The 144,179-nt window shown below is 39.6% G+C and overlaps 2 protein-coding genes across 2 annotated transcripts in view; one reads left to right on the forward strand and one right to left on the reverse strand.

The window, feature by feature from the left end:
* The first annotated feature begins 14,274 nt into the window (after positions 1-14,274).
* Positions 14,275-113,924, forward strand: LOC135205681 (titin homolog). The gene is made up of 10 exons (XM_064236596.1): positions 14,275-15,076; positions 27,774-27,892; positions 28,103-28,324; positions 28,454-28,710; positions 42,116-42,268; positions 47,835-48,018; positions 71,357-71,492; positions 101,167-101,276; positions 108,720-111,296; positions 111,479-113,924. The coding sequence occupies exons 1-10, from the start codon at positions 15,004-15,006 to the stop codon at positions 113,147-113,149; spliced, it is 5,502 nt and encodes a 1,833-aa protein (XP_064092666.1). The 5' UTR covers positions 14,275-15,003; the 3' UTR covers positions 113,150-113,924.
* An 11,899-nt stretch (positions 113,925-125,823) lies between these two features.
* The window catches only part of LOC135205682 (large ribosomal subunit protein bL20m-like), a 19,960-nt gene continuing 1,604 nt past the window's right edge, over positions 125,824-144,179 (reverse strand). Inside the window, exons 2-4 of the mRNA XM_064236597.1 lie at positions 134,482-134,592; positions 129,354-129,497; positions 125,824-126,154 (exon numbers count right to left, since the gene is read on the reverse strand). Coding sequence (XP_064092667.1) covers positions 126,059-126,154; positions 129,354-129,497; positions 134,482-134,592 — 351 coding nt within the window. The 3' untranslated portion in view covers positions 125,824-126,058. The remainder of the gene's footprint in view (positions 126,155-129,353; positions 129,498-134,481; positions 134,593-144,179) is intronic.

Raw genomic sequence — 144,179 nt, forward strand, 5'->3', positions numbered from 1 at the left:
ACTTATTGTATACGTCATCTTTAGCGTCTCTAGTCTGATCACATTCCTGCAAGCAATCTTTTATATATATGGACTAACATTCCATATTTTTATTATGTAAACACTTACATATATATATATATATATATATATATATATATATATATATATATATATATATATATATATATACCCAGATTAGAGAACTTATCCGGAGTGATAGGAAATCTATGAACTGGAAAATATAGCCTATTTATAGTAATAATCAGCTATCTCTGAAAGCGAAATTGCTCGAATTAGTCACTGCCTGCCACGCTTACCAATTAACTGACACTGGTAAGTTAACGAAGTCACGTTCAGAAGAGTTAGACACTTTTCCATTCAGAATATTTGTCCATCTTAAACCGTGATGAACTCGCCTCCTGAATTAATTCTGCTTTGTAAATACAGACGAAAGAAACGAGTTCTAGAGCAGTTTTTTCTTTTACTCTTGCATGTCTCACGGTAATGCGGGTTTGATATACTCGCAGTAACACTTAATTTATTCAAGATCATTCTCGTCTGCGTTGTTTGTGCAATTATTTCAGTGTGCGTGTGTGTGTGTGTGTGTGTGGTGAGAGAGAGAGAGAGAGAGAGAGAGAGAGAGAGAGCACCTTAAATAATTGTTGGTTGTCTGTTACATCAGAGGTATCCGAAAAAATCAGCATAAGGAATCACATACTTTGCTTCTGCGACACATTGAAGTGGAAACGAGTCATATGATTAGTAGTGTAATCAAAGCGGTATTTCTTCTAATATCTGATAAGTTTCTTTGCCATCTGCTCTTTTCGGCTGTAGTGCTCTCTCTTTGTCTTGTGGAACGTACGTAGATAAAGGCTCTTGCTCTTCATATCGCAGTACGTTTTCTGGCGGGTTGAGCATTTTGCCGCCAAAAGTTTAGTCTAGTACCCACTATTTTATATACATTGGTGGCCAAACTGAGGACGAAGGTTTCTTTAAGGGATGTCCTACGGGCAAAAACGTACGCGACTTTAATGTTGTCAACATTGCTACCAATTGTATAGTTTGACTGCAAGATATTATAAAAGCTGCTAATGTGACCACGTAAAAACGTAAGTGCGCCAATTGGCGGCTGTAGACGTGATCTTCTTCCCACGTCATTAATAAAGACGTATGGTGTCACATTTCTTGTAGTCATAGTTATTTAATACGGCTGTGGTTATCTGTCAAACTTTTAATCTTAATTGCCTTCGTTAATTGAACTATTTTTTTTTTATGTTCTATTCTTCCTCGCTTCTTGATTCGTTACGGTAATTTAGTTTTTGAAAATGTTTTCCTCAGAGGTGTGAAGTGGAAGACTAGACTTTTTTTTAAAAAAGTTAGCCTACTCTCCAACTTTCATTTCCGTCGTGCTATCTCAAGACAAACGATCTGTGATATGCATTAACAGGTGCGGACATCAGTTCTTTGGATGTATTTGTTATCGGACAACAGTTTCGTTATTATCTAGTACGCTGTCACTTTCCCCCGTGGTACGTTTCAAGTCTTATCTTCACCGTGTGCGACTGGCACCTTTGTTGGTCCTTATCGCCAAGTCACGGACATGCATCAGGTTATCGTAATCCGATATACGCCGACTGCAGGCTATCGCACTGTAAGTTCGTCGTATTACCCTTTATGTAAATCTGTCATGTAACATGATATGAGGTTTTCGGTAGAGTAAATGCACATTTACATTATTCCTCGGCAAACAGCAGTTCCAGACGGTGGCGTACTTATATATATATATATATATATATATATATATATATATATTATATATATAAATATATATATATATATATCTATATATATATATATATATATATATATATATATATATATATATTTATATATATATATATATATATACTACAGGAAAAATCTCAGGTACAGAAATACTTAGATTCCAACTTCTTTTGTGACCTTTGTGGATGAATTGGTACCGACCTGGCCTGTCATTTGGGAGATTGGGCTTCGATCCTGATGTGACTATATATATTATATTAATTTTCTGTAGGTTGTCGTCTCTAAGTATACATTTGTTACTAATCAAACCTTTTGCCATTATATTTCAAGTATTCCATTTCAAAACCTCTTACTCCACAGATACTACAGAAGCAATACCTTTCAATTGCTTCAACCTTTTCTTTTTTCATTAAACATGCACAATTAACATCCATGAAGGAAAGTTAGCTCAACAATCCCTCTCAATCTAGCTTGATCTCCCATAGACACACTCCATCTCTTCCACATCTTTTACACTCACCAAGCTACCGTTTATATATCAGCTACTCTGTAAATCGTCTCTTCTCTCATCCTAGCACGATCCCTACATTTACAAATTAATGGTTTTCATTCCTCCACCGTCCATATTCACATTCATTGCTCCGTGTCCTGCAATCAAGAAGACACCTGTGACTCCTCATCAACAATTCCTACACAAATAAAAGTTAACATGACTAATCTATGTATTTCTGATGTGATTTTGCAGGGGAGTATGTTGGCTCCAGTAAAAGAAGCCAGATCTCCTACTAAAACAAAGAAGAAGAAGAAGAAGGAGGAGTTCCTCCAATGGTTGGCATCATGTTTCTCCTCACAGGCTCACAGACCGATACCAAGAAGGTGCTTCTGAGGTCCTGTGCATGAAGATGTACGTTGGACCTATAGGCAGCTCTGATTCCCCAGGCTGATGGTGAGCTACCACCACCTTATTCCCGCCTTTTTGACTCGCGCCAGCTCCTATAGAACCTTCCTCCTGGGGTGATTTTTAAGAGGATCATATTCACCGTCCTTTGGTATGGATGAAACACAGGCCCTGGTGATAACTTCTGCTATACCCTTGACCTTTGGGTATTCATGGTCACCTGTGTTAAGCTTTCCTTGCGTTATGTGGAAGTGCAGTACCAAATCGTCAACGGAAGTCTCCGTAAGACATTCAAGAATGCTTTATTAATCTAAATCCTTTGTATTCCTGCGAATTGGTCAGCTTCCAGAATCTCTTTTTCCTCTTGAGAACATTCTTGTGGTGTCGTCTTTTATAGAGTTTTGTGGAAAGTGTTGCCTTTGCTCTCCTTTACTTTATTATGAATTCGTCTGTTATGTGGTGCACCTGCTTGCATTTGATTCTGCGTGACTAAGGTACCTTGTGAAGGCTTTATGCGTCTACGGCTTGATAATACATCATTAAGGTAAAAACTCAGTTTTAATTAAACCCCCGTGAAAATACACTAGAGTATGCAATAATTAATAAAAGATTAAGTAGGTATTATAGTCTATGTAGTAATATATTTATGATATAATGAACTGTGTTTGAATTACCTGCCATTTGAAGACTGAATTGTAGAGAAAAGATACATTTTACAAGTCAAAGAACGATTTTGAAATATATCAATTATTGTTCCCCGTTGAACATTTTCGTAAATCTTATCGAGAAAGGGGACCCTAGATAGGAGTTGTCGATTAACTTCAGAAAGCTGAACACCAGAGGCTGGTCATTGTATCTGGTATTGGCAGGGCCGTTTCTAGTTCATTAGGCGCCCCAGGCAAGAACTCGTTATGGCGACCCCCTTCCCTCCAGGCTGGAAATCATAACATAAACAATTTCGAACACAACTAGCATCTCAAGTTCCACAACAAAACAACATACTTTATTAATAAATCATCTTCACGTATATGTATACACAACAAGGAAAAGTATAGACTCAAAAGTATACAAACTATTTTTGTAAATTTTAATAGAATAACACCATTATAAATTTTTATTGCAAATCCTACCTAAGATAAATTGAAAAAGGAAATCTTGCCAATCTAAAATCATAGAACTCAATGCATATATGTTGAGGGCTATGCTAAAACTATTATATACAAGTTTTCTTCACTGATTTTTCATATTTAAAACCTGACTCTTCTTGACTTTCTTGCAGCAAAATCATCTATAGTGTCATCATACGAAATCTGTTTGGATTATTTTTCTATTAATACTAATTATTGCCAGCCCATTTAGGCACTCCTGTGACATAGTAGACCTTAAATACGTTTTAATGAGCTTAAGTTTAGAGAAGCTTCTCTCTGCAGATGCCACAGTCACAGGTGTAGTGACAGTAATTCTTAATGCCACCCGCATGTTTGGATAGATCTCTTTCAGGCCTTTCTCCTCCAGAAAAACAAGAAGGTCTAATGTTGTCATATTTTGTTTTGGCCATTGTTTTGGAAATGACTGCATCTCTACAATCAGTTCATCATAATTTAAATCAGAATGATCCCCAGATGTGAGTGTATTACACAAATCTTTTGCCTGCTTTTCTAGCTCACTAGATGTCAGGTCAGAGAAGTTTATGAGAACACTGAATTTCTTTGCAACATCACTCAGCATTCCAGTTCTCTCTCTCAGAGATTCAATGGCCATATCCACAACTACATTGAAAAATGAAAACTCCATTTTTTTCAAGGCATCGGTAATAGGTTCATCAGGGGTCTCATAGGAAAACTGCCTTTAGGTAGTTCTGAGTCTTTTCTGCTTTAGAGCAGCTTCCACATTCATCGCCTCACATATCTCTTTGGCAGATGTCTGGGCATCAGCAAACCCAGTGTCTCTGTAGCTAACAAGGGAGGTTTCAGCCTTCTTGAGAATGTTAACAGCTACATCCAGATGCATGCATTGTGATTGCAGAAGTTTATTCACAGTTTGAACTTTTCTAAGGATATCATACCACACCACCGTACAAATAGAGAACCGGTATGATCCCACCTCTTCTGCTAAGGCTTGCGCTTCAATTTTAATAGCTGGATCTGCAGTGCTTGCTCTCACCTCTAAAAGAGCATCTCTCACTTTTGCAGCCTGGAATCTTACAACCTCAACACTGTTGATTCGACTCTCCCACCGTGTGTCTGCCCAGGATTTCAAAGTTGTGTCCACATGTTTTTTTAGGGTCGACCACCTTTGAGTGGAGGCAGAAAAGAGATTAAATAATTTTTGCAGGTAGCCAAAGTAGCTAGCTGCATCTGAGGAGCTCTTTGCTCCATCACACACAACCAGATTAACAGTGTGAGCTCCATATGGCACAAATAAAGCACTGGGGTTTAACTGAAGAAGTCTAGCCTGGACTCCCTTGTTTTTTACTCTCATATTTGCCGCATTGTCATATGACTGTCCTCTGCAGTCTTCAAAGGGGATATTAAGCTCTTCAAGTTTTTTTAGTATGAGTCTTGAGAGGTCTTCTCCTGTTGTCTGCTCAGCCTCAAGGAACCCGATAAAATATTCCTTAATTTGTGCAGTGCCTTCAGCTGTAACTATTCGAATGATCACAGATAATTGCTCCTTGTGACTTAAATTCGATATTAAGAGTAATCCAGGAAAACGTAACATTTAAAATAATAATAAAAATTAATAATAATCTTCTTCTCAGCTTTATCCCTATTTATTCGGGGTCGCCGTTTATAATGAGTCAGGGGTGCCAAAACGTGGAAATGACGTCATAATTATGGATTATTTTAACCTCATTTATGACAGGAATCAACGCAAAATAGCTCCTCCGGTTTTGACCGCGAAAAACTGATGGATGTCCTATCCATTACTATAGATCATTGGTTTATAAGGTATATAACTCCTGGATTTCATTCGAATTTTCAACTCAGAAATATCTCCAAAAAGTGAACTTTGTTTCTTATAAAAACTATAGGCTAGGCTTATGCACACACAACACAGCTGCATACTTACCTCTACTTTGGGCTCATTTTTCCTCTTCCTCCTTTTTTCTTTTCTTGTTTGCTGCACCTGACAGCTTGGACTGCCTCTTCATGATTGATAAAAGCTTGAATGCTTGACAGCTGCGTTGACAACTTAAGAAGACTTAAAAAAAGAAGTAAAGATTGGAGTAAACATGATGCTTAGAACTTAACTAAGGTGGCGTCGCAAACAGGCGGCTATCTTAGTTTTAAAGCTCCTTGATACTGACAACATCTACCTATCCAGTGTTGCCAACTTTTCCGAAACATTAAACACCGTTGCATCAAGTATTAACACTTCCATTATTCATTTATTTTCGCATTTACACTTGTATTTATTTATTTGAATTATTCACGTAAAAATAATACTTCTCTCATTTAATTATATTTTAATTTTGGATGGCAATTTGGCGCCCCCCAAGCAAATGGCGCCCCAGGCGACCGCCTGTGTCGCCTGTGCCTAGAAACGGCCCTGGGTATTGGAGTTGGATTTAAGATTTAGACCAGAAGCCGGTCACTGGGACTTCTCACTCAGCGCTGAAGGGGAAATTGACAGTGAGGTGGTTTGAAAGGCGTCACAGGACGAAAACTTAAAGCGGTTGCACTCTGAAACAATTCTGAGAGTGTGGACAGCATAATGGAAGGAAATCATATGAACGGAGGTACAGTAAAATGGAATAAAAGTGGTTGCAGTACGGGCCGAAGGGACTCTGCAAAAAATGTTGAGTAATGCCTACAGTGCACCGCGTGAGGGTGCACTGATGGCACTAACTCCCTGCGGGGAGGTTATTGCAACTGTAGCAGTTTTACTCTGATCATTTCACTGAATGTAGTTCTTTTACTTTGAGTTCAAGTGTTGATATTTACACTCCTTTTCCATTGATAAATTCTTGTCAATTGCATCAGCAAGGTAGCTTTAACGCCATCCCTCCGTAATTAAGTTGCTCTATTTAAAGAAAATCCCAAGTAACACAAACTTGTCCTGGATAGTCTTGGCGTTCCTGAAGGTTTTAGTAGTCCTATATGATTCATTTCTCAGTCATGTGACTTCTCATCCAACCTTTTACTTTGTTATTAATACTGCATATAATAGACTGTTATGTTCACTTCGCTGGTCAGTTCAGCGCATTACATATACTTCTTGCACTTGATTCAACATGGCGCCTATATAATAGGTAACCACCCTCTACTTTCTATTGACAAATAAAGTTGCAGTAGGTGTGAAACAGGACAATTCAGTTACTTCCTTAGTGTGCCCTGCATGTCATGTGTGTAATATATATATATATATATATATATATATATATATATATATTAATATGTAAACTCAGTGTAGTACGTAGTTACTTTATATTTTCATACTTGTATTCTTTCAGGAGAATCTAAGTTTACTCTTTAACAGAGAGAGAGAGAGAGAGAGAGAGAGAGAGAGAGAGAGAGAGAGAGAGAGAGAGAGAGAGAGAGAGAGAGAGAGTCTGGCCATGTAGTAAAGCATGCGAATGGTATTTACGTATTTTTCAACCTTCAGTGAGTTAAAAGGTTTAAAAATTAATTTGACAAATCAAGTGAGGTACAGCATACTTAATGGTCTCGTTGAGAGAGAGAGAGAGAGAGAGAGAGAGAGAGAGAGCGCAATTTCAAACCGACGTTGAGACCAGACGGGAGCACTGACTGTGCAGTGTGCACTGTTCGCCCGAGAGATATTTTCCCGCCAAAACCAGCCCCCCGAACGTTTCCTCACACTCAAAGCCTCCACTGACGATATCAGCAACGTTTAACATTTCCACCGAGGACATAACGATTTCCGTCGTTTAATTAACCATAAACAAGTTTTGCCGAATTAATTTACTTAGCAAATGGGTTTTACGTCATCGTAATCAGCGGAAATTGTTACAGGAGTTAAAAGCTCGCGAACAATGGGTCGTCATTTAAAGCGCTAAAATAGTCATTTGCAAATTGGGTTATGCTGTATTTATTGGCATAGTTTAATACTTAAATACACACCATTAGCTATTAGATGTATATATATATAGATATGATATATAATGTGTGTGTGTATACATATATAAGAATGTTTGTGGCGTGCGTTAGTTCAATTGTTTAGTAGCTTACGTATATATTTGCTCGACTATATGTGATGTGTATTGGGTAGGTTATATAATGGGTAAGATTTTCACTGGTGTGAGCCATTGTTGGAAAAAAATGTGGTACGCGACGTAAATAAACTGAAATGCTGTGATAGATGTTACGTTTATGAATTGTTTCTCTTGATACTGACATCATTTTCGCAAGCTAGAGCGATGAAAAGATTCCTTTTAATTTTCCCACGAACCGATAGGGGAGGGGGGAGGGGAATCTTTTCGGAAACTCTCCCAGGTATCGTTTGAATAGCAGACATAAGGGCGCCAAATCCACCCTTTACGGTTGCACCTGTCAGTAGACTCTCAATGCCTCCACACTAGGAAACATTGTTTGGAAACAAGGTCCGCAAACTGTTTGCAAGCAATGTTTCCTGTCCAGACTTCAGTTGTCGTCAGGATGCCTGTTGGTCCAGTAGCCTCTGTATTTTATTTGGCAGTTTTATGCACTCGAGGAGGGATAAGAAAAAGAGATGGGCGAGGAAAGTTTTAGAAAAAGGGGTGTCACATACATGCACGTGTACACACACACACACACACACACACACATATATATATATATATATATATATATATAATATATACATGTATAGGTGCATGTGTACATATAAATATCTACATATGCACATCTACAAAGTAAATATGTACATGTACATCATATATGAACATATGTATATGCACATACAGGTGTGTATATGTACATATACATACATATACAATTATATAAGTACGTATTTATATATACATACTTATTTACATATATACGTAAAATATATATGTGAACATTATATGTGTATATATATACACATAAACACTATAAATGTTTTTCATTCTCGATGGGAAACAAATATGCGGTAAAAAAAGTGTTCCCAAACAATGTTTCCTAGTGTGGACAGGCCTTCAGGAAATTCTCTAGCTAATGACCGACGTCCAATGGCAGTATTTGCTTCAGATAAATAAGAATGTGTGTGTTTCGGGATAAAGTACAACCGAGTCTTACGTGGACTTTGATAAATCTAGTTTATGATCCTCTACAGACTTCAGACAGAACAGATGTTTTAGTATTATTATGAATTTAAATTTACGGAACACATGTAGCATATGAATTATGTAAACATTAACGTTCGTTTGGGTCACATCATGTCCACGAATGCCTTTTGACATGTGAATGTTGCCGTATGCTGTGCACTCCATTAATTTTTCCTGTGTATTTTTTTTTCCTTTTTATATATTAGAGAAATCGACCGTGGCGTACTGTGCCTTCATATAAGTGAGAAGTGTTGCTCTTTGACTTTTATTTCGATAATAGTTTACATAAAGGCTTCTAACGTTTGTAAAATAACTTTGTTCAATTTCATTTTTAGTAAGATACTCGAGTGTTCATTGCGGCCAGAACGCGGCGCTTTGTGGTCTGCTGCCTGATTTTCGAAACTTGACTGCATTTCCAGGTTCGAATAGAACTTTCCCTCTTTGAAGCACTGATACATCACTTCCTTGGCTGTTGAACCTTTGCCGCCTCTTGCCGTGCTGCTTTCTTCCCTGTTATAGTTTTATGGCCAATAATTCTGACTGTTGGAAAACCGGAACACTATGTCTCAACTGTTGGGCTGTCTTTTAAAACGATCACAAACAATCACTAACAAATAAATCAAACCGGGAGGTGAAGTAATCAGCCATGGCATTTGTAACAGTCTGCAGCAATCTTGCCCCAAGACCGAACGGCATCACCCAGAGCCAGAGGCCAGTGTCGTCTGGAACACAGTCACAGGCCAGTCATCGAGTCCTCTGGAACACAATCAAAGGCCAGTCATCGAAAGAAACGCCTGGCAGCTGAACTGAGTCTAGACCGTGGTTAGGAGGAGGAAGAGGAGCAATCGTCGAATTGCCCCATGAGAGAAGCAGTATGTGAGCCGTTCAGCCTAAACTAGGAAGCCAGTGTAAAATCGACGATGAGCCGACGACTTAGTTAAAACAAGAAACGTAGCCATAAAGCCAATGCAACGAGCGATGGATTCCCGTCACTAATTATGGGGGGAAGTCATTAAAGAGAAAAGCAGTGAAAGCACCATGCCACCATTAATAGCAAGCAACAAGCACTTCATGAACAACTTTCATGCGCTTTGACTCCCATCATCTTGCACGGACAACGCTGTCAGATTCCTAATCAGCTGTTACTGTGTCTGGTAAGCTAAATGTACCCATTCCTGTGTGCCCAGGATGCCAACAGAGCTACCGCTAAAAACAGAACAGGATACGGTTTGATCATCAAAGACGTGCATCTTCCATCTCAGCACCGGGACTGCTCACTGTTAGCGATTTTTAAGGAAACTACATATTATTCAAAGTTCACGTCTTGGCCACGGCTACCTATACATGTAGTCTTGTCTCGATCCCCCATTTTTAGCAGAAGAGAAAGAAGAAATTTGTGGTTATCACTTCTGCAACTGAACAAACTCGAAATTTGGACAAAAGAAAGAATTCCAAAGATAGTGTTTGTGACGGAATAGACTCTATATTCCGTGAGGCCACAAAACTCTTGGTAATCAGGAGCTCGCCAAACGATGTTCTGAATCAAATGGAATTTTAAGTTGCTCTCTCTCTCTCTCGTTCTTTGACACAAAATACGATTTCTGTTTTACTTTTTCTTTCTGTTTGAAGAGAAATCTTACTTTGCTGCAAGAGAATGCGGGTTTATTATTATGATTATAAGAAAAATGATGGAAATGACATTGTAGTTCCAAGTTCCATCGTAGTGTTAAATCACGATTTTGCAATAAACACATTTTTATATGTTTATATATATATATTTAAAAAATATATATATATATATATATATATATTAGAAAGAGATGAATGTGTATATATTCACTTCATTCGAGATGCCTCTCTGGTAGGCTAATTAAATGTTACACTGTATTATTAGCATGTAATTCAAGCCCGCCACATTTCTACTCTTCCTGATAGCTAACGTTAACTTACTTTCTCTGGTATTCCTCCTTCGCTCTATCATTCGCCATTCCTTTTTCTCTGTCTCCTCCCCCCCGTCCCCGACCTCCCAAGTCCTACTCCTACCCTGTCCTCCCCTCCCACCACCACCCATGCCAAATCCATGAGACACCAGCCTCCCTCCCACCCCAACCCTCTCCACCTCTCTTCATCAAAACCGGGATGTTTCACCTCTGTATAGTCTTCCCAAGTTCTGACGCAATTGTAGAATTATTCAATGTCGGCCATCCTCTTGGCTTATGGAAGCGGATTGGGTAAACTAATACATGAACACAAACCTTTTTCCACTTACAGCTATTACAGACAAATGTATGTGTATATTCAGATATGTATGTATCGCAATTTATGGAATACCAAATCTACACTACATCTCTCCACCTTCCAACATATTGTATGTTGCAACCTAACTTTTGCCGCGATAAAAGAAGAAAAAACGATTGCAAATGGCAGTGGTTTCTCCCATAAAAAAAAGTCGTCCATGGGAATATAACATGTTATGCACAAAACGGTCTTTACGAAAAGAAAGCGTTCGTTCTTTAGCGCCAACAAATAGAGTTGCATCACCAGTTAGAATCACTTGCATGCAATTTTAATGTTATGGGGTTGTAACGTCATCAGACTATTAAAGGTGAGCGGTAGAAGAAGAGAGGACTGCTGCCTCTCCGATGTTATGTAAGAACGTTCCCGACGCATAGAGGGCCTGCCTTGTGTGCGTGTGTGTATGTGTGTGCGTGCGTGTTTATGTGCCTCCAAACTCTCCTGGTCTGAGTAAGCGATTCCCTCTCCTCCTCTCTCACTCACTCACTCACTCTCTCTCCTTCACTCACTCAACCACCCTCACCCCACGGGTAGCAGAGTATTAGTTCTGCGAGCGTCTCAGAATTGAAGAAGTCGCTTATTTATTTTAGTGTCGCGATATATAACATTACAGCTATAGCGGCAACTAGACCCAATTTTCCGAAAGAGAAAGGAGACTGTCGGATGGTGATTTTTTACAAAGTCGTTCGTGTCTTCTTGTATAAAACAACGTATACAGAAGGTCCGACCTCCAAGCACCGGTAGAAAGGGTCTGGAACGCTACATTATTGGGAGGGGGATATGACTCGGGGTCGGGGTGTTGGTGGCGTTGAGACTGCACTAATGTACCTCTCTGGTTTCTCCAAAAACTTGCTAAAAGCTTCACGTCGATAGAGCAAATACTTGACGAGGATAGTTGTACGCAATATTATGATACTTATATACTTAGTTTTGAATGAGGACTAATTTCGTTATGCAACACTGCACGGGGTTGCTAGGTATGGGTTAGGAGGAGGACCTTCCCAACGAGGAATGTGTCATTTGCAGTAAAAAGCGCCGTTGGTACATTAGGCGGAGCGTCATGAAACGTCCGAAGTTAAGTCCATTTGAATTGACATAAACTCAACAAGCAGGTGAAGCAGAAATCGCAAAAGTTTTTGGTGGCAGTTGTACCATCGGAAACACCTGGTATATTACCAGACATACACGGCCTCACCCTACCACCATCATTGTTAAACAAAGGCTGCATGAGGCTGTTCCCATCTGCCTCGACAGCAACACTACGTCCCTCGTCCCCACCACCCCCACAGCCTCTGTTGCTGTGCCTATGTGTGTTTGCTGTGCCTATCCCGTGTACCCTCTCAACATGCGCTGTAAACATTGCTGGAATAGGAGAAAAAACCTTATGCTCAAAATATTTACGTCTACAAAGCTTCGATTTCGAGAAATTTCTTATGGTATTGTCGAAAATCTCATAGAGGAGACACACAAGTATTAGTTTATTGTTGTATCTTGTAAATAGACAGACGCAAACCTAACCCAACAACAAAATTGGTTCGTGACTAAAGATATGGAGCGGTAAAATTTGCCTACACTTCGGCATCATAATACCAGCGTTCCTCGAACCCCGGTACAATGAATTTTACCAACTGTATTGACATGTGTAATTCCAAAAGGGTAGTGCATGCAATAGTTACAGCACATGACAAATAGCGAACATCACCAGTATTATCTCTTTGTGATATATTTGCATTTATAGAAATACGCTCGTTTCATAAAAGGGTATTTTTAAAACTAGGGTTCACTGTAAACAAGAAAACGCCATTTAGAACCAAACTCTTGGCATAATTATTTAATAAAAAATAGATTAACAGCTTTTCATGGGCTCAGCACTAAAGCATCCATGTTAAGACATAGTAGGCAACGAACGAGGAGAACAATTTCATAAGGTTACAGTTGGAGTATTATATCGGGGTCGCTAGCCTGACATGCGAACCTCGACAATCTAACCTTCCATGTTTTAGGTTTTTATCGTATCTGCATAAATGTTCCTGACAGGCGCTTCCGTGCTTGCTTCTGAGTGGTGCCATAAGTATATTGTAACTGGCACTTTCTCCAAAAAAGGGAAAAGTACAAAAGTCCAGTGTATCAAGGTTTGGGGAAGTTTTCTCAAAATATCACATACGTTTTCAGTAAATTTCGTTACAGTTAAAACAAGATGAATTTGCACTGAAATCGGTTATCTCTCATGAAATAAAGCTAGCTCAGTTAACAGAACTACTGACCTTATCCAAAATAACTACTAATAAACAAGTGGCCCCGTGACACAATATTCTTCAGTCGACTGAAAGTGAATGATAATGGTTTTGTTGGAGATGTTAGTTACTGGTGCCTGACAGCCAATTCGCGCGCTTTTCCCTATTTTTCGTGCTTTAGCTAAAATGATTATATTTGTTTTTTGCCACTCAATCGATATCTACTTAACGTTAAATCTACGTGTGTATGGGATAACTTAATGCATATTGCTCTGACGAGGGGGGAAATGATTTTGTGGGTCGACTGGAAACTGTGCTAATATAATGCACTCCTTGTAACTAAAATAGGTCACTAGTGTATTAAAATCGCAGAATGGTAAACTACTCGAGTCGCTTCAAGCCCCTAGTCTTTAAAGTATTCCCCAGGACACCTTTTTTGTTTTCTCTCTCTCTCTGGTACTTATTAAATACATATACACAGCATAGTAAAGAAATGTAAGATATGTCTTAAAATTCCGTATGTTGCTGAGAACAAAGTTAACCGCAAGAGAATGTTCGAGGACTGCCGTGATAGCAAAGCCGATCTGCTAAGACCGTTCGCAGTGACATGCAGTTGACTCGCAAGTGGGCTAGAAACTCAGACATGAACCAGGGAAAGGCGTGCACAAACCCCTCAACCCCTTGGACGCCGCAGGGGTGTCCTGTTACAGAACTCTGGAACAAACCTCAGGAAACCCCACATACGTACCCGTATTTCGCTCTGGTCATGTTCAACTGTTAAAGAGCAATGTATCTTTCGATAAAACCGATTCTAGCTGTGTGCAGGAGGATAAAATCAAACAAATATATCATCAACAACAAATATAGCCGTGTAATACGGAATGCACGACGAGCTGTCATTTCATATCATCTGGCGATAAGGCCAAAGACGTGAATATGAATTACGTCTAAGCTTAAAAAGACAAAATGGCCGTGGTTCGTGGTGTAGCACGTCCTTCCTCTGGACCACTTCGCCCCACACTCGCATTTTCCACAGTTCCACAACTCCCGCTCGGTGCAAGTTTGTCGAGTACCCATCCGACGGTGCTTTAGAAATAGATGGAAATGGTACTTAGGAGCTACGATGTGCGTGATTAATATTTATTCGTTCGTTTAAACGTTATAATAACAATTTTGAGATACGATTGACGACCATCCAGGTCCAAAAGTGTGAAAATAACCTTTGAGTCGAGCACCAAAACTTTGAAATCGAGCCTTGGCTGTTTACCAACAGATGGCGGCAGTGAGTGAATAGTGTTCCAAGGGAAGGCTGTATGTGTTTGCTCCTCGATTATCGTTGTTTAATATGCTCGTAGTGTAAGGGAAACCATCGTACAGTGATATGTGACGAGGAATTGCCCCGTGGTGTTATCATGAACGACGAGAAGGAAGAAGAAAGTGTGAAATTAGGCGGAATTTGACAAAGGCCAACGTTAGTAAGCCTAACAACAACAGCAGCAGCGGTGGGGACCTCTTGGTTCAATGAGTGTACACCAACACAAACTTGTATTGGTGTCCGGACGATGGTTTCTCCCTCTAAAAAGAAGAGGCAGATAAAGGGAAGAGTGACGCCAGCCTTCAAAAGTGATCGCAAAGGTAATTGGAGCCGTTGTTCCGGCCGGTTAATAAGATTCACTCGGGTTTGGCAGATCGGGGAAGGCGAAGTCGAGGGCGGTGGAGCTGGTGAGGGATGATGATGATAGTGGCTGACGCTCAGCCAACACCCGTCCTCTCTCTCTCTCTCTTTCTCTCTCGCTCTTTCTCTTTCTCTCTCGCTCTCCCTCACTGCCGCTCACAAACACACACGCTCTCTGATCAATACACCCTCACCTCCGGCCTTCTCTCACTTCTCTTAACTAAGTATTTGACCCACTCCTGAAGGTGTCGTCAGAACTAGCTGGGCAATCATGAACCTCGGCTGAAGAAGGGATGGAGGTGGGTGGCCAGCCAGTAGTGGCCCTCCTCCTCCTCTTGCTCCTTCCTCCAGCGGCCTCATCCTCCTCCTCATCCTCCTCCTCATCCTCCTCCTCATCCTCCTCCTCCTCCTCCTCCTCATCTCTGCTGGTGGCCAACACTGTCACTCATTCTGGGAGGGCACAGCCATTTTTATCCTGCACCTTCACTCCCAGCATATGGCATGGCCAGAGGGAACACTTGTCTCCCCCGGGATCCCCAAAGTGTCACCCTCCAAGGAACCTCTGGGGGAATAACAGTTTCTCCCATTTCTGGTGTGGCCAGTCTATTTTGGTAGGGCATACCTAAGTAGCTACCTAGTACTCATACAACAAAAATTTTGAAGTGTGTGTCTTGGGCCTAAGCAGTTGCTTAATTGATTTTTTCACCCATGCAGGCTGATTTTTTCAGAATTTCATATCGCTCGCTTCTTTCATTTCAGCTTGTGTCATTTGGCTGGTCAGAAATATCTTTTTACAAGAATATTTTGAGATGTCATTTTTTTTTATTATGGGGGTTAGGGCAGTCAGTTTTGATCATCACTACGGTTTGGGTGGTCTAATTCATGTAAAACAATATATGGTTGACCTTGCACTGTATGTCATACAAGCATACTTGTATAATGTTTCGGCAGAAGTATTTGTGCGTAAAAAAGCGAAGTGGCTGCATTGTGGTTTTCACGTTTAACAGATTTCTGTAAGATATAAATAGATAATATTCCTGCTTCTGCATGGAGTGTAACCTAGGCAATGTGGAATGTTTTATTGTAGTAGGCTAGGAAGTAAATCAGAGCTATGATAGGTTATTCTGAAGTCGGGTGCTTTACAAGCAAATGTATTGATAAGAGCTTAATTTGCTTTCAGTACTTTGAAAGAGCTAACCAGGTTCAATCATATGTTTTAAAGGATTTTACCAATCATATCGATGAAGGTCGTGTTGAAATCTTTCCTGGACTGTCAGTTTGTCTGAGCTATAAATTTGAACCTTAATGCACTTGTCATCCTTCAGCTGTAGTGCTGTTTGTCGTGTTGTGACGACATTTGACGTTCACAGAAAAAGTGTTCATGCTAGCTAGCAGTGGTTGCAAAATCATTAACAAAGTCCTGGCAAAATGAAGTGTTTGAGAACAGGGCAGTGGGATACAGTATCGAAATTGGTCCATTTCATTGATTAGGTATTTTGTAAACATTGATGATTGTACTGATTGGTTGGTCTGCTTTTTCTCTGTCAGGTAATCATTTTGTTACCTACTATTAGAAAAATTTAATACATTATATGCTTAAGTTGTTTTTTAACTGTTTGACTACCTAAGCTATAAATTTGAAGTTTAATACTTGTGTCATGTGTCAGTTTTAGTGCTACTTGCTGATAGTATTTTGATAGTTCAAACATAGAATAAGGAAAACTGAAAGTGTGTTTACTTACGTCGTTTAATAGTTTTATCACAAAAAGTGCATATAGTCATGAAAATGCAATAATTAGTTGTTATTTCTCAGTGAAAATTCTGCGAATAGGCGAAATTTCTGCTGATAATGCCTATATATGTCCAGAGAGACCCCTACGAATAGGTGAGTCCACGAATCTTGAGAATGCAAATAAAGGGGATTTACTGTGTGTTAAATTGTAAAATGAACTGTGATCAATCTCATAAATATTATTAGGAACTCATGACAAGATGTTGAAAGGTGCGTATCCTCTGTAGTAAAACTTTGCACAAATATGGCAGCATATCACACAGCACAGTGAGCCGAATAAAGTCTGTGAGTTATTGGGAGTCCTAACCAGTTTTGTACAGTTATCCAGCATTTACTAAAGTTTCAGTCCATTTAAAGTTGTTGAATTGTTGTCAGTTTGTTTGTATATAGTACTGTGTATGCAGGAAGTCAATGACATTTATTTTTATGACATGTACTGCAGTGTGGACACACTTAGGTGTTTAAGGAGAGCACTCACTTGATCTCCAGTGTTTTGTCATCATGAACAAAATCATTCATCAAAATGTTGGTGTTGTTTGTAATAGATGATCAGTCTATTAATTTGCGTTATTTTAGGCTACAGTAGTTCTATGTTGCAATGTAATTTTTTAACTTCTGTAAGCAGCTGTTCATTGGAATATATGTTTAATCTTGCTCCTTTGCTTATTCTTTTGTCATTTGGTTTGGCCAGTGAAGGAGGGTCATAAGCACCCAAAAAGTTTTTCCCTAGAAAATCCTAAGTTGTCAACCTGTGCCACAGCTCACATGCTACAATGAGCAGAAAACGTCAATGATAAATAGTTCATATAATTGGTAGTAAATATCGTAAGGCAAGTTTTACTGTAGGGTGCATGTCTTGCAGTACATAGGCTTTGTGACTCACTGAAAACACATACATCATCCTCAGATTCCATATTGAGAGTTTTGGTTATTGAATGTAATTAGTATAAAATTCACCATGGGTTAAAAAAAAAAAACCGCAAGTTTAAAATTGGCGAATTGCGTCCATGTTCATGAGATGGAACAGAAAGAACATGAGTGAGAGCTAAGGAGGCACTTCATGGCTAATGTGAGCCATGTCATGTGAATCGCCTTTGAATTTTGCACTGCTAATGGATTTTTCAGGTCTGCATTCCCATCAGTGAGATAGAATTATTTATTCATACTGATAATGACTTGCAACTTTATCAAAAATTTCATTTTGCTGTAGTTTCCCTATCATGTGCTAGGGGTAGGTTAGAGAAATGGTCATATTTATTAGAAGAGAACTCAGGACATCACTGTTGACAAATCTGTTATGCAGTCCATTTGTGTGTGAAATGGCCTCTAAGTGTGGATAAAATGTTTGTTGTAGTGTCTATCGTTTACAAATTAATCTGAACTCTCAGCTAAACATCATTTGTACTACCAAGTTTAGGACATTACCTCGCGGGAACTCCCATTTTCATCATTGATGTTATGATGATGTTGACATTCTGATGTGTAAATTGTCAGTTTTTCTTTTGTTTGCAATCATGTAATTGAAATGCATACTAATACTATCTACAACCATCCTTTGCCATATAATGTTTACTTTTTGTTATTGTGCTCTTTATGTCATTTGATCTTATCCGTGAAGAGGCCACTAGTTGTTGGTAAAATAGTTTGAAACTGTGTGTGGGGTTTGTCATAATTTTTTTAGTTGTATGTTGTTTACTATGAGAGTAAATTAGTGACCAGGATGTGCACGACCTGCATTCCCTAGATCTTAAAGCTAGACCCCTTAACCTTAAAAATTCGGGTAGGCAACCCTAAACAAAAAATTTGGTAGGCAACCTTAAACCTGGAAAATATGAATAGGCAGTCTAAACCTGCACAGTTTGAGTAGGTGACCTTGAACTTTTGGAAATATGGACAGCTGTAATCTCCATTGAAATGTTGTCATGGAGCAGACTGTGAAAAAGCAGTAAAGTGATTGCTGCTGTCCATGGCTTAGATTGGTTATCATATTCATGCATATGAAAGCAAAGGAAGGTTCTTGTAAAATAGGCTGCTGTTAGACTGATGCTAATCCATATTACCAATTTGTCTTCCAGGATTAGTAGTGGCAGTTGTACCTTCCTTCCAGTCACCCTTTAAAAATAGTACTTTGCTTTAATGAATCAATTAAATTTGACATGGACAGTTTGTATTCTCTGATTAAATGCCATTCAGCATTTATTAACATAAGTTAGTTTTAAAATACAATAGTGTATGTGAAGTTTTACTTTTAGTCAAGCCTATTTGGTTTTTGTGTTGCTGTATTGCTATGAAAAATTGTCCACTAAATTTCACAAAATGCAATATACTGCTGGTACTCTAATTTTTTTAAGTTTTCCTAGTTTTTACTTTGATATTTAACTTTAACTAAAATTGGAAATTTAGAATTGTAAGAGTTAATGCTTTTGAAAATGGTAATAAGGTCAACTATTTGTAATATATTGTTTCACTTTGTGTAGGTCTTTGTGACAACCAAGAGTACTGTTATCTTATTTTTCCAGTCAGATAAATACTATAAAGCTAATTGAAAATTATGAGTATATACTGTGATTTTGACCGTAACCATTACCTTTCGATAGTGGACTAGGGGCCCTAGGTTTGGTTAGGGTGAGATACTGCATGTTGAATTTTTGGGGAAAGTAGGTATGCCTGATTGGCAAAACTAAATGGCAGTGTTGATGAATTGACCTCTCTTGCAGTATGTTATGTTGATCCCTTTACTAGAACATATAAGAGGATTGTACTTTTTAAATAGCTCTCAACATGCAGAAAGTCTTATTGTACACAAGTAAGGTTTAGTATATACATTAAGTGGGAATGAGATAGTTTTCCCATTGAAATCCTATTACTTTACTCTCGTTATAACTTAACGGTAAAGTATTGTTATGAAAGCTATTGGCTGCTTAGTAAATTTTAAATTGAAAGTTGAATGTGTATTCCAGCCCTTAGAGGTGTGCCAATCGGAATTTCAAGTAGTGATCAAAATTGAGTTATTGACTTTTGGACTATATTATGTATGTATAGATAAACATATCCTGAAGCATTATTGCTAACAAAAAAAAAAGTTTATTGGTTTTTGACAATGTTGTTCATTGCTTATATGGCACTGTGAGCGACGAATTGTCGCAAAACTTGTCAAAACATTTTTTAGTCCTGTTTGTTCGAAATCAATAAACTTTTGGCACCCACTAAAATATCCCAGTCTCTGTGGCAGTAGCGTCTTGGGACTCATAAAAGTGGCACCATAGATGTACTGAGCCTGACGATTGACATAGTATGTTGTTTTGTATTTCTTGACTCAGTTATGTATTGACTTTTTATATTTAAGCCATTCTAGAGGGCTTGCAAGAATCTCCCCACACCAGGAACTCCTCACAGGGCACCCATGGGTATGTTAACGGTCATTCCCTCGTATAATACGGCACTCGTCCTTTCTGTCTTTCCCTCGCTTATACATTGCATATAGTATACCGTTTTTCTACTCTGTTGGCCTTTTTATGCGTAGCACATGTGTGCGTGTATTCGCCCGTTTATCGATGTCTCCCGCTCGGTATTGCAATGTCACACTGACTTTTTTCGCTATCTTCCACTTGTTACTTAGGCACTAATTATGCGAAGACAGGCACAATTTTTTGCTTCAACGTATCACTTCGCCATCTGCCTTTTTGTATTTTTGTTTCATATGCCTGCTCCATCGCGTATTTTCAGATCGTAGACACCGAACAATTAGTCACCAAATCTGCACCTCGCAAGACCCACAGATCTCTATATTTAATGTTAATTAGCGCTTCGCAGCGTACCCCACACCTGACACTAAAATTATGACCCCGACCTGGGCCGCATTGGTCTCTTAAATTACTGAGAGACATGGAGAAATCAAACGCTCAATGATTATTTAACACCGGACTTATATTCTAATGAAGTTACACAAGGGCCCGAGTGAGATTAAAACTAAATTCTATAGAAACCCAAGTTTCGGACCGAGGACGGAAACCGGCGGAGGGAACAAGGGTGTGTCGCACATCCACCCTAATGCTTGACTGACGCCTCACTGCCTTGACCCTCAAGGGGACACCTTGGTTTCCTCTCTTTCCTCTAGTACCCCACAAACCCCCTGATATTTTCCCTCCTAGATGTGATTGGCTCTAGCACCTCTCCTTAGGTCTATTGACCAATGGGTGCCAATATAGGTGACGCTCAAAACCAACAAACTTTTTGGGGCGTGCTGGGAGGAGGTGACGCTCTTTTTAATCTGAGAGAGAATGACCGTTTACATACCCATGGGCGCCCTGTGAAGAGTTCCTGGCTTGGGGAGATTCTTGCAAACCCTCTAGAATGGCTTATATTTCTTGACTTATTTTTACAGTAAAATAACCACAACATGTATATCAATGTGCTATAAGCAAATATACACCGACATGCAAATGAATATAGCAATCTTCCTCATCACCATTCATGTGTACGAAATTTATCTTCAGTGAAATGATTTACAAGTCAGTTTAGTACAGGCAGTCCCCAGTTATCGGCGGGGTTCCATTCTTGGAGGGATTCCGCTCTTGGAGGGGTGCTGAAAAGCGAAACTGGCATTAACCGGAACTTAGCAATTGATGGTGCTGAGTTTTGGTTAATGGCACCTCTGATAGGTATGTAATGGTGCCATAACTCTATTCGAAACTTGCAGCGTTATGGCACCATAAATCACCGATTTTATGGCACGAGACAAGCCTTAAAACTGGATCGCCATTAACCGAGACCACCAATAACTGGGGTCTGCCCATATGTTGTTTGACAAGATAAAGGATATCTATTGTACAGGGTGTCTATTCACAAATAAAAGAAATATCTAAGTATATGGCAACATTTCTTTTGGGCATGCCAAGTAGTGCCATGGTGTAAGCGTGAGTCCAGCCATGCCTTCCAGCTTTTTAGTGCATTTCTGAGTACCATTTTTTTTTTTTTTTTTTTTTTTTTTTTTTACATAAAAGGAGCAAAGAAGAGATTTATTATAAGAGACATAGTATATAAAAACTATATGTCCTATGAGAATTGAGAAGACAAAAGAATCAGAACAAAAGGCAAGTCTTCATTGAAGAAATGTCTCGAATGTCTATCACCAAAGGTGAAACCAAGCATGGATCACTTTGCTTCCCATCTGACTGTTTTGTAAGTTTGAGGGGATGTTTCTTATATGAAGAATTACATTTACTGCAAAAATCAGCTGTTTTCTCAAAACTCACATTTTTAAAACCTTAAAGGACAGTTCTTTGAACCACAGATGATAAAACTTTAACAGCATGTATGATCACTATATCTTTACTTTGACACCAGGAAAAGTGTTTTTGATTGCAACTTTTTTTTTATATACCTATATGATTTTTGTTTTTCCTTGCAAAATTTGCCAACTTAGAGGTACTGATGCAGGCATTTTCAGTGTTAGTTGTTTAATAGTTGTTAAAACTTTGAAGCAAATCCCCTTCAAACATAGGTAGCTAAGGTCACCAACTTTATACGTAATGGGGCCATATAGCTTCCGTGTACTCCTTAATACCATTTATAATTTTGTTGTAGGTAACAAGTTTCCTTTTGTGGATAATTCTGAGTTCACGGTGATTTGTGTGTGTATTTTTAATTTTCTATTTGTACAAGTACCAGTTAAAGTTTTGCTTTCTTTTGGTTGTGAATTCAGTAATTTAAATCCTAAATTATTTATACTTATAGATGACTACTTGTATACAGCAGTTGGTCTTTTTCATTTTTATTAAAGTTTTTTTTTAAAGTTGGCCGCTTATTAGGGATCTGTAACAACTGTGATCCCATGTAGAATCAGCTACCTTTTCTTGAGGCAGGAATGTATGAGAATTGTCGTTTCCTGCACCATCGTCACAGGATGTTGGCAGTTACATAACTTTGGGTAGGATGATCTCAGTGGGTTCGCAATATTGGGTGGAGTTTCAGTTGTCAGTGTTTGGTTTTCAGTATGGTAGCTATGTTCATTCATTGGCAATTAACATACATACTTTCTTATTAGAGCTATTAACGGTTTATTCTTAATCCGATTTCTCTATGTACTACTTATCGCATGCTAGCAGGAAGTGGGCATGGCTCACGTCAACAAACATGGGCTTGAGAAGTGAATCGGTCATCCTCTTGGCTGAGGTGCTAGCAATAGGTGCTTCTTGCTGGAACTGAAAGCTGTGGGCTCCTTAGTAGCAGATGAGATCCTGGAAAAACATCTCATGCATGTTCTCTTGTTAGTAAAGAGTAAAGAGAGGTTGTTCTGGTGTGTCTTTCACAACAGCTCTGGTGAACACACCTGGCCTCCTTTGTATGTTGTATGGGAGTTAAGAATTATGATCCAAAATAGATACAAATCAGTTACAAGCTCGCCAAAGAAGACCCTTAGAAGTAGGCCAACACATTTTAACACTTGAATTGTGGGTGAAGATAGTCCAAATAACCAAAGATTGGGCATAATGCGCCCCCCCCCCCCCCCCCCATCAGTTTCATTGCTACTCCACCAGATCAAAACACTAGTACATATATGTATATCATAAAAACAAAAGCCATAGTTTACCTGGGACAAAATGTAAAAAAAAAGTATGCCTAAAATATGCATAGATGAAATGATACTAATCTATTTGTAATTACTGCATATATTGTTAAACATGAATTTGGAAATTAATATAATGATTAAGGCAAAAATAAATGAGCAAAAACACAATATGCAGTTTCCCAATTTAAGCCGGATGGTCAGAAACCTGATCCTGTAGTAAGCTCTCTCTCTCTCTCTCTCTCTCTCTCTCTCTCTCTCTCTCTCTCTCTCTCTCTCTCTCTCTCTCAGTTACTTTATTTCTTGATATTGACTTTCCATAGTGTATCCATGAGTTCAGGCATTGCTCAAGATCCTTGACAGTGAGTTCTGTTGTCGACACTGCTGGAATGTGAATGTGATAGCCTATGACAGCTGGTAAAATCCCCAACAGAAACGGTATGTGCGTATCAAATACAGCAGATAGCGAAAGGGCCGTAATTTTATGTCTACATAGGAATTCTTGTTAGGTCTATCAAAACTAATCTTATTGGAATTGGAAAGTATGTTGTATTAAGCTCTTTCCATGGCAGAGCATATTAGTGAGCTTCAAAGCCTGGTAATGTGGGCATTGTTCACGTGGATGCCTCTTTTATTATTAATTTTTTTTTTCATCTCGAGAGCCAAAAATATAAAAATGAAAGCCTTTCCCAGATTTGTGAGTGCCTAAATTAACTGCTGTAGTGGGTAATGAAGAAGAGGCTTTGGTATTTCCAGATAGAACTCCAAGGGTCTACCTGGACTGGCTTAAAGCTTTAAAAGGAGAAGTTAAAAATATATCTATGGTATGAGGAGGCCTAACGCTCCTATAACCAGGAATACTCACCTTTTTTATATGTTGCTGAATTAAGTCAGTACACTCAGAGTTGAATCCTGAGCATGTTCCTTTTTTAAAGTCAAACTTCATGACGTCCTTGAAAACCTGTTGCTAGTGGTTGTCAGTGCAGCTCAATGGAGGTGTAACAAAATTTTTGCTTCTCATTAGTATTTACCATACATTGAAATTTGTATGAGAATTATAAAGCCCTTAGTCCTTTCCATCACGGCAGGGATGATTTTCTCCTTAACCAAATGCGAGAGAAGTCTTCCTTTATCTCATGTTTAGGTGGCTAGGAAATCCTGATTTTGAGTTTGGTGAGCATGAAGCTGCACATTGGTATTTGAGTTTACCTGCATACCTGAAGGTAGCCATTTTCTTTAGTCACCAGTACGTACTCTTAAGAGATGGAGTCCTGTTTCCTCGTAAAAATCTCTGACAAGTCTTGTGGCAGGGACTTTTACACCCTACTGTTGATCCACCATTTGGTGGCAGTACATACCACTAAGGATCGCAAAACAGGTAAGAATGTTTAGAAGTTTTGGATGCAATAACCCACCATCTTAATTCACTATGATAGTCGGCTAACTTTAACAGTAGATAGATTCATCCCAAATAATGAGAATTTTTATGATAAAATTTATTAATTAGGTATGTAACTACTGTTAAAGTGGAAACTCATCCAGCCTCCCCACATTTTAGTGGGTGGTCAGGATGAATTCTGACAGACATAAAAATTCCAACGCCACCTGGTGGGAAACAGGTGTTTATAGACAGTCCATCCTTAACGGTGTGAAGATGTAAGCCAACTTGTAAAAGTTGGTAGTAGGTATTGAAATAACTTGTAACTTTTAAAAGTCTTAATTATTTCTATCTGAATGGTATGGATACTTTGGGACTACAGAAAGTTGATGAGGAAGCACAGGAGATAAAAATCCCAACTGTACCTGCCCAAAGTATTTAAACATTAACTGCTTTGGAGGATAAAGAATAAAAGAAATGCCCCATTGCAGGTATGTAGTCTGTGTTGTGCCCTCAGAACCACCTTAATCAGAACTGGGCAGTCCCCAGACATTGTTGAAGGTGATCACCATCTAGAGAGCTTAAAAGTTGAAGGGATTGAATCGTGAATCGGTTGTCTAGAACCAACTTCTGTGAGACCTCAGATGCCTGATTATGATCTGCCATGTCTTTACCAGCAGATGAGAATATTCCTGAGGAATTGTTGAATTACCATTCATAACCTCTTGACTTTAGCGCCTCAGTGGCGTGGTTGGTTTGGTGTTTGCTTCTCACCTCGGTGGTTGCGGGTTCGATTCTCGGCCATTCCATTGAGGAGTGAGAGATGTGTATTTCTGGTGATAGAAGTGCACTCTTGACGTGGCTCGGAAGTCACATAAAGCCGTTGATCCCGTTGCTGAATAACCACTGGTTCCATGCAACGTATTAACACCATACAAACAAACAAACATAACCTCTTGATCCTGTCCTTAGGAGGGACGTACCAACTCCTTCCTTTTCACTATGGGGAATCCATCTTACTCTAGTCTTGTGTAATGCTTTGAAGTTGACACCCCCCCCCCTTTTTTTTTCTTTTATTGATGCAAACATGGAAGCAAGGCCTTCTTCCCAGAAACTGTGCCTACTGTTGCTGGGTATGAATGTGTGTGTAGGAAGTCATTTGAGGACCCAACTCTCTTGGACATCAAGGCATGAATGTCTGTAACAAAGGGGGAATCATTTTGGTGAAGGATTAGGGGGTCTTGGAATTGGATGCCATGAAGTAGGCCAATTGTCCATGATGAAAATGGCAGCCCTCATAGCAGTGAACAGACTGCTTGGTCCTTTACTAGGACATCAGGAATGGGAGATAGTCCATGGGTTTGGTGACCCTCATTTCCACTAAGAAAAGGAAACTAAAGTATTAAAGGTTGCCACTTCTATTTTAATGCCTTTTTGTTAACTCCTTGGAACCTCACAAATAACCAGGATGGAAACATCCTAGAAAGGGAACCATCTGCTGAGCCTTACCCTACTGCCTCCCAAATCCTAATCTTCCCAGACAACAGAAAGCTAATACCATGGCTTCAGTGATACCTTAAGAGCAAAGTACTTCTGGAGTATTATCTTAAGAGTACTATAGAACTGCGTTGTGGAAGCCGGGTTCCTATGGGTAAGATCATAACCCTTACTTGTACCCTGCATTCCAGAGTGATGCTGGAAGTTCTTTAAGAATGGCAGTGAAGGGACAAGTAAGGAGTTTGTTTTAGGCCTGGCAAGGGAAGACAACATTTGTTCCTTTGAGGAGTTGCTTGGTTTTTAAAGTCATTGCTTTCCTGCTCCATCCACTGTTTAGCATTTTACTTTACCACTCCAACTCCTTTTCACTTTATTGAAGCACTCAGTGGGCAAAAGTGCCCCAGTGCTCTGCTTAACAGTTTAATTTTCTTAAGTCAGTCAGTCAGCAGAAGAAAACTTTATCGTGTATGTTTATGACCTGTACTACATCAAACATATGTTGGCATGGACTCCCCCCCCCACCCCCCCCCAAAAAAAAAAAAAAAAAAAAAAAAACCCAAAAAAAAAAAAAAAAAATGTAGGAGCCTTAGATATGTGTTGGGAATGATGTTGAAAGATTATGCTGCAAATGAGGAGGCTGCAGAGATATGGTGGCCAGTAGCTGGAAAATCAATCTATTTCATTGATTGAGATGGTTTGGATATACAGGCAGTCCCCGGGTTACGACGCTTTTCAATTATATTCATCAGACATTATTTCTAGGGTTACGACGCCTACAACGCTCATCTGGCAGATGAAATGTGACACCAAAAATTCAAAATAATCAATATTTGATTTTTTTTTTTTTTTTTTTTTTTTTTTTTTTTTTTTTTTTTGTTTTTTTTTTTGATGAAAATGCCATAAGAATGCAGTTTACATAGTTTTCTTAGGATTTTTGACGATGTTCCGGCTTACGACGATTTTCGGCTACGACGCATCTCAAGAACGGAACCCCTGTCGTAACCCGGGGACTGCCTGTAGTATGATAAGGGATGAGGGATATTTAGGAAACTAGATTTTGAAACAACTGGACAGAGGTCAGTAGGAAGGTCAAGCAATTTTTGGGAAAAATGGCAACTGAACACTGAGGCTGGGTGGTAATTAGGGAGGAGCACACTAGAGTGGAGAGAAGTAATTTAATGTTTAATCCCGTAAATGGAAAATTATTTTTTCTAAGGCATCTGTAATTGTTATATGTATGTAGTCAAGGCACTGTATAATCTTCATGTTGACTAGTACAAAATATTTACCTTCTTGGGTTTTAAAAAAGGTGAGGAATTTACAGTACATCAGGTTGATGCTATTGTGTGTATGTTGGGAAGGGAATTACATTCAAATATTTGGGATTCTGACTATTTCTTTTTTTTTTATTCTTCATTTCAGGTGACAAGGCTATCAGCAAACTTCCTTACAAGCCTTTGTTTAACAAACGATTCTATCTTGATTTGAAGGGTTACAGAGGCACAGCCAACATAACTGCTGATATACAGATTCTAGGAGGGGTAAGTAGAGAGGTCCTTCTTGTAAAGTATGTCATGATTGAAATTAAAAGCTGGAATTAAAAAAGTACAACTATAAGTACATTTTGTGAGAGTTATGGACAGAAAATCCAGTATGAAGGCTTTGGTGTTGAAGAATAATTTTTTTTTTTTTTTTTTTTTTTTTTTTTTTTTTTTTTTTTTTTTTTTTTTTTTTTTTTGTAAAATTTCCAGATTGTTGAAGAGTTCCTGAGTCGAGAGGTGAATTATGTGATCACCACAAGGGGAAGCCAGACGACAGGGGGATCCAGCAGTGAACTGCAACCATCACCTAGCACAGTTCATGCAGCTTCTCCTCACACTCCACAGCAACCCTTGTCTTCGTTACCCTCGACTTCACATGATTCACCCCTCAATATAGACTCTCCGAGAGAGGAGAGTGGAAAAAAACGTGTGGTGTGTAACTTTTTAGCAGTGTTTCACGTTTGAAAAAATTGGAAAACTTCTAGTGAGCGCTGTTATAGTAACTTGAAAATTACAAAATTAGTAGCATTTAAATTTTTTTTTTTATTTTTGCTTTTGTAGCGAACGCGAGCAGAAGTTTTGCTGGAACGTGCTTGCGTCAGACGACAAGGCACTTGTGATGTTCTTGAAAATGCCAGGCTATGGAATGTTCCAGTGTGGCCGCTAGCCAAGCTCCTGAAGTGGATAGCGCTGCTGAAAGAGGACGGGCGATACAGACCCCCACAAAAGTCAAGTGCCATAAACCATAAACACTCGTCTTCCTCGCCTAAAGTCCAGCGTCTCAAAACTCCATTTATCAAAACAGAATCTTTCAGCAGGTAAATTTTAAGATCAGTCTTTTGTTCATATTTTGTTCATATGCAGAACAAATCTTCGGTCTTAATAATAGGATAATCTTCTTGCGCCAGCTGGAAACCAATTAAAAACAATTAAAGATTGTAAAGCAAGAAATCTTTGGCATCTGGCAACTCACTTATACGAGCTGGAAGCTGATTACTGACCAGGCATAGAACCCCGTGACGTATCATTCGGTGTAGTTGCTTGCACTCTCCTTCCCAAGCCGGTTGCTTTGTTTGCCCATGATTTCTCTGTTTCAGTGTGTTTGTGTGTCTTACCATTATGTTTATCATAGTCCTCCAGTTCTTCTAGGCCTCGTTAAATGCATGTGGCCGGGCATTCAGGCATTTCCGTGCTCCAGGTTTTTGGCTTCTACCATTACATATCCCCATACTACATGCAGTAGGTGCCAGTCTAATTTTTGTACCATTACTAATCCATGCCCGGAATGTCGTTCCTGGCCTGTGTTGTAGTGGAGGTGTTCCGCAAGAAGAGGGAGCATCGTAGAGTATCTACTTGTCCTTCTTGGGAGGGTTTTTTGCCTCCTCATTTGGATGGTTCAGCATTCCCTTCTTCCAGAAGTGTTCCACGCTGCATTGGTTGTACCACTGTCTCTTCCTTTGCTTCCATCGATTCGTCGTTGGAAATGTTTTAATGTAGCTCCTCTCCCGCCGGATGTAATGTCCTTCCTGAGAGGGAGAAGGCAACGCCTTCTTCCTTTATTTCAGATTCCAAATCAAACAAGATGGCAGCTGTTTGGGTGTCTGGGCCGACAGGGTGCCCCCTCTTTGGCCGACCAGAATCTCACGATGGGAGTCCCTCTGCATTCACCCCCTCCATGCTTTTTTCGGATGCCTCCATTGACAGTTGGGCTGCTCATCTGGAAGATCTCCTTGCCTCGGGTGTTTGGAGTGCAGAGGACAAACTGCTTCACGTCAACATTTTGTAGTTGGAAACGGCTTTTCTAGGTCTGCGGGAGTTCCTTGAGAGGGGAGTGAGGAGTGGTGACAAACTCCTGTAGCTTGCATGGTTTGTTGTTTGAACCGGCAGTTTTATTTACGTTCCTGAAATGCAGTGAATCTGGTCATCTATCACTGTTTTTCATCCCGATGGCTGAGTTTTTAGATATGTGATTGTCTATTCACTCACAGGCTTTGACCCCCTACTTTAGAACTCGTTCATCTAGGAAGGGTGGTCAAGTGGGTTAAACTCCCAGCCGGTTTAGGGTACTTGTATCTCCCTCCAAGTAGAGTAAGTCTATCCTATTGTTAAGACTGAAGGTTTGTTTCGCGTATGAACAAATCACAAATTTTCAGTCAATTTGTATATTTCCTAGCTAAGAAACCCGAGATCTTACGTTTACTGCCCACCTCCAGTCACCCCTCTCTTTTCCTGGGTTTGGGAGAAAGACTGATGTGTCACAGGTTTCTATGCCTAGTTGGTGACCAGCGTCCACCTTGTATACATACGAGTTGCCAGATGCCACGGGTTCCTTGCTTTACAATCTTTGATTGTTTTTAACCAGTTTCCAGCTGGCGCAAGAAGATTAGCTTATTGTTAAGACCTCAGGTTGTTAGCTCTGGAAAATTCAAATTGATTAAAAATTTGTGATGTTTCAGGGAATCTAGGTTGCCTACAATTTTGCAGTTTGTTCCTTAATATGAAATTTTAGTGATTTCTTTTGTTTTTCTTTTCAATATAACTGCACTAGTATTTTCAACTAGACTATTAAATTCTACACTCCTTATTAAATCCATTGGATAATTATAAGTTTTGCCGCGAGATATTTAACCTATCTAGTGGTGCTTCACTGTATTGTAAGCACCATGAACATAAAAGTACGGTACAGACTTCTTGTGGAGTAATTGAATTTCTATTTAAATTATTGTAATTTTCCATTCTATTTGATTCTTGCCTTGTTCTAAGTAGACTTCCTGTTTCTATGATTTTTGAAGGAAATATTATATTTCTGGATTTTATAGTAGTTGAAATGTCCTATCATTAATGATGATGATGCTTATATTGAAACTATTTTACAGAAATAAGCTGCTAATTACTAGGGTTTGAGAATAGTTAATTGAACCTGAGATTGGTTTTGTTTCGGGTTAAATGAAGTGAAGCAGCATTTTGGGAATGAGGTATTCCGATGATAATTGAAGGAGGTGTGCCAGATTTAAATTGGACTATCTTTTGACAACTGTAGGCTGAATGTGTTCTCCCTCTCTGGAGCCACTTTTATTCCAATGAGTGTTTGTCCTTCAAGTTGTCTGTCAGTAGTATCTACTTACTGTTTTCAGGTATTATTGACACTGGACTGAAAAAATATTTTACTGTGGACTATTTAAAGGGGCCCAGTCCAGTTAGGGGGAAAAAAAATCTGGTTTTGTGATGCCTTTATTGTTTACACAAGAGACAAGGAATGTTATGTGCATAGATTTTATACCAAAAAACCATTCTAGAGATTTCTTTTCAATTAATGTAAAATTGAAAATCTACGATGTATTTCTATACTAATTGATAAATGTCATTAGACTTGTGAATACCTTCAAATAAATGAAGAAATCATTGTGAAAAACAATATTTTTCAAATATGAATTAAATATTTCCATTTCAATGTTTCCAAAATTAAAGTACTGAAATTGGATTCTGCCTTGATGCCTTGATATAAAAGAAAAACATTTTATTTTATCAGTCATGAGGTTATAGGCCTCTGTCATATAATATGTAATGAAATGGATGGAAAAGATGGATAAGTAGGCTTGTCTTTTGAAATATGAGCAGTACCATAATTACACTTTTTGATACTGATCGTAACATATCTAATAGATAACTATAAGTAGGAAGAGATAACTTAGGAAACTATAAGATTGCCTTTTTTTTTATTTATGAATTTTTTTCCACCCTTGCAAATCCCCTATTATAATATTTTGTTCATGAAACTTACCTGTCAGATATATATATAGCTGTATTTTTCCGAATCCGACAGAAATTTAAACACTTACGACACACGCAGTGGGAGTCAGGTGGTTAGTACCCATTCCCGCCGCTGGGAGGCGGGTATCAGGAATCATTCCCATTTTCTATTCATAATTTTTCTGTCGCCGGTGCTGGAAACACCTGTTTGCAGCACCTCCGTCCAGATTTTGGAAACTTACTAGCTACTTGAGTATCCCTTTTGATTTTTCTTTGGTATCTGAATTGGATCGGTGGCTTGGCACACGTTGACTTTGGTTTGATTTGAATTTGGTATTGATTTTTCTTTGATCAAGATGTCAGGGTCTAGTTCTGCTAGCGCTAGATTTTGTTCCATGTCTGAATGTAGAGGTAGGCTACTGAAAGCTTCAGTAGACCCACATTCTGTTTGTAAAGTTTGCAGGGGGAATGAATGTACGTTTGAAAGTCGTTGTAAGGAGTGTGAAAGACTAACAGAGTCGGAATGGAAGGCGTATGAAACCTATCTTAAGAAACTTGAGCGAGATAGGTTAAGGAGGTCTTCCTCCAGGAGTGTTTCAGGTAGGCAAGATTTAAATTATTCTCCTGCTAACCCTCTTTCTGTAGATTATGCTCCTACCCCTGTAGTGTTGCCTCCGGCCCCTGAGACAGTGTCGGTAGAAGGTAATACATTATCGCTAATTCTTGAGTCGATTCGTAACTTAGAATCAAAAGTGTTAGCTCTGGAGAGCAAAAGTGAAGAGAAGTGCAGTGAAAGTGCCCCTTGTGTAGTGGAGGGTGCGTCAGATCGGCCTCATTCCGCCTCTAGACCTAGACCTCTGCTTGACTCCCAGATTACGGGGAGAGAGCATGTCGAAAGTCGAAGGAGGGTTACGAGGAACCCCCACCGATCTGGCGTGCCTTCGGCAGCTTCTGACGAACATACCCAGACTGCCAAGGAGCGTGTGCGCGTGCACGTCTTCTCAAGGAGTGCTTTTCTTCTTCTGAAGCTTCCTCCCCGCGCAAGGGGTGGAGCTCTCATACCGCATCACGTCCGCTGAAAAGGACGGCTCGCGTGCGGGACGCTTCACGTCCAAGTTGTTCTCCGGAACTTTGCTCGTCGCCCGATAGTGCGTTTGCTGCTTTTCCTCCGCAGAAGAAGCGTAAGGATTATTCGGAGGCGGAGTCTTCCCTAGATGTTTTTCTTTTCGAGCGCCGCAGTCGCTCTAAGGTGCGTGAAGCGGCGGTTCCTGGGAGTAGCAAGAAGGCGTCCCCTCGCCACTCTCCTGCTCACAGGATCAGCCCCTCCCCAGAAAAGGAGGCTTCACCTACAAGCAAGATTCTCCAGTCTCTTCAGCAGCAACTTCGAGATGTTTTTCCTTCGAGAGAGACTGTTCCACGTCGCCGTAAGAAGGATGACAATCTTCCTGTGAAGAGGTCGAGGCGTTCTCCCTCTCCCTCTCCTCGCTCGTCTCTCTCTCCGTTTGAGTCTCCCTCTAGAGTTCGTTCTGCTCCCCAGCAACTTTCTAGAGGAGGCGAGAAATTAGTTTCTCGCTCTCGTGAAGCGGTTGTTTCCGCTGCTACGAAACTTGTGGATAAGAAGCGAGTTTCTTTAGATGCCGACGCGCTTCTGTGAAAGTCAAACGCGCTTTAGTGGACGCCGAACGTGACTCGGTGCAAGTTTCGCGAGCGCCAGTGGACGCTCAGCGAGTTTTAGTGGACGCTCGGCGTGCACCAGTGGAAACGCTTCGGCGCGCATCAGTGGACGCTCGGCGCGCACCAGTGGACGCTCAGCGCGCACAAGTGGACGCCAGGTGTACACCTGCGGCGTTTGAGCGCGCTTCTGTCGGCGCCAGTAGATTGGCTTCGGACGCCAAACGCGCGCCTACGGACGTCAGTTTTCCACTTCCGCAAGCACAAGCGGAGGCGGGAACTCTTCCTGTTCGCGTTCTTTCTCTTTTGAGAAAGCTCGGGACTCTTCTTTACTTCCTCCGACTTCTCCAGTTCTGAGGAAGTTAGTGACGCTTTCGTCGAAGTGGACGAAGAACAGCAGTTGGCTCCAGTTTCGACGGACTACAAGGTTTTGACTCGTTTACTTCAGTCAGTCTTTGCAGACACTTTCCAACCTGAAGCTCCACGTACTCCTCCCTCTCAGTTTTCGTCTTCCAAAGCTGCTAAGATCTCGGGCTTTGTGAGAATGAAGAAGTCGCTTTCTACGAAGCAAGCTTTTAGAAAGGTCCATGATTGGATGGAAAAGAGGAAAGCTTCGGGCAAGACCTCTTTCGCTTTACCACCTTCAAGACTCGGTGGCAAAGCTGGTATGTGGTATGAGACGGGAGAAAACGTCGGAGTCAAGCTTCCAGCCTCAGCTCAAGGAGACTTTGGTAGCATTGTAGACGCCACCAGAAGATCTTTTTTGTCTTCCTCGAAGGTCTCGTGGACACATAGCGAGTTAGACTTTCACCTTAAAGGCCTCTTCAGGACACTAGAGGTCTTTAATTTTCTTGACTGGTGCCTGGGAGTATTGGATGCCAGGTCCAGGAGTTCTGATTCCATCAGTCTGGGGGAGCTGTCCAGTGTATTGTCTTGCATGGACAAGGCCGTCAGGGATGGTTCTGAGGAATTGGCTGCTCATTTCAGCACGGGACTGCTTAAGAAAAGAGCACTTTTTGCAATTTTACTGCAAAGTCGGTCTCACCAGCGCAAAAAGCGGATCTTCTTTTCGCTCCTTTCAGAACATCTCTTCCCCCAGTCTATGGTAAAGGACATAGCTGCTAGTCTCCAGGAGAAAGCAACTCAAGACCTTCTGGCACAGTCTTCTAGGAAGCCTGCTACTTCTTCGTCTTCTGGGTCCTCTGCTTTGAAGAAGTCGAAGCCCTTTCGATCCGCTTCTTCCTCGAAGCCAGCCCCTCGAGGAAGAGGCTCTTTCAGAGGCAAGACTCCCGCTCCTTCCAAGAGCAAGAAGTGAGAGGGAAGTCCTTCAGACACCGGTAGGAGCCAGGCTTCTACATTTCGCGAAAGCTTGGGAAGAGAGAGGTGCCGACGCTTGGTCTCTGGACATCGTCAAGAAGGGGTACAGAATTCCTTTCCTGATGTTACCCCGCTGTCTTCGACACCAAAGGATTTGTCTCCGTCGTATCAGGGAGAAAAGCAGAAAGTGCTTCACGATCTACTAGATCAAATGATCGAGAAGCAGGCAGTGGAACAGGTCTTCGACCGGAGTTCTCCGGGGTTTTACAACCGTCTGTTCCTAGTGCCGAAGCAGTCAGGGGGGTGGCGCCCCGTTCTGGATGTCAGCAGTCTAAATCGCTTCGTTACCAAGCAGAAGTTCAAGATGGAGACACCTCAATCCGTGCTTGCAGCTTAAGACCAGGGGATTGGATGGTCTCGTTAGACCTTCAGGACGCATACTTTCACGTCCCCATCCATCCCCGATCAAGGAAATACCTGCGGTTTGTCCTGAAAGGGAAGATTTTCCAATTCAGGGCACTCTGCTTCGGTCTCAGCACGGCGCCGATGGTGTTCACCGTTCTTATGAAGAACGTTGCGAGGTGCCTCCATCTTGCGGAAATAAGGATCTCTCTCTACCTAGACGACTGGCTTATTCGAGCCTCATCGCAAGACAGGTGTCTGAAGGACCTTCACACGACTCTGTCGTTTGCGAAGTCCCTGGGACTTCTGGTGAATCTCGAGACGTCGCATCTGGACTCCTTCTCAATCCTTAGTCTATCTGGGGATTCAGATGGACTCAGTGGCTTTTCGGGCTTTTCCGTACCCAGAGGGGCGACAACTTCAATGCCTGGACAAAGTGTCGGCCTTTCTAGGGAAGGAAACATGCTCGGTGAGGGAATGGATGAGTCTGCTGGGGACCATTTCCTCACTGGAGAAGTTTGTTTCTCTGGGAAGGTTGCACCTCCGACCACTTCAGTTCTTCCTCTCAAGCAATTGGTCACGCAAACAGGATCTAGAAGAGGTCTTGTTTTTGACGGAAGAAGTGAAAAAGCACCTCAAATGGTGGTTGGATCCAAAGAAGCTTGCGGAAGGACTTTCGCTCAAGCTTCGGAACCCCGACCTAGTGTTGTTCTCCGACGCGTCCTCCTCCACGGGTTGGGGTGGGGAGCAACACTGGGAGGGAGAGAAGTGTCAGGCACCTGGAGAGGGGAACAGGTGTCCTGGCACATCAACCTAAAAGAACTCTCAGCGGTTTACCTCGCTCTAAGGTTCTTCGAGGAGGAAGTCTCCAGCAAAGTGGTTCAGATAAACTCGGACAACACACAGCCTTGGCATACCTCAGGAAACAGGGGGGAACTCACTCTCATTCTCTGTTCGTCATCGCGAGGAATATCCTGATTTGGGCGAAGTCGCAAAAACGTTACGATTCTGACAAGGCTTTGATAGGTCAGGCGTGGAAAAATACGCTGCGTAGCGGACCTTCTCAGTCGGCAAGGACAGCTTCTGCCGACGGAATGGACCCTTCATCAGGAAGTATGCCAGGCGCTATGGAAGCTGTGGGGACGTCCTCATGTGGACGTTTTCGCAACTTCCCGAACGAAGAGACTTCCGCTGTATTGCTCCCAGTTCTGGACCCGGGAGCAGTGGCATAGACGCCCTACTATGGAATTGGTCGGGACTAGACATTTACGCTTTTTCCCCATTCAAAATCCTCGGGGAAGTAATGAGAAGTTCGCTGCGCAGAAGGACGAGAATGACCCTCATCGCCCCCATTCTGGCCAGCGGCCGACTGGTTCACGGAGGTGATGTCCTTCCTAGTAGACTTTCCGAGGACTCTGCCCCTAAGGAAACAAGCTCTACTCAGACAGCCCCACTTCGAGAGGTACCACAAAAACCTCCCCGCTCTGAGTCTGACTGCGTTCAGACTATCAAGAAGTTGGCCAGAGCGAGGGGTTTTTCAAGACCTGTGGCAACGGCGATTGCCACCGCAAGGAGGCCCTCCTCAATCGCAGTTTACCAATCAAAGTGGGCTGTCTTTAGAAGTTGGTGCAGAAGGAAGGGCATTTCCTCCACCTCAACCTCTGTGAGCCAGATAGCAGATTTCCTTCTTCACCTTAGGAAAGAAGCGAAACTAGCCGTTCCCACGATTAAAGGCTACAGAAGCGTGCTTTCTGGTGCTTCAGACATAGAGGACTCGACTTAGCGAATGATAGAGACATTCATGATCTCATTATATTCATTTGAGACTGTGAAAGAAGTTCCTCCAACCTAAAACAGTACCATCGGTGGAAGCTTAGACCAGTGGAGTACTGAAGTTTCTCATGTCGAGTCAATTTGAACCGCTCCATTTAGCCTCGCTTAGGAATCTTACTAAGAAGACCATTTTCCTAACCGCTCTGGCGACGGCGAAGAGGGTTAGCGAAATTCAAGTCATAAGCAAGCATATTGGGTTCAAGGATCATAGTGCAGTTTGTTCCTTAAGTCCTACGTTCTTAGCAAAGAACGAGAACCCTTCCAACCCTTGGCCGAGAACGTTCGAGATCAAGGGGTTGTCGGAGCTAGTGGGACCTGAAGCTGAGAGAGTCCTGTGTCCTGTCAGGGCTCTCAAGTTTTATTTGCAGAGAAACCAGAGCATGCAGAGGTTCTTCGGAGAACTTGTGGTGCTCTGTGAAAAAACCAGATCTTCCGATGTCGAAGAATGCACTGGCGTTCTTCTTAAGAAGTACGGTTAAGGAAGCCCATGAAAAGTGTAGTGAAAGTGACATGGAGCTTCTGAAAGTGAAAGACCACGAGTTGAGGGCTATTGCTACTTCGGTGGCTTTTCACAAAAATATGGCAATCAAAGACATTTTGGGCGCCACTTATTGGCGAAGCAATTCGTGTTCGCTTCCACACTACCTGCGGGAGGTGAAAGCAACATACGAAAATTGTTACTCGCTCGGACCATACGTCGCTGCAGACACTGTTTTGGGGGCAGGAGGTAGCGCTCATCCTATCCTTTAATGGTTTAGGGGAGTTTTTAACTTGTGTTATGGTTGTGGGGTTGACCGCCTGCGGCGGATCTCCCTTCCATTAGCTTAGTCTATGTGGGATACTTTTGGTAGGCTACGCCAGGTGGTTTGGTTTTTACTTCGTTGCCCTCATTTGTATGGTCAATGGTCTAGTCACGTCGTGGTCTCGCCCCTGTTGACAGATCATCTGGAGTGCACCAGCTATATAGGTCTCTACCTCGCTGGCAACTCTAGTAGCACAAGCAGACTTACGCGGCAGTAACCACGAAGTCAGCCATGCTAACAGGTAAGGAATCAAGATATCAATTATCTGCATATATATGTTTCCTAAAATCTTCTATTCTGTCTACTCCCACCACCAAAGGTGGGATTCAGCTATATATATATCTGACAGGTAAGTTTCATGAACAAAACATGATATTGTAATGATACAATTAAGTTTGTTCATACTTACCTGGCAGATATATATAATCAAGTACCCACCCACCTCCCCTCAGGAGACAGTGGAAATAAAAAAATTATCTGAATAGAAAATGGGAATGATTCCTGATACCGCCTCCCAGCGGCGGGAATGGGTACTAACCACCTGACTCCCACTGCGTGTGTCGTAAGTGTTTAAATTTCTGTCGGATTCGGAAAAATTAACAGCTATTATAAATATCTGCCAGGTAAGTATGAACAAACTTAATTGTATCATTTCTTCTTCGTTCCTAGCTTCTTAAAAAACCCATTTTTATTATGGGGTCGCCATTACGAATGAGTCGTCTCCATCGATTTCTGTCTTTGTGCCTCGTTCTCATTTATACCTTTCAATTCCATATCTTCCCTTACACAATCACGCCATCTCTTTCTTGGTCTTCCCTTCTTCCTTCTACCCTGCACTTCCATTTCCATCGTATGTCCTTCCAACATGACGTTCCTCCTTCGTAACAGGTGTCCATACCATCGAAGCCTTCCTTCCTGTATTTTCTTCGATATTTCAGCTACCTTTGTTGATCCTCTTATATACTCATTTCTAATCCTATCTTCCCTAGTTACTCCTGACATCCATCTCAACATTCTCATTTCTGCTACATCCATCTCTTCTCCTCTGTTTTCCTCATACTTGCCGTTTCTGTTCCATATAACATTGCTGGTCTGACCACCGTCCTATGGAACTTTCCTTTCAATTTCAGAGGGACCTTGCTTCGTCACAGAGTACCCCTGATGCAGACCTCCAATTATTCCATCCTGCCTGAATTCGGTGTCTCACCTCTTGGTCCATGGCTTCTTCCACTATCCTCCAATACGGACCCTAAGTACTTGAACTTCTGTACTTTCTTTATTTCTTCCCCACCCAATCTTATGCTACTTCCAGTGTCCTCAGTAATACTAGAACACATATATTCGGTTTTTGATCTGCTTATTCTCATTCCTCTTTCCTCAAGTGCTGCTCTCCACCTCTCCAACCTCCCCTCCAACTCCTCCTTCCCCTCTGAACACAACACAATGTCATCCGCGTATAATATGCACCATGGCACTGCTTCTCTAACATCCCGGTCATTACATCCATCACGATGTTGAAGATGAATGGGCTAATGCTGACCCCTGGTGTTAATTCCAACTCCTATCTCAAATCCATCCGTCTCTCCAACACTACTCCTCACTCTAGTATACACATTCCTGTACATCTCCTGAATAATTCTGACATACTTTTCCGGCACCATCTTCTCCCTCAGACATCTCCATATTTCTTGCCTTAGCACTCTGTCATAGGCCTTTTCAAGGTCTATGAATACCAGATGCAGGTCTCGTTGTTTTTCTCTGAATTTCTCCATTAGCTGCCTTATGCAAAATATTCCAATCCGTTGTCCCGCTTCCCTTCATAAATCCTAACTGTTCCTTCCCTACTTCTAACTTCCTCTCTCAGCCTGCTATCTATGATTCTTCTTCCAAAATCTTCAACGTGTGAGACATTAGTTTTATACCTCTATAATTACTGCATTCCTGGACATCACCTTTACCTTTAAATATAGGTATCAATATGCTTTCCGCCATTCTTCTGGTATCTTTTCCTGTTCGAATATTTTCACCATCAGATCATACAAGATGTCTACCCCTTCCTCTCCTAAGGCTTTCCAAACTTCGACTGGGATTAAGTCAGGTCCTGTTGCCTTCCCATTTCTCATTCTTTTTAAGGCTCGTATCACTTCATCCCATAGATATCCCCATTACCATTCCCATGTTTACTTGTCCATCCTCTCTTACAAGTCTTTCATTTCTTCATTTAGCAGTTGTTCGAAATACTCTTTCCATCTTTTCAGGATGTCTTCTTCCTTTTTTACGACAGTACCATTCCTATCTTTCATTTGCTTAATATGGGGTGAATGTCCTTTGTTCTTTTATTTCTTACTTTTGACAGTTTGAGCATCTTACTCAACCCTTCCTTGGTTTCCAGTTCATTATAAAACCTCTTCATATGTCCTTGCCTTAGCTTGAGCTACCACCCTTTTTACTTCTTTGTTTCTTTCTCTTAATCTTTCTCTGTCCTCCTGCAGCTGTGACTCTTCAAATCTCTTCTTTGCCTCCCTTTTACCTTTCACCACTTCCCCCACCTCTTCTTCCCACCACCAGCTTCTTTTTCCTCCCATACTATTCCAGATTTTGTTTCCCCTAGTATCTCCTTTCCATGTCTTCTAATCACTGATGCATTATGCCTCCACCATTCTCCCACATCTTCAATTCCCAGATCAACCTCTCCCAGCACTCTTCTCCTGAACTCTCTCTTCTTATCATTATCCCTCCCTAACAATTTATACCACTTGATTTTCTTTACCCCATTCGTTTTCGTTTTCTTTTCTCTTTTCATCTTTAAATCCATAACAAAGGAGCCTATGTTGGGGGGCACACGTGGTCACCTGGGATAACTTTACAATTCCTAACTTCCACCAGCCTTGATCTATTGTAAAGGAGGTAATCTATTTGTGTGCATCTACCGCCACTCCTGTATGTTATCAAGTGCTCCCTCTTCTTTTTGAAGAATGTGTTCACATATTGCCATATCAAAGGACACGACAAAGTCTACTATACTCTCTCCTTCTGGTTTCTCTCCCCAATCCCATGTCCTCCATGCACACGTTCAATTACATCCTTTTCATTTCCGACATGTCCATTAAGTCTGCCCCCACTACAGTCCTCTCCTGCTCTTCCAGTTCTTGCGTTACCTATCACTCATTTCGTTCCAAAAACGGCTCTTTCTTCCTCTGTGCAGCCCACTTGTGGAGCATAAGCGCTAATGATGTTCATTGTTTTCCCCTCCATAACATATCTTCACTCTCATAATGCGGTCATTATTTCTACTCACTTCCGTCACTGCATTCTTCATTTCCCCGACAACACTACTCCAACGCCATTCCTACCCTGCTCATTTGCTCCACTATAGATTAACTTGTAGCCATCCCCCAGTTCTTTAGCTTTATTACCCTTCCATCGAGTTTCCTGCACACACAAAATATCCACTCTCTTTATCCTCATTAACTCTGCCAACTCTCTTCCTCTTCCTGTCATAGACCCAATATTGAGCTGGCCTATTCTGATCACATTTAGAGCTCGCTTCTTTAGCTGCACCCGCTCATGATGCAGTCCCTCGCCTTGTCACAGAGTTAGGGCGATGTCTGTGCGTCGTTTACGGAGTACGCCCTAGCCCTATTCTCATCAATATCACGACTCATTCCATTGGTTTTGGCGTGGGTTTTTTACAGTCGGATGCCCTTCCTGACACCAACCCTCCCTATTTATCCGGGCTTGGGACCGGCACCCATTGAGGCTGGCTTGCCCCCATATTTAACTTTTTACCCTTGCCAAACCCCCTTGCAAACCCCCTATTAAAATATATTTCACAGATGGTCTTGGTGGTTTATTTACAGCTGGGTGGGAAATATGTTCACTTAGTATTGTAATTGAGAGAAATGTTGGCATTTACATCATAATGTGGTAGGTAACAATTCACTCCTTTTTATTTTATTCAGATACAACATTTATAACACCTTGATAACTTTCTGTTGTTAGTATAGGAGTTTTTTTGTAGACTTAATATTTAAAGCTTTTCCATTTTATTTAAGGGACATCTACACTAGTAGATAACTGGTTTAACAGTGCAGTACTACCATGAATAGAAATTTTTATGTTGGGAGGTTCGTGGAAATCATTTTTACAGCAAGCAAATGGCTTGCCATATAAAGGATTTTAGTAGTTTGGTTTGTCTGATTGTTGCTTTTTGTACAGGAGTTGGTAAATTATTTTACATTGGCCATGAGCGGCTGCATATTTGGTATACTGTAATAATGAGACTCATTTAATTATTAGTATCATTATTTTGTTTAGGGGAATGTGTTTTGTTTTGTAACCAGTTTTCATTATTTGTCAGAGATTCAAAGTTTGTGAGTTAATGTCACTAAGATTACATGAAGAATTTATTACTCAACAATTATCAAAATATTTCTTTTTATAACAGACAGTACAAACCACTTTTTAAAGAGCTGACTGTGTGGCCAGAACTTAAATTGTCTAATCCACCTGGAATCTCACCATTCGCTGATCCAAAGCAAAGTAAATCACAGAAGACTGTGAAGGCATCGTCTTTTCAGAAAGACGATTTTAAGGAAAGGTAAGGCTCTAAATCTTGAGGATGCTGTTTAGTTTTTAATTTCAAACATCTAACTCACCTGGTAGTTATATATATAGCTTACGTCCCTGACGTAAGCTATATATATAACTACCAGGTGAGTAAGTTCAAAAATTTATTTTATCATGAAAATAACATTTTTTCATATCCTGCTCTAGGAGAGAAAGGATCTTGTTTGTCAACTTTGACAAGGATATCTGTATTTTGATTTTAGTGTTATGGTGATGTAGGTGCTTCACAAAACCCCCGTACAGTAATCAGACATTGTCTTATTTACGTGGACATGATATTCTTTTTTCACTTATTCCTATCAAGCAAGGTGGAGCAGGACTCCATGTGCTTAGTCCTGTGTAAATTGCCCCATTCTGCTCTCACTTTAATAGCCATTTGTCATTTTTATTCACTTGTGTAAATAGTCATTTTGTCATTGATTCTTGTATGCTTTTGCTTGCATTTATAGTTTGTCCCCACATCCCATTTTCTGTGCCATCTGACAAGGAGCTCATTTCTTTGGATTCCATGTCCCCTTTTTCCATTCCTCTTCTTTCGGCAAAGTCACAGGACCATCATTCGTTGAAACCTCCCAGAAGTTGAGTTCTATACTGCTTTTGATAACTTGGAGCCTGACTCTCATCTTCCCATTCCTTTTGAAGAGAGCCCAACTCTCATATTCACCCTCCTCATTGTAACTTTTAACAGTTTCTCTGGCACTCAAGAGGGATTTTTCTCACCTCAAACCCCTTGCAGCTGGAACTTAGGGTGGTTAATTTCTTATCTTCAGTCCTGACATTTCAGGGCTGTGTAGGCAGTTTGGGTTCTTAAAATTCCCTAAGTTACGTCTGGAAGTAGTATATGATGAATGCAGTTTTGTGAAATGGTTTTTTTAGTATAAAAAAGATATATTTTATTACATTAGTCTTATTGTACAATGCCCTTTCCTTTCCATACACTCTTGATATATTTATATATATATATATATATATATATATATATATATAGTAGTATTGATGAATATATATATATATATATATATATATATATATATATATATATATATACAGGGGGTCCTCGAGTTACGATGTTGATCCGTTCTTACGATGCGTCGTAACACGATTTTCAGCGTAAGTCGGAACAATTGAAAAATACCACCACATGATTTAATGTAAATACCTATCAATAACAACGAGAGAACAATTCCTTACCTTTATTAGTTTGATTGGCTTGCACACTGGAGAGGAAGCTGCGGTGCTGGAGAGACTGGGGGAGGTTAGTGAAGAGAAAAAGAACCTCCAGAAGTTGCTGGAGATGCTGAGGCAGGTGATTCAATTATTAGACCACTACGCTGCTTAGTTATCACTGTCGCTTTCATAGGAGCAGATCCTTTCACATGTTCAACGATGCGCTCTTTATCTTTGATAATGGTAGCAACGGTCGAACGGTCTAAGGCCAAGCGAGCGGCCAATGTTTGTTGGCGTTTCTCCCTTCTCAGATCGCTTTATAATGGTTCCACTTTAATTTCCATGGTGATGGCCTTTCTTTTCTTCGATGCACTACCATCAGAAGAGTCCGCCTTGCGCTTGGGAGCCATAACAAAGAGCAAAAAGTTACAAAACGATACAACACGAGGGAGAGAGAGGCAGTGTAAACCAAAATGGCGTATGGGCGAGGAATGAGCGTAGCGAAGCAACGCCGTCCTCTCCCCCACAAAGCGTATTCTTCCGCCTGTTGCGCCCGGAACTAGTTCGCGTTTGTTTACGTTGCTTACGACGCTAAACGCGTAAGACGGAACGACGCAAAATATTATTTTTTATATTTTTATGGGGGCGCGTTCGTAACCACGAAACATCGTAAGTCGAGACAGCGTAACCCGAGGACTTACTGTATATATCTATTAATGTTATGTTGTTTGTGAGAGTATGTAGGACCGAGTGTGTGCTTGGGACCTTTTCAGTCGTGACCAATATGAGTTAGTGTGACTATGGCTTTCCCATCCACAGAATAAAACTATAATATTAGTGGGTTTGTGTGAAAAAATTTATTAGTATTTATATGAGCATTGGTTGTATGATTACCATGTAATGTAACTATTTTAAAAATTGTAACTGTGATAGTGATGAAAGTTGATTTTAAAAGCGGGTTAAGTAGGTAATGGTCTATATATTGTAAAGGGAGGTAATAGACTTAAGAATTGAGCGTAGTCTTATAACTGGTGGTACACCATATTCATTAGTGTAGAGAAATGTAGTACAAATGTTTAGTACTACATAAGCTTTTAACAAGTTTGTGTCATTGACTTGTTGAATACTATATGTTAGGAATACCTTCAGCGAAGCTGGAAAATGGCCGCTAGATTTTACAAGGTACTTTGGTAGTTAACTACTATCACTGGGTTGGGGAAGCTCCTCCCACCTGGCCGTATACATTCCACTTTGTTTTTGGCTGTCACTGGGTAAAGGTGCATGTTCTCATTGCTCCTTGCTTAACTGTTTGCTAGCTCTCTCTCTCATCTCTCATCATCTAATCTCTCTCTCTCAAATCAACGTCAAAAAAAAAAAAAATAATCATACCAAAACTCATCTTCTCTCTCTCTCTCTCTTCTCCTCTCATACAAATCACTCATTCTCTCTCTCGTCTCTCTCCGCTCTCTCTCTCTCTCTCTCTCTCTCTCTCTCTCCTCTCTCTCTCTCTCTCTTTGTTGTGAGATTGTTCCTTACTTTTTTTAGATTGGTGAATCATTGTATGTTTGCCGTTGATTTATGTGAGTTCATCATGCAAACACATGAATCTACTGTGCTGGCTTCTAACCCCACCCCTCCCAGGCATTTTTGCTCAGGGGTGGGAGAAAAAAATTATAATTGGCACTCGGGTGTTGAGGTTGGTCCTTGTAATTGGCACTAGTGTTGAGGTTGATCCTTATTCTCTCTGCACATCATGCAGAGGGCAGGATTGCAACCCTGAATTAACGTGTGATGAGTGTTGTGCTTGGACTCTGTGCAGTGGGTGAAGTTTGCGGGGATGAAACTTCATCGAAGGAAGGGCACCAAGACGCCATCTGATGGTACACGCTCTGACAACTCCCTCAGTGCCTAATCCTATCCTTTGTCTTGGTTTTTGTCTCCCAGCAAACATCCCTGTCTTGCTTCCTCTTCTACGGAAGAAGCCTGCTCTTCGTCCAATTTGTCGAGCGAAAAAGATGGAACGGAGATGGGGGGTTCATGGCAACCATTCTGCAGGGGCCTCGGGTTGCTCCAAGGAAGTTGAGCTTCCCTTGGAGTGACAGTAGGCTCCCCCTCACTAACCCAACTACACAGTGGGCCCCCTGTATTCGCGTTTTCCGGATTCGCAGACTCATACATTCGCGGATTTCTCTCGGGAACGTTTCCCCACATTATTCGCGGAAAATTCGCGCATTCGCGGTATTTTTCTATGAGAAATATCCACAAATTCCTGTTTTTTTTTTTTATCATTTTCATCATAAAATGCACTTTTTGTGATAAAACTATTAAAAAAACCAAGTATGAAAATTTTTTGTGGTTTTTCTTGAGTTTTAACTAACAAAATAGCCTGTTTTTAGCGTTTTTATAGGGGTTCCAAACATTCGCAGGTTCTAACTATTCACAGGGGGGTCTGGTACGCATCCCCCGCGAATACAGGGGGACCACTGTATCCCTTCTTCAGGTATGATGGAGAAGCAACCATCAGATTTGGCAGCAGTGTGGCATTGTTTAGGCCTAGTGGGGACTCCATCAGTGCAAGTCTTACTTTCCCACCTGGCTGCCCCAGTGACGACTCGCTTAGTGAAGACTCGCCACCACCATCGACACCACTGCTGTCTTGGCCAGGGTCCTGCATATGGTGTTCTGTCACCACCCTACGTTTACAACTCCCTCGGTGGTGACAGGCATTCGCGGTTCACCTTCCGGCACCTTGAGTTGTGACTATTCCCCCTACTGTATTTATGACACCCCTGACTCATTGCTGTGTCCACTGCTCGTGGGGGCTCCTCCCCCTCTACTCCTGCTTTGATGGAACCCCTCCCTAACCTGATTGCTCCTGGTCTGGTTCTCCAGGTGACCCCTGCTCCTGATTCGTCCTGCCCTCCCACCTGGATGAAGGACTGCTGCCATCCTGAAGAAGTTGAAGAGGAGGTCCAGGAAAGTGTCTTCATCATCATCTTCTTCCTTGAAGTCATCGTCGTCTGCAGCCTCCTCTCCTCCTTCTAAGCCTATGGGCTCTCAGTCCAAGAAGAACATGGTCACCTCTCTCTTCCTCACCTGTGGGTGGAGGTATCAATTTTCAGGCCTGTACTAGGCCTTTGGAATCGTGAGCTAAGGGAGTGGGTACCTTGGTAACCACTCCCTCCTCTAGTTCAAAGGAGCGTGCCTCCAAGACTAGTTCTGTGTAAGGGCCTTGGTCTGACCAAGATTCCTTGATGTTCAATCCTCTACAGAGACTCGCACATCCCAATTTGTGAACGGAGGTTCCTTACTCCACACCAGTGAGGGCACAGGGCAAGAGAGAGAAGAGGCACTCAGGTGCCTCGACTCTCCCTGCCAGTACCTCTTCAGGTACTTGGCCAGAGGCCTGAATCAGTGCCTTGGTGTCTAAATGAGCACGTGTAGAGGCGAAGAGGTCCCTTCTATAGGGGCTTCGGCCCTGAATGAGTCTAGGGCACATGAGAAGAACAAATGCTCTCGTTGGCAGGCTGTTCACTTGACTTCCCCCATTCCCCCATTGCATGTGCATGAGAGGGGCGACTACCGAGTTGAGGGTTCAGCTCAAGCTGAGGGTCATGGCTCAGCGATGCTGAACTGAGTACCCAGTCCGCCATGCAAGAACCACTTCACTTTTTTCAGGATAGTGCCTCTCCAAGGTGGAGGGGCTCTCCCAGACCCGTATCACAAACATAACTGCAGGTTGGTGATCACATGCCACTTACCTTTCCTGACCGCTTGACGAATAGGACAGGTGAGAATGCCAGGCCCTCCTCCCCTGTTTCCTCAACCTCCTGGGGCTTTACTGGGAGGCATGATTCAAAGAGGGAAAACTCCATCGAAGGTTCTTAGAAGAGTCCTGCTTCTCAAGCTTATGTTCCTTGCTTCGTTCTTGGACCAAGCAAGAAATATGCTGGAGTATTGAGGGAAGGATCTCAGAGGTCTGGTGAGGTCCTCCCCCCCTGAGGGGAGAGTAGATCGGGAAGATCGCCCCTTTGAAGGACTCGAGGGCCTTTTCCAAAATGTAATGTATATGCCTGAGTGGGGGGAGTTTCTCCCACCTGGGTGGCAGTTTAACTACCAAACTACCTTGTTGTAAAGTCTAGTGGCCATATATCAGCTTTGCTGAAGGTATTCCTAATGCAAAGGACTTCATGTTTGTATAGTTAGGAAAAATACAATTTACTTTTTAAAAAATTGTGATTTTTGAAGCCGGAGGTGTTTAGAGGATTTTTACTTCGATAATTGAAAGCTAAACTTCAGTATATTTGTGTCAGTATACAATTGTAACTATATGCAATATTTTATAAATTGGTCACATTTTTTTTTATCAGGCAAAAAGCGAAAGAAAGGAACGCTGGACGGAACAAAGACAGTGGTTACTGTGAGCTGTGTACTACCAACTATACAAAACTTAAACTCCACCTTCAGTCAGAGACGCACTTGGCGTTTGTAAGAAACGACAAAAACTACCTAAAACTGGATGAGCTTATCGATGTTTATACACAAGGTGCTCAAGTAAGTACTGTGAAGTTCTCAAGGCATTTTTAATACAAATGTGTGGTATGTTAGTTTGAAAGAATTAGGGTGTTATGCCCTGTTATCTTATGCTTTGTTTCTTTAGTAGTAGAGCAGATAAGGATGGTAGTATTTATTAAAATAGTACTTATTTAGGCAATCAATTAATATTGGTGTTTTGGTATTATAGCATGCTATTTTTAGCTGCTTTATCTCCTTTACTAACTTGAATGGGAAAGGAAGTTTCTTTCAGAAATTAATATGGTATTTTGCTTTGATTAGTATGGCTTCCTTTGTATTGCAAAAGCTTCAGTTTCTTAAGGGATTAATTTAAGGGAAATTTCCTTATTCACATGAAATACACACTCCTTATTAAGTTTTAGTTTTCTTTTTGCTTAATAGATAAAGTTGGAATATACTTCACACCATATAAATATTTCTGGGTTCAACCTGTGTTTGCCGGTGAAAAGTTCCTGTAGCTCACTTTTCTAGTATAAATAGATTCTAAATATACCAGAGAAATAAGCTAGCATGGTATGCTGAGGTTACTACCCTCGCACGAGCACCCTAAGGGTGTCGGGTATAAAGTACAAGGCGAGTGGAAGCCACTATTCACAGGTCCTCTGCCAATTAGAGGATTCCTTTCCAAAATCCCTCTCATGGAGAGAGCCTTCGCAAAGGCCACTCCTTCCCCCTCGCTACTTCTACCAGACCCGAGTGCCATCTGCATTCCTGTTTTAGACGAGGAACTAATTCCACGCTGTTTTTCTTGCTCTTGTGTTTGGTGATTAATTCGAGATGGCATCTTCTGATCTTCCTCCTTCATCGAAGTTGAATATCCCAATTTGTGTTTTTGTAACTTATACAGTTGCGGAGCTTTCCAAATTTGCCTTCGGCCCTGTAGAAAGGTATTGCAGGGCCATCGGCGTGCCCACCATTTCATGAGCGTCAGCATGAGAATGTGTGGAATTTTGGTACACATGTATTTTGTCTAGATTAATATAAATCAAAAGATTTTGTGCATTAAATGTACCTATTTTATGTGTTCAACTGTTATTATTAGAGTTATTGGTTCGTAGAGGTGCCGAACGCGCTCATGACATACCCTGGGGTAAGTCTGGGGTTAGACAAAGATTGTTTAAAGTATATTACCCCCCCCCCTCCCCAGCTCAAGAGCGCATTCGTGCCTATCTCGACATAATATTAGTATATCACATGTATTTGATACGCTATTGGCAGTCTATCGTAAGGTAGGGACGAGAGAGTTAGAATTTCTTTCTCTCTTCCCAACGTGATTTTGCATGAATTAATTTCTTACGAACCAAATAGATGTAAATATGACAGTAGAATTAATTTCACTGAAGAGGTGGATGAGTTGCCCCCCCACCACCACCACCACCACCACCAGTCTTGCCTAAGTAGGCTTATAAAGTAGGCTAACTGTCCCTAACCGGTACCCTTTATGCCTCTTCCCCTGGTGGCGCTAAAGCGCTTTAGGGGAGGATATCAATGATAGAGAGCCCCTCTCTCTCGATTCATATTATTGGACCTATCCTCCCGACCGATCTGAATGGAAAAAATTCGAGTTCAGTAGGTTTGGTTGAGGGCTACTGTCCGCATAGTGATGTCCTAGAGGAAATTTGGCCTAACGGTCCGAGTCGGTAGCGATCTCGGACGGTCAAGCTAGATCCATATCGGGTATTCTCCCTAACCATAAAACCCTCTTGCAACTCTTCCATAGTGCCTCATTATCAATTATACATATTGATTTTATTGTTATTACACAATGCTGTGTCACTGTATCGCATAAGGTCTGGTTAGTGTTCGTCTTGGCCTAGCCTCCTTCGGTATAACCTTTAGTAGTAGGCTATGCCTCCCGATCGAGAGCCACCCCAACCGGTTGCTGTACCAACCACGACCACCCCTGCAGTAGTAGTCCACACAACCGCTAATAGGTGGCCATCTCTGATCGGGTAGGTGGCCAGGCGATCACGACCGACCACCCCTCATACCAGGCCCCCACCTCCCCCCCCACCCACTTCCAGGCTCGGCTCAGCCGAACCTTTATAACTCGCGGCACTAGTACTCTTAGTGAGGAACGGCCGCTTGAGTTTCATTTAAGTGGGAAGGGAGGGGGCGAGTGTGGGGGTGGGGACATGGGTACTAGATGTAATTTTATGTCTACGAGCGTATAGTCCCCCGGCACCACGCCGGCTGACGGACATGGCTTCGGGTTGTACATATATAGCTCCACCGCTCTGTGGCCTCTTTCTCCGGTCTGCCCCTAGCCACGGAATTGGGATAGGAGTCTTACTCCCCTCTCCCCCTCGATAGAGGTAGGCAACTTCAGATATGGAATTACCTTTCCCTGATCCTCCACCTCGGTCCGTTCCGCAGGCAGTGTTTAGGACAAGGAGAAACGAGACTTCGAGTGGGCTAAGCTTGGGGTACTGTACAGTGGACATCTCCGGACCCTTATGGGTACCGACGGACAGTGACTCATCCTCACATCCGCCACCGGAGTGTTGCATTAAACTTGCCATAGCTCAGTTCTCAATCTTGGGAGATGTAGGCGTCTACGTTAATACGTAGCCTTCTGGTCCGGCCAACCATATAGAGTCGAGGTCCTTCCTCTTCCCAGGTCCGGCGGATATCGAATCCCAAGTACCAGACTTACATTGAACCCCAGGAACGGGATCGGGAGCAGGCAGTTATATCTAAAGATATTTTATTTATTCAGTGAATTGAAATTGTTAGTGAGTAAGACTTGAACCATTATCTAGTTTAAGTTGCATGCCCTCGCCGGAGTTAGCTCCTGCCTTCCTTGAGGCTGATACTCATTAATAATTCAAATTACAGAAGGTACGCTGCCAGTCGACGGGGTGCTCCGCCTCCCTCGGCGAGACCTACGGGCATGAGGTTTGCCGTTCTCATGCCAACTGCTCGGTGCCATTTGACGGCGAAGAGGGACAACCCCCCACATGGTCTGGCACTTGGAGGCATGCACCGTCTGCTATGAGATGGTGACCCTTCTCGTAGATGAGTGGGTAAGTATCTTGGCTACATTTCATTATGAAAATTGTGATAAACTGTGTAGAAAATTGTTTACAAAGTGGCTTCCTATGTCTGGAAGGTTAATTTCCTTTTCCTCTCCGACAGACGGCCGAGGAAGTCCGCCAGACCGCTAGGACGGACCTGAGGCGCTGGGTCTCCGGCTATGGGAGGAACGCACCATCAGGGCATCCCTACATCCTTGATGCCAGCCTGGGCTCCCTTCTGTTTAAAGGGTCACCCTCGACGTCGGTCCCAGCTCATCTGGCGGCACCCATCATCGACACCATCCGGGCGGAGACAGCACCCCTTCCGGAGGACCAGGAGGACTTGATGGCAGATGTGGCAGCCATCAATATCCGTTCGGAGCCCATGGCCATTGAGGAGGAGGTAAGTGAGGTGGGTAGTCTCCTTAGTCCTACTCCTTCTTCTTCCTCTTCTTACCGGGGCTTCTCTAAGCCCGCCCCTACTTGGGATGGTTCTCGGTCGGTCCGTCTCAAGGTAAAATCTGTAAGACCGAAATCCCTGCCCAAGGGATCAAAGCCAACTCCGTCAGCGGCGACTGAGTCGTCTCCGGCCCCACGGCCGTTGACTTCTTTTACTAAGTCACCTGATGCCAAGGATTCCCTCCTCGCCAAGGGGTCGAGATCTAAGTCCGCTAAATCCAAGGCAACGGAGTCCGGCATCGACCATGAGCTTCTTGCTAACCTTCTATTGTCGAAGGTTAGGGAGGCTGTAGACAAATGGTTTGAGTCGTTACGACTCGCCTCCAGATCTGAAGTCTCTGGCCAAACAGTATCAGACTTGGTGGCCGAGAGGATCAAACCATTAGAGGACATGTTGTCTGGATTTCTCCACTCCGGATCTCTGGCGCTGGCGGTGCAGGATGCCTCTAAGCTTCCCCCCTCCCATAAAAACAATCCGTGGCAGTTTGCTATGCATGCCCCATACTCAGATGGGAAGCTAACAATCGAAGGGTGCGGGACCCAGCCACTGGAGGACTTTGAGCTCTTCCCGAAAGGTCTCCAGTTTCCCTTCCCCGGGTTTGTCAGACTAGCGGAGCACGCGCTAGTCAGAGTGGACAAGGTCCCAAAGGAGACAGTGATCTTCCCGAGGGACCAAGCCCAAGCTGTTTGGGCGCGCACCCTCACCGAATGGAACTGCGTTAACACCAGGTTGACGCCTCACAAGGGTACATTTACCATGTTTGTGACCCCGGATCAGGTTCCGTCGCCCTGCACTGACAAGGTAGCGGAACTAACTCTGCAAGCTATAGCAGAGGACAAACCCCTCCCGGCACTGAAAGAGACAGAGGCTACCTCTCTTCTCTTTCCCGCAAGTAGGGAGTTTTGGAATAAAGCTCCGGCCATGTTTACAGCAGGTAAACTGGACACATATTGTGCCTCTACCTTGTTCTCCGAGAAGCTGCCTAAGATTCCGGAGAATTTGATTAAAGCAGAGTTTGAGGCAAGAAGGAGACTAGCAAGGTCTATCAATTCCGTCACTTCAGCAGAATTGCTAGCCACTACATACCGGGACGAACAGGTATTCCAGGTCTTGACGAAAAGTCTACTACAGACTTTCCAGTCAGACCTTTATGACTTTGGAATGGCAAGGCAAACTTGCAGAAAATATGTCCTGGCGGAGGCTTCCATAAGGCATGAGCCTAACAGATTAATAAAGGCATCAATCTGGGGGAGAGAAAAAAAAAAAACCCCTTTTTTTTGGGGGGTTTTTTTTTTTTGGTTTTTTTTTTTTCCCTTCAAGCAGAAGTGGACAACGTCTCTTGAGAAGCTTCCAGGGCCAACCAGAGCCTCCAGGTCTGGTGGGGACTTCCCTTCAAGCGGAAGTTTGAGGCCCCCGGACATCAAGCTAGAACTAAGAAGAGGCCAAGGAGATACAGTCCATACAAGCCCTCTCGACCACAGACAATTATCCAGGCGGTTCCAGTGTCACAAGTTGGTAAGCCCTCGACATTGAAGGCTCAGCCCCAACAGCAGTTTGTTCTGCTACAAACTCCGCCGGCCCAGCAACCCTCAACCTCCACAGCCATCATAACCTCCCCAGCCTTTAACCTCGCCTATGGAGCTAGAGAATCATCTTGCAGCTACAACAGGCATGCGGGTAGTAGCAGGGCCAGAGGTGGCTCCCGACTACGAGGCGGCTCAAGGGGTAGAGGTTTCCGAGGAGGGAGAGGGTACAAACCTGCAACCAACCAGTGAGAGCCCGCAGGTAGGAGGGAGATTATCTCTCTTTCGGGACCATTGGACCTTCAGTTCATGGGCCCACAGTATAGTCTCCAAGGGCCTGGGATGGAAGTGGAAGAAAGGGCCCCCACCACCAATAAACTTCTTTCAGATCCCAACAGCGGACTTGGTAGAATATACCAAGGAGCCCCTACAAAAGAAGGCCATAAAAAGAGTGAGGGGACTAAAATTTCAAGGACATCTGTTCAGTGTCCCAAAGAAGGACTCTGACAAAAGAAAAGTGATTCTGGATTTGTCGAGGCTCAATTCATACATTCTTTGCGACAAGTTCCGCATGCTGACGGTCTCGCAGGTGCGGACCTCACTTCCCCATGGGGCCGTCACCACCTCTATAGATCTTGCAGACGCTTACTATCATGTCCCAATAGCAAGGAACTTCTCTCCGTACCTAGGCTTCAGGCTAGGAAACAAAGCTTACTCATTCAGAGTCATGCCGTTCGGGCTCAACATTGCGCCCAGGATATTCACCAAGCTAGGAGAGACGATAATCCAAGAACTAAGAACCAAAGGGATTATGTTAGTAGCCTACCTAGACGACTGGCTCATTTGGGCAGCCAGCGTCGAGGAATGCCACAAATCGACAGCCAAAGTAATAGAACTCTTGGAGTTTCTGGGCTTCCAGATAAACAAGGAAAAATCTCGGCTGGACCCGGCTTCCCACTTTCAATGGTTGGGAATCCAATGAGACCTAATAAAACACAAGCTATCTCTTCCACCCAGGAAGGCCAAGCAGATAGCAGCGGCTACCAAACAGTTCCTCAGGAACAAAAAGGCCTCTCGGCGTACCCAAGAGAGAATCCTCGGTTCGCTACAGTTCGCATCAATAACAGACGTCCTACTAAAAGCCAGATTGAAGGATATCAATCGAGTCTGGAGGAAGAGAGCCAACATCAATCTCAGAGACAAAATTTCAGTAATTCCACCTATTCTAACAAAGCACAAGAATGTGCTAGAAGCTATGGCAGTTTTCCTGACCTTAAAACGACTAACTCTGGCCAGGAAGTCATGTGAGAATAGTCTCGGACATTCTAGTGGTGGTACACTGGATAAACAGAGGGGGTTCCAGGTCAAGCAAACTAAATCACGTGCTGATTGCAATATTTTCTTTAGCGGCGAAAAATCATTGGCACCTGTCAGCAACCCACCTGGCAGGAGTCAAGAATGTGATTGCGGACGCACTTTCCAAGACAACTCCGCTAGAATCGGAGTGGTCTCTGGACAAGAATTCATTCCGGTGGATTTGCAAACAAATCCCGGACCTTCAAGTAGACCTATTCGCCACAGAATCCAACCACAAGCTGCCATGTTATGTGGCACCCAACCTGGACCCTCTAGCCTATGCCACAGATGCGATGACTATAGATTGGAACAACTGGCAGAAGATTTATCTATTCCCTCCGGTGAATCTTCTGATGAAGGTCCTGCACAAGCTACAATCTTTCACAGGACAGGTAGCATTAGTGGCACCCAATTGGCCGAAAAGCAACTGGTTTTCGCTTCTTCTAGAATTGAAGCTCCGACCCAAACGGATCCCTCGCCCGGAACTGACACGGATAATACAAACTCAAACTGTGTCAGCTTCCTCAAGAATTCTGAATGCCCTAACTTTATGGACTTCATGAAGTTTGCAGCCCAAAAGGACGCGAGTATTGATCCACTTAACATTGTATTTATAGAATCAGATAAAAGAGAATCAACGCTCAGGCAATATGATTCGACAGTCAAAAAATTGGCCAAATTCCTGAAGGAATCAGATGCTCATAAAATGACCATGAAACTGGCAATTTCGTTCTTTAGAACTCTCTTTAAGAAAGGCCTAGCCGCCAGTACCATTACGACAATCAAGCCGGCTTTGAAGAAAATTTTTCAGGTTGGCTTTAGTATTAACCTGTCAGACGCATACTTCTCCATTCCAAGAGCATGTGCCCGCCTGAGACCAACTGACCGCCCACATATTGTCACTTGGTTCTTGAATGAGGTACTCAAATTAGCCTTAGATACTAATAATGAGTCATGCTCGTATATAACCCTACTAAGAAAAACACTATTCCTAATGGCTATGGCCTCAGGTGCCAGAATATCTGAACTCTCAGCTCTCTCAAGGAATCCAGACTATATAGAATTCCTCCCGTCAGGGGAAGTACTACTATCCCCAGACTGGAGGTTCCTGGCTAAGAATGAGGACCCACAAAATAGATGGGCTCCATGGAAAATCATCCCTCTGACACAGGACACATCATTGTGCCCTGTCGCTACCCTTAGATCCTTCTTAGCCAGAACTTCCACAACATCTTCAGGTCCCCGTTTCATTTAGAGAGAAAGGTGGCACGATTTCTCCTAACGGTATTAGACAACAAATACTCTACTTCATTAAACAAGCCAACCCGGATTCAGTCCCACGTCCATGATATCCGAGCAGTGGCTGCCTCTATTAATTATTTTCAAAATATGAATTTTGAAGACCTGAAGAAATATATGGGTTGGAAATCTTCAGCAGTTTTTAAGCGCCACTATTTAAAGAACTTAGAAGCCCTTAAATTCCCAGCAATTGCTGTAGAGAGCATAGTCTCCCCCTAATAATGAATCCTATCAATCTTCTCCTTACCCTTTACTTTCTTAATACTCTCTCCTTCCTTCCTGCCTGCCTCGCTCATATTCCTCACCAAACCTCTCTCCTGTGGGTGGGGAGGGCCTGGGCGTCATCCTGCCGCTGAAACTTGTATATAGAATGTTTGGTCCCTGATTGTCCTATGGACTGGTCTGTACATACCCCAGAAATATGATATTGCCTTGGATACCCGGTTCAATTGTATGATATCATGGTATTACTAGTTCTAAGTCATAGTTTAAGTCCTAGTGTAAGTAGTAAGTAAATTTAATTTTAAATGAACCTAGTGTAAGTAGTATGTAAATTTAATTTGAAATGAACCTTAGGTTTAATTAACTCCTTCCTTATAAAGACTACTTAGTATCTAGTAAGCTTGGATAGGCATTCTCTGATACTTTTTCACCAGCGAACACAGGTCGAACCCAGAAAAGGGATTTTGACAAAGGAAAAATCTATTTCTTGGGGAAGACCTGTGTCGCCCAGTGAACCCAGCCCTTCTAATTAAATTCCCCCCCTTGAACCAATCCAAGCCAGGGTGTCTAAATCCAGAAATGCAGATGGCGCTCGGGTCTGGTAGAAGTAGCGGGGGCGAGGGGGAAGGAGTGGCCTTTGCGACGGCCCTCTCCATGAGAGGGATTTTGGAAAGGAATCCTCTAATTAGCAGAGGACCTGTGAATAGTGGCTTCCACTCGCCTTGTACTTTATACCCGACACCCTTAGGGTGCTCGCGCAAGGGTAGTAACCTCAGCATACCATGCTAGCTTTTTTCTCTGGTATATTTAGAATCTATTTATACTAGAAAAGTGAGCTACAGGAACTTTTCACCGGGCGACACAGGTCTTCCCCCAGAAATAGATTTTTCCTTCGTCAAAATCCCTTTTTTATATTGTGTATGCCATATATTATACAGTATCCTAATTTTGCATGTGGATATTCAATATTTGGGAAGTAAGAGAAAGAGTGGCACTCTGAAGTTTGTAACATTACTATTTTACAGAGGTTGTAAAACTAGTTTTAGGACAGCTCTTACTTCTGTGGCAGTGAGAACTCGACAAATTGCAAAAGAAAAATGATAACACTATGTTTTCTGTTATTGTGTTTTCTATCCCTCTGCTTCTCCCACCTCCCACCAGAGGACCAATAGATACAAACAATTGTAGCCGGTCAGTCTATTTCTGTTAAAGGTTTTGGAAGAATTTAGACTTTAGACAGATTGTTAATTGTGGTTGGCTTTCTGTTGACAAGATGGTGGTGGTGGTGGTGGTGTAAGAACCTGTAAGGTGAGATTTGCTATAACTGGCTTTAGTCCAGTTTTATTGATTCATCATGAAAAGTTTGTACTGCTGAGGGGAGGATTATATTTGGAATGACTGATATGAATCGGTGTTATCGAGTTCATGTGGAAATTGATCGTTAGTGAGGAGCTTCATAGTTTAGTAACACCTAAAGATGCTAGGTCTGGATAGATCCTTTGCTGTTTCTCTTCAGTCATTTACTCCAAGAAAGCTACCCAATTTATTCAAGGCTTTAGATGTGGTAGTAGTTTTTTTTTTTTTTTTTTTTTTTTTTTTTTTTTTTTTTTTTTTTTTGCACGTTTCAGAGGATGTGTTGCCCTCTTGGGTGTCTTGTTTAAGTCCAGGTATTTCCCTGTGTTGGAGGAAGGGTCAGTGCCCCTACTTTTGTCTAGCCATGTCCTTGGTACATCTTGTCTTGCTCCCTCCGGGCCTGGGACATGTTAGAGAGAGGTACAGATCTGTGCCAATTCTCTCCTCCCTCAGCTAAGCCTGGCATTAGTGGTGTCAGTTCTGGTGCCCAAATTTGTTTCCCAGTTGGTTTGCTCAGGAGAGAATAAGAGTAGTACCCAACATTTTTCCCCCTCTCAAATTTTGCCCTATTAGATCTTCATGGTAGGAGTGGAATGGTGCTTTGACTTTCTGGCAATGTCAAGCAGGTTTCCCTGCTTCTACCAGGTAGTAGGCAGTTGGCTATGTCACAAAGTAATTCATTAACAGCCAGTGCATCCTCTGCCAAATGATAGATGATTTAGAGCTGCTAGGATGTTATTTTGGTCACATCTTTAAATCTTGAAGTAGTGGATGATGGATTACATATTTGTTAAAATTAATATTAAATATTAAAAGTGCAAAAAATGGCTATCATAGTCAAAAATTTCATCCTGACGGGGTAGGTTCTATGTTCTTGGATAGGGTGGGACTATGATGGTCTGGTCTGAAATTAAACTTTGTAAATTTAATAGAGTACATGAACTGAAAGGCGGACTCGTGCCAACGGACAACTTACAAATGGAAATCAACTTTAATGCAATTGACTACAAGGTCCCATATGCACAAAAGGGCAAGAAGTGTTTTTCAAAAAACTGTGGAGAAATCCCACGACATCAGTCTAAAAGTGTCACCGTGTCGCTCACAAAAAACCTTATTTGTGCAACATTTCACCTATTCAGTTTCTTCAACATCAACATTCACGTGAACTACAATATTTCATGTCCAAAATTGCATTTATCACTTAAATCTATTAAGGGATATCTATTAAATCTCATCTCAAAGTGTAACATAGGCAACTATCCCTATGTTATTTACCAGTTTCAGTTTATTTTTATATATCTTTCATACACTGCAGGGCTCCAGAGACTCAGTGTTATCAAATTTTTCTTGGCCCAGTTCGTGTCGCTGCGCGAAATATCCTTTAATCCATTATTTCTAAGGTAAATGATCTAACAAATACCAGAGAATAAACAAAATAAAGAAAAAGGTCAGTATAACTGACTCGCTCACCCTCTAGGAGGGCGTCGGTATGAACACTAGGGCGAGTGAGACCACTACCACGAACCTCTTGCCAATAGAAATCTCCCACAACAAAACCCCACAAGAGGAGAGCCGACCCACAGAACGGGGCAGCAACTACTACTACTCCAACCCACGCTAGGGACTGCCACCCCTCTGGTGGCCATCCTTTAAGTTAGACCCGAACCCGTGAGACGTTAATTTTTATCTCTGTGTTTTCGTGCCTTTTTTCGAGGATTTTTACTTATCATGGAGCATGCAGCCATCGCATCAGCTAAGTTAAGTATTCCGAAAGGTTCCTACTTAGTTTTTTCCTACCTTGAGTCAGTATTTGCCGTTTTTTAGGTATAAATGCTGATTCTCGGCCGGAAGCATGGCGGCATTGCTCTGCCTCGTGGCGGGTTCGTTCTTGGTCTCCCATACCTAGAACCTTCCCTTTATTTTTACATCTCTATACCTGTTTATGAATATTATGTTAGGGGATCCAGCCTGCATTGGTTTTATGTCATGCATGCATGTCTTTCTTTACCTTGCTAAGGCATTATCTCTTCTATCCAGACCCTAGCCATAGCTTTTAGTATCGGCCCAGGCTAGCTTTGAGTGGTAGACTTTCTCTCGGGTTAGTCGTACACTCCTGGATTTTTTCTCCTACTAACTTTATTTCCCCTACTTTGATGTTATTTTAATTATTTTATTTGATTTGGTTAGCCTAGGGCGTCTGGTACGTTATCTTAGCCTAGGTTTATTATATCATGGTCCCCATTAGTTTTGTTGCTTCCTTTTATCAGTTTTGTTGCATCTACGGTTGCATCTCGCTGATCAGTTTGGTTGCATTATCCTAGGCTATAGATTTCGTTGTTTTATCGTGTTACCGTTTCGTGGTCACCCTGTGATCGCGATACAGCCAGACGCCCGTCCCAGTCACCCTGCCCTCCTCCCGCTCTCCCATAGAGCTGGGGGGAGGGAGGTCCGTCCTTGCTCGCTCCATCCGGGCCTGTCTCCCTCTCTCCCTACGCGGAGGGAGTAGGGGAGGCTGGACAGGCGCAGGACTGGGTATGACCGTGTCTCTCTGCTTCACGGTGCTCCGTTGTGACGAAGTAGGGGGGCTGGCCTCCCCTCTCCTTTGTTGTTCCGTTGCCCCGCTGTAAGCTCGAGTTCTGTTTCGTCCTCTCGCCCCTCCCCGGATTGTCGGTGCTCTATTTTTCTTACCGGAGCTCCGTCGATTACGAGGGAGGGAGCTAGTTCCCCTCTTGCGGGCGGACCTCAGGCGTGCAGTTGGTCTCATTTGCCTAACCATCCCGTCTCGTCGGCACACCGGGGAGACGGATACCACCGCGATTCGGAATCGTTTCCAGAATTTAGTGCTATTTTATGCTTAAGTCTATCATAAGTTTAATTTAAGCTAGCTTAAGCTGGGTCCCTCCCTTGCCCCTGTTTTATACACCGGAGTTATAGCCTATTCAGGCGGTAAGGGAGGGGTTATGCCCAAAAATTTTTCACTCTCCGGCATGCATCGGAGTTCTAATTTAGCCTGTAAGTGATGTCTTTATGGTACTCATGTATCCTTCCACTTACAGACCACCAACTGTGAGCATCCAGGATGCAACGCCATGCTCCAGGACCCCTGCGGACATGAAGTCTGTAGGTCCCACGCTCCGTGCGCGACTCCGCATGGGAATCTGCAGGTCTGGTATCATGAGACCTGTACGATCTGTTATGATCTCGTGGGTCAGTTCTTGGACGGGGTAAGTATTTCCAGCTGTATACATAGACTGTAAATACTGTACTATATCTTAAGTTTAATTTTAGTGATTTCTTTTAAGCTTAAGTTCCTTATATGTTGTGAAATACATCCCCAAATATTGTAGGTTTAAGCTCGGTTTTAGTTTAAGGTTGAACTTCAACTTTAAACTTAAAACTAATAGACGCCCTCTCTTCCAGGCTGCTGCTGTTAGAGAGACCGCCCTTGCAACCCTGAGGGCTTGGGTCGGCGGCTTCGGCAAAAACGCCGCCAAGGGACAGCCCTACATTCTTGAGAAGAGGATGGCTGTCCTGCTGTTCCCCGGCGGCAAGTCGACGGGGTACGTCGACCCGGCGGAAGCAGCCCCGACTATGTCAGCGATCCAGCAACAGGTCGCTGCGTCCATGAAGGAACCAGGCCAGGATATCTCTGCGGAAGTCGCGACGCTAGATTTGAACTTGGAACCAATGGTAGGTGTTGACGACCTGTTGGTCGAGGTAGGTACGTTGAACGCCCAAGGGCTTCCCTTGGGCGCCACTGGATCTTCTCCTGCTACTTCTCCAGCTTCCTTCCAAGGCTTTACAGGAGCTGAGCTCCAATACTCTTCGCCTAGTGCTTCGGTTAAACCCAAAGTCAAGGGCCAGAGGGTACAGAAAACCCTTACGAAGACGTCGTCATCGTCCAAAAAGACTTCGTCGGCGTCATTGTCTCGTAAGTCTCCGGCTACAAATCCCGGAGCAGAGAAAGGTAGAGCTTCGGCTTCTAGCTCTAGGTCCTCAAAGAGCAGGTCTTCCAAGGAGAGGCCCCGTACTCCGGCGGAGCCAGCGGTCTCTCCTCTCCCTTTGGTGCCTCTGCCGAGTTATCCCTCCACCTCCGCATCGGCTCCGACTTTGGATCCCAACGCTGGGTTGATGCAACAAATGGGAGACTTGGTAGGCTATTTGAGGAATAGTATGGAGCAGATGTTCTCCCGGTTATCCGAAAGGATTACAACCCAGGACAACATAATTGCCGGGCTCAATCAGGCCCCTCTGGCTACTCCTCCGGCATTCGGTGCTGGATTGGTACAGCTTCCTCCTCACGATTCTCTGCCTCCGTTCTCAATGAACAACCCCTGGAGAGTGGCTTCATACGCCCCTTTCCAGGACGGACTTATCTCCATCCCGGAGTGCGGTACTCGAAGGATTGAGGACTTCGAGTTCTATCCGAAAGACCTCCAACCGCCGTTCATTGGCTACGCCAGGCTAACGGATGCAGCCATGACTAGGGAGGATAAGGTCCCGAGGGAGACGGTACTTTACTCCCGGGACCAGGCTCAAAGAGAGTGGCTCAGGTGTTTGGAAGAAATGGACTGCACAAACACTAGGATTCAAGCCTTTAAGAGTCCCTTCACCATCTTTACGATGGATGAAGAAACCCCTCTTCCCCTCTTAACTAAGATTGCCACAGTCACCATTCCGGCTGGCCTGAAGGGAGAACCCTTACCCCAGTTGAGGGAAGCAGACCCCACCTCTCCTTTGCTCCCTTCACTTGGAGATTTGTGGGACGATCTGCCCAATACTTTCTCGGCGGGCAAGCTCAAGCCAGACTGTGCCATGGACCAGTTCGGCGAGAAGCTACCTAGACTCCCTGATAGCCTCATTCAAGCTGAGTTTGAGGCCAAGTCTAGGCTTGCCAGGTCCATGAATACCATGGCAATGACGGAAGTAGCGGCTCTTTCCTATGCTTCAGAGCCGCTCTTCAAGCTGTTGACCAAGTCTCAGACTCATACGGTCCAGTCAGACTTGTTCGAGTTCGTGACTGCCAGGGTCAATTGCCGGAAACACGTCCTCCAGGAAGCAACTATTCGGCATGAACCGAATAAGCTGCTTTCCTCCAACATCTGGGGGGCAGACCTCTTTCCTGAATCCATGGTCAAGGAGGTCCAGGCTGAGGCAACAAGGCTCAACCAGAGCCTCAAGGATCGTTGGGGTCTCACAGCTAAGAGGCGCCAAGATCAACCTGCAAGAGGTAAAATGCAGAAGAAACTAAAACGTTACCAGCCTTACCAGAAGAAGCAGCAACGTTTTAACCAAGCTGTTTCGGCTGTGCCAATTGTCCAATCAGCCCAGCCTTCTACCTCGAAGGCTCCGACTCAACCCATTTATGTGATTTCCCCTCAGGCTCAGCCTTCCACCTCCTACGCTGTCTCCCCATCCTTTAACCAAGTGTTCGAGGGCCAAGCCTTCCAGCACTATGACCGGTTCGGCAGGGGCGGTAGAGCTAGGGGATCCTTTCGTCAGAGAGGATCAGGAAGGTCACTCAACAGGGGAAAACACTTCCGTGGGGGCCGCGGAGGTCACTCGACCCAGCAGCAGTGAGATCTCGAAGGTAGGAGGGAGGCTGTTTCTCTTCCGGCATCGGTGGGGATTCAGCAAATGGGCACGAAAAGCATTGTGTCGAAAGGGCCTGGTTTGGCGTTTGGATTGCAGATCCTCCTCCATCCAGACCATTCCTTCAACTTCCATCAAAAGAAATGACGGAGTATGCGGAGGAGCTCCTCCAGAAAGGAGCAATAGCGAGAGTCAACAGGTTAAAATTTCAGGGTCGCTTGTTCAGCGTACCAAAGAAAGGCTCACTAAAAAGAAGGGTAATCTTAGACTTGTCCCGCTTAAACTTGGCCATTCGCTGCGACAAGTTCAAAATGCTGACTATCTCGCAGGTGCGGACCTTACTTCCCCTTGGGGCCGTCACCACCTCTATCGATCTTACAGACGCATACTAACATATCCCTATTGCAAGACACTTTCGCCCTTACCTGGGCTTCAAACTGGGAGATCAAGCATTCTCCTTCAAGGTAGTTCCCTTCGGTCTGAATGTAGCACCCAGGGTATTCACGAAGTTGGCGGAAGTAGTCGTCCAACAACTGAGGTCTCAAGGGATAATGGTAGTAGCGTATCTCGACGATTGGTTGATTTGGGCTCCAACAGTCGAGGAATGTTGCAAAGCCACAATGAAAGTAATTAAATTCCTGGAGTATCTGGGGTTCCAGATAAACAGAACAAAGTCAAGACTCACTCCGGAGTTCAACTTTCAATGGCTGGGCATTCAATGGAATCTATCCTCCCATACTCTGTCGATTCCATCAGCCAAGAGGAAAGAAATAGCGAAGTCAGTGAAACAATTTCTAAAGTACAAATATGCTTCAAGGAGAAACCAGGAAAGAATCCTGGGTTCCCTCCAATTTGCCTCAGTGATAAACATCTTGATGAAAGCCAAACTGAAAGACTTAACCAGGATCTGGCTCTCACGAGCAAATGTCAGATCCAGGGGCAAGTTATCATCAATTCCACAGATTCTACGGAATCGTCTGCGCCCTTGTACAAAGTTGAAGAACCTGTCCATATCAGTACCCCTTCAGTTTCCTCCTCCGGGAATTACTATTCACACAGACGCTTCACTAAGCGGCTGGGGAGGATATTCTCAGTTCAAGAAAGTTCAGGGAACATGGTCACCTCAGTTCCGCCAGCTTCACATAAACGTATTGGAAGCAATGGCAGTGTTCTTGACTAAGCTAACCCTGAATCCTTCCCCAAGGTTCATGATGTCAGGGCAGTAGCCACCTCAATTAACTACTTTCAACACATGAATTTTGATGATTTGAAAAAGTATACTGGATGGAAATCGCCGACAGTATTTAAACGTCACTACTTAAAGTCCTTGGAATCTCTAAAGTTTTCAGCAGTTGCGGCGGGTAACATAGTTTCCCCCGACTCTGCTTAGTAATTGAGTTGAAGATCCAGATCTCCTTTCTACCTATCTCAGCCAACAGTTTGTCTATACCTACCTTGTTCATCTACGTCTACCCTTGGGTCTTAGCTGCTGTGTGATGTTTAGTGGGTGTCCCTTATTTGTTTGCTAGGGTCACCCACAATTGATTGTATATAATGATCTTTGTGATGTGGCCCCCTTATTTTTATGCTAGGGTGCCACATCTCCATTTACAATGGTTATGGATTTGTTTATTAAGATCTATAAACTTGTTTAAGATATTGTACTGTAAGTTTGTTCATATATATGCTTTATTACTGATACTGCTTAATTGTAATTGCTTTAAGTATTTTTGCCTATGATAATCATACACATGTTTTAAGTTCAACATATATCCCATGTAAGCCCTTGTATATATATGTTAACTTTAAGTTAATTTCAAGTATTGTTCCTTTTCACACTATATGAACAATTGTGTATGTGTATATATTTTCTTGCAATTATAGTATTTATTTGAATTTTAAGTTTTATTGAGACCTTCTTTATTTTCAATCTTGTGCTAATTCTCTGGTACAATTTTGCGCAGCAACACGAACTGAGCCCAGAAAAAGGATTTTGACGTAGGAAAAATCTATTTCTGGGCGATTGGTTCGTGTCGCCCAGCGAAATCCCACCTCTTCCCAACCCTGCGCTCAAGATTGACTGCTAACTTAAGGATGGCCACCAGAGGCGCGGCAGTCCCTAGCGTGGGTTGGAGTAGTAGTAGTTGCTGCCCCGTTCTGTGGGTCGGCTCTCCTCTTGTGGGGTTTTGTTGTGGGAGATTGCTATTGGCAAGAGGTTCGTGGTGGTGGTCTCACTCGCCCTAGTGTTCATACCGACGCCCTCCTGGAGGGTGAGCGAGTCAGTTATACTGACCTTTTTCTTTATTTTGTTTATTCTCTGGTATTTGTTAGATCATTTACCTTAGAAATAATGGATTAAAGGATATTTTGCTGGGCGACACGAACCAATCGCACAGAAATAGATTTTTCCTACGTCAAAATCCTTTATTTGTGAATTGTCCTTGGATGCCAGTTTTCGTGATATGGTTCATAATTCCTTAGAATAACAAAATTTTATATTCCTTTGTTTACAATGCTTAGCTCAAAAGATTGCGCAGTTTATCAGGTGCTTGTCTGCTGTGAAGTCATAGGAAAACCACCTATAGGCGATGGATTGAATTCTCTAGGTAAACAAAACACTTTTGTACAACATTTTTTCTCCCAAGTAACCTTTAAAGGTTTTACTGATTTCCATTTTGCCCACCTTTTGCAAATGTAGGAATCGGTTAAATATAACAGAGGCAAGGTCATTTAAAAAACATGAATACTTAATTTAGTAATTATTTTTTAAATACTTCTCCAGTATATAGTAATTTGTTCTCCCTACCTCCGCACATTCAAAGTGGGCAGAGTAGACTGACTGGCTACAATTGTTTGTACCTATTGGTCCCTTGGTTGGGATAGGAGAAGTAGATAGATAGAAAATGGGTATTCAGAGAAAACCTACTATGTATTCTCATCTATCTTTTGCTCTCTGTCAAACTCATGCTGGTGTGGAAATAAAAGCTGTATATAATGTAGAGTTTAGTATGTATGTAAAAATAGATTCTTAATTATTTATATTTTTGTTGTGATTAATTATTGTTGCTGTGATTGGTGAAACTGAAAACACAATGTAGTATAAATCAGTGATACTGCATTTCTCTATAGTGTAATTGTTCTTTGAACCTTTTTCTTTCATCGGGATTTATAGAAACATTTTTGTTTACCTTAAATTTGTTTTGTGTGTGTAGTAGTTGAGGTTCTTATGAATTGGAAGGTGTATTACAACTGGCTACTTCATTCCACTCCCGGTCACCCAACTGTGATTGACTTGGTCTAGTGGTGTAAGTTGACCAAATAGGACAAGACATTAGAAGTCATTGGCTAAGGAAGTAGTAGTACTTGTTATCAGCCTTGCCCTACTAATCTTTCTCTTAACATACAGGTATATTCTGTTATGTCCAGTTTGAGATTATGTCATGCATTTAGGCCTTAGACAGAAAATTTTCCTTATAGTGCCAGTAAAAAAACCCTAAGATTTTGTGGTTCTTGCCATTTTCTTCCAAGAAATCTGTAATCCTACACTGTTGGTACTTTCCTCCTGTCATTGTTTGTTAGTGGAGTCAAAGATAGGTTCTTTTTAATTTTTATTAGTTATAATAGCTCTTGTAACCAGATCGAGAGCAAAATTTCCTTATTCTTATCATGGGGCTGTCTTAGTTGTCTTGTAGAAGGTTCATTCTTGGGTAAGATATGATAAGTTGAATCTTGTTCAAAGGCTGAAATTCGCTTGAAAATTAAGATGGTTTGTATATTATATGCGATGAGAAGAGCTGTACAGGCAGTCCCTGGTTATCAGCAGGGTGCTGATTAGCGAAAGCCGCCATTAACTGAAACTCGGCGATTTATGGCGCTGATTACAAGTTAATGGTGCTTCTGTTAGTTATGTTATGGCGCCATGAATCATTGATTTTATCAAACAGGATCGCCATTAACCAAGTCTGCTGATAACCAGGGACTGCCTGTAAATATGAAAGTAGCATGAAAAGGCATAGAAAATTGTGGAAAGGCCTTCGATGAATACTTGTAGAAGAAATGGATTTCTAGAAAGCACAAAATGCTCTGGTGATTGGCATTGTCTTTGACTTTCCTTCAGTGTCTTTAGATTATGCAGCTAATAGAATGTCCCATGTATTTCTCTAGTATTATTTTCTTTAAAATTTAGAATTTAATTAGTAACCCTCTGCTAGAATGTTCCAACAATCCTAACCCATTTTCAAATTGTGTGAGAGACAGTAGCCTCTAGTGCTTTTTATTTTGTCTGTTATGAATGGCCAAAAATTTCACTAATTCTTGAAGATGTCAAAGGCTTTTCTTTCTTACAATATTGGTGATGTTTTTTAAACATTTAAATATGTTTTCTAAGTTTTTTCTTTTCACTGGTTGCTAAGAACTTATTTCTTCATGTGTATAGAAGAAATAGGATTCCTTTTGTGTATGTACACGAGAGTTTGTGTTAATTAGAACAGAAGCTGCATTTTATATCATCTTCCCTCTGTCCATCTACTTAAAGGTAAAATAGAATCCTTTTGCTTTAGCGTCAGGTGTCTGTATACTAGAATAGCAGTTTAGTCTATTAATCATGTCTTTTTCAAAGGAAGCCATGGATTTTATTGGCAGTTTGCTGTACAGTTAATGTTAAAAAAAGTAAATCATTTCAGTGTTTTGATTGTGCTAGGTAAATTTTTAGATTACTCTCTATATATCTTCATTGCCCATTTCTCTGGTTCCTATATAATTGTTATGAGTTAATCTTTTTCTACATATGAACGTTGAAGAGCGAGGTTGATTACTTTTTGTGTTATGGGGTGTAACCCTATGGATCACTTACAACTTGCTGACAAATGATCCAAATTACAATCCCAGCATCATTTTTGATGCTGTAATTTTTAACTTTTTCTATTGAACATGCCCCAATAAAGTACACAAGTTTTCTTCTTTAGAATGACGCTGATAAGAGTAACCTTTTATGAATAATAGTTAATTTTCAGACTGAACAAAATAAACTGTTGCTAATTCCAGCTGTCATGCTGGGATGGCTCAAAGGTTTGTTACAATTTTTTCCACTCGTCTTTTATTTTAAGGGTTCCTTAGTTATGGGCTAGGTAACGGCATTGAGTTGCATTCTCCTATTGCCATCTGCATTATAAAGAACACATGTTCTGTATAAGCCTGCCTTTCAACTCGTCGACCTTTTGCTGTGTTCTTTAAGTTTTGAACCTTTATTCAGTAATAATGATAAACAAAAATGTTTGGTATGTCTAGTATGGTAACACTTTAGTCAGTGGTAAAGGGTTTTATTTAAACCAGAAGTATTGTATTACCAATTATTTTGACTTTGAGTGATTATAATTCAGAAAGATCTAATTTTATTAACTATTTTTTAAATTTTCCAATTATTCCACGGGACCCTCATTGATTAGATTTGGTCCTTGGTGCAAAATTCCCAGTCTCACTGGATGTATTTCTCAATACTATAAAGGATTTTGCTCTTCCTGCTTTGTACCTTGTGCTTTTGCCATCTCCACTCCTTCCTCCCTTATCTCTGAGACTGTTTAAGAGTTAACATTTGGGTTCCTAGGAATGCTTATCCATTTTTAGAATGTTTTTTATATTCTATTCTGTTTTCTTGTTTGGGTGGTTGTCGTGTAAACCTTCCTGCTGCTGGTTACAATAAATAGTTATTTTCTCTTTGGATTTAGATTTTTGCTTTATGATTCTGGAATAAGACTTTATCTAATGTTGTTGGCTTATTTTTATCATTTTCAGTACTCTGTGTTTATGTGTTCTCTGCAATCCTTGTTCATTTTAATTGTATCCAATTGGTTTTGGCCTTGAAGTTGCTTTTTTGTTATCCAACGACTTTGCAGGATTTTTTTTTTTTTTTTGTTTTGGAATAGTTATGAGCTGTGCCAGGAAAGTCTTGGCATATACCCTAAGGGGGAACAGATTTAATTTTTAGAAAGTCTAATTGATTTGGAAGAACTCTGAACTCATTAATATCTTCAGATCATTATCCTTGCAACTAATGTTCAAGAGATGTGCATATGAACCAAATTCATTGCTTGTTTTGGAGGCTTTCGACCTCTTCCTCCTGACTGGCGAAGTTAAGCTGTGTGTTGTCCTAGAATTCATTGTTATGAAAGACACCTCCACCATGATCAATAAGGAGCTCCCAGCAGCCAGGTCCAATAAGGCCAAATACTTACAAATTGCAGACTTTTGTTTTTGCCTGTGTGGCAAGATTTTAGTATGTTGCTTAACCATGGATCTTACTTCTCTTTAAGCTCTTCTCAGGTCCTGTGTTTTATTACACTTGTGTGCTCCTCTGGTGCTTTCCTCCCACCTAATTATAGATTCACACTTAATTGTCATATAGGAAGTAATGTTCAAGCAAGAGAGGAAGAATAGCAGAAAAAGAAGAAAAAATGGAATGTGCAGGGAGAAGCTGGTGTTATTAAGCAGGATGGGATATAAACTGGGGAGTCTTCTGAATTTTGACTTTAGAGTTTAGTTAGGATTTCTGCATTACAGTAGTAAAGCTTATTTAATGAATGGGTTTATATGAAAAAACTTATTAATTGAAAGTTTTGGTAACCTCTGATAAGTGAAATATTTTCAAGTTACTAAAATGTGGTTTGGTTTTTAAGTTTTTCTTGTGAATACAGTGCTTTCTTATTCTAGTGTTAATCTTGGCTTAAATTCTTTCCAAGTAGCAGTTTTCTGGTTGGGTGGATACATTTTAAGCTATTTACTTGTATCGTTACATTTTTCAAAATTAAACTGGTTTTGTTTTTAACAAAGTCCGCACTATTTATCTGGACTTTCAGTTGAGGGGGAGTACTTACAAATTCATCCACAGTATTCCAAAATAAAAAAGATGGAATTTCAATTTAGATGACGAGCCACGTGTAATATCATGCTGTTATAAGGTAAACTTTGCCATTTGTTAAATGTAAAACTTTCTATTGCCGATTTAGAGTGATGGAGCAGCGGGAGGAGCCTCATCAGCAAATTACTATGGGCCAACCTCTGTATCATAAAGGTAGGGATCAAAAGAAGAAGCGTTGCTTTTTAAATGTAGAGCCTGAGCTTTAAATGTTCCCCTTTTGCCTTCAAATTTTGAATTCATGATCCCTAATTAGCATTACCCTCATTGCTTCAGTTGCTAATAATGTCATTTTTGAGATGTAATTTTTTTTCTTTTATTTTTTGGGTGCTCTGTGCTTCTATAAGCCATTGCTTTAAATTTCCGTTGACTCTTATGAGATATGAAGCATATAGGTGACTTCTTGTGCATAGTAATTAAGTTAATCTAGGTTCTCTAACTTATGCATAAGGCATCATTTTTTTTTATACTACTTTGAAAATTATGGTCATTGTAGTAATTATCATCATTTGACACCAAAAATTCCTCATTATTCTTAGAAAGGGAAGGTTTTAGGTTGATTTACAAAAAGAATTTTTCTTATAGGGTTTTTAAGGAAATTTAAAAGGTTTTCTTGGTAAAGCATTTGGTTTGTTGTTTTTTCTCAACGATTGAATTTGTTTCTGGAGGACAGTGATGGGTCATTTTAGGTATTGTGAAGCCTCATCCACACCGTACGAGAAGCTAAGGATGTAGCTCTTTTGCCTTGAGCTTTCTATCAAGTTAAGTTATCAATTATGATTATAATTGACAAGATTTGCTCAGTAATTACAGAAGTGCAAATTGTGTTTAACTTGTTTACATAGGAATGTATGTATTCATTGAAGTTTTGCCGTAACCCTCTGATACCAGATAATTAGCATAGGCAAACTGGTCATTTTTTTTTGGCTCATGGAAAGCATATGGAACAACTCTCAGGAAATAGAAACATAAGGAGAACTTAAAGGCAAATTTTGTAAAAGCACTGTAGATCGTGCATTTAGTACGTATTTGTTTGGACATTGTTTCTGTATTTTTTTATAAGCAATTATCAAGAGTGCATATGAAAACTGTATAGATAAAAAAATTGCATATGAATACAGTCAAACTAGAAACCTTTGATAAAAACTCAGTTGTTTTTTTGTAGATTGTGAATCTTGCAAAATTAGTCAGTTTGTTCTGTAAAGCAATTTCTTTGTTCTAGAATCTTGTCATCCATGCTACAAGGCATCAGAGGGTTGAAGATTTTATTGTTTTGTGCATTTTTAAAAATCAGTTGAACTTTACATCTGTATTGCTAATGATTTGTATATTTTTCTGGGTTCTATTGCTTTCTGCTTGATTGTGCCTAGTAGAGTTTTTCATTTATGTAGGAGCAAGGAGTGACCTTTGCTATGGTTTTAGCACAGATCTTAAATTTGCTTTGTCATGTTTGCTCCACCTTAATTTATTCTTTTAATAATTTCTCGCCCAAAACAATTGTAATAACCAGAAGTCGCCTATTTTAAGTGAAAACTATGACATTAGTTGAAATGCCTCTTTTAATTAACCTTCTCTGTGTCATCAGATGCCAAAAACAAAATGTACGTTTGAAGCACAAAATACACCGTGGGCAGCCGAGAAGGACAGCCGCCAACCCTCCTTAACATCACGCAGAACGACCAACCACAAACTGGCAAATGACAAAAAGCTACCTGAGAAAGGTAAGGGAAGAGAAGCTGTTCAAAGTGAAGGTTTTGTTTGTCACAGAGTATTAACAGCATGACTGGATTGTTAGGGTGTTGGAGTAAGAGTAAGTTACAAAGAGTTTAGTGAATGGGATGGTATGACTTAGTCCAGTATGTGCTCAATTATGGAAACTTTCTCTCTTGTCTCCGTACTCTTCCTGCAGGTTTGGTTCAAGCACAAAATGTTGCTGAAAGTGTCATCAATATATGCCTGTAGTACTTGGTGTGTATTGAATGACACCTTCAAAATTGGTGTGATGTGATTTGTCCATGATAAGTCTCGGTCATAGCTAACCCAGGTGTCACTAGCTCTCTTACAGGTGTTCTTGATTGCTTTATGTATATCCCTAACATATGGACAAGGTTTGTACTGTGTGTGTTGCTTGGTATATCACTTTTATTTGAGAAATCAGTCATTGAAAGGTTATTGATATTAACAAATACCATATTATCTTAGTTCCCCTCAAAAGTTTTTGAATGATATTAGATTTTCATGAAAATGTGGAAATGTTCTAAAGCATCGTACTGTATTACGTAGATTGAAATACTTAAGTGCTTGAAACCGGGAGACTGAATTTCAGCTTAGAGAGGTTGAGCACAAGTTTAATACAAATTTATTGCATATACTGTAAATATTATAACTCAAGTGTTACCTTAGTAAGCCAAATGATTCCCCATTTTTCAACTTCACTGAAAATAAGAAATTGATTGATTTACTACTAGGGGTGAAGTCTCTATTGTTTAGTTTTAAAACATATTTTTTGTTTTATTTTTTTAAAGATTGTTCCTCCCAGTTTTATGGCAACTTTTTGAGGGAAGATTATTTCTGGAAATTCTAGACATAACAGGGTTAGAGCCAAAGGCTGAGTTTTGCATTGCAACTGAATTGTGTAAATACAGTTGTGGATAATTTATGGTTGTTTTACCATAATTTTGTTGGCTTGTTTCTGCTTGTTCTTGTTCTCTTGTACTACTTTCCTATGTGGTAGAGTGAACTGTCTGGAAAAAGCCATGTAAAATGTCAGAGCAGAAAATATGTGGAAATCTGAGGATATTGTAAATAGAGTAAACAGATAACAGATCCAGAGTACTGTTACCAATGAAAAATGTTCATGCCTGTCATTGAGATTTATATATTGGTTATAGTGTGTGTTTTTAGATTTACAAGAGTGCTTTTAATTGGGAAATCAGATCTATCTTGTTTGTGTGTGTGATGCTCCCCTTTTGTATGCCAGATAATGTGATTTGCAATTTTTTCTTTATCAAGTGCAGTTACAACTGGATATTAGGCTTTTTATAATTACTTAATATCTTGTTCCATGATTAAGTTTTTGGGGATTGCAAAAAATTCATTAGTATTTCATGAGTCGGGGTGATAAGTTTTTGGAAAACATTTGAAAAGGTTTTATTTTTCAGTGTGCTATGGCATTAGTATTATACTTTCCTACTATTCATGTTATTTTTTGGTTAATTTTTAAATTTTAAGTCTATTTCTTTTTGAATGTCTTGGGTAAGATAATGATAGGTCTAAAAGACATTGCCAAAGACTAGGGTTCCTTTTATTGCGAACATTAAAAGTTTTATCGGACACAAATGTAAGGGATATTGCTATTTGTGGGGCATGTTTCATTTTAGATTTTCATATATTTTTTATTAATTTTTCTTGTCAGTATTCTGTTACCTGGAAGCTTGTAAACTACAGTATTTATTTTTGTAAAGGAAAGGTTTGTGGACCTTCTGAGGAGGAATTTTTAGAATTAGGAAGTTGTATATTTGGTGTTAGTAGTAAAAATTTTTGTGGACTGATAAGGTCCGATCCAGTAAAATTGGTTAGCATTTTTTTTTTTTTTTTCAGTTTTTGTGAAATTGACAGAGTACATTTAGTCCAGAGTATAATTTTATTGTGTATTTTCGTATTCCAGTTCTGCAGTGGGATTTGTTTCTTTTTAGTAGATTTGTTACTGCACTGGAGAATACATTAGATTTAGTTTGCATTGCAACAAACCCTACCCATTACTTAGAATGGCAGCTGCATTTTCACAAATTGTCTCGGACAAAAATTCTTAAAGTTAAGAGCGTATTTTCTCCTTTTCAGATTATTTCAATGGTCTACTTTGTTTTCTCTGCATTTTACTTTAATTAGTGACATAATTTTGGTGTTTTTTTGCTGCTATGGTAACCACGTCATCAGTAGCATCAATGTATTTGCACCTGTATAGACCCCTCCCCCCTATTTTTCCTCAAGCATTTACAGTGGATATTCATATTAGTTTATTACTTTTCTCAATTAAGTTTCAAAAACTTCAAGTTTTAGGCTCTGCTGTTGCAAATCCACTACTTTTTAAATTTTTTACAATCTTCAATTTTTTTTCCCCTCATAAAATTTTAAAATTCATTCCGCTATGCTACTGCTTTGCACAAGCTTTATATTTTATTTTATTTTATTTATTTATTTTTTTTCCAATAGACTAGTGTATTAGGAGGAATCTGTATAGTGGGAGAACTAATGTTTGTCTTCCTCTAATTCACTGGTCTCAGTTCCTTTTCCCTATGAAGTGAGATTGTTGAGTTCTAGCACTTCTTTGTTGGCTGTGAAGTGCAACCTTTCCTTGGCGGACGAGTTAGCTCAGGCCAATCCTGGGACTCTTTCCTTGCTAAACCACGTCAGTGGCTCATTCCAGAGCATCGCCATCACTTAAGCAACCACTACTTTTTCTACACTATCTTATGAGTTTGCTGTTTTGCTGATGTAAAGCATTTGAAATATTTGCTATTTTCTTTAATGCAAGAGATGGTTTTTTCCTTACTTGTTTAACTAGTTGCTTTACTTTTAAACAGTCATGCTAAGCCACAATCTGAGCTGTGCTTGGAGCCAGTTCAGATTATTCTTAAGGAACATCATTTTCCTGATATTACAGCTTTGGGGAAGCGAGTTAGTTATCTTTTAGTAATCGCTGTTCTGTTGATAGTGTGTTGTAGAAATAATCATGGACTTAGAACAGAGCCCACTCTGTATCTCTGAGCCCTAACACATGTAAGAATGCATTGTACTACTACAAAGAACCTAAGCCACTTTAGTACTTCTTACCGAGTCTGATCCTGGGCTGCTGACTCAGGCTGCTTTTCTGTTAAGGATCTAAACCTTTCCACTGCTCTTCTATTATAGGTCTTAGCCTATAGTAAGTATAAAGAACCAGACTGCCCTTTATTTTTGAACTTCCCAGTTGCTCCAAAGACACTGTTTTATTGTTTAGTCCATGTCTCCTTTTCTGAGGATCCATTACATTGACGGATCCATTCTTCATTGAAGGAACAAGAGTTGCTCCTCTTGTAATGAAGAGAGTTGCTTGCTATACTTTTAAGAGCTGTTTTGCCACAGCACAATTCAAGGCTGCTAAAGGTCACATCACCATGCATTGCATCTTAGCAATACATGTGCCCCATCTATTCATTGTTCAAAGAATCATAGGTCCTGAGAGGATATATCAAGGTGTAGCTGTGTTATGTAGAAGTCCAGCAACAGTATAATACATAATGACTAATCATCATTTGTAGTCAAAGGTTTGGTTATGCTGCAATTGCCCTTGAGCAATATCCAAATCCTATCAAAATTTCAAAGATCCTAAGTAGCTCCTCAGTGGCCACAGGCGGAATGGTTTCTGGATCTGCTGTCGTCGTTGTCGTCGGAGATGCCGAGGGAGATTCCCCCGTGGCAGGCAGCATCTTCTTTGTCAGCTGTACATAGAAAGATTCCACCAGTCAGTAGAATCCCTGTCTCTTCACGTTTGGACACAATCGAGTATCTCCTCCGAGCGCGAGTCTTTTCTCAAATGACAGCAGGACATATGCCCAACAATCTCAGGAAATCTATCTCTGCTCCGTGGGAGCTTAACCCTCCAACGTGGAATGTTTCCTTGGTCCTGAAAAGTTTCACTAAAGCTCCTTATGAGCCTTTACATTGTTCATCAGACAGGAACTTGACACTCAAAACGGTTTTCCTCTTGGCCTTGGCTGCTTTGAATAGAGTGGGGGAGCTTCATGGCCTGAGCTATGATGTGAAGCACACCAGGGATTGGGGATCAGTGTCCTTCGAATGTGTCCCGGAATTCGTGGCTAAGACCCAGAATCCCTTGAAGCAGGATGACAGATTCGCCTCCTTTTCCATTCCATCTCAGGATGACTTTGTGGGCGGTGATTCTTAAGAGTTCTTGATGTGTCCCGTCAGGGCTCTGCGTTGCTATCTTAAGAGGATATGACACCTTAGGCCAGGTTGTCGTAGGTTTTTTGTTAGCGCGGGGTACTCTAAGAAACAGGTGTCCAATCTCTTGATTGTTTAACTGGATCCAGTTAGGCGCTAGAAAATTGTCCTATTGTTAAGACTGAAGGTTTGTAGCTATGAAAAATACAAATTGTCTTAGAAAATTTGTCATTTGTTCATGAAACTTACCTGTCAGATATATATATAGCTGTATTTTCTGAAGTCCGACAGAATTTTAAAAACTTCCGACACACGCAGTGGTCGGCCAGGTGGTTAGTACCCATTCCCGCCGCTGGGAGGCGGGTATCAGGAACCATTCCCATTTTCTATTCATAATTTTTCTGTCGCTGGTGCTGAAAACACCTGTTTTCAGTACCTCCGTCTTAGGATTTTGGAAACTTCATTGCCGCTAAGTATCCTAATTGTCTTTTGATTTATTTACTTGGATTTGTGGGATTTGTGGCTAGGCATACGCTATCTTAAATTGATTTGAATTTGATTCATTTTTGCATAAAATATCTGAATCTAGTTAGGCTAGTTTCAGACGGGGTTGTCTGCAAAGATAGGGTGTGGCTACCGAAAGCTTCGGTAGATCGCACTTGGTATGTACGAGGGGTATGGGGTCTTGCTTCTTTGTTGAGATTTGTCATGTAAGGAGTGTGAGACTTTGTCTATTTCCGTAAGGAAGACGTTGATTCGTATGTACGCAATTAATCAGTAAACATGTCTAATTCCGTAAGGAAGACGTATGATTCGTATGTACGCAATTAATCAGTAACAAAAGTCAGGGTAGTGAACCTGCTAACCTTCCTGTAGACTTTATTTTGCCTAACCCTGTAGTATGGCCTACGGGCTATGAATATGTCTACGAGAGGTGCGCTCTCCTTCATTGCTGTGAAGTGCTACTTCTGTAATTGTTACTCTAACCCTGCAGTGTTCCCGCCTTCGGGCCCTAAGCAGTGTCTGTAGAGGAATTACCCTTTCTCTGATACTCTTCGATTCGTATCTTAGAATCGAAAGTGCTTGCTTTAGAGAGTAAAAGTGAAAAAGTTTGCAGAAGTGCAGTTGATACCCCTTGTGTAGTGGAGGGTGCGTCAGATCGGCCTCGTTTCGCCTCTAGGCCGGGACCTCTGCTTGACTCCCCAGGACCCGGGGAGGGAGCATGTCGAAAGCCTAAGGAGGGTTACAAGGAACCCCCACCGATCTGGCGTGCCTTCGCAGTTTCTGATGAAAAATCCCCAGACTGCCAAAGTGCGTGCGCGTGCACGAATCCTGAAAGATTGCTTCTCGTCCTCCGAAGCGTCCTCCCCATGCAGGGGTTGGAGCTTTCGGAAGGACTCGCGCCCTCTAAATAGAAGCTTTATAGAAGAGGACGCTTCACGTCCTCTCTCTCTCTCTCGTTATGCGTTTCAGTGAGAAGTAAGAAGGCGAACGTCGCCTGAACTCTTGTCCGTCTTTCCACCGAGAAATACGTAAAAGAAGTCATAGTAGCAGGAAGCTTTTGAGAGCGGACGCCCGGGACGCTCGGATGGACTCCAGAGGCGCGCGGGTGCACGCCAAGTGCGCGCCAGTGGACGCCGAGCGCGCTCCAGTGGACGCCAAGCGCGCTCCAGTGGACGCCGAGCGCGTTCCAGTGGACGCCGAGCGCGCGCCAGTGGACGCCGAGCGTGCACCAGCGCACGCCAGGTGTGTCGCCTGGCTGAACGTTTCTGTTGAACTCTTCAAGCTCTTGTTTCAGATATGGGCCTAAAGAATGTTTACCTCTACCTCCGGTGATACCTTCTACCTCACCTGCAAAGAATGTGAAGTAGGCAGTGCTTCGGAGGAAGTTTAAAGTGAACAGACAACTTCTTCTTCGAAACCCAGCAAGACATCGGGTTTCGTGAATTCAAGAGGTCTCTGTCAATTAATATTGCTTTTCGCATAGGTGGATGGAGTTAAGGAAAGCTCAAGGGAAGATCTCGTTTGCTCTACCGCAACCTTTGCCATTCGGCCAATAAATTTAAGTTGCCACTACCGCAGTCAAGACTTTGCGATAAGGCAGTTACGGGTTATGTAAGGCTCGATGTCCTGCACGTCAGTACTCTCGGCAACGTCAGTGGGATTCTTGCAAAGGCACTCATCAAAAGGACGCTCTTCAGGAAAGGCGCAAGACAGGACTTCCTTTGCCATACTGCCAATAAATTTTAAGCTTTAGCAGGCATTAGTTGTGATACGGGAGAGGAAGCTGGTTGGAGAGTTTCTTCCTCTTCCCAGGATAATTTGCAAGCTTTTTTAGCCCATCTGAAAGGGTTTTTTTCAGATGATAGATTTTGTTAGTTTCTAGTCGGGACTACGCTGCCGAATTGAACATCGTCGTTCTACCTGCCGTAAGCCCAGTCTCTTAACAGGATTCTTGCCCCTTCCTCGATTGAGACGGGAATCGAAAAAAATTAAATGCTTGATTCCCTGGATTACGTTTTGTCAATTCAGTGACTTTCCCCCCCCCCCATTAGACAATATACTTTGTTTTGTCAAGTAAGTGGGTATCCCTCATTGACAAAATATCTCTTTGTCCCGTAAATGGGTTAGTTCTCATTGACAAACATCTCATTAACTTGATATTGCGTAAGCGAATAAGCTCTTTATTGACAAGATTCGGAAGAGCTCTCATTCGTCATTCGCAGACTCGTACAAGAAATAGACTTGTAGACTACGTCAATGAACGCTTATGTCCATGTAACATAAGCTTGAGCTGACTGCTTCGATTCTCTTAAGTTTTGTTCATGAAAACTTGCCTGTCAGATATGTATGTAGCTGTATTTCCGAATTCAGTTATATATTATGTCTGCCAGGTAAGTATGAACAAACTTTATTGTGATATAATTTCATATTTTGCCTTGCGTTTATTTACTTCTGGTTGGTTCAAGTCATATACGCTTGCTGTAGTTACCTCTTCGGATGGCAACGAGAGGTCTATTGTCTATTTTAAGGACATTTAATCGTTACTCCCTGCAGCCTTCCAGGAGTTTCCGATTTATCTATTACGTTGTATGGTAGTGTTCTGACGACACAAACGCATCTATATATTTAGCGTTTCTGTTCGCTTAAATATACCAGCTTGAGAGTCTTTCGGCTCAAAAAATAACGGGCCTATTTCTTCGTAGAATAAGGGTAGCTGGCAACCCAAGACATAAAGTTAAGAGACGACGTTCGTAAGCTGCTGGCTGCTGCTGTCACGCTGTGTCTGTCTGTCTTCCAGTCCAACCGAGCCAGTAACAGATCGGGCGCTGTCATCCGCCGTAGGTTACGTCTCTCTCTCCTGCGGGATTGACTGACTAACCGTATCTCTGTGCTGGCGGTTACGTCTCTCCTGCTGGGATTGACTGACTAACTGTAATTCTGCCCTACAATCACGGACTTTAGCCTAAGATTGAGGGGATTTCTTACGTGAATGAATAAACGTTGCATTCGTTTTGCCTTACTATGTTCAACAGAGTTATCTCTTAATCCTTTCGGTGCTCGTTACCGCACGTATAGAAACTACGAGTCTACCGCAACATTGCACTTTTATATGCTCTCCTGCTTAGGCAAAGCGCAGCCTTATTAGGGAAGTAAGCATACTCGGGGAGGGAATGGATGAGCTTGCTGGGGACCATTTCCTTCCTGAAGAAGTTTGTTTCCCCGAATGACTGCAATTCAGCCCACAGTTTTTTCCTACCGGGAAACTGAAATATTATTCAAGATCTAGGAATGATTTCTGAACATCTCTCAGTGCGTTTATTCACCTGAGTGATAGAAAGAAGGTGCCGGACAATCTGGATAGGTTTCAGATGTTCCCTGGATCTTAATCTGAAAGAAGTAAAAGCGATTCGGTAGTCCCTCCAGTCCTCGTAACGAGTTTTGGGAACCAGTGGTCCAGATCAACTCTGATATTCCACAGCTCTCTCATATCTTAAGAAGTATCTTCTCTCGGTCCCTGTTCGAGTTTACGAGAAAGCCTATTATAACAACAGGCGTAGAATGTAACGATCCTCTAGAGGTTCGTTACCCGCGGATTGCAAAAAGTCCGTACGAATCGTCTCGATCGACGGCAGCAACTATTGACTTCCGAGTGGAATCTTTCTTTAGAAGTAAGTTGAGAGTGTGGAGCTTTAGGGACGCCCTTTCATTCTTCTCTTCGATATGTTGAGGACGAAGAGGCTTCTTCTTCTCTGCTCCCTTATTCTCGATCCGGGATCGGTACCATTAAACGCCATCCTATGATATTGAACGGGGATGGATATTTAGTCTCTTTTCCCCTTTTTTCAATCGCTTAGGAAATGTAATAAGAGGATTTATGACGTCACAGGGAGCGACAATGACGCTGATCGCCCCATGATTGGCCTTCAGGATCCTGGATTCACAGAGGTCACATACTTCCTAGTTCACTTTCCAAGGACCTTTTCCGAGAGAGTCGGTCTACTCTAACTCGAAAGGTACCTATAACCTCTCCGCTCTGAGTCTTGACTACGTTCAGTTATCGAGATGTTGACAGGAATAAGATTACCGTCTTTCCATTTCCGTCTGAAGAATGGGATAAGCTGGCAGTCACAACTATTAAAGAATACGCAAATATGTTGTTGACGGCCTTTGGGCTCAGAGATTTGCGTCTGTCAAACAACAAAGCCCTTCACGATCTTTGAGTTCTGTGGAATCTCGAACCTCGCTCACCATCTACTTTTTGTCTCACCTGTTTTCTCGGAGTCAGACACTCGTGCGAGATCAGGCGACATATAGTAGCCCTGAGTTTCTTGTTGACGAAGTCGGTTGCGTTTATACACCCCCGATGATCGTGTAACATGAGACCAGGTTGGACTGTCAGGCATTCTTCCTTCGGGACTGAATCGCCTTTTTGCTCCTCGCTCCTTTCTCCTGGCACCAGAAGCTCGAGTCAGGAGTTGATTCGCTGACGACGTTGGTTGCGTTTGATACACCCCCAAGGTTTGCTTAGATTGAATCGCCCAGGCAGTCCAGACACTCATCCTTCAGCGAAGAATAGTGCCTTATGGTCTTCAGGGTACAGCCTTGCTGTCCTTGATTCGTCTGACTGGTCAAATAACTGGTCGGTCACCTGACTTTAGTACAGACGGACTGACTGTGCATGTCCAGATCGAAGCTTTCAATATGGAACTTAGACGTAGTCTGAAGTTCTTGATGTCAAAGCATTCGAACCTCTCCTACCTGTTAACTTCTTGCATGTGATCAGGAAGGCCTTCTTCTAACCACCCTAGATACGACAAAGAGGGTTAGTGAGATTTTAAGCCATCGTCACAAGTTTTGGCTTTAGAGAACACAAGGCGGTGTGCTCTCAACCCTTCCGTTGTGGCCTAAGAATGGTAACCCGTTTTGTCCTTGGGGCCATGGAGCTTGGAAGCAAGGATGGCACAAGTTAGTGGTCAGGAGCCAGAGAGAGTCCTGTGCCCCTGTCGGGTCTCTCAAGTTTTATCTACATAAAACTCAAGAAAGTCGAAGTCAATCGGGCAATCTGCAGTGTTCCGAAAAAGACCAGACTTGCGCCCATATCGAAGAACAGCCTGGCTTTAGTGTTAAGGAGTTCTTTCAAAAATGCTCCTTCATTGTGTTTGCACAAAGATTTGAAATCTTTTATCTGAATGCTCACGAGGTGAGGGCGCCGGCCTCGGAAGCATTTCAACAGAGCATGGCACTCAGCAACATCCTGAGTACCATGTTTTTAGCGAAGCAACTCTGTGTTCACTTCACACTCCCAGCGAGATTGTTGAAGATGGCCCATATGAGATCTGCTGCTCGCTAGGGCCATACGTGTCTGCGGGACACAATCTTGGGGGCAAGAAGTACCACTCATCCTATCCTGTAGAAAATGGTTAGGAAGAGCTCTTAATTTAGTTGTGGAGTCGCCGACAACGGCGACTTCTTAACTCTTAAGCCTTAGTTAACACACCTTAACTTTGGCTAGGTTGGTCAGGTGGTGATATATATAATATATATATATATATATTTATTTTACTTCTTAGCCCTCATGGTATGGTCAATATGGTCTAGTCACGTCGTGGTCTCGCCCCTGTTGACAGATCATCTGGAGTGCACCAGCTATATAGGTCTCTACCTCGCTGGCAACTCTAGTAGCACAACCAGACTTACGTGGCAGTAACCACGAAGCCAGCTATGCTAACAGGTGGAACCAAGATGTAAATCATCTGCATGCATTTGTTTCCCAAATCCTTCTATTCTGTCCCTTTCCCACCTGCCAAAGGTTGGGATTCAGCTATATATATATCGGTAGGTAGGTCAGTTTCATGAACAAAATGATATTGTTATGATACAATAAAGTTTGTTCATACTTACCTGGCAGATATATATAATCAAGTACCCACCCACCTCCCCTCAGGGGACAGTGGAAATAAAAATTATGAATAGAAAATGGGAATGGTTCCTGATACCCGCCTCCCAGCGGCGGGAATGGGTACTAACCACCTGGCCGACCACTGCGTGTGTCGGAAGTTTTTAAAATTCTGTCGGACTTCAGAAAATACAGCTATATATATATCTGCCAGGTAAGTATGAACAAACTTTATTGTATCATAACAATATCATTTTTACAGCTAGCCTGAGGCTATGAAGGACTGGTTTGATAGCGTTAAGGCTGTCACTTCTGTGTGGGTCTGAGGAGGTAGGTGAAGATGATTTTACAGAGTTAGTCGAGAGTCAAAGTGAGCCGCTGACCAGTGAGACTGTGATTGAAAAAAAGAGTGTACAGTATAGTGAAAGATAGTGTCCAAAAGACGAGGTAGAACCTTCTAAGGATTTGGACATGTCATTGAGAAATCTTTTTCAGTGTTTGAGGATCTCCTTAAACTTCATGAGAGAAGTTTATTGTACTCCCACTAAGAGGAGTACAAAGTCTGCTATCAGTGTGGACTTACTCCTTTATGAAAAGATGCTGGAAAAGAAATGAAAGTGCTGGGTAGATGATTTTTTAAAACTTTACTACTTGCTGTCCTTCTTCACTGTCCTTCTTCCTCTACTCCCACTCCTGTGCATTCTGACTACTCGCTATTTGATGTCTGTGTATGGTGCCTTTTGAAGTCCAGCAGTATCCATCACTCATTACCTTGTTTGTGTTACCTACAAACTCAGACAATCTTCTTATCCACATGTCATCAGGTCTCATACTTTTCATTGACGGCAATAGCCTCAGCATTGCCATCATTAACTATCATTCAAGGGATTTGAATCATTGAAATAGCAGGTCAGCACTAGCCACTCTGTTAGACAGGGCGTGAAAGAAGAGGAACCAGATCTGCAGCTGTATCCCTAACTATGATTTCACCCCCCTCTCTGCCCAGGTACCAGCAGTAAGTGAACACCTCTAGTCCTTCATTATGGCCTGAGGTAATGCATACATAAGCATGCCATATTGTCAATAAATAAATGTTAACCAAACTACTTTCTTGGGGAATTTGAAGTATGAACCATTGTGGTAATTAGTCATCTCTTTTGTCCACTCAACAATAGTAGAGGGTATAAAAGTAAAGGAACGAGATGTGCATTGGCATGTGCATGAGACCATAAAGTGTACCACTGAGTCCCAAACCAGGGTTTCACGCCATCCCTACCCCACTTAACTGAGAGTATATGCATCATAGCTAAATAGACTATAACCAACTCGCTCCCCCTGAGACGGTAACATTTAAAACTGTTCAGTTAGAAAAAGAAAAAGTCCAGGGAAAGAGGATACAATTTACAAACATGACACAAAAAAATTAAAGAAAATTATGGGCATTCACCATAGCGAGTTGTAAATATAGCAGCTTGCTAGTGGTGAACCAGTTGACTGGTAAGTTTTAGCCAGGGATGTAGCCTCTGCTGAATTATACATAAAAATACAAAACCTCTGCTGAACTGTCACATAAATATCACAAAAATACCAAGATCTCCTTCCAGTGATTCTCTGCCTCATCCCCAATCAGTTTTACTTCTTACTGTACACTTTCATCATCACCTTGTTGTTCTTGCTGATTTGTTGGATCATCAGCATCTTCATCCAACCCCAAAGCCTTTCAATATATAATTCTTCATCACTCATAATTTTCACTATCAGAGTGCAAGTTCACTATATTCCATTTTATAAAACTGTAACTGGCTAAATATTTTCTCCTCTGATAATTATGTTTAAAGTGTCTTAAGCTTATCACTCAGGTCTCAGACATGATGAAAATTGTCCAATTCACTGCAAGTTGTACTTTGAATTAGGTGATCTGGGATTAGCAGGTGCACCTTTCTCATGAAATTTTAGACAACTGGTCTATTACCCTTACTCTGGACTAAGGCTGGGTAGGTAGCTAATTAGTTATTTATTGCTTATTTAAGTCATATGAATGGTGTCCCACAAATTTCATTCAGATATCTTGGTGCACAATAAGCAAACTCTTTTGAGCATACTTGGACAGGGCCTCTACTGGAGGTGTTAATCCTCCTCCCTGATAGGTCTGAGGTCCTAAGCACACCATAGGCATGACATTTCACCTATAGTACACACTTCTAAGAAACTCCTTCCTTGGGGATTTAAACCTCTGTCTATTAAAGAAACAGTCCAGCTGTAGAGGTCTTACAAGGAGAGCAACCAATGTGCAACTGCTTGTGAAATCATAGCAGGTACCAGTGCACCAAAAAATGGCTTCACACCTGCACACCAGCAGTGAGAGAAAACATTCAGCTGAACTTCTGCAGTGAGCATGAGGTAATTTACACCTCTGGTCTTGGTCACAATTTTAATGCAGTAACTGCATTTTTTGTGGTATCAAAATATGAATTCAGCCAAATTATGAAATCTGAATGACGTACAAATTATCTAAGAACCACAATTCTTTCTCCTGTAAGTTAATATTTAGGTAATAGGTATACAAATTTGCTCACCCTGAAAAAGTATGGTAAATTTTCTCTCCAGTGTATATATTTTCTTGGCATTCATGCCTGTTATTGCAAATAAAAAAATGAAATACATGGATTTTTATGTTTTAGCATTTGTAACTGGTTTAGTGAAAATTCTCTTTGGACTGACTGATTTTAGGGAAAATGTCAAAATATTTTATGTTATTTTTACTATGGAGAGCATCATTGAATTCTCAGGGGATGAAATTTTGTTTGCAATCATTGGACATCAACAGACTCTCAAGTGGTTAAGATCAGAAGACATTTTAGCAGGGTCAAGACTTTTCCAACTAACTACAGTATTTATAATGTTCTCCATTAGATTGGGAAGCAGGTCACCCAAATTTTGGACTGCTTGCTATACATAGGAATGCAGCAGAGCCGTATTTCATAGCTAGGTGTCATGAATTGTCTTGATATTTTAGTTAATGATGTTTTCAAATGTAACTTGGTTCTTGATAAAATGATGTTTTTTTTTCTTGTAAAATCTGAGAATTTTTAGTTCCTTATCGTTATGGTTTGAGGTGTTAATCTGAAGAGTTGTAGGAATTTTATTTACCAATAATGAGGGTAATTTGCTACTTTGTATGATGGACACAGAATTGTTTAGGAAAGACAACAATTTTGTTCTAAAATATCAGATTTGATGGATTTTATTATGGTCTGGGAATTTGTTCTGGCATTTTGATTGTTGATACTTAGGATAAAAGTGGCTATTGTAATGACCAGGTTTCCTTTTACCATATTGTGGAGAGAAGCATTAATTATGTTGGAAAGGTTAGTTGAAGTTTAATTAAAGCAGACTTTGCATTACTACTTTTTCTTCTTTGAATTCAATATAAGAAAATGTGCTGGCCTTTGTTTTTGTCTTCTTTCACTAAGATTGAAACTGGAGCTGTAAAACACTTTCATTTTTATTGGTAATAGTGAATCTTGTAACAAAATTCCTGTACTGTACTATGCTAATGAATAAAACCATTGTAGTGTTTAGTTAAGGATAATTATATGGATAGAATTTTGAGTTTTATGATCAAGCAATCTGCAACTTTGTATTGTAAAAACGTGCTTTAATAACCACATTCACGTGCTTGTGTGACTTGAAATGTAAGTGCTTTACTTTCATTATATGTACAGATTCAGAGTATAATCCTGACCATTATTGTGACATTGTTGATGACTTGATGTTCAACAGCCATCAGTGGTAAAGATAGATGTCAAATTATCTAAGTATGATTGGCCTTATTGCACTAGCAGTATGTGTGCGTTAGTGTTGCTTGTTTGTTTGTTTTTTTTTTTTTTTCTTATCTTAATGGGAGCTATGCTTTTGCTCAGGGATTGTCATTATTACCCAGTGTTTATCATGGTGGTGTGTTTTTCGCTCCATTCTTTGACAGCTCTGTTGTGATTACGTCGTCATTTAGATGCTGGTTGTAAGGAGGCATGGGATCACAATGGATGAAGAGGTTAGTTGCATGTCTTGCAATTGCTTACTCATGCTTCTTAAATGTTGTCCTTTCTTCACATTAAATTCAATTCGGGATATTTTTCTGCTTGACCTCTATACATGCATTTGTGTGTGTTTGGTGGGCGTGTGTGATGTCTTCCTAGACAAATTACTGTATTCCCTAGCACCTAAGATGCTTGAATGTCAAAAACAGTCCACAATTTTGACTTGAAAATTTACAAATATACTAAAAATATGGTCTTGGAGCTTGCACCTACTTTACCTAATATTTGATAGGTTGCTTAGTTACATGCAGATCCTTATGACCAGTTACATATAGTGTTATCATTTCTTTTATAAATATGTGGTCATGATAATTGTGTACCTATAATTTTCACCCATCCTACTGATAGGTACCAACACTAGTGCTGCACCTATATACAATACTCAGATTCCACAATTCAATCATTGGCCAATGATAATAATAATAATGAAAATAATAATAATAATACGCCTATGTTTGGAATAAAAAACTCGGTAATTGTGTAGATTGTACATGCTGGTGACAGTTACTAATAGTTGATAGGCGTCATTATTTTGATACACATTCCAGACACAATGCATTTAAGTTTTTTGCCTGTTGAGACGCACTGCAAATTGATTATTGCAAGTTCATTTAATTGTTTTCTTTTAGTTCATGTCAGTGGATGAGGCTAAAGCTTGCAGTCTTGATATTTTGATTGTATAGGTTGTAGTCTTAAACTCCTTTACAGACGAACTTGTACATGAACCTATGAGTTAAATAGCCTTAATTCTATATAATGACTTTCCAGTCATACCACTTGTTTGATCCCGAAAGACAAAGGCCATCTTTAAGATTTCTATGAAATAGAACTAAGTAGTAACCAGATTATCTAAGACTATTTCGTTAATGTGGTAGATTGTACATATTTAGGTCTTGGGTTGCAATTGTAATCTGGTTTTGTTCACTGCACCCCCTTGTGAATCGATGTCTGAAACCACCATATTTTTCTTAACTTCCAAGACATTGTTACTGTTGACTGTTGCCTCCTGTAAGTGTGTCAGCAAACTTTTTATTTGATTTGCCCTGATATCCTCCAAAACTCAAACCTTATCGGGTGGAATTTGATCATGGATTTCTTAGCTTCTCATCCTCCTTTACATATTGATCATAAGATTTAATTGGTGACTGAGAACTTAGTATAGTAATTTATCTTGTCAGATTATTTGTTGAAAACAGTGAGATGTCTCACCTTTCCAGCCCAGGATCTAGGTTAATGAAGACTGTCCTGTTTATTTTCCTTCCTAAGCTAGCTCTCTCTCTCTCTCTCTCTCTCTCTCTCTCTCTCTCTCTCTCTCTCTCTCTCTCTCTCTCTCTCTCTCTCTCACCTTTCCAGCCCAGGATCTAGGTTAATGAAGACTGTCTTCCTGTTTATTTTCCTTCTCTCTCTCTCTCTCTCTCTCTCTCAGACTGGTGTTATCTGCCATTGTAGATGTCAGTGTACCTTTGTTATTCATAATCTTTCTGCATACTTCAGCCTGATTTGTGTTGTCAGACCATGTTTTACCATGTGGAGTTGACATAAGTCATCCTTATCTTGATCCTCATCCTCATGTGGCAAATGGGAGGCTGTTTGGAATATTTAATTTTTACCCCTTGTAGGGCTAGTGAATCAGGTGCTCTTGGAACTGGCAGTTAACTATTGGAGGGGCATGTTGCCATGAATAGGTATAAACTTCATTTTATAGGTGTCATTGGACCACTCCAGAAGAGGATAGACGCTGAATTCTCCAGCTTCCTAATGTTGGTTCATAAAGTTTTACAAATAAAAACTAATTTTTCATTCAAATCCCATATTTGTGACACATACAGACCTATTGCCTCCTGCTCTCTTTGGCCTGTAGATGGGCATAAAAGAAAAGAATGATTAACACTTAAGAGACCTTGAGAAAGGTTGGGCTTGTGTAGTCTGCATGTCCTTTCATCATTGGACGTCTCCTCCAATGAGTAGCATTTTGATCGTGTGTCATCACAAAGGATCACCTCATAGGACATCTCTGTTGGAGATGCGCGTTTCCTGGACAGCTCAAGGATTTCTCCCTTAGCTACAGTGCAGTTACTTTGACAATGCGGAAGTTGACATTAGGAACCTACATAGGCTTGTAGAAGCTTGGTAAATTTTCAAGACATTTTGTGGAAAAAATGTGTTCAGTGCTGGGAAATACAGTTCTTACCCCACAGTGTAAATAGAATTTGCTGTAAATGTGTTATTTTGTGTGATTTTAGAAATAACTTCATGGTTTCAGAATGGCATATCCTGTACATAATTTGCAAATGTTGACATGAATGACAAAGTAGAATTTATTGCGAGTTTTTGGACTTAGCATACGACACTTACAGTACATGTTTTAGGTTTTATCTAGTTGTGTTAAAACAGACCGAAGTAGTGAATGGCAGAACGACTCCATTGTTTGAAAGATGAATGAGTAAGTTGAAATTTTGTGTTTATATAAGTAACTTACCAAGTAGAGTGGACCTCCGTATTCGCGTTCTCAAGATTCACGTTTCTCTATGGACCACATCTACCCATCATTCTTGGGAAATTTGCCTATTTGAGGTATTCATTGAGAAATTTTCACTAATTAGTATTGTTTTTCACATCAGTTTCATGACTAAATGCACATTTTATGATATAACTATTAAAATATTCAGGTATAAGCATTTTTAGAGTTTTTCTCATGCTTGAACTAACAAAATAAGTAGTTCTAAGCCTTTTTAGAGGGGTTTTAAGTAGTCACGCATTTTAGCTATTTGGTTGGAGGGAGGGCATCTGGTATGCATCCCCTGTGAATACGGGGAGGTCCACTGTAATTCCATAGCTATTAATTTAAATTACTTGCAGTGCTTTAGATTCAAAAATTGTGGTAGCAATACTGATATTCTGTGTAGGTGACCAGAGGGTTAGGAATGACTCGGCAAACAATATTCATTCCGTGTCTGAGACTCTTGGTGATAACTTAGAGCGTCGGTAGCAGTTGTTCATTTTTTGCCAGTTATATACCGGACTTCAGTATCCAAACCTTAAGTTGAGTAGCTTCAGCTGAAAGCTTCAGTATGAATTTTGTCCTTGTTTAGTTTTTATGATGGTACTGTTCCCAGGGCAAGGGCACCTTGAAAGTTTTTCTGGCCATTGGCTAGTTCCATGGCTGCATAAGTTAAGTATATATCTTAGTTTAACCAGACCTCTGAGCTGATTAATAGCTCTCCTAGGGCTGGCGAGAAACCAATTGGTTACCTAGCAACGGGACCTACAGCTTATTGTGGGATCCGAACCACATTATATTGAGAAATTAATTTCTAATAACTACAAATAAATTCCTCTGATTCCATGTTGGCAGAGCGGGGAATCGAACTCGCGACCCGTCCAACGAGGAACTAAAACATGCTTTGGTAGTGATCCTTATGGGCCCCATAGACGACATGACTGGCAGGTCAGGTTCCGTTCTGTCTCCACATCCGCGATGCCCATAGACCAGGGGTTTTCAACCTTTTTCTTCCCCCGTACCTTTTCGGGAATTTGTAATGTCAGTAATGTACCCCCTTCACTGTGTATAATGTGAAAAACAAAACCAACTCGGGGAAAAATATTCCATTGTGTATCTTTGCAAGTACTGTAGCCTAAAGAGGGGAAGTAAGTACATAACTACAGACATAACCAGTAATGTTGTAAACATACAGAATTCCATAAAAAAAATTCTCCAGGCATAACCAATAATATTGTAAACAAAGAATTTTATGGAAAAAAAAAAAAAAAAAAAAAAAAAATTAAATCATTTACCTCTGGCTATGCAGTAAATTTTCAAGGTTATGGTACTGAGCTGCAAAAACAAAATACATTATTATTACATCAGCTACAAAGGGAGTTAATGAAATGGCTGAAACTGATTTTCATTAACTATCCTAGTTGGCTGAGGATCAGTTTTTGCTAAAGCACATTGAAGGTCGGCATGTACATTCATTCGAGACCTGAGGGAAGCGTGTACCCCCTGATAGACCCCTGGCATACCCACGGGATACGTGTACCCCAGGTTGAAAACCCCTGCCTTAGACATTCCGATTCACTTCAGTTTGCCGAAACCTGGTAGAGTTAGGACACAATACAATAGACTGAGCTTTTGCAGCAGAAATTAGAAAACCCCAGCAAAAAAGAACATGAATGGAACATTGGTTGAAGAATAGAAATTAATTATCTCACAATTGTTTATTTAATGAATTGAAACTTTACCCTGGTGACTGGTTTAATTACCTGGGAATGGACGAGCAGTCCGGCATGGAATAATTATATATGGTCTTCCACTGATATAAATATAAAACACTTATTTGAGATGACCAAAATTGCTGTAGGACAGGTTGCTGTACATACTTTGCTCCTGTTCCACAAGTCGTTCTTAGGGGCATAGAATCCCAGGGAAATGTAAAGCAATTATTCAAATTATGCAACAGGAGTTTACGGAGGTAAAAAGTAACTCTGTTGCATACACAGTTTCTTGCATAGTCTAGTGATGTATCGTATAGTATACAGTAGGTCTTATGATCCATTGAAGCAGAATAGCCCTTAAACCCACGGTTCTGTAGCCAAGTAGAGTAAAGTTTTCAACTCTTTTGTACGCAATATTTTACATTTATACAAGGAAAAGTGAAATAATAATAATATTACATTTTATTTCATCTCAAGTCCATATACAGAGAATATACAAAGTTAGACAATAACATACACAATCTAGATACATGATAGAAAAAGATTATTCGGCAATATCCATGTAGTTGCTGAAGCACTATAAAAAGTACTAATCATAATAATGGTAATAACAGTAATAATATTGAGATTAGTCAAAATAAAAAAAAAGCATTAAAAATTATAACAATTAGTGAAAAGATTACACATAATTAAATTCGAGCTAGGGACTTTAGGTGGTTATAGTAATCAGGTCCAGAAGGCTAGATACAAAAATTGAATGTACCAAAACTCTATGCTGATAACAATCACAGTAATAATGGAAAAACGGAAACTAATCGTAGAAATATAATAATGATTAATCGTAGATTCTGCAGCTGATACTTTGCTAAAACAGAGATCAAGTCATTTAGGGGACAAACGCCTCATTTTCCCATCTTTCCCACAATTTAGATCTTCTTGCTTCACTCCTTAATATGCTTTGTATGAGGGAATTGCTGCTGTTTCTCACTCAGGTTATCAGACTGGACATTGTTCTGTTGAAAATATTATCATGAATTTATTGTATGTGCAGCAAATAACGATGTAATTTAAACAACAGTACTAATATATGCATATCTACATGCATAACTCATTCACATTATTATACGTGTGTGTGTATAATATATATATATATATATATATATATATATATATATATATATATATATATATAGATATATATATATATATATATATATATATATATATATATATCTTTAATATATATATATGTGTGTGTGTGTGTGAAGTACTATTGTTTAAATTATGTTGTCATTTTCCATAGATAAAATGAAAGTTTATGGTAATATTTTCAATATTTAAATTATCCTTGTATAAACCAAAAATTTTGTCCAAGGGAGTTGAAAATTGCAGTTTTTCTTAACTATGGAACCATAGTTTTTAAGGGCCTATTCTGCTTTAACAAGACATAGACCTACTGTATACTAAACTATGCAAGATCCAATTATAGATATAGATATGCGTATGTATACACACACTCGCACATACATATATACAGGCAGTCCCCAATTATCGGCAGAGGTTCCGTTCTTGCTGGGATGCCGATAAGTGAAAACTGCCATTAACCAAAACTCTGCAATTTAGAGCACAGCGCTGAGTTTCGGTTCATGGTACCGATAACAAACTTGACCAGTTATGGCACCATAATCATCTATTCTATGGGGCCAAACGAGCACCATTAAACCCACCCACACACACACACACACATGCATATACTATATATATATATATCATATGTATATGTATATATATATATATAGTATATATATGTATATATATGTATATATATGTATATATGTATAGATATATATATTATATATAGTATATATATATATATATGTATATATATATATGTATGTCTATATATATATATATATATGTATTATCTGTATATCTGTATATATATAATATATATATCATATATATATATATATATATATATATATTATATATATATATATATAGATATTTATATATATATATATATATATGTATATATATATATATATATATATATATATATATATATTATGTATATATATGTATATATATATAGATATGTATATATATATATATATATATATAGTATAATATATATATATATCTATATATATATATATATATATATATGTATATATATATGATATATATATATATGTATGTATGTAATGTACATATATGTGTAGTGTATATAGTGTATGTGTATGTAGTATGTGTGTGTGTGTGTGTGTGTAATATAGTATAATATAATATAAACTGAATGAGTATTGTCTGTTGAGTCATTCCTAGGAGCAAGATTGCTTACCTACACAAAACACACAATATCAGCGTAGCTACCACAAAATCTGAATCTAGAATGCTGCAAATAAATGAAAATAATGGCTATTAATTACTCAGTAAGTATATATAAAATATTTTATTAATAAAAATGTCCTTTTAGCCCTGGAGAGATGATTATTTTGGTGGCGCTTTTTGTGTCATTTACTTTTTATAACTTCTAATAGTTCAACATTACTATGGTTGCTGCTCTGTGTTTATGATGGTAGTAGCATTTAAAAAATGATTGGAAATATTTGGATATACTTGTCACTACAAAGCCTGAGATCCTAATGTACATTGTGAAGCAATTCTGATGTCCGTAGTAGGATTTGAACCTGCATCCAGGTTATCAGAACAAGTTTGCTTTACAACCTGATCTCATGATTAGGTCACTAATGTGATCTCATTCTGATACTGGGTGAAGGTTTGAATCCTGATACAGACATGAGAATTGTTTCATATTTCTTACATTTGGATCTCAGGCTTCATAGGGACAAGCATATTAAAAAAATTGTGAAGAATTTCAGAAGTGAAGGGTCTTTGTGGTTATAATGTATAAGAAATGTCAAGAAGGAATAGATCATTAATAGTGATAAAAGGTCAAGCAACTAATTATAATCAGTAAAGTATATGTTACGTAAAAAAGATAGCTACATAAAAATTAGGGGAAAGAAGTTATGTTTAACTAACACAACATTGTATAAATCATTGCTTTCTGAGTTGTATTGGGAATTGTTTATTTAGCTTGCAAGTTTTAGGGTAATGTTAACATGCCATGATTTAATATAATGAATTGTTGAGGATATAGGGAAGTGATGCCACTAACATCCAGCCCTTAGAGTTATTAAAAGTCCTAATGACCTTATTTTCATGCAAGAGAAACCCATAGACTGGAAGGTTAGGTAGTAAGCATTACACAAGATTAGTTGAGAATTGTGGTTTTCGTACAAAAATGGTACTAACATAATGCTATTAATATAATTAGATTTGCTTTTATGCCCATTGAGTTGAGGATAATCTACGAAGGAAGTATGTGTAAGGTTGTTCAAACTATTGATTAGTTGTTTGCAATTGATTGGAACCATTGATATGTGCATGGGCATTAAGGATAGGATATAAGTCATTTTTGAATTGTAAAAAGTGTTGATATATTTCCACAGTTTGCAAATCTGTTTCACTGGGATTAGCACCTTATAAGGGTGGGCTGATCAGATAGAAAAAATGTGAAATGTAAGTGATAATTGCCATTCATCTATTAAAATGTATTCTTCTCAGCTTTCTTTCCCCTGATTTAGTGCTCTTCCATTTTTCAAGTTTGGTCAGGTTTGCATTAGATCAAAATTTTTTAAGTACCAAGTGTGAGTTTTTTAGAAAGCACTTCCTGAAGTCATTAATTATCTGATCTTTTAATTAAACATGTCACTATCAGTAGTTAGAAATTCCTTCAAGAGAGACAGTGTAGCAGTTTCGTTATATATCTTTGTTTAAATATGTACAGAAGCAGTATACTTGACCAGGAACAAATGATAGGTGTTCCTTGGCATATTTGGCCTAGGTACATAGCTTTCGGACTTACTGCTTTTGTATTCCCTTTGGCCCGCTTTTGTATTCCCTTTGGCCCCTTACCACTTGGCTATCGAAGTTCATGCTAACTTTGCCTTGCTCCTTAAGTATAATAATGGTAATCTTAGAGATTTTTTTTTTTTAGAGAGAGAACATTGGCTTGAGTGCAAAGGAAATACTGTATCAGTATAAAAAGACCAAGTTCCCGAGATGTTGACCATAGACTGAAAAAAAGAGACTGATGTCTCAAGGGTTGAGATGGGTTGGGCATGTGATGAGAAGGGTAGAGAAGATGGAAAATTAGTTGATTTAGAGGGTAGCAGTAAGAAGAGTAATTGATTTAGAATGCTAAGACCAGCAGTTAGGTCTATCAAATTATGGAGAATTCACTCCGTCAAGCCCTTCCTGCTATTGTTTTGATAAAATACTTTACTGCACTGCCTTCTACCCTATTGTTAAGACCTCAGGTTTGTAGCTGTGAAAAATACAAATTGTCTTAGAAATTTGTCATTTCCTCCATTCCTTCTGGTTTCATACCACCCTCCTGAATTTAGGTATTTTCATTTTAAGTCTCAAAGATTGTAACGGAACAGTACAAATATATGTATGTAGGTTCTTGTGGATAAATTACTCTACTCAGTTCATATGTTCCTATTGATTACATTGAAAACTCTTTGCATTGGGACCTATTATTGCAAATGCAGACTCCGTTCTTGACAAGGAAAATTATTTAGTCAAATATTTTGTGAAGCTAATAATGTGGACCAGGATGGAGTCTGAAAGTGGAGTAAAGTAGAACTTATTGCTTTCAAGATAACTTCAGTTTTATAATTTAAATATCTTGGTTTCCCATTGATGTATTTAGAATTAGGAAATTAACTTGTCAAGGCTACCAGCTAATGGGTAACATTTTGAGTGTTGGAAAGTTTAATGAGTTAGTAAGCTTTCCTAACTTACTTTGTACGTCTTGTGAACAAAGCATTCAGATTTATGTCGGGTCTAACCTTATTAGTATGGAGAGGCACTTCCATATAATTATCACTGACTGCTTTTTCTTCCAACATTGATGTTTTTACATTGTTCTATTGATATTGGGACATTAGTCTTATGCATTTAGACATTGATCTTGTTGCTGGTCTCCGTACCCTTCACAAGGAAAATGGTGGTGGGGAGCTACAAGTCAAAGGTTGTTTTGACATGTGATTACATTCCAAGTTCTTTGTACTTTTTTGAAAATATTGGAAACCCTCTGGTCAGTCCATCTAACCTCTTAAGTTCTAGAATGTAGGCACTTTGCACCTATGGTGTAAGGCAGAATGGAACAGGTCTTTGTGTTATCGCTAAATGTCCGAGACTTTTCATGGTTATGTTAACAGCTCCCAACTTACTCTTTCCTGAAGGAGTCAGGCAAGTGGCTGTTGATGAGGCAGGTAGATGTATGTACTTTCCCCAACTTTCCTCCATCCCTAATTCACAGGGACAGTCATGGGTCATAGAAACCTGTCATGCCCTGATTTGGGCTGCGGAATAATTTTTTTGATAAATGGAGAAGCCACTAGAATATTACTGTAGATGCTGTTACTTACACTATGATCTGTTGACATTTGAAAAAAATTATTGCAAGATGTTTTCTTCAAGCTACTTGGGCACTTGCAGTGCTACAAGTAAGGGTTGTAGCCTTACTCAACTGCAGTTTTCTTCTTCTGGGGACCAGGTGTGCATTTGGGTCTATCTACTTTGTTTAGTTAGGTTGAGGAGCAGATTTGTGTTGGGGCTTGATAGGCATGAGTGCATAAACACAAGTGCAAAGGTGTATTTTAGGCTTCACATTTTTTAGACATGCAAGTGCTGTTGTCATCATATACATGTATGGACTTGCATAAGTTGTAAGAGGTCTTATTTTAGACCATAAGCTACAGGGTTAAGGTAAGTACAGAGCTTGAAGTGTTCACCATGTATCCTTTTTGGGGTTGATTCTGCTTGCATCTTTAGCTCTCCTGATATTGTGATGTGTGCATTATTGGTTCTAGTTTTGTTTATTGGAGTAAGGTTGTTTAAACTAGCATATCTATCTCTCTCTCTCTTTCTCTAAGTTCCTCATTGGACTAGTGGTTTGTATACTCGCCTATTAATCTGGTACCCCAAGTTCGCTCCCTGCTGCTGCCAGTGCAGAACTGGAGAATTTATTTCTGGCGATTAGAAATTCATTTCTTGATGTAATGTGGTCCAGATCAACAATAAGCTGTAGATCCTGTTGCTAGGTAATCAGTTAGTTCCTAGCCATGTAAATAAAAATTTAATCCTTCGGGCCAGCCCTAAGATATACTCACTCTCTCTCTCTCTCTCTCTCTCTCTCTCTCTCTCTCTCTCTCTCTCTCTCTCTCTCTCTCTCTCTCTCATATATTATACTGCACTAATGGTTTTTGTGATTTGAAGGTGAAACAAAATTGTCTGCTTTTATTTACATACATCCTGATTGTAATTTCAGGATGAAGTTTGTAGAGTTATAAGAAATTACTGTCTCAACCATTTCATATCATTTTCCCTCAAGAATATGCAATGATAGTGCTTGCCACTGTGCCTGAATGTCTTAGTCAATAGGAAAATCAGCCATGGAACTTATGTAAAAGGCAGTCACCTGTGTTACTTTATATGCAAAGATCACTTATCACGGTTGTATGACAATGTATGCCCCACATGTTTTTTATTTGATAATCAGGGTTTTCATCAATTTAATCCTCTAAACTAGATTATAAAACCTGATATTTTCTCCTTTTTTTTGGTCTATATGGCATAGAATAACTTAAATTTTGTATGTTGTTTTTATTCCAGGGAAGATCTTTTGTCCTCATTTGTGTAGAGATTTTGATGATGTATGGGAATAGTGAATTATCAGGAATTTAGTTTCTTTTGAGAAAACTTGTTGTTGTGGTTTATCCATGTCTTTAGTCATGACTCTTTGAACTTTCAAGTTCTTGTTGCAAAAATGTATGAGGAGAAAGGCAGTATGATTGAGATTTTGAATGTAATTTTATTGCTAAAAAGATGTTTATCTAAGAACTCAAGGTTGCATTAGATTATATCAGGTGGTTTGTTTACAGGTACCAAGTCATTCTTTTACCTTGCCTCTCCCTTTTCTGTAAACCTTAACCTTGTGAAGTATTGCTGATAATGTCCTACACATATTTTTATATAAAGCACAGTCCTTATCCCATGGACAACAAGCACTGACACTCCACAAATTTGCATCCTAGGAATTCAGAAACATAGGGAGAAAATTATTTATGGGCTGCTACCCTCTCTAACCTTGAATTTTTTATTCCCTTGTGGCTAAAATAGACAAAAATAATTATGGAAAAGGGTGAACATAACAAAACAATGGTTTATCCCTTACATCCAGTTGACCCAGAGGTGTAGAAGAGTAAAAGACATGGAGTTCTAAGGCATGAAGAGTAGCTTCTGTGTCAGCTCTGTTACACTACTTTTCCCACTATTCACCATTTAGTTCCCAGATTTCATTCGTAAAACCATCAAATTAGGACCAAGAATACACTAGTACATATTATTTACAACAACAAAATTCTTGAAAACTCGAACTATACAGAATCGAAAGCAGTACCTACAGTAATTACTGTATATAATTTTGCATAATCTGATATCTTATCATGTGACCCTTATTTCTTGCCCAAAACCTGATATCATCACATCTCGCGTATCATGCGAATTCCATTGTTGTTAGATTAGTTGATGCTAGGCTATGCTTAATGTGCAAGTTTCCTTTTCATAACTTAACAGGCTTAGATGCAAAGATCCAGTGGGCTAAATGCAGGTTATAATACATTCATCCAGGCTTACCAAACTTGTGTTAATACTTGTTCAATTTCATTCCGGTTTCTTATAATTAAAAGCCATCTACTGTTCATATAGCAAGTATACTGACATAAACATATGTTTGTTGATATTTATTACAAGTTGAATTACATCAGTTGATTTGTTAAAAACTTGCAAATTCTACGTTATGACCTCCTTAAGTAAAAATAAAATATGTAAAATTTTATTCCTAGTTCTTTCAGAAGAATGCCTTGTGTGGGTATACCACTAAATTTAACACTGGTGTAGGTGAAAGCAATGTCTGAAACTGGCAAAATCGCATTTTTATTTCATTTAAATTTACTGCATTAATAAATAGAGATGAGTGGGATTTGTTTACCTTGTTTTATTCGTTTACAAAAAATGTATTATATCTACAGTTATATTCCATTCAGCAACTAATGGCAGTAACAGTGTTGACAATGTCCAGTAAGCTATCTTTTGGTAACAAATTGGCAAAGATGTCTAAAACTCAATCAGCTGATCATTCTCAAAAAGTAAATCAGAAGCAAACAGTGCACAATCACAGTAGTGTACTCGTATTTTATAATTTGACTATGACATTTATGTATATTAAATATAGCTGGATGCTGTTAGTCAAGTTTTGTTAAAATTATTATTAATTTTAAATACTGCTGTACTGTTAGACTGTTACCTTGATGTTCTGACGAGAGACACTCTTAGGAGCTGGTGGCTGATGCAAGCTAGAGTTATTCTTTGGATTTAGACCACTTGCTGCGACCAGGGGGCCAGTACTATATGCAAGTAGCTCACTTATGGAGTCACGATATTGAGGAAAGGGCGTCAATTACTAGGTGAATCATGCACTTTGAACACTCACAATAGGGATAAGGCTTGTAATTTAAAAATATTTTTTCTTATACATTGGATTCATTTTACTGCCAGAACTATAGTTAGATTGACTTGATAGTTGTTATAATTAGTATGCATTGCAGATTTTTGAAAAATTTTGTCATTGGTCGTTTTAATGTAATTTGTACTAAAAAAAATTTTAGACAGAGTTGGAAAATAATCTTTTTAGATATTTAGAAAATCTATTCCAAGTACTGTGATTTAGTGGAGTTGCTGGTTTGCAATTCAGATATAGAAAAAGGAACTGACAAGTTTTTAAATACTTAAAGCCAATTATTTCCAGTATTAACTTAGTAATTCAGAGATGAAATAAACAAAATACTGAAGCCAGTCCTATGAATGAGATTTTGTATTATAGTGTACCTACAAGTATCTCTTCAGATGAAGTTTGTCACATTCTTGTTATATGACAGTGGTGATGCTGAAAGCAAGATGAATTTGTCTTTCATTGTAGCACTTGTTTGGATTAGATTTTGAAGGTTAGGAGGTGTCGTATGTGTGAGGTCAAGGTTAGTGCTTTTAAATTGTCTTGTATATTGTGTTTTATTGGAAAAGAAAAAAATACTTTGTGCCTTTATTAATCTTAACATTAGTGGCATATATTGATGGATCTATCCCTGTTGGCCCATAATTATGGATACCCTTTCTATTTCTCAAGGTATGGAGAAGAAACTTGATTTTCACTTTCAGAAAATTTACCCATAGCTCTATGATTTTCTTAACTTGTTCCCAGTTTTTTTTTTTATTGAAAGCCAAGACAAGAGAAAGGAATTTGGTTTATGCCCTGATAAACCATTAATAGTGTTATATGGGATTTGTGTGTTGATAAGACAAGGCTGATTAATCTAGAAGTATCAAGTAAAATTGTAAATGGCATTTTTTATGTACCATATCTGATGTTTCAAAAACTAATGAATGGCTAGTATTGTGTTTAGGAAGTAACTGTGAAATAGTGGTGCAATTGATAACTGTTCTGGTTTGTGAAAAAGTTAGTCTGGCTGTGACTTAAAGCATCCATGGAACTCTACTGTAAAATAAAGGTAGGGGCTAAATGTTGTAGGCCCACAAGTGTTATCCAGCTCATGATAAAGGTCAGGATGTGTATTAATGTTAACCTTCATTTTTTTTCCTCATTTTTAAAACCCTGTCATTTTTGTATTGCACTGCTAGTGGTCTGGCTATGGTTATAGTATTAACAATTTGGAAGCTTTATATTAACTCAGTTTACTTCTGACATTAAATTATTTTTCCTAATTAATTATTCTATTTGCATGCATAAGTCTGTCATCAGTATGTTTGTACAGTATTATGTTTTTTCTTTAAATTTCCAGTGAGTATCCCTGGGCCAGGAGCATAGAGGGCATTAGTATGTTGTAAATAACTGATCTTTGGTCTTCTCTGTCTTTTAAGGGGGTTTGGTGAGACTTTCATCTGTCTTTTAAGGGGGTTTGGTGAGACTTTCATTAAAAAAAAATCAGGATTCTGTGCTGGATTGAAAGCCAGTGTGGTTTTAAAGTAGTATACATGAAATCAGCCATTGCACAGGAATAAAGGATTCCCTTTTTGTTTGTTAAAAGTAGTGGTAATTGTACTATGAAATCACAGTTTTTAAAGCATGATGTATAAAAATTTTAAGTTCTAAAGTGACAGTAAAGTCTCAAGATGAAATACTATTACTTTTGTGCAGTCAGTAAAAAATTACTTTATTGATAATATCATCATCTTGTGGTTATACAAAGAATTCTCAGTCTGAAGTCACTACTATGCTTTTGACCCTTATGGTTCTAATAATTTAAATAAGTAAGCAACTTGATGGTTGTTTGTAGACATGGGCATTATTTTACTTAACTCCATATTCTGATGTGAAATTGTTTAAGTTCTTTACTTTTAAATTTTTCCACAAAGTTTATTTTGGTTTTAGGTTTCAATCTCTTGAGAAGCTTCATTACTCAATCTTGTCAGTCTTGATGTTTGATGATGTTAAGTGCTGAATTGATAAGAATATTTTAGGTTATTAGCATATCAATAGATGAATTGGGATCTTTCGTTTAACGTGTGTACATCTGCTCGCAGATAATTCCTACATCCCAATGAGGTATAGTGGATTGATGCAAGCAGAGAGACGCCCTTCCAGTTTAAGCAGTGTAACCAATAAACGGCTTCGTAAGCAAATTGTCTTTGAGGTTTGTATGGTCGTTTTGTTTTATGCACAGTTTTCTTAAGTTTAGAGCAGGCTTTTTACTTCTTCCTGTGTTTTGCACTATGTAACTGCTTGTTTTGTTAAAGTTTTCTAATTATCACAGTTTGTCAAGTCATGAAAGTGGAACCAATTGGAGTCACAGGTATGTTCCAAGTAATTATCTCTCTTTCAGTACTGGTAATTTGATACTTGATAGCAGCACTTCCCTAATGCAAAAGTAAGTACTGTTGGCAATGACATGTCATCTGTAAAATCTATATGAAATTCGTTGCCATCAATAGATATCTTAGAATTTGTTTTGTCTGGTTTACATTGTGCAGTGATGTCTGTAAACTGACTGAGAAGAGTATCTCAGATTTACAAAGGTTGGAAATGTTTGATATAGTTTGTATTTTCAAGCCTTAAATCTTTGTTCTGTGATGGTAGATATATGGTTACTAACTGATAAGATCCAATGTAAAGTCGGCTGGGACTAGCCATTTTAGTATTCTTGATCGTGGTGATATAATTACTGCAGTAAGGCTGGTTACATGTTTCTGGCTGAAGAAAGCTTTACCCATGAACTAATTTTGGGGTGTTCACTGTGTATATACTATGTACTCTTCTTGTGCATTTGTTTATTACTTTTAAATGATGAATTGAATTTGGTAGCATTCATAAAATGTGGAAATTATTTTTCTAGCCGTAGAAAGTGTTAGGAGTGTTATACTTTTATTCATTTAATTCTCGAAAGACCTTTTGCATTTTAAAATGGCATGTAACCATTAGTTATTTTTATAAGGCATCCCATATGAATTTTCACTCTGTCAAATAACAATTTCAACCCTTTCAAGAACCATCCATTTTATTTTGATAACCTGAGGCAGAATTGCTTTTGTGGTTAATAAGTGCTCAAAAAATGCTACAGCTGGGTCTTATTTCCTTGCTATGAAACAGATTGTCTTTATTAAAATGAGTTGAATCTCCAAGTTTCCTTGAGCGTGAGTTTGTAGAGCATGGCTGGTTGAGAAAGCCATTAGCTAAATGATAGTGTTGCCATTGATAGTTTTAATATTGGGATTTTTGGACGTAATATTGTTGAAAACTGCTGAATTTTGATTCAGTTTGCTTAATCTTTTAATTTGTTTATTTTGAAATGACAAGTCTTTTGTGCCACATCACCAAATTATATTAGGATTTAGTTTTTGGAATTATCTTACATTACTCGAGCAAATTTTGTTCAAGGTTGATCATTTTTGTTTAATAATGGGATGTTATCTATCCTCTTTAAAACTAAAGAGAAAGAATTACAAGTAGCCCATCAACTTCTCAGTTGCCTTTCTGATAAGTAAAAAAAGACTGTGGTGTGTCTTACACTAAAAAATTCAAGATTCATCATTCAGTTTTAAGCGCTGTATTTGCAAAATGCATCAATTTTTAAAGGATAATATTAGGAAGCTAATATGTCAAGAGAAGTTGGTTAAGTTTAGGTTTGATAAATTGAAGGGATATGGTGTTACTATATTTACACTATAAAATTACAAAAACTCATCATCATGACATTTGGAGGCAATCTTGTGTAATTTGTTAGTGAAATTGTCTGCATGGCTAATTCGTGGTGGTTTTTAATAATAATAGTGGCGAGTGGGAATTATGGCTTGGTGGGAAGGTTAGCAAGAGCAAGAAGAGTGAGTAGAATGTGGAACAGATAAAGAAAAATATTAAAATTACTGTAGACATCTTTTATTCTATAAAGCGTGTAACACGAGCAGTCCCCGGGTTACGAAGGGGGTTCTGTTCTTGAGACGCATTGTAACCTGAAAATCGTCGTAAACTATGTAAACTGCATTCTTATTGCATTTTTCATAAAAAAAAAACTTCAAATATTGATATTTTGCATTTTTGGTGTCATTTCTTCTGCCAGATCAGCTTTGTAGCCGCCGTAACCCTGGAAATAATTTCTGATAAATATAATTGAAAAGCACCTTAACCTCAGAACGTCGTAAGCCGAACCCGTCGTAACCCAGGGACTGCCTGTATAGTTCCTGATTTCATTATGTACAAGCAGGCCCTGGTTATCGACGATTTTGGCACCGATAATAGAGTATTGGCACCAATGCATACCTACCAGGCACCATTAACGGATTGTTATTGGCATGAAAATCTGGTCATCATGGCCAAAAATGGCAGATTTTTTGGTTATTGGCGATTTTCACTTATCATCAAGGTGTCGGAACAGAACCCCCATTGATAACTGGGGACTGCCTGTAATCTTGACAGTGATGGTGGTATAGGTTATAAAAATGGTGGTTGATAATTATTACAATTTAGATAAAGGTGTATGTGACAAGTAAGTGGTGATGAAAATTTATTAAAAATTCAAAGAAAGTATTAAAATTCATTGATAAGAAAAATTTTGCATTGAAGTGATTTTCAGTTAATTGGTTCTCACATTCTGTCATTATTATTACAAATAGTTATCTTGTCAGTTTAGATACCTGTTGTGCATTATTTTTAAGTAAGTTATTCATTCTACTTAAAAAGAGTGCCAATCTTCGAATTTCAAGGAATGATCAAAATAGAGTTATTGGCAGTTTTGGACTGATTTGTTTAAATCAACATATCCTGAAGTGTTATTGCTCAAAAAAATTTTAGGGGAGTTTATTGACAATTTTTTTCATCTCGTATATCACTCCGTAAGCAACAAATCCTGTATAGTTCAAAATACAGTGGTACCTCAGCTCATGAACAAATTGGGTTACAAACCAGATGTTCAAACATTTTTTATTCCGGTTCGCGAACTGTGCATCAAGCCATGAACACACAAACAATAGGCTAACCTCTTTTCCTCCTCTTTATCTATCCTATTTTCTAGTTAGGCTAACCCCTTTTCTTCCATCTCTTTATCCCATCTTCTAGTTAAGTTAAAAAATATAAGAGAAAGCTAAAAGTATCATTAGTAATGTTATACTTGTTGTGTAAATGCATACAGCCAGAAATGGCTGATTTGGTATGAACAAATGAATCTAATAACAACCGTATAATAGGACTGATATATTTTTACATTACTGTAGCCTTATTCGCTATGAAAAAAAGATCAACAAGGACATATACTGCTAAATTTAAACTGCAAGTTGTAGCTGAAGTTGAGGAAAGAATGTTCATCTGCTAACGACTATTATTGTGCATCAGCAAATTGGATGGAATTCCTGCAAACTTTGGTATAGCACCATCAAACTCGACTGTAAACAAAATTTGTGAGAAATGTGTTATAATCAAAACTATTTGGCATGAAAGAACATATCTTACTGTTTTCACTCTGATAAAAGATAAATATGTAAAGCTCGTAGTATTCCGATGAAATCACATGAAAATATTGAACGGATTCTGTTGATTTTTTTACGCAATAAACATGCCCACAGTGCCATTTACCAACAATAAAAATAACTTAATTTCTTTCAACGATACGTATTCAAGTGATATTTTGAGTAGAAAATACTTTGTATAATGTAAAATAACCTTGTCCCACATCAATAAAGTATCTAGAGATTCATTTACACCAGCTAGAAGTAAGAAAATTGCTGATTTGAGTTCAATAACCTTGATATTATATAAATCAACTTGCTAAATACAAATATATGCAAACTAATTTCAGTTTTCCTCATCACAATTCACATATGCAAAATTTGTTATCGTGAGTGAAATAATTTACAAGTAAGTTTAATTTATTATTGACCAGGTGAAAATTGAATGATTGTCATGTCTTATTTCCTTGGGATATCTTGACAGTGTCTATTCATGAATAAAAAAAAATGTACCAGTGTATGGCAACATTTCTTTCGCGCACATTACAGAGTGCCACTGTGTACGGTAATACCTCAAACTTAAGCCAGGTTAGGTTCCAGAGCCCCTCACACAAGGGAAGGATTCGGACAAGTTTCGTACGGCCATTAAAATAAATAATACATTAATGCTTATTTCTAGAGTGTAAAAACTAAATATGTATGACCTTAATCGTGCTCCCATAATGTTATGCTGACTTTAAAGGAATTTAAAGTTACTGTAATTTATTTGAAAGTTATCATAATACATTACCCTTAAAAAGAAATATATGGTTGACGTAAAAATAGAGTACAGTATCATAATGTGTACTGTATTTGCCACATTAGCGCATTTACAATAGGTACGTACATATACTAATGCTCCCTTAATTCATGAGATGCCTTTTTCTTTTTCATTCACAGAGTAAAAGACTTTCTTTGCATCACTAGGTAAACTTCATAAATTACAGTTATAATGAAGGTACACAATTTAGTAAAATGAAGAAAACTTGCACATAATATTTGTAGAGGGTAAAGGTAAAATTCAGTTAATTCAAAATTATGGACTGTACAGGTAAAGATGTGCATAGAAGTAAGGTGTAAAATAGTTTGAGCGCTAACTACAAGAGAGAGAGAGAGAGAGAGAGAGAGAGAGGAGAGAGACGAGAGAGATCGATGAGAGAGAGAGAGAGAGAGAGAGAGAGAGAGAGAGAGAGCAGCTTTCTGTAGGGGTATAATCTTTTAAAAGTGCAGTAACAAAGCGATTGGGTATCACATTTTGTAGAAGTAAATTAACTGTATATGCTTTAATTTCGTTTGTATCATATTTATGTGTTCAGAAATAAAAATAAATTTTTTATACAGATTTTACCCATAAAAGCATGAAAACTTATAAATTACTACAAAAATTAAACATAAGCACTTCTGCTGGGTTTCTCAAGGATTTTGCAAATGTCGAGTGTCTGTGAAAAAATAACTTAAGCCAATTAGTTACCTTCCCATGAAAAGTTTGTGTCTGTGAATTCACACAACTCGAAATAGGTAAGATCGAGGTATTACTGTACTTCATGAGTCATGCCATGCCTGGCTTTTTAGTGCATTTCTGGGTACAATTTTTTCTGCCATAATAGGAGCAAAGGGGAGAGATGTTACAAGAGAAATATTTAAAACTATATGCACAATAAAAATTGAAACTGCAAAAAAAATCTAAACAAAAGGCAAGAGTCTCAATTGAAGATATGTCACAAATGTCAGTCACCCAAGAGGAAACCAAACAGGGATCACATTTTTATTTGTCCAATTATTTTGTAAATTTCAGGGATGTATTTTATGAAGAAATATCTCAATTGCAAAAATTCTTTCAAACTGTTTCAAATTTTCATAGTTATTACGAAATAAGCAATTTTTTGTGCTGTTTTCTTAAAACTTATATTTAATTTCCAGAGCCCTATTACCTAAATTTAGCTGTAAAAGGCTGCCTTTGGTATTATATGCATAGTGTGTGGCTTACAAGTTTATTTTTACAGAATTTATTATTATTACAGAATAACAAATACAATTACGATTTAAGACAGATTTTACCCATAAAAGCATGAAAACTTATAAATTACTACAAAAATTAAACATAAGCACTTCTGCTGGGTTTCTCAAGGATTTTGCAAATGTCGAGTGTCTGTGAAAAAATAACTTAAGCCAATTAGTTACCTTCCCATGAAAAGTTTTGTGTCTGTGAATTCACACAACTCGAAATAGGTAAGATCGAGGTATTACTGTACTTCATGAGTCATGCCATGCCTGGCTTTTTAGTGCATTTCTGGGTACAATTTTTTAAGCTGTATGTAATATGCATACTAACACTAATGATTTTAAACTGGCAATGTCCAAAGTCCAGGTAGGCTATATATGTATTGCTGGTGGCTTATATGTGTATGCTTCCAGTTTTATTTAAATGGTATACCTGACTCTGAATATTTTCACTGATCTACTTTTTTTGTACTGTATACTATTGTAGATTTTATTTACTTGATTTAAATTACAGTTATTACTATACCTCTTACATTTTTCACTGACATAATCCTTCCAATAACAGAAACTCGAAAACACACAAGCCATGTTTGATGTAATAGAACTGGACCTTGGACCAGGTAGCAGTGTAAAGCTAACTTTTAAGTATACAACAATTTCTGCTTTATACATAATACTTAGCCTCCAGTTTTGTTATTATAGTGCTTGGAACAGGTGAACAGAGGGTTGGTTTGATTCAGTATATCTTTAACAAATAAATGATTACTCTGACAATGGCTTCAAATTGAACGGTCCAGTAACAGGATACATAATATAATTGCATTGATTTCAGATTGGATATTCTGTTAACTGGGTATGCTTTTGAAAACAAAATATTGTTTCAAAAGCTTAGCATGATTTGTAGTTTGAATATTGAAAAGGGTAAACTCACCTGTGGTTCTAAGATATCCGACACCAGTAAACATTTCCTCTTATTTTTTACCATGTAGTGATGAATGCTGCTTTTGAATTAATCTACTATAGGTATGTGAAAAGTTCTGTGGGATTCCGTGCCCCACGAAACTTCTGTTTGTAATCTTTTAAGAAGAGAAATGTGCCATTGTGGCACTTGCTTTGCCAGTTTTTCACCTGAGGTGTTGGTTTTGTCTCGTATGTTTCAAAAGCATTGTTTGATGGGCAAGTTTAAAGTATGTGTGCAAAACTGGATTGACTAGTCAGTGGATACTTTAATTGTACTGAGGTGTTAAATTTAGTAACGGTAGAACTGGAAAATGTTACAAAAAAGAATGTCTAATCATTTTTGCTTGAATATTGAAAGTCTAATGCTGTCTTGATGATGGTTTTGGGTAATGTGGATTGGATGTGAGTTTGTAACTTTATACCAGTGCATTCTATGTAGTATTATCCATTGATTTTTTTTTTCCAAAGGATAAGTTTTAGAGTATTTTTGTAAGAAAAGGAAAAAGGAACAAAAATGTGCGTAAGAAGATGTGATCAAGTTATTTCTTGCTGTTTGGTAAGAAACATATACCAGATATTGACTTTTAAAGCCCCCTTCCTCCTATGTATAGATATGTAGTGGTTTGACATGATATGCCTTTGGAGGACATGAATGGCCTCCTACCAGTAGAAGGGCACATCTAACTTTAACAAGATGTTCATTCTTGTTTACTATAAGTACTATGCACAGATGATGGTATATATGAATAGATATCTCCATTAACAAAAACTTACATGAAAAATATTTTAGTTGTCTGAAACAAATAAAGAATTCTTGTATCTCAGTTTTAATCATAATTGTGACAGGCGTTTAGTATGGTATGTCTTAATTTGTAACTTGATACCCAATGAATTACCCAGGTGTGAACATGCTGTCATTTTCTTGATTTTCATTGACCATTTTGTCTTGTCCTTGGTGCATTTAAGATAGAAAATGCTTTATTGTGTTTTACCATGGACAAAGCTTCCTTTAAATTGTGTTTACATTATTATCATAATCCACTGAAGTAGAATTAGTTAATTTTGTAAGTTTATTCCTTTATCTCAGTCCATTTGATGTAGAATGAATTCACTTTGTAAGTTTCAAAATATTCTATTTTCAGATTGGTGAGACTATACATTCTGGTCCAACACATTTAGTGCAGAAAGATATCAAGAATGAGAGAGTAGGACCTGCTAGTAATTGTGTCTTCCCTGGTGACACTCGGGAAAGTGCGTGTGCCCTTCCTGAAAGCAATTGCCCAGCAGACATTCCCTCCACACACTGCTCCTCCTCTCAGTTATCGACATCAGTGTACCGTAAAGGCTCAGTTCCTCGCAAGCAGTCATCTCTGAGTGCTGTGGCTTTGCCTCGTGTGTCACAGTCTCAATGTAAAGTTAGAGACACCGTTGAGCCTAAAGCACCTCTGCTCACAGTACACGTACCTGAAGCTGTTGTGCCCAAAGCTACAGTAATTATTCGTGATGCTCTGGCTGTTCCTCGGGTTTCAGTAAGTGAAGCTGCCTTACCGGAAGTAACTTTGGTTGAGGCTGCTTTACCCGATGTTCCTGTAACCAAAGCTGTCACTTCAAAAGCAGCCTCTCTTAATGTAACCACAAAAGTCAAGCAAGAAAAAGAAACACCATGTGCTCTTGAGTCTGTTGTTGTTAAACAAGAACTGCCTGATTTTGTGGAATCAATAATAGGGGATCATTCACCAGATGTGTGTCTGTCTCCTATTGATCCAATTCCAGTGAAAAAGGAAAACATAGAAATGGTTAGACTTATTCAAGAAGTAGACAGTAGAATTGACTCCTTTTGTCACAAGAGGAGTAGTCGAACCTCCAAACGATTTGGTAGTTCAGAAATTGAAGAACTAGAAATCAAAACTGAACCGATGTCTAGAGCTAAGAGGTGTACTAGAACTCGCAAAAGTAGTTGTCGTTCGGATAAATCAGAGTCTGAAACTTCAGATTCACGCAGTGTACTTGAAGACCCCTTGTGTCTTGACATGGTTGATAAGACAGCCAAGCGTGGTAAGCCTAAGAACGGAGAACCAATTTTAGAGGAAGCAGCAACTCTTGCAAATAAGTACAATGGTGATGTGAGTGTGGATTTGGTAAATGGAGCTCATAAGGTCAAAGGGCGAAGAGTTAGTCGTGCTAATAGTGATGAATCTGATCTGAGTTCATGTTCTAAAACTAATGGTAATGTAGATCATAATAATGATAAAATTGACTTTAGTCTCCTCCTAGAAATATCAGAAGCAGACAGATTAAAGTTTGAAACTAAGAAGGCAAAAATTAGAAGAAAAACAGCTGATTGGTTATTAATATCAGAAACAGAGCAGTATTATAATGAAAAGGAAGAAATAATGAGAAATAAGAATAAACCAGATTCTGAGAGTGATAGTGAGGAAAGCGATAGTGATTCAAAGAGTGACTGTTCTGATGAAAATGAAAACGAAGATACAAATCCGCCCAGGGGAAGGGGAAAGGGTAAGAGAAAACAGTCTGGCTGTGCAGGTGATGATGATCCCAAAGTTAGTGCAAAAAGAATAAAAGAAGATTTAGATTCTAGTAATGTTAGAGGGCGGCCTATTGGGAGTAGAACTCGAAAGACGCGTTACGACTTAACAATGTTGAATGATGATGAAGATGATGATGATGAAAACTTCTTTGGTTTCCCTGTTAGTACAACAATTCCACCTACAACTGACAGTTGTTCTTTATCCAGTAGTTCTCTTTGTCAATTAAGAAACAAAGGGAAATTAACAAACAAGACCCTTGCTGAATCATCGTCATCATCTAGCGGAAAGGCAGGAAAGAAACGTCTCTCGGATGCAGAGAGGTTTCTTAGAGATAATAGAGAGTATTATCATTTTCAAGAAACCAAGGAAAGATTGAGGAGATCAACATCATCCTCATCTGGAGACAAGGAAAAAGTTGGCAATGGTGAGGACGCAAGTTGCCATACAGAAAAGCGTCCAGAAAAGAAGGAAGAATCAAAAGTGAAAGAGAACAGTGTGGTGTCAAGAAAACGCCCGTCACTTGACATGGCTAGGAGAGTGACTCGAAGAACTGGTGGAAGTTTAGATTTGGAGTGTGAAGTGGACAAGGACTCAAAAGATAAAGGGGATATGAAGGGGGAAAAGAAAATTAGTATAAAAGAGGAAAAAGACATCAAAATTGAGGTGAAAAATACTACCAGAAGTGATAGAAGAGATGGCTTCAGGCTTGAAAGGAGGGTTGAAGTAAAAGCTGAAAGAATTGATGACCCAAGGAAAGATGGAACAAAGTGCGAAAAGAAAAATGAAGGGAAAAGTGAAAAAAATGATGCATGTGATAAAAAGGAAACAAAAGAGGAGAAATTGAAGGAGGACAAAGAAAAATTGAAGGATGAAAAAGAAAGTAAGAAATGCAAAGAGGTGACTAATGAGAAAGGTGTGAAAGAGGATCAAAAAGAAAAAGTAGACGACAAAAAGGAAAAAATACTTGATAAGAAAGAAAAAGAGGATGACAAAAAGGAAAAGGTAGAAGATAAAAAAGAAAAAGCAGTTGATAAAAAAGAAAAAGTGGAAGACAAAAAAGAAAAAATAATAGACAAAAAAGAAAAAGTGGAAGACAAAAAGGAGAAGGTTGAGGACAAAAAAGAAAAAGTGGAAGACAAAAAAGAAAAAGTGGAAGACAAAAAAGAAAAAGTGGAAGACAAAAAAGAAAATTGGAAGACAAAAAAGAAAAATTGGAAGACAAAAAAGAAAAATTGGAAGACAAAAAAGAAAAAGTGGAAGACAAAAAAGAAAAAGTAGAAGACAAAAAAGAAAAAGTGGAGGACAAAAATGAGAAGATAGATGACAAAAAGGAAAGGGTGGAGGATAAAAAGGAAAAAATAGAAGATAAAAAAGAAAAGGTTGAAGAAAAAAAGGAAAAAGTAGAGGATAAAAAAGAAAAGGTGGAAGACAAAAAGGAGAAAGTGGAAGACAAGAAGGAAAAAGAGGACAAAGTGATAAGAGACGAGAAGAAAGAGAAGGAAACCACAGAAGAGAGAAAGGGGAAGGAAGTGAACAGAAGAAGAGATTTGAAGGATGAAAAGAAAAACGGATTAAAGGATAAAGAAATTGGTGAATTACTGGACCAGAAATTGAGTGAGAAAAATGAAGCTACTCAGATACTGAGGAGTGGCAAAGGGGATGATGGGAAGTCCATTATAATAAAAACTGAAAAAGACAGTATAAAAACTAGTGAAATTAGTGATAGCTCTGAATCCAGTTTAAATAATAAAGTGAAAAGTGATGACTTAGAAAGTAGAGAGAAATTAGAAGTTAGGGGAAAGGTTACTAATGCAGGGTATGGTAGTACTTTAGATGAGCTCTATTTTTCTTTTGAAGGTGTACCTGAGAATGAGTGTTGGTATCAGACTTATCAGAGGTTTATTGATGGTATAGCTGTGAATGAGTTTGTTTATGATGAAGATCCTTTAAAGTTTATATTACCTTACGAAATGCCAAAGGAATATATACGAGACTTTATTAGCCTTAAAAAAGGGTTGTTTTCAAAGAAAAAGAATGATCTCGCAGACCTCGTGAGAAAATCTCCGCGATGTCATGCCTCTACCCTTGCGCTCTTCTCGGACATTCTTCCTCCAAGAAAAAGCAAGGGGTCAAGAACCTTGAAGTCTGTTCCCTTGAAGGTCGAAGAGATTTCTTCGGATGGTACGAGTACCCCGGGTGCAGATTCAATAAGGTTGCAACCTCACGAGTGCTTCGAGTCTGTTGAAGAGTTGGCTATCCTTGCATTGCATGTGGATCATGTCATAAAGACTGAGTTGGAAGAGGGGGAAGAGACTTCCATGTGTATTCCAGTGCTTAAAGACATTAAAGATGCTGAGGAAACGGACCTACGAAAGACCCCGCCTAAAAAGCGGGGGAAAAAGAGGAGGTTATTAGCCAGTTCAAAGTCTAGTAAAGGTGTAGAAAATATTGTGAAAGAACTGAAACTATTTGAGAGTCCATTTGCTCATGAGGTAGACCCAGCTTTTATTGCTGGGTTAAGTGATGATGTTAGAGACTTAGCCCCAGAAAACATTTTATCTCGGGCAGCAGTGGAAGTAATAGAGGACTCCAACCAGTGTTTGTGTAACGATCGTGCCTCTTGTGAGGACTTCTCTAGTGCAGATGAAAATACTGAGGCTAGTTCAGAATGTGTATCCTTGTGTGATTCAGAAACTATTGATAGTTCTACTGCAAGTGAACCTAAACCAGTGCGTAGTAATAAGAAACGAAGAAAGAATTTGACTGGTTGGCCAAAAGCACAAAAAAAGAAAAAATCTGTTGCCTCTCATACTTCTGATGATAATGATAGTGCGTTTGGGTGTGATGATAGCGAACCAAAGAGACGAGGGTGTAGAATAAAACAGGACTTCTGTTTCCTAGAACAAACTACAGCTCAGAAACTTGCTGCCTTGGCTGCTAATGATCGAAGAGCCTCCCCTCGAAAGAAGGCTTCAGTGTTGTATATGGACACTTGGCCTGTTAGATTTCGAACACAAAAATAATGTTTAATTTACTGGTGAAAGTGCGTCGAGTGGTTTGCGTGTTGAAATGAAAGTGTTTATATATATTTATTTTGAAAAGATATGGTATGCTTGATAATTCTTTTTGATAAAAGGTCAAACCAAGGAGTCTCAGGACAGCTCTTCTTTAGAAGAATGACAAAAGTATTGTACAATATATGTACAGCTTTTCATTCTATATATGCAGGTTAATGTAAGAATTATTGAAAAAATTTATAAAACATACAGTATATTTTCAAAGTGCATTTTTTAATCTATCATTTCCTTATGCAAAGTCTTATGTAGTGAATTTATTATTCTAATTTATTATGATTGTAAAAGCAGCGTCTGTTTGTACTTTGTTCTTCTCTACAGTTTATAAATTATTGAGTAGATGGTATCATCAGTCTGTTAGAAATGCGTCAAGTTTTCGTCTAAAATTATTTTACTTAACGGTTCCCAATTTAGGTCCAAAATAATTTTTTACTTGAAAAATTTTGTATGTTTGTCTATAGCTTGGGATGATTGTGTATTTTAGTGAGGAAATCTCACTAAACTTGTAGATTTAATATTGTATCAAAGTTTTATTTAATTTTTCATATGACAGACAGCATTTTTTCTAATGTCTGTTTTGTAGAGTGATCCTGTAACGTATGAAAATATACATTTTGTAAATAAATCTTCTACTCAGAGTAATGGCCAATGATTCATAAATGTGAAATAAAGAAATGTTTGTATACAAAATGTTGATTCTCCTCAGCCATAGGAAATGTTACACCACACTTTGTATAAAAGTATGATGCAAACTCATTTCTTATATTTCTTGCATTTATTATAAAATGTTTCCAGATAAGATTTCCAAAGGAAGAAGTACTACTTAAGGTGGGCAAATGCTTTGCATACTTGGTAGATCTATCAATTGTTGACTGTCAAATTAGCCAGTGTTTTTCTTCATTTGCTACACCTGGACAGTGAGAATGTAGGGCAGGTAAGTGAAAAAATATGTTCATGTAATGGGTTGGTTCAACTTTATTGTTAGGATATTTTTTACGTTAACCAGCAACCCCTAGGCTGTCAATTGAGAATTTTGCTGTTTACTATTCTTACATTTTAATCTTTTTATCAATTTATGAGTTCATTTTTTTCTTTTTTTAAAGTGAAATCTCGTCTTTCTGTATTTCCCTTTAATTCCTCTTCTTTCTAATATCTATTCTTTGGAAGCTTGAATTCCAAGTTGATGGTCTTTGCTGGCGTGTTCCATATAAGTAGGTTTCATCTTCTGAATAATAATAATTCGGGGATTGGGAAGCACCGTGCCACAGTATCTGTATTCAGAAGGTTAGGGAGCTGTGATTAGGAGACAATTCTGATCATTGGAGATACGTAGACAGGAGGTTTTAATTATCTAGTAAGAGTTCGAGTGGTGATTTGTTCTCTGTTGATTACCACTCAGTTTTTATAACTTTAATATCTCGAAGTCTGAGAACATCTGGAACAGTTGTTATTTAGTCTCCAGATTGGCTTTTGCAAGGTGCTGGTGTTTGTTGTTGCTGTGGGTTTGTGTTGTACTTCTTTGGGAGCATTTCTGAAGCGGGCTGGCCAGCTAATGCCATTTTTTAAGGTCAGGACTTTGACATTCATACCACTTAATAAGGTGACTTGGGACATCTCTAAACTGCATATGATTTTCGCCTCTGACCTTCAGTTTTGTGACGCCAGGGGGATTTATCCCGGAAATAACCATTTTTCAAATTTTATCTCCTCCCTTGATATTTAATATTAAGACCTGTGATTACTACTATATATAGACCTGATGTAGACCTCCAATCAAATTAGTTTTTTTTCTAAAAGTCATATTTTTGCTAGATATGAATTTTTCATTATGGTAAAAAAATAAACCCTATAAATCAGGAAAAAAAGTTGAGGAAAAAAAAAAATGGAAAAAAGGGCTTCATCTATAATGTCTTTCTAAGTTATATACCAAATTTCAATGCTCTAGCTTTAAAACTATGGGAGCAGATAGAATTTGAAGGTCAATAGGTATAGTTTTGAGATTCGGGCGTTCAAAGTTTTCCTTTGTATTTTTCCAAAGAGAATGCTAATAACTACGTAATAATTATTATGAATTTTATATCTCTTTTTTGGTATTAATAAACCAAAACTGTTATTTATCATAATCATAAATGAAGATCCCTTTGCTCATATATCGTAGCCTGGGGCATTGCGTTAGGCAAGATGGGCACTCTTTCCTATATAACACTCTCCCTCCTTCACTAACTCAGTTTATTACAGCAAATTTTCTTTAAGTTAGCGAGATGTTTTCCTTGTCTTTTCCTCTTTGGCATAAGGAAATTCTTGCCGAAACAAAGATAAAAGCAAGAGAATGTCAAGAGGTTAAACTTGAACATGTACTCTTTCTACAAAGACAATGTTAATAAATCTTGATTTTTTGTCTCCCGTGTGCCGACTGGACGTATTTTACGTCGACTTACAAAAGTTTTTTTTTTAAATTCGCGGAAAAATACTTATAGGCCTACCAGCCTAAAACTTTTGAATCACGCGCCTTGGGGGATGCTGGGAGTTCACAAATCAAGGTGTTGTTTTGTTTACAATCGCAAGCGCGAATTTCTTTCTTGCCGCACTAAAAAGTATCTGTGACACATCTCTGAAATTATTTCGTCACTTTGACATAATTTTTGTACCATTGTAAATTAGCCGTTACATGAAGTATTATATATGAAAATGTGTGCATTTTTATGTAGAATACAACAATAAAATACTCATGATTGTAGCTTTTATCAGTTTTGAGATATTTTCATATAAAAAACGATAATTGCCAAAATTTCAACCTTCGGTCAACTTTGACTCTACCGAAATGGTAAAAAAACGCAATTGTAAGCTAAAACGCTTATATTCTAGTAATATTCAAGCATTTACCTTCATTTTGCAACAAATTGGAAGTCTCTAGCACAATATTTCGATTTATGGTGAATTTATGAAAAAAATAACATTTTCTTTACGTTCGCGCGGTAACTCTAACGAAAAAATCATACGTGCGATTGTGGTAATGTTTGCACCATTTTAAATTAGCCATTACATAAAGTTTTTTATATGAAAATGTGCGCAATTTCATGTAGAATACAGCAAAAAATAATGTAAGGTTGTAGCTTTTCTCATTTTTGAAATATTTGCATATAAATCACGATAAATAGAAAAAAAACCACGTTCGGTCAACTTTGACTACCGAAATGGTCGAAAAACGCAATTGTAAGCTAAACTCTTACAGTCTAGTAATATTCAGTCATTTATCTTCATCTTGAAACAAATTCGAAGTCTCTAGCAAAATATTTAGATTTATGGTGAATTTAAAAAAAAAATCTTTCCTTCCCTCCGCGCACGGATTCTCTGCCACAAATCTCTGAAATGCGTACGTACCATTCTTGGAATATTTGCTCCGTTTCATATTAAGCATTTCATAGAGTTTTATATATGAAAATGTGCGCAATTTCATGTAGAATAAAAAAAAAATATTTGAAGGTTGTAGCTTTTCTTATTTCCGAAATAATTGCATATATATATATAAAAAAATTCGACATTCGGTCAACTTTAACTCTTCAGATATGGTCGAAAACTGCAATTGTAAGCTAATACTCTTACAGTATAGTAATATTCAATCATTTGTCTTCATTTTGAAAGAAATTGGAAGTCTCTAGGACAATATTTAGATTTATGGTGAATTTTTGAAAAAAATATTTGCTTACGTCCGCGCGTTACGAATTCATGCATTATTTTGTGATAATATTTTCTCTGTGTTGCTTTGATCATTTTACAATGTGTTATATACCAAAATGATCGCAATTTAGTGTACATTACAACGAAAAAAAAGTAACTTGTTACCTTTAACCGTTTTGCGCACAGCGCGATTTGAATACAATTATATATGAAATTTCGTTTTTGCGCTATCATATACGCATTATTTATATATGATAATGATAAATTTTTTCATTTCTGATGGTTGCATACTAAACTTCAGCCAATGACAGAAAAAGGAGCCAAAAATGAACTTTTAATCTTGAAAACTAAGCGTGCTGTGATTTTAAAAAAAATATATTTTTTCCACTTCCGCGCTCACTCTGAAACACCTCCGGCACACGGAAGACAATTTTTTTTTTACCGCTTCGGCGTAAGAGGGTTAAGAAACCAAAACTATGTTATTTATTATGAATGAAGATCCCTTTGCTCAAATACTGTAGCCTCGGGCACTGGGCGACGTGTGCGTCAGGCAATACGGGGCATTCCTTACTACGAACCCCTCCCCAAGCCCCGTCTTCTCTCTCTTCACTAACTACGCTAATTTTGCGGATATTATATTCTCATCTCTATATTAGAGCAAAATTACTTCTTCTGTATGTTAGCCAGATGTTTTGCTTGTCTTTTCCTCATTGTCATGATGAAATTCAGGCCAAAACAAAAATAAACAGACATAAAAATGCAAGCGAATGTCAGAGGTGAAACTCGAACGTGTATTCTCTTTCATGTTTCTGCTCGCTTTGTAGGGTGGTAAGCTGAGAACCCTCCCTCCTAGGACTCATGGAATCTCTACAGGTACCATTGCTCACAATTTCTTTGACAATAATTATCAAAATTTACGATAGCAGAAGAAATATTGCATTTTCTTGTACGGATCAATGTTTTTGGTTTATTGAGTTACGTTTACTAATTATCCTGTAACTACGGAAGTTGGAGGAATTTTGGCGAAATATTTCGTATACATATTCTCTATTGCCATACAAAGCTCCATGAATTTTTTCATGACAGCATTTTTTGCCCTATATATAGGGGTTCCTGATGGCCCCCTTAATATAATTATTAATTTTTAACTATAGGTATTAAAGAGCAGTTGATGGGCACTACAGTGAATTCAGGACTGTAACTTTAGTTGCCATTCTTCACTGCAAATTCATTTTTAGGAAACATGTTCAGCTATCTCCTCTTCAGTTGAAAAATAAATTTTGATATTTTAGACATATCTATTCAGATGAAATATTTTTATTTTGCCACATTCTGAATATTGATCCCTGACTTAATCTTGAAGATTATTAAGTATCTTATTACAAATCTTAGTATTTTTCCTGATATTGTCATTCAAATAGTTCATTGTCCCTGCTCTATAAATTTTTCATAATTATGATTATCCTTCACATTCAAATTCTACCAACTAGTACACTGTCCACCTTGCAGTACAGTCTTGCCTTTTCTTTTGTGCAGTTCAGTACCATATTTTCAGATGTGACCAAATTACAGTATATCTTTTTGTAATCATCTACCTCAATTTTTGGGAAGTTCTGAAATTCAAACTGGATGCAAATGAGGTTTTTGAAAGGTATAACGTCTCTCTTTTGATAGTGTTACTGTTTCATAATTTCATCTTCTTTTTTTATATCTCTTACTTAGCTCCCTTTTTTTTACTACTATATAGTGTATTATATTTTCTTTAAGGGCTGTTTTTCTTGCTTGGAATGCTTGAACTTTTGTCAATTTGTGTACTTGAATAAGCTTGTAACCAAAGTAAGATGTCCTTTATCCGTTATAGCCCAGTAATGGATGGTACAAAGTGCCAGTATCAGTGGTACTATTGAGATGTACATAATACATCAAAGGTTATGTTTAAAAGACAAGCAAGTAGAGAAAGCTCGTGTATGGACGCTAACCTTAAATTAGCAGTATCACCATTTGTCATGTTATCATAGGCCCTTGTGTGAACGAATAAATAATCTTATATCTACCTAACCTGATTTGTGCTGTAGAGAAAAGTTAGACTCAGCTTCTTGGAAGTTTCTGGCTGAAGGAAGGCAAGTGCTTGAAACCGTGACAGAGCAAAGGAAGAAGTACTTCAGATGTGGGCATTGATTGAAAGTGAATCAGTGCCATAGTTGCAGTACAACAGGCTCTTTCTTGTCCCGTGGATCATATAAAACTTAATGGGACTTGTTAAGACTGACAAAAAATCCAGTTTGAAAGGCTGGAAGGTTTCCTTTGGAATTGCCCACTGAAATTGTTAGCATAGGTGCTTTAATCTGCAGAGAAAGAAAGGTCTAACCTCCGAGTGAAAAATCATGAGATAATGGTGTTCCCACTACATCAAGCACAGAAAGAGTTTTACTTTGCTATATGGAAGTGTGTTTTGACCTTCTACCAAGCCGAAACTGCGATGTTCTCTCTTGTTAAACACACTCCACTGCAACTTAGACCAGGAACAAAGTTCCAGGTAGGGTATAGTAATTGTACAATAATTTGCTCTGCACCTACTGCATGTCATATGAGGCTCTGTGATCACAGACGCCAGAAACCTTGAGCACGGAAATCCTCGAGTGTCCAGGCACATGGGTTGATGAGGGTGTGAAGACTGAGGAATCCATAATAGAACAATCACACACAAATGCAACTGAAAGGAAAGAAACGGGCACAAATCAACCGACTTGGAAGGAGAGCAAAAGCAATAGCATCAACTCTCCAACCAAGGTGGTTAAGGAAAATACTGAACGCGTCATGGGGTACAATGCTTGACCAGCTATCACCTCGTAAGCATAGGAGTCGCCAGATCTCACAGATTCCTTGCTTTACAATCTTTTATTGTTTTTAACCAGTTACCAGCTGGCACTTGGAAATTATCCCATTGTAAAGACCGAATGTTTGTTAGCTATGAAAAATACAAATTGATTTAAAATTTGTCATTTTGATGCTGCTTCCTCTGAAAACCCTCTCTTTGAGGTGTGGCTGAGTAATGCCAGACCTAAAGATTTAAGGTCTCCAAATTGAGGCAGGATGTAGAGGTGTGATTAATGCAAGAATTACTTACAGATCAGAAGCTTCTAGATTAGGTCTGAGGAAATTAGGTCTTTACCAATCCTGACATGGCCAGAGATTGCAATCTCTGGCCTGGACAACAGAAGCTGGTACAAAAATATTCTTGATTAGGTATCTCGTACCAAATTGGAGGAAAGGCTTAAAGTTCCATGTTGTCCTTGGTACACAAGAAGTCTAATAATTGTAGGCTGTTGTATCTGACACCTGACAAGAGTTAAAAAAAATAAATGGCAGCTCTTGTTGAAACTGAAAATTTCCAATGTTCAGCTAAACATATCTTGGTTATATGCATCCCAGACATTTGAAATATGCCATTTGGTTGTATAGTTGGATATAACATGCTTTTCTCATTTACATATATGCTCACCAAGGCTATCAGGACTAGAAATGCCGCCTTCACCTGCAGTAGATTATGTGGCAAACTTTCTGACAATGACCAGTCCCATGCCGGCTGGAACCAAAAATGTTAACTCAACCTTCTCGAAGACATTTTGAGAACAAATGTCTGTAGAAAGTATTACCTAGGGCACTATTATTTCTAGGTTCTGGGTATTCTGCCATTTGATAGAACTATCTCCTTACACAACAGTTCTCTGAAAAACTAAAACACCATTATCAAAAATAAACCTGAAAAGTGACCAACTGTCCTTTTCCTAGTTTAAGGATATGACCCTTATGAACAGTTTCAGACCTGGCTACCAGTGCCTCAGTGGTGTGATCGGTATGGTCTTAGCCTGCCACCTAGGTGGCCACGTGTTCGATTCTGGAGCACACTACTGAGGAGTTAGAGATGTGTATTTCTGGTGATAGAAGTTCACTCTCAACGTGGTTTGGAAGTCCTGTAAAGCCATTGGTCCCGTTGCTGAATAACCACTGGTTCCATGCAACGTAAAAAAACCATACAAACAAGACCTGACTACCATAAGTGAAGTCATTACGTTTGTCAATGAAGTGCACACGTAGTAGTAAACAGCATCATGATACATTCTTGGAGCTTGCAGTCCTACTGTTTCTGTGGTTCGATTCCTACTGGAGCCAAAACTTGGTCTAGATGTAAGTGGGATAGATGCCAATGAAGAAAGAGCATTTTAGGATAGAACAGCTTTCCTGCCCATATGAAGCAAAATTCCCTTCAGGATTGCATCTTGAATTCCTTGCTGAATTACCCTTCCTGGTCAGAAGCTTACAAATTTTTAGATGGCAGCCCTGATTATTGCCTAATCATTGATGTTTGCTGGCAACAAGAGTAGTAAGTGCAATGCCACACCCTTCTTCCTTAAGACAATTAGACATGTTGAAGAGGATTGAAGACCAGCAAAGAAATTGCCCTATTGGCTTAGATATCTCATCAGCCCAACCAACTCCACCAAATGATCACTTGTGACCTTCAGGCCCTCTTGGTGAGTGCAATAAAAAGAAACTGACAGAAACCTTTTCAAATTATGGCAATTTGAATGGTAGAGGGTTATCATGCCATCAGCCAGAACATTACCTGTCATTTTTTTCTGGTCACAAGCATTACACTAAGTTTTACCTCTGTGAACAAAGGTAGCTTATAAGGGGTTCTTTTATTTCAAAGTGTGATATTGGAATTGGAATAGGCTTCTGCAATCACTTCCCTGTGGCTTTTGATAACCTTTCCAAAGAGAAGACTGCATTTTCTATCGAGTCTCAAGGGCTGTGTCCTCTGCAAGGTCATGAAATATGAAAACTTCTGGTATGTTACCCCTTAAGGCTGACAAAAAAAAAAAAAAAGCATGTGCAGCATCCCAGGGCGGGGAAACTTTGAGGTCGGCCAATTTAAGGGAATAAAAACATCAATGGGGAAAGAGGAAGATATGCAATTGCACATGGTGTAAGAAAAAATATTCTCAAAGTTTTTCCCTACCTTTTACAAGAAGTTGAAAAGGACTATTTACAACCCCTTGATGATAGCAAAATTCGCAATTTGTGGTGCCAATAACCGGAAATCGGCGCATTATGGTGCCAATTGCCAATTTTTGGCACTAGACCAAGCACCATAAAACCAGGTCGCTGATAACCAGGGACTGCCTGTATACATGGTTTTTCTGATAAATAATTTTATTTTTTGTAAAATTGTAATTAAAGCCCACGCAATATCATAATAGGTAAGAACTAAAATCGGTTAAAATTCTGAGTATGTAGTATATTTCTTGCAAAATATTTACGTAAATTGACCAAGATCGAAGATCCAGTAACTTTTTGGATTAGTTATATGTCTTTTCTAATATTTCTTCAAATTTACAGTTATAACTAACACTATCATTAAAGATAAGAACTAAAGCCAACAGCAACCCCAGGATATATTTGAGAAAATTTATAAAAAGACATGTGAGAGAGAGAGAGGCAGTACATACTCCCTTGAAGTCAAGATCACGACCAACTCGTGAGGCGCCTAATCATTGTTCTGAGCCAGTCTAAAAGTTGCCATTAGTGAATATATGGTCCATAAAAGTATTGAACCTAGTTCCTGCCTGATTCCTCCAAATCGATGGCATGTAATATTGATGCTCACTTTTGAGTGAATCTGTCCACCACCCCAAAAATTACAAATTTTCCAAGACAATTTGTATTTTTCATAGCTGCAAACCTTCGTCTTAACAATAGGATAATCTTCTAGCGCCTAGCTGGAATCCGGTTAAATTGCAGATGAAAAGCAAGGAATCTTATGAGATTGGCAATGCGTGCGTATATCAGGTGAAAAGGGGTCAAGGACCATGCACCCACACTTGACACCTCTCGGCCTTTTACCCGGTTCATTGCCCGTTTTCGTCTGTTTTTTTTTCATTTCAGAGTCAGAGGCGTCCAAAATGGCAGCGCTCTGGGGGTCGCTTAGGCTATGGGGTCCACCCTCCTTGGAGGATTTGTGGACGCACTTCCATCAATGACGTCACTCCCAGTTTCCTCCACTGCGCTGCCTCGCTCATCTGTGTCATCATCGTTTGCTCCTGTGACGTCATCACTGCCTTCCAGTTTGCTGCATCTCCCTTACATGTCATTGGTTCCTTCTCTTGTTGATCCATCTGAGGCTTTATGTCAGGTGGTTCTCAAGAGATTCGACTGTTTTAGAAGATAGGTTTGCTGCCATGTCGGCTGGGAGGACTGGAAGCAAGCATGTCGCGTCGCCCTCGCCTCCTGCGAAGAGATTGTGTAAGGAGTCAGAGCTGTCTTCCTCTTCTTCTCCCCCATCTCCGCTGCGTCGGTGTATCAAGCACTGAAAGGTTAAGGACTTTGCCCTTTCTTCATCTGCAAGTGAGGAGCAGCATGCCCATGTTCCTGCGAGTGTTGGTGTTCCTGAGAGTGTTAGTGTTTCATCCTTTGTGTGATTGCAGTGGCTGCTTCGTCCTCTGCATCAAGCTGCGAGTGTGTTGCAACCTCCCAGGTTTGTGCATGTTGCAAATTCTGCTTCTCCACCACCAGGCGCCTGTCAAGAGATCGAAAGTTGTGAGCGCAGAAATAATGCAGCAGGAGCGTTTGCCTGCCTCTCCTCTTGGTGCTTCCCGGAATTCAACTCCGAGGGATTCTCATTCTATTTCGAGTGTTCGAGACACTTCACCTTCGCACGTACATGTGTCCGTCCCGCACATGCACGTACGTGAGTCATCTATTGGGAGTGTGCATAGTGGTGTTCCTAGTGTTGTGGTTAGTTCATCGCAGGAGTTGGTGCTTGGATCCAGCCTAGACAGGTTGGTTGGCGTTTCGGGCTGTTTGGCTTCTGGCTCTTCTGTTGGATTACACGAAGGTGGCGCATTAAATAAGCTTGCACATTTTTCTCGTTGTCGGTCTCCGTTGCCGGAGTAGGAGGAGGGGGAGACACAAGTTTTTGTCTTCCTTTACCGAAGTTGTTAATCTCATTCGTGGGTTCAACTATTTGGAGAGTAGGACTCAGGCTCAGTTGTCTTTCACTCCTTCCTGCTTGGAAGCCTTGCTGGGAGCTACTCAAGATCCCAAGTCATCGTTTCAACTTCCCTTATCAGGACATGTCCAGTCGGTCTTGCATAAGGTAAACGCCTCTGTTTCAGGTCAGGATGGGTCGCTTCGCTCGAGGGGCTTTGCCAAGTTGCTTCCCCTGCCTCTCATGAGGCTTAGGAAGTACTATGCTACAAACTGCCTACTTGATGTCATGTCATCTTAACCCGGACATCATTCGACTGAAGGCGGGGTTGACTTCTGAGGGTATCCCCATCATTAAAGGTTAAGTCTCCTCCTTTTCATGTGAAAGAGAACAGCATTCTAACTCTTCCTGCTTGAGATTCATGGCATCACATTCTTCTTTTGAAAAAAAGAATACGTATATGCTGCTCTTAAGTCACTTTTTACTTACGATGGAGACTTTAATTTACAATTATCTTGGCTCCTCTTTGGCTTTGGTCATGGCACTACTTGGAGTAATGGTACTTTTTAATTTTGCAGTATACTGACTCTAAGACCTGAGTAACTTCATTTCTGAGAGCTGGACTGGATGTTTTTCGGGTCCACATCCTTTATACAGGAGTGGCTTAGCCTAATTCAAGAATTTTAAGTACACCAAACTCAGATTTTCTTACAGTACCAAACTAGGCTAGCATCTCAGGAATTTAAAGAATGGAAAGCCACACACCAAGAATGCCACCAGTGCAATTTTGTATCTATGCAATCTCTAGACCTTGGCCATCGAAGGATAAATGTAGAACGACTTCCCCTTACTGGTAAGATCACAGTATTGAAAGAGCGATTGTGTCACCCAGACAATAGTATCTGATCTTTTTTTCTTTTTCTTTTCCTTCCTGAGTCTTTTCACAGCACAAGGACTTTGCTTTCAATCTTCCCCTCCCAGTAATAGTGGCTACCTGAGGTTCATGGCAGGACTTGAGTTGGTGAAGAAAAGCCACAGATTCTGGGTTTCTTCCCTTTCTTAGGAGGACCTTTCAGGGGTTAAAGATTTGTAAGTAGTAGTATGAAGACCATTAGAAAGTCTGAAAACCATAAAAAAAAATAACCTACACCCAATAGGAGTGCAGGTAAAAAGTACACAAGGAATATACAACAAATTCTGTTAATGATGGTGAAGTACCAGCTGTACTTACCCAGACATCCACCTTTAGCGTCATCAGTGTAACAATTTTCTTATACTATTATGAATAACCTTGTTCAAAAGGGTAAGTTGACTAAGTCCAAAGTTATTTGTTGTATAAACAAACTAACCATCTTTGTTCATTAATTATCTTCTGGTATCTTGAGTTGAGACTAGCAACGACATATTGAAGACTAATTGATACTCTTCAACAACTGGGCCAGCAAAATTTACTGACAATACACATTTGGTCCAATCGGTAAACAGTTGCCAGCACCAAAAGGCAAGCAATTTGTGAATATATAAATCATTTCAATTCTCTAGTTTTGCATGAATGTAAACCTCAGCAGTAATTTCTTTGGTAGGTTTTTCTGTGGTCTACCTTTTGGAACCTATTTAATAGAATGATTCCAGGATTATGGCACAGTAACTCTCTACTTCCAAAGTGAGACTGGCTTTTCATATTAATTTATGACAATAGTGCAGATAACTCTTCAAATCTATTATCACATCAAAGTGGCGGCTTGGAACTACCATCCATCCTCTTCTCGGCTGTTACCGAGAATAACCATTTGCTATATAACTTGTCTACCTAATCAAGAATTCCATCACTGCTCAGAATGAAGCATTGTTCAGATTTGTAATTACCTTACAATTTTCCTTAAAACAGCATAGCTAAATTTATTTTTTTCTTTAATTTATGCTGTAAGTTAATAAATAATATAACAGGAGAACCTCTGGAGCATGTAAATTATATATTTTTCAAAAAGTGTTTATTTACAGCTGATTATAACCAATATTATAAGATAGTTTAATTAGACTACAGTTCTATCTGCCCTTGGCAAACATTAGTTCCTGTATCAAGGCTAGCCTAAAATATTACCTTTTCCTAAAGAGAACTGCAAGTTTGACAAAAGAAAAACAGATTCTAAAATAATTTACACTATACACATTTAAACAACATGCACAATTCAAACCATTCCACGGGTGACAACACCATCTGGAGGGCCTTGTAACGAGTTTAACCCATTTTCAAACATCTTTGCTTTTGTGAGTAATGCAAGACCCTGGAAAGAAAGGAGAAAATTGAAAAAGTCTTAATAAAAATGTTTACAAATTTCAATTTATTTGTACAAACAAACCAGTAGCTTTTGAGTTTATTACTTCAGTGAATTGATGGACAGACCCACTTGGAACTTATCAAAACTGCCTCCTTGAGGATGAGGAGAAGCTTTTGATTCATGAAGTTGGGCTAAACATATTCACTTCTTTACTCCCTTCAATCAATCACTTCAAAAAAGGCCATATACTTGAAGTAGTAGTATCCCATCATGTTCATATCACTCATTTGACCATTGACAAGGAGTATCTAATGAATGCAAAAACATCTTGTATTCAACTTTAGTGAATTTTGTCCAGTTTCACCCAACAACAATAGCAGGTTGGGGTAACATTAATGAAAATCAACTTGCCAATTGTCACCAATCTCACCTGATCCAATCATTCACCTTTGAAGTGATTATATCGTTAACTGAGAACTAACCCCTTTTGGCCAGTCCTATGAGTGCTAAGGATGGCATTTTAATCCATTCCTGCTTTTTTTTATGTATTAAACTGTCTAACCACTAAATGGCTAAAAATGCTCCAATGCTTGGCTTTTATATACAAATTTTCATAAATTAAATCAAATCAAGCACTGCTGGGACTAAGTCCAAATGTGGTGTGTCCTAAATGTATTAGTAGCCCCAGAATATATGGATGTAAAGGACAATGAGACCATCATGTAATGTTCCCTAATGAGAACCTGTAGAACTATGTTGCATAGGACCTGAAACACTTCGCTTGTTTCATAATGTCCATTAGTGTCATTGCATGGTTTAGCATGACTGCTTCCCAGAGAATCCATATCTTATCCCAGGAAATGCAAATGATACCTTTGTAATATACATGGATTCTTACAGTGCTTTAGAAGGGCTAAAACAATACACAATTTCCCATCCCGTAATTGAAGAAATAAGGGAGTGGATAGTTGAAGAAATAAGGGAGTGGATAGATATAATAGTAAAACGGAAAACTATAAATATAAATCCATGGGTTCCTTCCCATGTGGGCATTGAGGGTAATGAGGAGGCAGATAAAGAAGCTAAGAAGGCAGTAAAAAAAAGAATTATCAAAAAAATACAAATACCATACAATGACATTAAAACAACAATAAATGAATACTGTCAATCAAAATGGGAAAAAGAATGGCTAGAATTAAATCATAAATTAAAGCATATAAAATCATCTGTAAAATCTTGGAATAGAAATGTCGAAGAAGGGAAGATGTCATATTGACAAGATTAAGAATAGGGCATACATACTTTACACATAAATACTTGATGTTGCAAGGCGAGGAAAGACTGGCCCCTTACTGTGACCACTGTCATACTCTGGTCACAGTCAAGTCATCTGCTGACTCAATGCCATAAATTCAAAAGAAAATGAAGATCCAACAACATATATAATATACCACTTGAAGAACTATTAGGAGAAAATGCCTCTCTTCAAAATATAGTAAATTATCTCGAAGAAATAAACCTGTTTTATATGATATGACACAATATAATTTCATAAAGTTACACAATATGATATGACACTTCATATAATTTCATAAAGTTATACAATAAGCGCTGAATGGCCTTTGCTGCCCCAATGCTTGGTGTTACACCTAAACTTTATAAAACCAACCAACCATATCTTATCCTGGAATCAAATCAGTTTGAATGAAACAGGATTAAGCATTAGGTGGCTAACCCTTAAGAGCCTGGCTAAGAAAAAAACATGCAGCACCCCCAGCCAGGGAAACTGTGAGGTCAGCCAATTTAAGAAAAGAACATATCAATGGAAAGAGGAAGAGTTGCAAATGTATATGATGTAAGAAAAAAAATTCTAAAAAATTCTCCCTGCCTTTCACAAGAAGTTGAAAAAGACTATTTACAACCCCTTGTGGGGCCTCTTTTACAAAAGAATTGTAAATTTTACCAAGTTATACACGTTTTGTCTAATAACTAAGTTGTTGTAAAATATTTACGTAAATTTACCAAGATCGAAGATGCAGTAATTTTTTAGATTATACATTTTTATTAATATTTCTTGGCAAAATTACAACAATAACTGACATAGTATCATAAAAGATAACTAAAACCAACAGCAACCCCAGGTACATTTATGAGCAGATAAATAAAGAGACGGCATGGTAGGAAAAGAAACTCAACATGCTGCCTTGATGTCAAGATCACAACAAACTCATGAGCCACCTACTTCATTGATCTGAACCAGTCTAAAAGTTGCCATTAGTGAATTTGTGGGCTATAGAACTAAGGGAACCTCTTTCCTCCCTGATTCTTCCACACTGATGGCGCGTAATATTGACGCTCACCATGAGTGACTCCGTCCACAACCCAAAACTTGTTATTGCTACTCATATGAGGGTATCTGTCCATTAACGGTTAATTTAAAGATTCAATGTTTTACTGTTCAAGTGCTGTATCTGTCATGTCTACATGACAAGCTCTCTACTTTATCTAGTGGTATCAACATACACCGCAATCACTAAAGGAGGTTATAACATTTAAGATGAAATGGAATATTCTGGACCTTGTATTTTGTTGGGGGGGGGGTCTGGAGAGATTGCATGTAGCAGAGTCCTTGAAGAAAAAGCTTCCAGACTAAAGTCCCATTCATACGAAGCTCATCGAACTCTGTTTGATGTGACATCAGATGCAGAGAAACAGCGGGCAAGGTTCTGACATCACACCGAACAAAGTTCATCAAGCGAACCTCGACCGTCGTGTGGACGGGGCCTAACAAGAAGGAACTAACAGTACAATTCCATCACTGTTGGAAACTTTCCTAGAAGGGATTGACAGTTACTCTGAACTTGTCAATCACCTTTCTGTTAGAGCATAGTACATAAAGAGTTGTAGTTGATGTTAATATTCATCCACAAGCAGAGGAACTATTGTCAAAATTGCAGTTCCTGCACTTTAAAGCAAAGCAGTATGAAGACATGGCTACCCTGGTCATGACCTGAGTGAATTTTTCCAGTTTGTTGAGAGTCACAGGGCCTCTATCAAATAACACTTGAACCATGAGCATAGAATCTTTGGCAAATTACATATATCATTAGGCAGCTTAACCAGAAAACTAAATCAGATTTTATAACTCATAGGGCTGCCCTGAATTAGTTACAAGCAACTAAGTAAACTGTAACAGAGTGCCTACCCGAAAAGACCGAGGTTCCCAAACTGCCATGTTTTGTATTATTTTTCTATCCAAAGCCACACCAGCGTTGTCCAGTACAGAATGCATTTGACTGAAATCCACTCCAAATTCTTGGCAGCCAGCATTGATTCTTGTTTCCCATAGCTATAAAGGAAAATTATAAAAATTGGTAAACAATACTCTGATATTTCAGTTTAAAATCTCTGTTTCATTCAAATCATGAATAATTATTTATTTTGTCAAGCCCTTGTTTTACTCCACTAACCCTTGTTTTATCCAAGTTGCACAAATATTTAATTTTGTTTTACCCTCAATTTTTCCTGAATCATAGTTTCATTCAAGTCTAACAATAAAATAAATAAAAGTTTCCCATTAGTGAATGAACAAAATTTATAAGTGTACAGGGCCTTTGCTACACTTCACAACAGTAAATAAAATTATTCCTCTACCTTTATAATATGTCAATAAAGCTCTTTAAAACTAAAAATTCTGAAGCCACTTCTAATTTTTAAAAATATATCTAATTAATGATTCTTCCTAGTGGCCCTTCATTTATTCCTATGAAGCAAATACTGAATAGGCTAAAAACTGACCATTACAGTAAACCCCTTATTCGTGGGGAATGGGTACCAAACACTCCTCCCCCCACCCCCCCTGTGAATAGGTCTACAAATAGTACTTAAAACCCTTCTAAAAATTCTTAGAACTGCCTATTTTGATAGAAAACATAAAATCTTCTAAAAATGCTTACACCCAAGTATTTAACCCTTAAACGCCAAGCCGCTATTTACCAAAGTGTCTGTCGTATGCCGGCGGCATTCGGGAGTTGGCGCCGAAGTGGAAAAAAAGTTTTTTACAAAAAATCACAGCACGCTTAGTTTTTAAGATTAAGAGTTCATTTTTGGCTCCTTTTTTTTGACACTGCCTGAAGTTTAGTATGCAACCATCAGAAATGAAAAATATCATTATCATATATAAATATTGGAATATAAATTTCATATATAATTGTATACAAATCACACTGAGCAAAACGGTTAAAACTAATGGGTTAAATTTTTTTGTAGTATTGTACACTAAATTATGATGATTTTGGTATATAAATTGTAAAACGATCAAAGCAAATATTATCACAAAATGATGCATGAATTTGTAACGTGCAGATGTAAAAAAAAAGTTTTTTTTTTCAAAAATTCACCATAAATCGAAATATTGTGCTAGAGACTTCACGTTTGTTGCAAAATGAAGGTAATTGATTGAATATTACTAGACTGTAAGTGTTTTAGCTTACAATTGCAGTTTTTGACCATTTCAGTCGAGTTAAAGTTGACCGAATATGAAAATATTTCAAAACTGATAAAAGCTACAACTATGAGTTATTTTCTGTTGTATTCTACACAAAATTGCACACATTTTCATATATAAAACTTTATGTGACTGCTAATATAAAATGGTGCAAACATTACAACAAAGTGACAAAAAAATTTCGGAGATTTTCAGCCGAGTTACCACGCGCGGACGTAAGGAAAAAGTGTTTTTCAAAATTTCACCATAAATCGAAATATTTTGCTAGAGACTTCCAATTTGTTGCAAAATGAAGGTAAAGGATTGAATATTACTAGAATGTAACATAGTTTTAGCTTACAATTGTGTTTTTCGACCATTTCGGTCGAGTCAAAGTTGACCGAAGGTTGAAATTTTGGCACTTATCGTGATATATATGAAAATATTTCAAAACTGAGAAAAGCTACAACCATGGTTTGTTTTTAATTGTATTTCAAATGAAATTGCCCACATTTTCATATATAAAACTTTATGTAATGGCTAATAAAAACGGTGGAAAAATTACGACAAAATGACGAAAGAATTTCTGGGATTTTCGGCAGTTACCGCGCGCGGACATAAGGAAAAAGTGTTTTTCAAAAATTCACCATAAACAGAAATATTGTGCTAGAGACTTCCAATTTGTTGCAAATTGAAGTTAAATGATCGAATATCTAGAATGTAAACGTTTTAGCTTACAATTGTGTTTTTTGACCATTTCGGTCGAGTCAAAGTTAGACTGAAGGTTGAAAATTTGGCACTTCGTGATTTTTATGAAAATATTTCAAAACTGATCAAAGCTACAACCATGAGTTATTTTTTGTTGTATTCTACATGAAATTACGCACATTTTCATATATAAAACTTTATGTAACGGCTAATATAAAACAGTGCAAACATTATGACAAAGTGACAAAAGAATTTCTGAGATTTTCGGCAGAGTTACTCGCTGACGTAAATAAAAAGTGTTTTTCAAAAAGTTACCATAAATCGAAATATTGTGCTAGACTTCCAATTTGTTGCAAAATGAAGGTAAATGATTGAATATTACTAGAATGTAAGAGATTTAGCTTACAATTGCGTTTTTCGACCATTTTGGTCGAGTCAAAGTTGACTGAAGGTTGAAATTTTGGCACTTATCATGTTTTATATGAAAATATTTCAAAACTGATAAAAGCTACAACCATGAGTTATTTTTTGTTGTATTCTACATGAAATTGTGCACATTTTCACATGTAAAACTTTATGTAATGGCTAATATAAAACTGTGCAAACATTATGACAAAGTGATGAAAGAATTTCTGAGATTTTCAGCAGAGTTACCGCACACGGACGTAAGGAAAAAGTGTTTTTCAAAAATTCACCATAAATCAAATAATTGTGCAAGAGACTTCCAATTTGTTGCAAAATGAAGGTAAATGATTGTATATTACTAGAATGTAAGAGTTTTAGCTTACAATTGCGTTTTTCTACCATTTCGGTTGAGTCAAGTTGATTGAAGGTTGATTGTTTGTTTGTTTGTATGGTGTTTTTACGTTGCATGGAACCAGTGGTTATTCAGCAACGGGACCAACGGCTTTATGTGACTTCCGAACCACGTTGAGAGTGAACTTCTATCACCAGAAATACACATCTCTCACTCCTCAATGGAATGGCCGGGAATCGAACCTGCGACCACCGAGGTGAGAAGCAAACACCAAACCAACCATGCCACTGATGCGCTTGACCGAAGGTTGATATTTTGGCACATCGTGATATAGTATATGGAAATATTTCAAAACTGATAAAAGCTACAACCATGGGTTGTGTTTTGTTGCATTCTACAAGTATTTGCGCATATTTTCATATATAAAACTTTATGTAAAAGATAATATAAAACGGTGCAAAAATTACGACAAAGTGACAAAAGAATTTCTGAGATTTTCGGCAGAGTTACCGCGCTGACGTAAGGAAAAAGTGTTTTTCAAAAAGTTACCATAAATCGAAATATTGTGCTAGACTTCCAATTTGTTGCAAAATGAAGGTAAATGATTGAATATTACTAGAATGTAAGAGTTTTAGCTTACAATTGCGTTTTTCGACCATTTTGGTCGAGTCAAAGTTGACTGAAGGTTGAAATTTTGGCACTTAATGTGATTTATATGAAAATATTTCAAAACTGATAAAAGCTACAACCATGATTTATTTTTCGTTGTATTCTACATAAAATTACGCACATTTTTATATATAAAACTTTATGTAACAGCTAATATAAAACAGTGCAAACATTATGACAAAGTGACGAACGAATTTCTTAGATTTTCGGCAGAGTTACCGCACGCAGACGTAAGGAAAAAGTGTTTTTCAAAAATTCACCATAAATTGAAATATTGTGCTAGAGACTTCCAATTTATTGCAAAATGAAGGTAAATGATTGTACATTACTAGAATGTACGAGTTTTAGCTTACAATTGTGTTTTTTGACCATTTTGGTCGAGTCAAGTTGACCGAAGGTTGAAATTTTGGCACATCGTGATATATATGAAAATATTTCAAAACTGATAAAATCTACAACCAAGGGTTGTGTTTTGTTGTATTCTACATGAAATTGCGCACATTTTCATATGTAAAACTTTATGTAACGGCTAATATAAAACTGTGGAAAAATTACGACAGTGACGAAAGAATTTCTGAGATTTTTGGCAGAGTTACCGCACTGACGTAAGGAAAAAGTATTCTTCAAAAAGTTACCATAAATCTAAATATTGTGCTAGACTTCCAATTTTTTGCAAAATAATTGAATATTACTAGAATGTAAGAGTTTTAGCTTACAATTGCTTTTTTCGACCATTTTGGTAGAGTCAAAGTTGACTGAAGGTTGAAATTTTGGCACTTATCATGATTTATATGAAAATATTTCAAAACTGATAAAAGCTACAACCATGAGTTATTTTTTGTTGTATTCTACATGAAATTACGCACATTTTCATATATAAAACTTTATGTAACGGCTAATATAAACCGGTGCAAACATTATGACAAAGTGACGAAAGAATTTCTGAGATTTTCGGCAGAGTTACCCCAAGCAGACGTAAGGAAAACGTGTTTTTCAAAAATTCACCATAAATCGAAATATTGTGCTAGAGACTTCCAATTTGTTGCAAAATGAAGGTAAATGATTGTATATTACTAGAATGTAAGAGTTTTAGCTTACAATTGCGTTTTTCGACCATTTCAGTCGAGTCCAGTTGACCGAAGGTTGAAATTTTGGCACATCGTGATATATATGAAAATATTTCAAAACTGATAAAAGCTACAACCATGGGTTGTGTTTTGTTGTATTCTACATGAAATTGCGCACATTTTTATATATAAAACTTTATGTAACTGCTAATATAAAACTGTGAAAAAATTAAGACAAAGTGACGAAAGAATTTGAGATGCGTTGCTGGTGCTTTTTAGTGCTAGAAGAAAGAATATTTAAAAAAACTTTTTGTAGTCGACGTACCGTAAGTCCGCTTAGCACCCGACAGACACTTTTAGTCGACGTATAAACGTCTAGTGGGTGTTTAAGGGTTAAATAGTTTTATCACAAAAAGTGCATTTAGTCACAAAGATATGAAAATACAATATGTGAATATTTCTCAGAGAAAAATACAGCAAACTGGCAAAATTTCCATGAATAATGGGTATATATGGTCTATGGGAAAATCTGCGAATAGCAGAGGTCAACTGTATAACAATATAGTGGGACCTTATGTATTTTAGTTGTTCTTCATTATACTTGTTTTGTAATATTTACCATTTTTATCTCTCTTTCAATACTTACATTTTTCATCTCTTTCTTTCTAAGTGCTCTTCCTTTGGTACTAAATCGCAAAGCACGCTGAACATATTTGATGGCAATGCTGTAACAATTTTGCTTCCGGCCAAAGAAATGCTGAAAAACAAGTCTTCCATAAGAAAAAAGTAAAATTTTTGGAAACACAGATAATTAAAATTCTCGAAGATTAATATTACTTACAAAGTAATAATAATAATATAATCATAATAAGCTCTATTTCCAATATCTACACTGGCTATTCTGTATCTTACAAAGGATAAAATGTATTTCAATGCATAAGTTACATTTCAAACTACTCACAGTAAGCTAGCACTGGAAATGTAATAAAGCTACATGAAAATTATTAAATAAAATAACTAATAATAGCCATTACAATTTCTCACAATTTTCAAATAGAAAAACCCATACTTTAATTCACATATGCCTACATTCCACTGTCCCCTTGGCCACACAAATTTCAGTAAAAATCATTATATTAGTGACTAACAAAAATCACTGAGCTCATTCCATAAGAATTTCCTCCTCTAACTTGTGCTACTGCCATCTCTTTACATATCACTGTTAGGTACAGAAGTTTCCTGCTGTCCAAATTATTGGAGGGAAGAAAATGGACATTATAATGGAGATGGTTTATATCTATATAACAAAAATGCTTTAGTTTTTCTTTTTTTTGTTTATAATATAAATATGAAACACTACACTTCTTTAAACTCCAATGCCTCAAATGACATAGAAATTTCATATCTTTAGAATCTGATAATATCAAATGATGTCATCCTCAGAAAAAAAAATTATTATGAACTTTGATGGCAGTATTGGGGTGACTTCTGGAGGGTGTTGAGGAAAGGTTTTACTCCATCTATTCCAAAAGTATGGGCAGTCTAAAGAGAATTCACACTAAATTAGTTCTATACAGACTTATCAAGAATTTTGCCCATTTCTCCAGAAATACTTTATATGCATCAACTAGTATGAATGGCAATAACTTTGCTGTTTTTTCTTTATATAATTATAATCCAATAAAATTACAAATTACTTACCTTTAAAATGAAACCTAAACCAACATTACATAATAAAAAAAGAATTTACACTAAGGAAATTAAGAACATGATCCAAAGTTCATAAGAGGTAAGCCTGAACTCAGATTCTTTTAACATAGACAAGTTTTGGACCACCCTATGAACCTCACAAGGTTAATAACTAAAGAGTAAGACAAGTTTTGAACCATCCTAGAAACCTCACAAGGTTAAATAACTAGAGAAGGGACAAGTTTTTGAACCATCCTAGAAACCTCACAAGGTTAATAACTAAAGAGTAAGACAAGTTTTGAACCATCCTAGAAACCTCACAAGGTTAATAACTAAAGAGTAAGACAAGTTTTGAACCATCCTAGAAACCTCACAAGGTTAATAACTAAAGAATACATAAATGTAAGTGGTGAATGCTAGCCTACACACTAACTTTGAGTTTTCAACAACTGTCATCATAGAATCCTAAGATTATTTTAATTGAATCATTACATTGGCATTCACAGAAGATAAATAAAAGTATGACATCCCTGAGAAACTAAAGAGACTTGTACTCACAAGATCATTTCCACTGTCCAAGAAGTGTAAAAAATGACAAATTTTTAATCAATTTGTATTTTTCATAACTGACAAACCTTTGGTCTTAACAATAGGAAATCTTGCACCAGCTGGAAACCGGTTAAAAACAATCAAAGACTGTAAAGCAAGGAATCCATGGCATCTGGCAACTAGTGTATACGAAGTGGATGCTGGTCACCAACCAGGCATAGAACACCATGACGCGTCAGTCTTTCTTTGACCACCTTAGAGAGTAGTTGCTTGCTCTCCTTCTTTCCAAGCCGGTTACTTTGTTTGCCAGTGATTTCTTTGTTTCAGTGTGCTTGTGTGTGTGGCTTCTTGTTTATCACAGTCCTTCAATTCTTCTATGCCTAGCCAAAGCATGTGCCCGGGCGTTCAGGCACTATTCAAGCATCTATTTGGCTCCCATCTAAGAACCTATTGGGGTGTTCCATACTTGTCCAGTGTTGCAAATTGCAAGGTTCTTTGCAATAAACATTCAGTACCTTGCTGAATTGCTCTCTGACTTTTAGCTTTTATCTGTTCCCTGAGGCCTCTTCTCATTAGCATGTTAGCTTCTACCTGCTCTCATTTAAGAACAAGTCAAGCAAGCACTACAAGTCTAGCAAGTCTAGATATGTGTCCCCGCTGCCTCATTCTAAGCTCTGTGAATGTCATCCTTCAACCAATGATAGCAATTGCAACCATGGTGCCATAACAAGCACCTAACACCAGGGCAAGCCAAAAAATTAAGACAACATGAAAGGCAAAAATGATATTGTTATAATACAATAAAGTTTCATACATACTTACCTGGCAGATATATACATAGCTAAGACTCCGTCGTCCCCGACAGAAATTCAAATTTCGCGCCACTCGCTACAGGTAGGTCAGGTGATCTACCGGCCTGCCCTGGGCGGCAGGACTAGGAACCATTCCCGTTTTCTACTCACATATTTTCTCTTCCACCTGTCTCCATGCGGGGAGGCTGGGTGGGCCCTAATCGTATATATCTGCCAGGTAAGTATGTATGAAACTTTATTGTATTATAACAATATCATTTTCATACAATCAACTTACCTGTCAGATATATACATAGCTGATTGGCACCCTTCGGTGGAGGGTAAGAGACAGCTACTACTGGAATAGACAGGTAAACAACATCTGTTGTAGGTATAAATTAAAAACCTTGGTTCCTACCTGATAGGTGGTAGACTTCGTGGGTGTTTTCCCCGTAGTCTGCATCACCTCAAGAAACTTTAGCGAGATATGTGATCTATGGCCAAGAATTCTTGTGGGTCTGCCGAAGGGGTCTTATCCACTTACTCGGCAGAGCCTGAAAGGACTTTGTCAATGGGTGCTGATCCACTTACATGACAACACACCTTATTAAGGAGCAAACAATCAATCCCGACCACCTGATCCTAACCACCATGTTAGTATTAAAAATTGCTCAGAGTTATCCCCAACTCTTCGCAACAACCGTAACTCAAAACACAATGCACAAGCACCCAATAATTTCAAAAAAAAAAACAAAAAAAATTTTAACTATTACAAAATATCACAAGAGTTCCTTACTGAACTGAAGTGACTGGCCGCTTGTGCGGCAACTGCACTTGTTCAGCAGAAAGTCTAGAACATATCTATAAGACTTAAGTAGTAAAAAAAAAAAATTTAAGGATTGTTGTAAGCTCCTGTACCCAGGATTGTGCCCGCAGACACAAAAGGACCTAATGAAAAACATTTTTCATAGGTCACACGCACGTCCTTCAAATAGTGAGCCGCAAACACAGAATTACATCTCCAATATGTCGCTTCCAAGATATTCTTCAGCGACATATTTCTCTGAAAAGAGAGAGACGTCGCCACTGCTCTCACTTCATGAGCTCTTACTCTGCAGGAGTTTTTAAAGAATCATCCGTGCAAGCCTTATGAGCGTCCATAATTACGTTCCTGACAAAAAAGGCTAAGGCATTCTTAGACATAGGTCTTGATGGATCCTTCACTGAGCACCAGAGGCCTTTGTCTAGAACCTCCCAACTGTTCCTTTTTCTTTAAGTAAAACTTTAATGCCCTTACTGGGCAAGAGACCTCTCCGGTTCCCTGCCGACGAGACCCGATAATCCTTTTACTTCGAAGTTTTCTCGGTCCAGGGGTTGGAAGGATTTTCATTCTTCGCTAAGAATAATTCCTTGAAGGAACAGATGGCTGAATCTATATTGAACCCGACTTTGTCACTAAGGGCGTGCAGTTCGCTAACCCTTTTTGCCGTTGCCAGAGACAAAAGGAATAAACATTTTCTCGTTATATCACGAAACGAGGCCAAATGTAGGGGTTCAAATCTCTCTGAAGCCAAGAACTTCAGCACTACGTCTAGATTCCAGTTAGGGGGAGAAGTCATTCTAGACTTCTTGGTCTCAAACGACCTAATCAGATCATGCAGATCCTTATTGTTTCCCAAATCTAGGCCTCTATTCCTAAATACGGCCGATAGCATACTTCTATAGCCCTTTATCGTGGCTACGGAGAGCTGCGATTCTTCCTTAGAAATAACAGAAAATCAGCTATTTCTGTTACAGAGGTACTGGAGGAGGACAACTTCTTTGACTTACACCACCTTCTAAAAACTTCCCACTTGGATTGGTAAACCGGATAGTGGAAGAAGTTCTCGGGCTCTAGCGATCGAGCTTGCTGCTTTACTAGAAAAGCCTCTCGCTCTGACAAGTCTTTCGATAGTCGAAAGGCAGTCAGAGCGAGAGCGGGGAGGTGGGTTTTGATGAAACCTCTCGAAGTGTGGCTGTCTGAGAAGATCCCTCCTTTGTGGAAGGGATCTGGGGAAGTCTACTATCCACTCCAGTACCTCTGGAAACCATTCTTGAGCTGGCCAAAAGGGGGCTATCAGGGTCATTCTTGTCCCCTTTGAAGTCACAAACTTCCTGAGTACTTGTCCTAGAATCTTGAATGGGGGAAATGCGTAAACGTCTACCTGAGACCAATCTAGTAGGGAAGGGGCGTCTACTGCTAGAGCTCTGGGATCTTCTACTACTGAACAGAAGACTTCCAGTCTCCTCGAGAGGAACGTGGCAAAGAGGTCGACATGAGGAGTTCCCCAAAGAGACCAGAGCTTGAGGCAAACTTCTGAGTGGAGGGTCCACTCGGTATGAAGGACCTGGTTCCTCCTGCTCAGCCCTGGTCCGCTCGTACGTTCCTTACTCCCTGAACGAACCTCGTCAAGAGAGAGATGTTCCTTTGGGATGTCCAAAACACAGCAGTTCTCTTGTGAGTTCGTAAAGGGCATACGAGTGAGTACCTCCTTGCTTCCGAATGTATGCCAGAGCGGTTGTATTGTCCGCATTCACTTGTACTATTTTGTTGCATACTAACGGTTCGAAGCTCTTTAGAGCTAGGTGTACCGCTAGCAGTTCTTTGCAGTTTATGTGCCAGGACACTTGAAGAGCATTCCAAGTGCCTGACACTTCTCTCTTTCCCAAAGTTGCTCCCCAACCTTTTTCCGACGCGTCGGAAAACAATACAAGGTTTGGGCTCTGTATTTCCAGGGAAGTACCTTTGTTTTCCCTCAGTGGGAGTAACCACCATTCTAGATGTCGTTTTATCAGATCTGGAATGGGAAAGAAGTCCGAGAGGAGTCCTGTCTTCATGTTCCACGAACTTCTGAGGAAGAACTGAAGAGGACGGAGATGAAGTCTTCCTAGATGAAAGAACTGCTCGAGCGAGGAAAGGGTCCCTAACAGGCTCAACCATTCCCTCGCCGAAGTCCGTTCCTTCCTTAGGAAGAGAGAGACTTTTTCTAAACCTCTCGCTAGTCTCTCTTGAGAAGGAAATACTCGAAAACCCCGAGAATCCATCCGAATCCCAGATAGACAAGTTCTGGCTGGGATCAGTTGGGACTTCTCGAGGTTCACGAGTAATCCTAAAGTCTTTATTAGGGGTTTTAGTGTCACAGTCAGGTCCTCCAAACACTGTTCCTCTGACTTTGCTCTGATAAGCCAGTCGTCTAGGTATAGAGATATACTGATTCCTTTCAGATGAAGCCATCTCGCCACATTTTTCAAAAGGTTCGTGAAAACCTGAGGCGCCGTCGACAGGCCGAAGCACAAGGCTCTGAATTGGAAGATCCTTCCCCCCGTCATGAAACGGAGGTACTTCTTCGACGAAGGATGGATCGGGACGTGAAAATAGGCGTCCTGGAGATCCAGAGACACCATCCAATCCCCTTGGCGAAGAGCCGCCAGGACTGAAGCAGAGGTTTCCATGGCGAACTTCTGTTTTTGAACAAACTTGTTCAGAGCGCTGACATCCAGAACTGGTCTCCAGCCCCCAAGGCTTTCGCAACCAAGAAAAGACGATTGTAAAACCCCGGGGAGCTTTGATCCAGCACAAGTTCTATAGCTCTCTTGTCCCACATCTGATCCACCATTTGTTGAAGAGTATCTTTCAACACAGGGTCCTTGTAATTGGCGGACAATTCCCTCGGAGTTGACGTCAGGGGAGGAATTGTCCAGGAAAGGAATGAGATATCCCTCTGAAGAACCGACATCGACCAAGGGTCTGTGTCGATGTGAGTCCAGGCCTCCGCAAATCCCCGGAGCCTGGCACCTACTGGTGTTTGGAGGAGCGCCACTTCACTTTCCCCTTTTAAAGGGGCGGAACGAGGCTCGACCTCTCTTCTCGGTCGTTTTCCTTTTAGCGGTAACTCTAGTGGGAGGGCCACCTCGAAAGGGCCGAACCGGAGTAGACGCCACTTTCTTTTCTCCCACCATCACTGGTCTCTTCTTCCTGGACGATTGCAGGAGAAGATCCTGAGTCGCTTTCTCCGTCAGAGATCGGGAAATATCCTTCACCAACTGTGACGGGAAAAGAAAATCAGATCTAGGGGCGAATAACAAAGCTGCTCTTTGTGAATGTGACACTGCTTTCGTCAAGAAAGCGCTAAACACAGATCTCTTCTTCAAGAGACCTGCTCCAAATAAGGAAGAAACTTCCCCTGAGCCGTCTTGCACCGCCTTGTCAATACATGACAAATTGCCAGGAGTACATCCGGTTCTAGCCCTTCAGGGGCATGAGCCTTCTTGGACATCACCCCAAGGGACCAATCTAGAAAGTTAAAGACTTCTAGAATGTGAAATAGTCCCTTGAGGAGATGATCCAACTCTGAAAGTCCCCAAGTAATCTTAGCCGTGTGAAGGCTATGTCTCCTGGATGCGTCTACCAGACTGGAAAAGTCAGCTTCAGCTGAAGCTGGGAGAGTGAGACCCATATTCTCCCCAGTCTGGGTTACCAAACATCCCTTCTCTTGCCCGTAAGTCTAGGGGGAGGCATGCAAAAGACTGTCCAAACTAGCTCTTTCTTAGTTAGCATCCAGTTATCCAGCGATTGCAGAGCTCTCTTCATAGAAATCGTCGGTCTCATCTTCAAGAAAGCCGACGATTTCGGAGTCTTCGAGCATGAAAACAGTGAACGAGGCGAAGGAGGAGCGGCAGGGATCAATGCATCTCCGTATTCCTGAGAAGGAGAGCTGTCAAAACTTTGTAGTTCGACAGTCCTTCTTTACCGTGAGACTCGTCCTCTGATTCCTCTTCCATAATCGGATCAGTAGGAGAGGCCACTTCCCGTTCCGGGTCTTCCTGTCCAACCACTCTCTCTACTGGAGACAAAAACTCCTAATAGGAGAGGGGCTAAGAGTGTACAGAGCTCCTATGCTTGACTGGCTCTTCGTACTTGGCTGGCTCCTCGCGCTTGGCTGGCGCCTCGCGCCTGGCTGGCGCCTCGCGCCTGGCTGGCGCCTCGCGCTTGGCTGGCGCCTCGCGCCTGGCTGATTCCTCGCGCTTGGCTGGCGCCTCGCGCCTGGCAGGATCCTCGCGCTTGGCTGGCGTCTCGCGCCTGACTGACTCTTCGCGCTTGGCTGGCGCCTCGCGCCTCGACTGGTGCCTCGCGCCTCTCAAAAGTCTCGCGCTCTGACTGACGCTTCGTGCCTTGTTGAAGTCTCGCGTCTTCCTGGTGCCACATCCTTGCGTGACAGATGCTTGTCTGGAGCCTCACGCTTGGCTGAATGCTCACGCCTGGTTAATACCTCGCGCTCGGCTGAAGCTGCTGATCTGGGCAGACGTATCCCATCTGGGAGAATCCTCTGGTCTGTAATGCGTTTCTCGCTTGTCTGACTCTTTAACCTTAGAGGACGCTTCTCGTCTGTAGGACGCCTCGCGCTTGGCTGGCGCGACGCGCTTGCCTGGCGAATCAAAATCTTCCACGAGTCTCTATCTGAGTCTCAAAAGACTCACGTCTCACAGGAGCCTCACTCCTGGTGGAGAAGGAAGACGAGTCTTCTTGACCGGCAGTCTGACGTCTTTCTTACGAGGAGGATCCTTCGAAAGGACTCCTACTAAGGCGGACAGCTGTTCCTGCACCGCCAAAATGATCCTCTTGGACGCTTCTCCTGCGTCTTCTTGAACGGGAGAGGGAGACCTCGAAGGCGTGTTGCCCCCATCATGGGACGGCAAAACCCTCTTCGCCTTCTTGATAGAAGGAGGCGCTTCTTCCGAAAAAGCGTTCTGGGCTTGAATCCAAAACAGGATCTCTCCAGTGCCTTTTCAGGGGCCTGGACAAGTCCGAATCCTTCCACCCTCGTTTAGGAGAGGGAGAAGCGGACGAAGAGAAGCACTCTCTGAGGACGCTTTTTTTTTCGATAGCGGTCCTGAGCAGGCTGTCTATATACAGCACCTGCTGAAGGGGACGCCTGACCGGGGGGAATTCTCCACAACCTCCGTACGGCTTTCGACTTTTCCTTCTCCTCTGGGCTTGGGAGCTTGGAAGAGGTCTAGGCCTGGGAGCGTCGCAGAGACGTCCAGACGCCCCCTCCACAATACTGGGGACACTCACTTCACTAAAATCACTTTCACAGTCCTTACCTTTCATGGTAGCCATTTTGATCCTCAATCCTGTGAAGCGTAGCCTTCAGTTTCAGCAATTTCGATGCCGAATCTGAATGTACGGCCAGTGAGGGTCCTGATACAGAATCATAATTAAGAGAAGAGTTAGAATTATCCAAAGGCTCAATAGGCCTTGTACTACTACCCGCCATCTTAGATGCAGCCCTTCTGACTCTATCCCTTTCTAACTTCTTCAAGTAAGAAGTTAGAGTCTTCCATTCCTCAACATTCAACCTCTCACACTCATGACAGGTGTTAGAAATAGAACAATCAAAACCCCTACATTTGCGACATACAGTGTGAGGATCAACCGAAGCTTTCGGTATCCTCACCTTGCAGCCTACATTCACACACATTCTCACACAAACACTTGAATCAGACATTCTGAAGAAAAATCAAAAAGCAAGTCCAAATCCAGTCCACAGTAGCGAATGCCAAAACAACGATCCAGGTACGTCACCAAAAGTCCACAAAAAGATGATCAATTGCTTAGAAAAGCGAATTCCAGTCAAGAGGTGGCAGCAACGATGTTGATACCACCGGCGACAGAAAATATAAGAGTAGAAAACGGGAATGGTTCCTAGTCCTGCCGCCCAGGGCAGGCCGGTAGATCACCTGACCTACCTGTAGCGAGTGGCGCGAAATTTGAATTTCTGTCGGGGACGACGGAGTCTTAGCTATGTATATATCTGACAGGTAAGTTGATTGTATGAAACTGAGTATTCACACCAGCACAAAATACATATGAAATATGCTAAGATGTAATATTTAATGAAAGGGATATAAAGATTATTTCAAGAGAAATTAGCATACCCCTTTTAGAGACTTAACAAGGTTCCTTTCAACTGGTCAAGCTGAAACACCTAACTTTACAACATATCTTTTGGATACAAGGTCAATAAGGAAAGTTATTGTATTCAATTAAATTTGTTTCAATGTAATTACTAATTATTCTTTTCACAATGAATACAAAACTACATAGATAAGCCTCAAGACTTTCAAGAATGTTCACCCTTTCACTACACGGGACTGGTTTCCTCTGTCATCATAAGGTCTCTTCTATGGCGAGGGACTCATCTCCTCCGTCTTCATTCTTTTTATTCTAGTTAGGCAGCTCGTAACAGATAACTCATTTTAGGGAGCTTTTGTC

The sequence above is a fragment of the Macrobrachium nipponense genome, chromosome 24 (genome assembly GCF_015104395.2).
Source record: "Macrobrachium nipponense isolate FS-2020 chromosome 24, ASM1510439v2, whole genome shotgun sequence".
Classification (NCBI taxonomy): domain Eukaryota; kingdom Metazoa; phylum Arthropoda; class Malacostraca; order Decapoda; family Palaemonidae; genus Macrobrachium; species Macrobrachium nipponense.

Excerpts from the sequence above, each read along its gene's own strand:
- LOC135205681 (XM_064236596.1), top strand. The coding sequence starts at position 15,004 with ATGGTTTCTCCCTCTAAAAAGAAGAGGCAGATAAAGGGAAGAGTGACG. Across the intron at positions 42,269-47,834 it reads AAAGACGATTTTAAGGAAAG|GCAAAAAGCGAAAGAAAGGA; the intron begins GTAAGGCTCTAA and ends TTTTTTTATCAG. Across the intron at positions 71,493-101,166 it reads CAAAAAGCTACCTGAGAAAG|ATAATTCCTACATCCCAATG; the intron begins GTAAGGGAAGAG and ends ATCTGCTCGCAG.